Source organism: Grampus griseus (assembly GCF_964374135.1).
Source record: "Grampus griseus genome assembly, chromosome: 1".
NCBI lineage: Eukaryota > Metazoa > Chordata > Mammalia > Artiodactyla > Delphinidae > Grampus > Grampus griseus.
The window spans coordinates 9,025,549-9,169,727 of NC_139017.1; the positions used below are offsets into that span (position 1 = coordinate 9,025,549).

Below are 144,179 nucleotides of genomic sequence, written 5' to 3' on the forward strand. Positions count from 1 at the left end.
AACTTCTCCTTCTCCCTCCCTCTCCCTTTGTTTTTTATTCTAGCAAACCTAGGGAATATTTTTCACGGGAAATATCCATCTATCTTTAAGCTTCTCATGATAAAACCAATATATTGACTGTGAACCCATCCAGCCAAATCTTTATTCATCCTTAACTTCAACTACCAGAAATCTTGTAGATAAACAAGCCTAAATGATCCGTTTACCAACTTCTCTATTTCATGTTTTGGAGATCTGACGTTTCTTGTAAAAGCTATTTTTTAGATTTCCAAGATACATGATGACAAGTGTTATCTTTACTTGGAAGATGAGTAAATTTGGACAAAGATGTTTTATGTGTTTTCTAGACTGTTTGTTCCTTTGTCACAGGATTGTTCTGGTATATGGGAAACGCAAATGCTTGACAAGACCTGCTGTTAGTATGACTGGTTAAAAGAGCTGGTTTAAAACCTCTTTGTCAGACACCGTGACGGAATTTAGAGAAAAATAATCACTTTCCTTTTTCATAGAGGGACATTTAGAAGTCACATTCTAGACAATAGCTTCTTAGAGTGCTGTGATCTGTAAGACTTGAGGCTGTTTCAAGTTTAGAAAAGAATTTTATGATGCAGTGTTCTTTCCTGTAATACATGAAATGCTGGATGCAGCTGTCAAAGAATGAAAACAAGGCAACTGCACAGAGAGGTTTAGCGGCTTGCCCAAGGTCACACAGTAAGTGGTAGAGCAGGAGTTCAAGCTCAAGTCCTCCTGACCCCGTTATCTAGGCCCTTAGGCACAAGAGTAAGGATTGCAGAGACTCACTGAGCACTTCTTGTGAGCCAGGCACAGCTTCACATGTGGCAACTCGGCAGTAACTTCTCGCTTTACAGTGAGATGCTTGAGAGTGGGAATTGTATCTTTATTTCTGCTTGTCGTGTGCCTATACAGTGTGGGATCTCAATAACTTGTAGTTTAAATAGACCCCCAGTGGGCCTAAGAGATTGGGTGGGATTTGGATGGAAGTGAAGCTGGGAGTGGGGGCTTGGGAGAGGACCTGCTCTTGTGATAAAGAGGAGAATTTTTTAAAATTGGGGTAAGAACACTTAATATGAGATCTACTCTCTTAAATTTTTAAGTGTGTGTTATATAGCAGATTTCTAGAGCTTATGTAACTGAAACTTTAGACCCATTGGAGAGCAACTCCCCATGTCCCTTCCCCAGCCGCTGGCAGGCACCCTTCTACCTCTACTTCTATGAGTCTGACTTCTTTCTTTCTTTCTTTTTTTTTTTTTTGCGGTACGCGGGCCTCTCACTGCTGTGGCCTCTCCCGTTGCGGAGCACAGGCTCCGGAGTCTGACTGTTTTTGATTTCTCATGTAAGTGGAATCATGCGGTATTTGTCCTTCTGTGTCTGGCTCACTTCGCCTAGCAGGATGTGCTCCAGGTTCATCCATGTTGTTTCATAGGGCAGGACTTCAAGCAGCAGAGATTTCTAATAAGAATAACTGCCATGCACTGATGCTGCTGTTCATACCTCACAGGTTGTGGCAGAGGATGTTGGATGCTTTCTCCCCCTTTCCCATAGCAAACCCCTTGATTTTTAGCTCAGCCCACATGCAGAAGTGGTGTGTGCTGCTTCCAGGAAATGTCCTACAGAGTAGGAGCCTCACACCTGTCAGAATGGCCATCATCAAACAGACTGCAGATAACAAATGCTGGACAGGGTGTGGAGAAAAGGGAACCCTCCTGCACTGTTGGTGGGAATGTAAATTGGTGCAGCCACTGTGGAGAACAGTATGGAGGTTCCTCAAAAAACTAAAAATAGAACTACCAATGACCCAGCGATTCCACTTCTGAGAATATATATCCGAAGAAAACAAAAACCCTAGTTTGAAAAGATACATGCCCCCCAATGTTCACAGCAGCATAATTTACAATTGCCAGGGTATGGAAGCAACCTAGGTGTCTATCAACAGATGAATGGATAAGCAAGAGGTGGTACGTGTATATAATGGAATATTACTCAGCCATAAAAAATGAAATTTTGCCATTTGCAACAACATGAATGGACTTGGAGAGTATCATGGTTAGTGAAATGTCAGATGAAGACAAATACTGTATGATATCACTTATCTGTGGAATCTAAAAAATACAACAAACTAGTGAATGAAACAAAAAAGAAGCAGACTAGTTTGATATAGAGAACAAACTAGTGGTTACCAGTGGAAAGAGGGAAGGAGGGAGGGGCACCATAGGGGAAGGGGATTAAGAGGTACAAACTACTATGTATAAAGTAAATAAGCTACAAGGATATATTGTACAACACAGGGAATATAGCCAATATTTTATAATAACTATAAATGGAGTAAAACCTTTAAAAAAGAGTAAGTACATCCCCTTCTTTTCTGCCTGTGTCCTGCGTGGAAGGAGGACTGAACTGTGTACCATGAGGGAAGCTTGAGGCAGAGGCAACCAAGTAGATTTAGTCTGAGTCTCTGATACTACAGAAGGCCATGCCTGTCCTGAGATGCATATCTTTGTACACTTGAACGTGAGAGCGCAGGAAACTTCTTTCTTAAGCCAGTTATTTTTTAAATGCTATTCATACCTGAAACAATCCTAACTAATACGCATGTATCATTTCATTTGGTCCTGACAATAACCCTCTGAGAGAGGTACGGTGATTATCTCCATTTGTGGGGGAAGAAATTGAGTCCCAGAGCATCTAAGTAACTTGCTCAGCATCACACAGCTACTGGGTGCTCAAGCTGGGATTCTAACGTCCCCTGTGAGGCACCGAAGTATATTCATCATAAGAGATCGCTACTGGTCTTCTAGCTCTAGTTTTTTAATAAGACTAAATGATAGGTCTGCCCCTTTAGGGGCCCATTTAGTAAATGTATAGGGTTCAGTGCAAAGCCCTTGCCCCAATCAATCAAATACCCAGTATTGATACGTAATGTTTTGGTGAGGATGTTTTTGACTTTGTTACTGAAAATCCAATTAAAACTGGATTGGACAGTTAAGACTTTTGCTATCTGACATAAAAGGAGTTCAGACGTAGAGTGGTCTTCTGGGTTGGTTGATTCAGCAGCTAAGTGATGTTACCAAGATCAGTGGTCTTTTCACCTCTACATTGTGGTCCATAGCATCAACTTCACCCAGATTTTTTTTTTTTTTTTGCCGGCACTGCGCGGCTTACGGTATCTTAGTTCCATGACCGGGGATTTGAACCTGTGCCCCCTACAGTGGAAGCGTGGAGTCCTAACCACTGTACTGCCAGGGAAGTCCCACATCAGCTTCATCTAGATGTTGGTCCTTCTTGTGGTAACGAGAAGGCTGCTTGTTGCAATCAGGATTACCCACTTTTTTATTCACATCTAGCAGAAAGGGAGAAGGCGTTTTCTCATATTTCTTTCAAAATTGAGTACAACTTTCTCAGAAGCTTCCCACCAACATTCTCCTGTCCAATAGCAGCTGGGTGTAGATCTGTCTGAGCTGAAGGCAGATATCAATATAGAAATGATAATCGGAGCCGTGAGAGTGCATGAAATGCAGGGCTGCCTGCTGGCAAACACATCTTTCGTGGTGTTTAGAAAAGAACACTCCCTCTGGGCCAAATCATTAGAAAGCTGTGCTGCATCCCTCCCTCCCACAAGGTCAACTCTGCTTCTGCACTAACCAGGACTCCAGCTATGACTAAATTCCCTCCTCCTTGATCAGGTGCCTTTGTATCAGACACTCCCTTCATAACCAACCAGATGCCAACAGAGAGGAGATGGTCCAGGAAAGTGGGAGACTGAGGAAAGAGAGACCCTTGGTTGGAAGCACAAGGAGGACACATTCTTTGCGTAGCACATGGTCCAGGACTGTAGTGATGCTTGTGCTATGACAGGTCCACAGCAGAGTTGGTCTGTCACCTCCCTCATCCTATATCCTCCACCTCTATTAACATAGCCCAACCCTGCATTCAATTTTGGGGAACCACCATCAACTGTTGATTTATGTCAGCTTGAACTCTTGGTCTTTTTCAGAAGGGTTTCTTCTCAGATGCATTCCTATCAGGCAAAGAGGTTTAGAAGAAGAGCCTGAAAGTTAGCAAAAGAGACCACAAAGGTGAGGTCAGACAGTCAGGAGAGTAGCCAAGAACACCCAGTGCTTCAATCTTGGAGTTCGTTAACGGTGTGTGGACATTTGGGCATGAGAATCTCATTTCTTGGGTGACATATTGAGGGTATATTGATGCATTTAAACTCATGGCCCCGTTTCTAGCATCTTGAAGGTATTCTGCACATAAGACTTTGATATATGGAGGCGGATGGTCCATCCCTATTACCTGGTCCTCTGTCTCTCGGAAGCAGTGAAATGCACAGATGCTGCAACTCGCCCCTGGGCACTGCTTCCAGGACTGGTCCCTCTCTCCTCCACCACCTCTTTCGTCCACCACCTCCTCTATGTGCTGCGCTTGTTGGCACTCTCCTCCCAGGACTCCATGCTCCTCTACCAGCCCCTCAATCTTTTCCTTGCTTTCTTTTTTTTGCAAAGCCAAAAAGGAGCGGGTGGAGGGAGTTGCAGTCTCTACCTGTGTATGTGAGGGCAGGTAACCCTAACCCTAACGCAGTTCCCTTGGGTCCCCTGGTTTTTGTGCCTAAAGGCGGGCACTGGGGGAAAATCTCTCTCCTTAGCCTCAGGCAGACAGTTCTATTCTTTTTCAGGTTGTAAACCATGTGTCCTCAAAAGATTGTGATTCCTAAATCAGCTCCATCGGATGTTGGGGTAACAGAATTTCCTCTTAGAATCTGAATACAGTGCCTGTCAATCATAGACTTTGGTGTTTCGCATTTTTCTCTTGATGTCTTCACAGGCACTTCAGGAGACATGGCAAAATAGTATTTAGAGAACGTTGGCAAACGGTCGTTTAAAACTGGACTCTTAGCCACAGTATTTAGAGAACTACATCTATAAAGCCGCCCAAAATAATTTTTCTCTTTAGAAATGGAAAGAAGTCATCATTACTGGTTTGATCAGGTGCCTGTTTAAATGACTAAATCCACCTCGACTTAATGACTGATCTCCTTATTAGAAGTTAATACACAGTTTTAAGCCATCATTTTCTCTTCAGCTCTAAAAAACTGTTGCCTGGCTTCTATATGAATTAAATGTATCTTGAGCGACCTGCTTGTACCCATACTTCTTTATCAATCCTTCCCTGATATCAGCACTTACTGTATCAGAGAATTGCCTCTTAGTAAGTAAATATGGACTTGTAACATCGACCAATATTTTCATTGCGTAAGAATTTATTTTCTCCTCAACTAAATTCCTCAAAGGCTAGAATTGTAATGTATATATATTTGCTTTAACTTTTTCCAAATATTGATTGCATCTCCTTTCGAATTTCTGTCCCTACTGATATCATCCTGGTTTCAATTTTCACTTTTTCATACCTGCATAATTGTAAGCTGTCTTTCTTGCAATTTCTCCTCATCTCAATCTACCCTACATGAACTGGCCAAGTCAGACTTGTTGAGGACAATTCTCGTCTTATTACTCTCTTGCACAAAAATGGTCTAAAAAGATTCTCTGTATTTTTTTTTAACAATAAAGTACAAAATCTTTAACCAGGTGGGTTTTATCAGGGGGTCGATAATGGCTTTTTAAAAAACTGAGGTATAGTTGATTTGCAATATTGTGTTAGTTTTAGGTGTACAGCTAAGTGATTCAGTTGTGCATATGTATGTATAATTTTTCAGATTCTTTTCCATTATAGGTTATTACAAGATATTGAATATAATTCCCTGTGCTATACAGTAAATCCTTGTTGCTTATCTATTTTATATATAGTAGTGTGTATCTGTTAATCCTACACTCCTAATTTATCCCTCTCCCTCTTTCCCCTTGGGTAAACATAAATTTGTTTTCTATGTCTGTGAGTCTGTTTCTACTTCATAAAGAAAATTATTTGTATTATTTTTTAGATTCCACATATAGGTGATATCATACAATATTTGTCTTTCTCTGTTTGGCTTCATTCAGTATGATATTCTCTAGTTCCATCCATGTTGCTGCAAATGGCATTATTTCATTCTTTTTATGACTAATATTCCATTGTATATATGAACCACATCTTCTTTATCCATTCCTCTGTTGATGGACACAGGTTGCTTCCATGTGTTGGCTATTGGAAATGGTGCTGCAGTGAACACCGGGCTGCATGTATCTTTTCTAATTACATATTTCTAATTGTGTATCTTTTCTGTTTGTCTTTTCTGGATATATGCCGAGGAGTGGGATTGCTGGATCATATGGTAGCTCTAGTTTTAGTTTTTTAAGGAACTTCTATACTGTTTTCTGTAGTGGCTGCACCAATTTGCATTCCCACTAACAGTGTAGGAGTGTCCAGCTGGTTTTAAATAACACTGGTCCAGTGGCCTCTTTTTTGACATTCCCCTAGCATTTTTTTTTGCATTTAATTTTTTTTAATGTGATTTTACTTATTTATTTATTTTTTCCTTTTTTTTTTTTACATCTTTATTGGAGTATAATTGCTTTACAATGGTGTGTTAGTTTCTGCTTTATAACGAAGTGAATCAGTTATACATATACATATGTTCCCATATCTCTTCCCTCTTGTGTCTCCCTCCCTCCCACCCTCCCTATCCCACCCCTCTAGGTGGTCACAAAGCACCGAGCTGATCTCCCTGTGCTATGCGGCTGCTTCCCACTAGCTATCTATTTCACGTTTGGTAGTGTATATATGTCCATGCCACTCTCTCACTTTGTCACAGCTTTCCCTTCCCCCTCCCCATATCCTCAAGTCCCCTAGCATTTTGAATTGTTTGACTCGAACTTATTTTTTTCAAAACTCTTTTCTCGAATAGCATTCTCTCTTGACTCTGCTACTATTTCTGTTAACTGCTTCTCAGTCTCTTTCACTGGATCTCCACATGTCTCTGAAATGCTGATAGCCTCTAACAGATGCTCAGCTTCTTCTGTTGTCTCTCCACACTACAGGCTCTTCTTGGGGGACCTAATTTGTTCTCACGCATTGACTTATACAGACACAGTGAGAACTCCAGAGTCTTAGTCTTCAGGCCTGACTTATCCACCTGGTTCCAAATGTGCATTCTGAAATGCCTGGAGAAAAAAAACATATGTCGGGCTTCCCTGGTGGCGCAGTGGTTGAGGGTCTGCCTGCCGATGCAGGGCACACGGGTTCGTGCCCCGGTCTGGGAAGATCCCACATGCCACGGAGCGGCTGGGCCCGTGAGCCATGGCCACTGAGCCTGCGCGTCCGGAGCCTGTACTACGCAATGGGAGAGGCCACAACAGTGAGAAGCCCAGCAAAAACGTATGTCTACATCTCCAATGGTGGAAAGTAATTTCATTTTTAAATTTAGAGAAAATCTATTCTTCTTGTATGTAAATGATATGGAAACAGTCGTCAATAGTAAATCCAAGTTCCATAATCGATGAAGAAGAGAGAAGGACAGCTGGCAAGTGGCTTTACTTTTGACTTGGGCACTTATTTGCCGTATAACCTTAAAAAAGGCACCTAAACTCCTGGGACCTCAGTTTGAATCTTTAAAATATGAGCTAATCTAGTTGAGGCAGCTGGTGTGGAGGGAAGTAGCTTGAGTCTGAAGTCTCATCTGAGTTCTGCTCCAAATGAGCAAAGCGACACTGGCAAGTCATTTCAGCTCCTCAGTTCTTCCTCTCTTGTGAAACAAGGAGATTGGATTTCTTCCTCTTTCTATTAAAAACCTATTCTATATCCCATTATCTTATTGTAAGGTTCACGTGGGTGTGAAAGTGCTTTGTAAACTGTGAGTTATTATACAATTCTAAGGTCTTCTTAGCAGTATAAATAATAAAGTTGGCACTGAAGAGGAGGGACTAAATAATCAAGAACTGCTAGGTTTGGGGGTTCTATTAGGATCTCTGAAGTCATTTGAGTTCATGAGCAATTTTTCCCCCAAAATATAAATGTTGAATTAAAACATTTAAATGTCAAAATGGATGCAAGCTCTTATACCACTTTTGAAGTTGGAGCTTATTTATTTGTTTATTTTTCGTCATGAAGCTGTCTGTTTCCTGGGTTGATGGTTTTCAAAGGACTAAGTTTTTCATACTTTAAGAGCTTAGGAGAAGGATGTCTATTACTTTTTTCCACTGGCAGGAATAGCAGGAGCCCCAGCTATCCTGAGAAAAGACAAGGAGCCAGGAGCAATTTTTAAGTTCACATATTAATTATTATTATTATTATTATTTTGCCTCACCGTCGCGACATGTGGGATCTTAGTTCTGAGACCAGGGGTCAAACCTGCACCCCTGCAGTGGGAGCATGGATTCTTTTTTTTTGCAATACGTGGGCCTCTCACTGTTGTGGCCTCTCCCGTTGCGGAGCACAGGCCCCAGACGCACAGGCTCGGCAGCCATGGCTCACGGGCCCAGCTGCTCCGTGGCATGTGGGATCTTCCCGGACCGGGGCACGAACCCGTGTTCCCTGCATCGACAGGCGGACTCTCAACCACTGCGCCACCAGGGAAGCCCGGAAGCATGGATTCTTAACCACGGGACCACCAGGGAAGTCTCAAGAGCAATTTTTAAGTTAAAAATAGAGTCACTGAATTGCTATTCAGCATCAGTATAATTACTAATATTTATTGTTTATAATAATTGAGCACTGGTAGCCTAATTACTTGTAATACACCCCTAAACGGTACACTGTAGTGTACCCCACACTTACTAAGAGGATAGGTGCCATTATTTACTGTTTTTCTTACTTCCAGCAGTTCTACTCTTCACAGGTATCATTAAGCTTTTTTTACTTTAAATGAATGATTAACGAGATTATCCACTGTGAACTGAGTACAACCAGGAGGAGTACTTGCAACAGGAAAGTATAAAAATCTAGTAAAAGATAAAGAGAACTGTATCCTGCAGAAATCTTGAGATGCAGTAAGGAGATCAGTTACTATATGACTCAGAATTCTCCAGAGTTTTACAGAAAACCCTTCTAGATTTATGTAACTTCTCTGTTCCTATTTTCTGTTGCATTTCAAGGACCAGTTGAATGGGCAACCAAAGTTTTCATCTTTTCCTCTAGGCAGTGATTGTAGAAGAGATTTGAATAGCTGCCTCTCCTTACCCCAATTTCCAGTCTGACCCAGGGTGAACACACACACACACACACACACACACACACACACACACAATAAGCCTGCGTGAAAAGGAAGTCAATCCATTTGGAAGTTTAACCAATCTAGGCAATTTATTTGACACGACATCTGTCATGATTTTATCCAGCTTGAGACTTCTAACCCTGTAATGCTAATTTTACAACAATAAGGCAAGACAGTTTTAAAACATCATCGATTCCAAAATAAATATCCATGTTTTGTCTGCCCTATGCTCATAGTGTATCTAAAATCTGTCTTTTATTTCATCAAAACTTTTTATTTACTTCAGATATTTGTTTTGTTTTTACTTCCAACAACAAATCTTTTCTACTTAAGCAAAGGGATCAATTAACCTGCCTTTAAAAAGATACTCTTGTCTTTTAATTTCTTTATCTATCTGGGTGATGCAGAAGGTGTTCTTTCTGAGACCCGAGCATATTAATTTTTCAGTGGTTCCCACTGCGCTGATGAAGAGTTCCAGACAGGGTATTCCCTGTTTTCGGCAGTAGCCTCACTCACAGTATTAGCTGTCAGATTCGCTGCCAAGATTCCTTTGCTATTGACCTTAGTAAGACCAACCTGGGTTTGTGTTTCATGGCCGTTCGTAGGCTGTCGTGTATGCCCTGCCCACAGAGGAAGTGAAGAATATCACCGTCCTTTACAAGTTGTCATTCCTGATGCTGTGAACCATTTCCCAGCTCTTCCTTAGTCATTTCCTTTCAACTCTTGGGCAATGTTTGTTTCATTTCTTAGACTTGGTTGGGTAGCTAGTTAACACTGAGACATGCAAATGGTTTCTTTTTTTTTTTCATTTTTAATATGTTTTATTTGTAAATGTATTTGTGTATAACACGTCATTTCCAAGATACATGGGCAGTTTGTTTTCATTTTTCTTTTTTTAAAATTAATATTTTATTGGAATATAGTTGATTTACAATGTTGTGTTAGTTTCTGCTGTGCAGTAAAATGAGTCAGTTATATATACACATATATCCACTGTGTTTTAGATTCTTTTCCCATATAGGTCATTACAGAGCATGGAGTACAATTCCCTGTGCTATACAGTAGGTTCTTATTAGTTATCTATTTTATGTATACTAGTGTGTATATGTCAATCCCAGTCTCCCGCAAATGGTTTCTTTGTATTGTCATTTGCTTTCAAGAAGAGTTTGCTGTCGAGGAGAGCTACATGGGTTAAAGATTTATGAGACTGCACCTAAGATTTTTATCTTTTTGTGTTTCCAGACTCTAGTTAACTAAAGGTATTACCATCAGTCAATGGCAGATCCCTCGAATTTTCTATGAATCAATTTTATTTCTGCTATCCAGACTGGTGCCACAGGATATGTTCACCTTGACCCTTGGGGTCGGGGTGGGGAGGTGGAAGAGGGGAATGGCATTGGTGTGACTGGACCTGGAAACCTTGAGCCATTCATTAGCATATTTATGAGCATGCATGACATCTGTGCCAGATGGTCTGTGAAATGGAGAAAGCATGCATACACTTTACTGTCTACATTTGGGTGAGTAGTAATGGATGGATAAGAAGAACTTAGGAATGAAAGCTCAAGAAATGACTAAAATTTGTCTTAGATAATTGAATAATGTTTTCTCAACTAAGATAAAAATATACAAGCATGAGGTCTTTTGGTAAATTCTATATATGACATTTCTCTATGGGATAGATTTGCTTATGTGTTCATTTAACCACACTTATTAGGCATCTGCCATGCATCTCAATCTGTGCTAAATACTGGTAATTAAATATGTAAAATATATATTACATGTTATATATGTGTGTGTGTGTATACGTATATAAAATATATATGTATAATCTCTTTTGAGGAATTCACAGTCTAATGAAAGGATAGACATTCTATGTAATGTGATAGTGGCTGAGCAATCCCTCTCAGGTCCTGGTGTGTGGTCTTTCCTTCTCCTTCTCTACCTGCCATCAGGGTGACCAAGACTGCCATCTCCTTCAGGTGGGAGGCATGCCTGTGAGTATTCTAGGTCACTGAAAAGGGAATTTCCAATATAGCACAGTTAAGAAGGGGCTGTCCTGTGGAAAACCTACACCCAAAGTGATGGGGAGAATGGCTAACTTCACTTCTCCCAGGATGGCAGCCAGTGTTCTCTGGAGTTCTGAGGAAGATCTGCCGGCTTGGGTCACTTGCTAAGCGACAGCTTGCATGGTGATGGGCAGTTCCCTACTCCTCTCCATGTAATTATCCTAGTTCTTGTTGTAGTTTCTCTTCTCCACATAACACTCGTGGGGTCGGAGAGGATGTACGGAAGTTAGAAGAGCCAATGTGTGCTCTAAAGAAGGGAGCTGGGCCAACTGCATATCTTGGAAATAATTCTGTGCTGCCTCCTTAGGTTCTCCTTTTAAAATTTTTCTCTAAAGTGGTGTTTCTGTGCTGTGGACCTCTATGGCTGGCTGGTGATTCTCAGAATATTGCTTATAAATCCAAAAATAAAACATACAGGATTGCAAAGGAAACCAATTATATTGAAATATAGTCATCAAAATACCTTAAAAAACAGTAATAGAGGAGACTTCCACTTCCTGGAAGTTGGAATAGATATTCTTTCCCCTATTCCTCCCACTAAATACAACTAAAATCCCTGCATATTATATATGAAACAATCATAAAAAGACTCTGAAAAGTGAAGAGAATAAGAAGACCAGCTGGAGACTTTAGGGCCCAAAGAATAATAATATGATGAGTTTCCTAGATTGTCTTTTTGCTTCACATATCCCGGATCTGGAGCTGAAAAAGCTGGTAACCCAGAAATGTCAAGGCAGGCAGACAGGAAAGTCTCAACAAAAGCCTTCTTTCTTTAGCCAAAGGACCAGGGAAGGATTCAGCCTAACAAGACAGAAAACTTTTAAACAATAAGTACTCTATTCCAGCCAAACACCAAACACGCGCACGCACACACACACACACACACACACACACACACACACGCACGCACAAATCTGTGGCCATACCCATGCCCATGCCAGCAAAGTCTGAATGGGGAGCTAGGTTTTGACCTTTGTCAGACTCTGAGCCAGCGAGGTTTCAGTGGAGATCTAGTTAGGAGCTGAAACTCTCAGCCCTCCCCAGCAGTAAAAATGAGCATCTGTCCCCCCTCAGGTGTCAACAGAGGCCAAGTGGGAAACTTGGACTTCTAATCCTGGAAATAATAAGGCAGCATCTATCTTCTCCTACTGGAGTAGGGAGATATGAAGGCAACTAATACAGAAGGTTTAAATAAGATCCAGGGTCTCATAACAAAATAATTAAAATGTCCAGATTTTAATATGAAATCACTTGTCATGCAAAGAACCAGGAAAAATCTCAACTCAGTGAAAGAAGATAACCAGCTGATACCAACAGTGAGATGACAGAGATGTTAAAATGACCTGAGAAAGAGTTTAAAGCCATCATAAAAACCCTTCAATAAGCAATTATGAGCACATGTAAAACACATGAAAAATAAAAAGTTTCAGCAAAGAAATAGAGGACATAAAGAAGAACCAAATGGAAAAATTAGAACTGAAACATTCAATAAACTAAATGAAAACAGTCAACGAATGGGCCCAATAGCAGAGTGGATAAGACAGAGGCAACAATACAGTGAACTTGAAGATAAAATAGGAATTACTTAATCTGAGAAAAAGAGAGAAAATAGACTGAGGAAAAACAAACAAACAAAAAAACAAACAGAGCCTCAGGTACCTGTGGGACTGTAATAAAAAAGCTAACATCTGTGTCATCAGAGCCCTGAAAAGAGAGGAGAAAGGGTGGGGCTGAAAGGAAATGGCTGAAAACTTCCCAGTTTGACAAGAGAGCTAAACCTACATATTCAAGAAACTGAGTGGGTCACAAAAAGGATAAATCTGTAGAAATACACATCAAAGCATATCAAAGTCAAACTTCTAAAACTGAAATGGAGATTTCTCAAAAAAACTAAAAATGGAACTACCATATGATCCAGTTATTCCACTTTGGGATATTTATGCAAAGAAAAAGAAAACAGTAATTCAAAAACCATATGCACCCCAATGTTCACTGCAGCATTATTAACAATAGCTAAGATATGGAAGCAACCTAAGTGTCCATTGATAGATGAATGGATAAAGAAGATGTGGTATATATATACATATTTCATTATATATGGAATATCCATTAAAAAATGAAATCTTGTCATTTGAGATAACATGGATGGACCTTATCCTAAGTGAAATGTCAGACAGAGAAAAACAAATATTGTATTTCGCTTATATGTGGAAACTGAAAAACAAAACAAAGGAACAAACAAAACAGAAACAGACTCATAGATACAGAGAACAAACTGGTGGTTGCCAGGTGGGGGTAGGGGAGGGACAGATGAAACAGGTGAAGGGGATTAAGAGTTACAAACTTTCAGTTATAAAATAAATAAATCACAGGATGTCACGTACACATAGAGAATGTAGTCAATAATACTGTAACAACTTTGTATGGCAACAGATGGTAAGTGGTCTTACTATGGTGATTATTTCATAGTGTACAAAATTATCCTATGTTGTACACCTGAAACTAATATAATACTGTAACTAATTTAACTCAATAAAAAAGGGGGGATAAAACAAAAGGAAAAAATCTTGTAAGTAGTGAGAGAAATGACCTTACCTATAGGGGGAAAACAATCTGAATGACAGCAGACTTATCAGAAACCATGGAGGCTAGAAGGCATATCATTTTTTAAGTGCTGAAAGAAAAGAACCATGAACACAAAATTCTGTATCCAGTGCAAATGCCCTTCAGGAATGAAAGGGAAATCAAGACATCCTCTGATGAAGGAAAACTAAGACCACTTTCCACCATTAGACCTACTTCTAGTTCTTATCTTTATAAAAGCAAGAGGAAGTAAGGTAGGCATCCCATAACCAATTCAAAACATAAGTGGTAAAAGAGGGTTTGATATTAAAAGTCAGATGTTAGACATTCTGTTTCAGCTTTCACAGTAAAATAAATAACCTAAACAGAAAAGGCAAAAGATGATATGGAAAAAGACATGAACAGACATTTCACCGAAGAGGATATTCCGACAAGTAAGCTCTTGAAAAGATGTTCAACATCATTAGCCTTTAGGGAAATGCAAATTAAAACCCTAATCAATATCACTACACACCTACTAGGCTGGCTAAAATAAAAAACTATTTTAACTCAAAATGTTTGTGAGGATGGGAGAAAACTACATTATTCATACATACATTGCTGGTGAAAATGTGAAATGATACAGCCACTGAAAAACAGTTTGGCAGTTTTCTTACAAAACTAAACATGTATAACCCAGCAATTGCACTCTTGTTATCCCAGAGAAATGAAAACGTGAGTTGACACAACAACCTGTACATGAATGTTTGCAGCAGTTTTGTTTATAAGAGCCCAAACTGGAGGCAATCCAGGTGGATTTCGGCGGGTAAATGGTTAAACAGATGATGCTACACTCACACTATGGAATAGGACTCAGCATAAAAAGAATAACTCACTGATACACACACCAACTTGGATGAATATCCATAGTGTGACGCTGGTGGGAAAGCCAGTCCCTAAAGTTTGCATACCGTAAGATTCCATTTGTATGACATTCTAGAAACGACAAAATTTCAGAAATGGATAGGAGGTTGTGGTTTTCAGGGGTTTAGGATAGGGTGGGGTGGGAGAAATGTATGTATGATTATAAAGAAGACAAGGCAAGGAATCCTTGTGGTGACGGAAATATATTCTATATCTTGAACTATCCATGTCAATATACCAGTCGTGATATTTTACTGTAGTTTTGCAAGATGTTACTATTGGGGGAAAATGAGTAGAGAGTACACAGGATCTCTCTGTATTGTTTCTTACAACTGTACGTGAATCTACAATATCTCAAAAGAAAATATTTACTTAAAATAAACTATGATAGAGTAATACGTGTACTTCTTCATGAACACTTTAAACAAGATCTACTGGCGGGTCTAATGACTCTTGAGATTTGGAAGTAATAATGATTGTAAATAAGATTTCAAAATATCTTCAACAACTGTAATGTGACGTAAAAATATCTGTGCTTTCTATTTGTGACAGAGTCTCATGTCTCGCTACTACTGTTGTGGTTTATTGCTAGATTCACAATGGAAGGAAATGCTAAATGTAGCCTGGGGTTAGTGAAAATGAAGATGTAATTCCCTCCTATCCAAGGGCACAAACCCCCAAAAGGTCTGTGGACAGGTTCAGAACCTCTGCTCTAGATCATATGTGAAGTGTTAAAAAAAAATAATAAACAAAGAAACAAACTGGACACCGAACAAGGTTGAGTTCTCTTTCTTCCTGAGAAACAGTTCCACGTCTTGCCCAAGCAATAAGAATGCTTTTGATTGACAGGGAAATGCTTCTACAAGCAAGTGCACAAGGGAAGAGATTAATGTTGTGGGATAGATATTATCTCAATAAAAATGCTATAATGGGGCTTCCCTGGTGGCGCAGTGGTTGAGAGTCCGCCTGCAGATGCAGGGGACGCGGGTTCGTGCCCCGGTCTGGGAAGATCCCACATGCCGCGGAGTGGCTGGGCCTGTAAGCCATGGCCGCTGAGCCTGCGCGTCTGGAGCCTGTGCTCCGCAATGGGGGAGGCCACAGAGGTGAGAGGCCCGCGTACCGAAAAAAAAAAAAAAAATGCTATAATGAAGGCGTGAACAAAATAATGTGTGTGATCAGAAAAAAGAAGTATTTTTTTCTGCCTAGGGGTTTGTCCATGAAGTTTTAAAGGAAGCAAATTTTTGTCGAGGATTTCAAGAAGGAGTAAGGAAATCTCAGTGTCCATAAGGAGGAAAGAAGGGCATTTCAGGCAAGAAAACAATACATGCTGAGGCCTAGGGTGTGGAGCTCCGGAGAAGCTTTTCCTCTCAAGGGATGTAGAGATGTCTGCTTTGGTGGCAGGCCAGGGTGCCCTAGTGGAGAGTGAAGAGAATAATTTTAAAAAACTATGAAAGTAAGCTGGAAAAGTAATTGAGTCAGAATGAGAGGAGCCTGCCGGTAGATTTGGAGCTGAATGTAAGTCCTATGGGGTTGTGAACAGATCTTCCTAGGTAAAGAAATGAAGTGATCTCATTTGATTTTTAGGAAGGGAAAGGGAATTAATAAACGTGGGTGGCTACTAAGTGCCTGCACAGTGGTAAGTACAGTGCATGCAGTGTTTCTTAGATTTCTTAAAACCATGTATGAGGTTGGTACAATTTACAAGTAAGAAAACAGTCTGAGAGAGGTTGAGTACTAAGCCAAAGACTGAACAACAATTACAGTGGTGGAATCAAGATGACAACTGGAATCTGATTGTTCTTTCTGCTCCACAACCTTTCCACTCCTTTCTTAGGATGAACTGAGCATGTCCAGGCTGGAGATGGCAGAACTTTCAGTAGAAAGTTGTAGTGAAGAATCCAGGTGAGAGGTGGTGAGGACCTGCCCAAAGGTATACTGTCTTCATGTAAATTACTTAGAATACTATTGTTGTTGGTTGTCTTCATGCAAATTCTTTCTCCACTATTTTATTTTTATTTTATTTTATTTTCCAGTTTTATTGATGTCTTCACATTGTAAATTTAAGGAGTAGAGCTGTGAGGAGAATCTCTGAGGTTTAGTAACTCAGTAATGTGAATGGTTGAGGTTTCTAACTTTCATAAAAAGTATATATAGTGACAGGTTTTTATCCCAGGGAATAAAGTATGTGATAAAGTCAGTAACATGATAGTATACTAGGAAGAGAAGCAGGTTGCTACCTGAGGAAATAAACCATAACAAATAATCAGAAGGTCAGGAGCTCTCTAGAAACATTAGCCTGGAGTATCAAACTAATAACAGTAGCAAAAACTTTAGATTAAACCAGGTATCTTTACTGATTTGAGAAATACCTCAAGGGGTTGTTATATTTTAGAATATAAAAACACTGAATGTAATATGTTGGTGAAAACATTCTTTTTCTTACGGATAAAAATTATTTTGGAATTAATAGAAAGCTATGGCTTAGCTAAAACAAGTTTTATGTCTAGTTTATTCAAAGAGGATTTGTTATTGCAAAGCAGAACCAGGCTTTTGTTTAGTTCCTCAGTTGGTGAATACAAATTCACGGAACATCTGACAATACTGCACAGCTAAAGTGTGCCTTCCCAGACCACCCAGTTTTCTCCCTATCTCACCACTTAGCTTAATTTTTTTTTTTTGGTAAGCATTTGCCATAATCTAGAATTAACTTGTTTGTTTACTTGTTCATTATCTATTGACCCCAGTGGAATGTAAGTTCCAGGGGCAGGAAACCTGTCTCTCTTCTTCAACGAGGTGTCCTCAGTGCTTTGCACAGAGTATGCACTCAACAAGTATTTGCTGAATGAGAGACTAGATGCAGAGATTAATAAATTGGTGTGCCATGGGAATGTGAGTTAAGTCTTGAAGCATCTATGGGATATGGGTAGGATAAAGGGAGTAGGGAACCTATTCAGGCAGGTCAACACAAGTGAAATGATGGTGGCTTTGTTAATGGGGTTAAGGAGGCAAGCAGAGAGATTAAAGCAGTGATTTTGTGGTAGATTGTTTGGGGGAAAATTAAGGTTGTTAGTGGAGAGGCAGATTGCAGAGAAGATGCAAAGCCAAGCAGGATTTTAGAGTTAGAAGAGATTTCACGATCCAATCAACTCCCTTAAACATGAAGTGGCTGGAGGGACTTCCCTGGCGGTCCAGTGGTTAAGACTTCGCCTTCCAACGCAGGGGTTGCGGGTTCGAGCCCTAGTCGGGGAACTAAGAGCCCACATGCCTTGGGGCCAAAAAACCAAAACAGAAGCAGTATTGTAACAAATTCAATAAAGACTTAAAAACATATGGTCCACATCAAAACAAAAATCTTAAAAAAAAAAAAGAAGATGAAGTGACTGGGGTGCTGAGAGGTGACGGGTGACCTAGACAGGTAACTAAATGGTTAATGCTGTTACGATCAGAAATCTCATTCTGTTGACTTCCAATCCAGTGCTCTTCCTATGGTACTTTGGAAATAGGAGAGCAATGAAACTGAATGAAACACAGTATATGGTAAAGTTGGTGTTTATGAAAAGTAATCTGACTCAGTATGTAGGGTGAGTTGGAAAGGGAAAACTCTAATTCCAAGAGAACAGGCAATACACTGGAAAGTAGTGTTGTAAGCAGTGGAGCTGCAAATCAAATTTCTAAATATATTCCTTGTTTTATGTTTATTTGCTCATTTAATACTTTCCAGTCATGTTTGAACTGATAAAGACAATAGTCCATGCAGTCGGGATAAAAATCATGTGTGTTCTAAATTTCACTTTATGATGGCCCAATTTCTGGTGTTCTCCCCAAGTCCCTATTGAGTCATGGACTGCCTCTGCAGTGGCTTTAGAACAATCACACAAATATCAGTTCCTTTTTAGCAGAGTGTGTGATAGACATTGTTGATCGCCCACACAGTTTCATTTCCTCCTTACTAACAAAACCCTACTTTCCTTCAGCAACCCACCTCAACCCTAGGCATGATCCCTCTCCTGGACTGAGTGGCATTGGATCCTGGTGATGATTCCACAGCTTTGCCAAGGATCCTTTAAAAGCCCAACCTTGGGCTTCCCTGGTGGCGCAGTGGTTGAGAGTCCGCCTGCCGATGCAGGGGACACGGGTTCGTGCCCCGGTCCGGGAAGATCCCACATGCCGTGGAGCAGCTGGGCCTGTGAGCCATGGCCGCTGAGCCTGCGCATCCGGAGCCTGTGCTCCGCAACGGGAGGGGCCACAACAGTGAGAGGCCCGCGTACCGCAAAAAAAAAAAAAAAAAAAAGCCCAACTTTAAGCCGATCTGTGCATGATTTCTTCTCTGGACTGCTACAGGTTGACCCAAGGAGACTTAAGAAACCTTTTTCACTGTACTTGGAGGAGCGATCTCTTGTCTCCATCGCTCCTCTCACCAGTGGCAACCCTTTTTTTTTCTTTTTTAACATCTTTATTGAGGTATAATTGCTTTACACTGTTGTGTTAGTTGCTGCTGTATAACAGAGTGAATCAGCTATACATATACATATATCCCTATATCCCCTCCCTCTTGCGTCTCCCTCTCACCTTCCTTTATCCCACCCCTCTAGGTGGTCACAAAGCACCGAGCTGATCTCCCTGTGCTATGGGGCTGCTTCCCACTAGCTATCTATTTTACATTGGGTAGTGTATATATGTCCATGACACTCTTTCAGTTGGTCTCAGCTTACCCTTCCCCCTCCCCGTGTCAAGTCCATTCTCTAGTCTTCGTCTTTATTCCTGTCCTGCCCCTAGGTTCTTCCCTTTTGTGACCATGGTGGAAGCCAATCTGTTGACAAAACAGAAGTATAGAGGAGGGCTAGAGAAACAATGGCCAGTCACAGCAGGAGCCCGGATTGCACAATGACTGGGGTCGATCCTATCTTTGAATTTCCATATTTTGCAAGCCAGCTTGATTGGGGTTTTTGACTCTTTGCAGACAAAATCATCCTATGATAGATGTAAGCTAGAAGACTGTAGAGGGGATATCTACTGCAACAGCATTCCCATGATGGCAGAGACCATGTATCTTGTTTGCTGCTTAGTGGGTACCGGGCTGAATATTGTTGAATGTGTGAAAGCAACATCCTAATCCTAATTCTAATTCTAATTCTAATTCTGTGCAAAGGAGTCAGTTCCCTTAAGAAACTAGTTCTTTCAAGTCAGGATTTTCTAGTGGTCCTCCAGTCTACAATATTTACTGATCTCCATCATGTCTAGAAAATTATACCAAGTAGTGTTAGTAGCTAATGCTTAAATAAATAATGTTACTATTAAACATCATTTGCTAGCACTGTTATAAGCATTTTACATGTATTTGGAAAAAAATCAAAAGAGCAGAAAGACCTGTTAAAGGGGTCTGTTCCTTGCTGTTATATAGCTGAGAGGCAGTGAGGTTAAGAGGTTCCATAATATGTCCCTGATTGGTGACACAACCAGTAAGAGTTGGAGGTGGGATCTGATCTCAGACAATCTAGTTGACTGCCTTTATTCAGCAAATAGAAGGCAGGTTTCCTAATCCAAAGCAGCAAGGTGGTACAGGATTTTGAGAACTGCTGGCTACAAAGTATATTTTGGGGACTGGAAAAAGATAAGGCAAAGTGTACATTTATTCTGGTTTATAATCTGTCATCTCAGACTCAGCTTTTCCTGTTATGCTTTGCAATAAGGGAGCCAGTAGCCACATGTGGCTGCTGAGCACTTGGAAGGTGGCTGGTGTGGACCTGGATGTGCTATAAGTGAAAAACATACACCAGATTTTGAACACTTAATAAGAAAAAAGTACATAGAAAATTTCTTTCATAATTTATTATATGGATCACATGTTGATAACATTCTGAATATTCAGGGTTATATAAAATATATTGTTAAATTAATTTTACTGGGCTTCCCTGGTGGCGCAGTGGTTGAAAGTCCGCCTGCCGATGCAGGGGACACGGGTTTGTGCCCCGGTCTGGGAGGGTCCCGCGTACCGCAGAGCGGCTGGGCCCGTGAGCCATGGCCGCTGAGCCTGCGCATCCGGAGCCTGTGCTCCACAGCGGGAGAGGCCACAACAGTGAGAGGCCCGCCTACCGCAACAAACAAACAAAAAAATTAATTTTACTTGTTTCTTTTTACATATTTTAATGTGGCTATAAGATTTAAAATTACCTGTGTGGCATGTTATATTACATTATCTTTTTTATTGGACAGCACTGCTTTACTGATTTTATGTTTAATGCTGTTTCTGGGTTCTTTCTACATTCTCTGGATGAAAAAATGTCTCAAAGTTCAGAGATACTTTATTAACATCTTCGGTAGGGGGTGAATTATTGACTTTTTTTTCCTAAAAATAGTTGTCTGATGATCAAAATTATTTCAGAAATTATTGTTATCAGCTGCTCTTAAAATGTTAATCATCGTACTATCACTTTTGTAGAAAGTTATAGGACTTGTGAAGTTCTGGAATCTGAAAACAGAGGTAGAAGAAATTAGAAAGAGTTACCACTTAAAGCCCTGACATTTAGATTAACAGGCTCAGTGGCCACTTCTGAGAAGGCACAGGTTTGTGCCAAACAGAGATTTAATACTGTAAACTTTCCTGTTTTTGTATTGTTAACAGGGCAAAGGTCTGCTAAGTACCACCTGCTTCTCAAACCAAAGCTTTATATCTGGTCTTTCTCAGACTACACCATGGCTCACATAACTGCATATGTGCATTTTCTTAGTTCTTTCAATATCGTAGTTTAAAAATGCACTTGTCATAGACAAGCTGTAGTTGCATTCCGAAGCGAAAGACTGAAGAGTAATTTGGGGTGAAAGTGTCAAGAGGCCTATGAGATTGGAAGTTGCAAATGCATTAAAAAAAAAAAAAGAAAAATCAGGTCCCGTCTTACCCCAAAGCAGACAGCAGCAGATATCAATTGTTTCTTCTCGTTCTCTTTTTTGGCCCATTTCTCCTTTTCATTATTTTGATTTGGTGTGACGTCCGTACATGTCTAAGATATACAGCAGCTAAGTAAACACACAGCCTCACTTAAGGGAAGTTTCCATATAGGGCAGTGTGCTTTTTAAACTATATAAATATCAGATTAATTTGGGATTTGAGAAAAGCTAATGTTAGGATCTTATCCAAGATCCACACAGTTAATAGTTTTTTTTTTTTCTAAATTTGCAAGGCAAAAACGTAAAGAGAAAATGAAAAACTATGTTGACTCCTGAAAAAACATTGTTTTGCAAATGAGTTTAGCAAATTTAAATCATTTATATCTCTGCTTTTTTTTTTTTTTTTTTGCGGTATACTGGCCTCTCACTGTTGTGGCCTCTCGCGTTGCAGAGCACAGGCTCTGGACGCGCAGGCCCAGCGGCCATGGCTCACGGGCCCAGCCGCTCCGCGGCATGTGGGATCCTCCCGGACCGAGGCACGAACCCGCGTCCCCTGCATCGACAGGCGGACTCTCAACCACTGCACCACCAGGGAAGCCCTCTGCATGCATTTTTACTGAGGAGTTTGTGAATCGATCAGTCAATGAGCTAATTACTGAATCAATGATCAATGGGCACTGAGTATCTTCCATGTCTAGAACTTTACTAGTTACTCCAAAAATTAAGTAGAATAAACCAAAATGGTCCAGTTATTGACCTTTTATTTGGAAGATAAGACAGACTCCCTTGGCAGGATTTCATAAAGGTGAAACTTGATCTGAGCCTTGAAAAACGAATAAAATCTAGGGAAAGAAAGGGCAGTTCTATGCAAGAGGAACAATTTGATCTCATAACAGGAGAAAAATAATATATCTCAGGAACAGTAAGAAAATCCAGCATTGAATGTTTCTGGTCAGTGGTGAGAAATGAGATTGGATGGGCAGCAAAAGGCCACATGGTGGAGAAGTTTTAGCCTTAGATATAGGAGTTTATCTTGATTTGGGAGATTCCAGAGTTCATATATTTTGTGTGAGAAAGTCCATGTTCAGATGGTAGTCTAGGGAACAAATGAGAAACAGGACACGGGATCTGACCTATCAAGCTCTGGTCGAGAGGACCATGACAGTGGTGTGCTTGATGACGAGGCTGGTTGATGATCTTACAGAAATCAGTTTTTAAGGCAAATAAAGCATAGCTTTTAGTTGTGATTTTGAATTTCCAGCCTTTCTGTTTCTTTCCTTCTCAGTAGATGACCATTTCTCCTGCTCTTTCACATCTCCCTTGCCCGGAGAAACTCTTCATAAATATTTGCCAAAAATAACTCATTGAAATGTCAATAGTTTTCAAATATACATCTCCATCAAAAATATCTGCCTACAATATCTGTTTATTTAGCTGTTGTATAGCATAGCATGATGCAAAATGCAATCCTGCTTTCCCCTTTCCCTTTATTTAAACTGTTTCTCCACCCTGATGCTCTCCACTTCATCCTTGCTAATCGACCCATTTTTTAAATCTGCTAAAAATTGCCACTTCACTTTGTTTCTTGATTCATTCCATCTAAAGGGTCTTGCACTTCTCTTTTGATAATTAATCGCCAATCACGGCCCACCTCATGTTTTACTTTTGGAGCATTATTTCATCAGATACGTAATTGGTGCCTCCTAGAGGACCAATGTCTTACCATCCCCTGTGTGGTTGAGATCAGTGCTCTGCATAGATGTATAATTTGCTGTTAACTTATTGGGTTGGCCAAAAAGTTTGTTCGGTTTTAAGTAAAAATAAAAGACACATTTTTCATTTTCACCAAGAACTTTATTGTACAATGGATTCACTAACCGAACGAACTTTTTGGCCAACACAGTACATTGAATTATTTGGTGACAACGTCCTGGTTTAGGCAACATGGCATGTCTCATCTGGGCTATAACTGCAGTCTCCTAATTCATCTGCTTGACTCCAATTCATCCTTCATTTGCTGCCCAGGTTATTTTGTACATTTGAGATTGGTATCCATCACCTCAGAATAAAATCCTAACCTTTTGTATTCAAGACGGTCCTCTATCACCTGGTTCTGGGCCATGCTTCTACACCCATCCCGGCCTTATCCTGCCAGGTACTCTGGTGATACTGAATCATGGGCCCCCAATGGGTAGTATCAGGCTTTTGTTCAATGCTGTTGCCGTAGGCTAGTATGTACTCCTTACTCCTCTAGTGATTCCTTTCTTTTTTTTTTAAGATGAAAAATTTTAATATACATATATCATTTACACAGACACATATAGGTAATATGTATACAAGTACATAATGTGTATACACTCACATAATTAAGGAAATTAACCGTAGTGTTTATAAAACATATAGAATAGAAAAACTACGATGTTCAACAGAGGAGAATTAATTATAATAAGCATATGTTACAGAACACTATGCAGTTCTTAAAAATAATGGTCTTCAATAATAGAGAGTCTGGAAAACATTAAAGATATAGTTTTAGATTTTAAAAGCGGGTCACAGGAGAAGCTTTTTGGGGCTGTTATTGTTGCCTCAAGCAATTCCAAGCTACTCCTTGGATCCGATGCCGAAATGTAGACCAAACCTCAACCTTGCCATTGACAAAAACAGAGCCTCATCACTCTGCAACCCCACAAGGTAAGAATCACTGCCAGAAATGATCAAATAATGTGGGCAAACAAACCCTCTACCAAAGACCTGTTTCCTATAAAATTTTGGGCGATCATTTTAAATCACCACGTTGAAACTCATGTATTGCCTCTCTGGGCTCACATGACAGATAATACACAATTCTAATTTTTTCAGTGGGACTGTATGAAATTACATTTTGAAATGCTTCTGAACTTAAAAGATATGGAAAATGAAATATTAGCAAAGTGAGTGGACTGTGGAGTCTAAGTGTACGAACTCCAACAAATGGGAACATTAAGTGATATTTATTTGTGGAGGTACGTGGTTTCTAAACTTAAATCTATTTCAGCTTGTTCTACACGAAAGAACATTGGAAAATACCACCTGAATAAAGTCTGTACTTTTAGCAGCCCTGAAACGGTCAGAACTCTTGCTTCTTGTTACTCTAATCTGGCTTCTCCTTCTATTAAAGGTCAAAAGTTACAGAGAACATGCTTAGTAAGAGGTATTTTTCTTTGCCAAGAAAAAAGCTCTGCAGATATTTTCAGATGTTTGAGGCAATGGGGCTTTTAAAACCTTGTCCTTAGTTCCTTGTGCATTGGTAGATACTTTCGCCAAAATTTAAGAGTTTTTAATATTCATGCATTCATTAGTGCAGCTGGCATTGTGCGCCCATCAAGGCGCTAGGTGTTGGGATCAGGCAGTGAGCAGAAAAAGACACGGAGTCCTTGAACTGTGACATCTGCAATCCAGGGGGAAAAGACAGAATTATTAGTTATCATACAAATTAATGAGAATTCTATTAAGTGTGCTGAATTAGAGAAGCTGGTGCTATGAGAACATCTAAAAGGGGATCTGCCCCAGGTAAGGAGGTCAGGGAAAGCTTCCCTGAGGAAGTGACGATTGCACCGATCTGTGAATGATGAGTAAGAGCTAAAATTGCATTCTATGCAGAGGGCCTATGATGCCCAAAGGTCCTATGGAACCAGCGGGCATGGCACCCACGGGGGAAGAGAAGTAGGTCGGTGAGGCTGGCAGAGAGAGCTGGGGGACACGTGGTGGAGAATGGATGGAGTGGAAGAAGGGGGTCAAGCCCATGCAGGTGTTAGACTATATTAAGGATGATGCCTTTATCCTGATTGTTTGGGAAACCTGTCAGGGGTTTATAAGCAACAGGAGACAAGATCAGGTTTCTGGGTGGAGAGGCTTCCTAGAGTTAAAAAGCAGGGAACACACTGGAGGGGGGAAAAGTGAGTTGAGGGTAGGTGAATTGAGAGTGTTGCGGTTGCCCGGGGAAGATGGTGGTACCTTTGATCAGGGTGGTGACAGAAAGCAGGCTGGAGAGAGACCTGAAGTAAAAATAGGACTTGGTGACAAATTGGATATGTGGCGTGACTCCTGGGTTTCTCTGTTGGCCAAAACCTGTCCAAGTTGAGGCTTGTGCAGACCTGACATATTTATTCTCCAAAGAAATCTCTTTCAGTGACCCTTCAGAATTTTTACTCTATCACTCTTGATGGAGCACCTGTTATGTCTTGTTTTGGCTGCTGGTGACCCAGGAGTAGACTAGTTCAAGTCTCTCATGGAGCTTGTGCCCGTTGGTCCCAGAAAGTGGGGTGAAGGTGAAGTTCAGTGCAAGCACCAGGGAAACAGTTTAAACCAGGGGAGGTCAAGTTTTCTTCTGGCAAATCAGGATAGCGTTCTAAAAAGCGCTTTACACTTCCTAAAGCCCCTTACTACCTCACAGGAACCAGTGGGATAGGCAGGAAGGTGTGAATTAAGGAGCCAGGGCAGATTAGGACTCCCAAGGTCACAAAGGTGTGAGAAGTCAGTACACGGGCTCAGGTTTTCCAAGACGAGTGTTCGCCCTCCTCTTTCATTTCAAAATGAAAACCATCATCAAGAAGGTTGAAAAAGCAGCCTGCTGGAGAAGAGGATGCCTTGTCTAAGTAGCTGGTTTGGAAAATAACAGATTCAAGGCCTCTCTCTCAACTAGGGAAAGAGCACACTTCGAGGTGAAGTCTAAGCCACAAAAGCGTGCTTCTTACCTTCATCGTTAGCTGCAGTAACATAACCAGATTCTTTTTTTTTTAAAAAAATATTCATTTGGCTACACCAGGTCTTAGTTGCGGTGCTCGGGATCGATCTTCATTGCCGCGTGCAGGATCTTTTAGTTGCGGCATGCGGCATCTAGTTCCCTGACCAGGGATCAAACCCTGGCCCCCTACATTGGGAGCGTGAAGTCTTAACCGCTGGACCACCAGGGAAGTCTCCAGATTCTTTATTGGCCAAATGAAGGCTGGCAAATCAGGGAAGTTCTGATTTTGTACTGATCCATCACGGAAGTGAACAGTTTCAGGCATGGATCTTGGAAGCTCATGCCGTTACCCTGTGGGGGCACTTGGAACCAAGGGAAGTAAAAAGGCCTGCTTTCCTCTTTATTTGGTTTCTTTCTTCATTTGAGCAGCTTAGTTATGTGAATAATTCTGGTGCTTTGTCTCTTACATCATTTTACTTCTCATATTTAGCTGATCTTTAATACTCACGAAAGGCTTTAAAGCCAATGTTGCCGTATTTTCACTAATAAGTTTGATTTTTACAAGGTTATATTAGAAAGGTTGATCTCAGGGTGGCTCTAAAGATGTGACCTGACCTCCTTTGACCTACGAAAGCATTAGAGATGGGAGTAGATCTTCCCTGCAGCTGTAATTTCTCAGTTCCGAGGATTGTCAATCCTCACTAAACAGGCCCATCAACTGACACCTCTTCTTCACCAGAGAGGAGATATTTCACCTTGTATCTGCCATATTCAGTTACCAGAAAAACCCACCCCAACCCACATCTGGACCAAATATTCAATAACATTATTTATCAAAATAAATTTATTAAAAGTATTCAAAGACCACTTCAAAGTTTAGCTGCCATCAGGACAGTTTTGGCACTCGTAATGGACATTGTCGTTTTCTACACAACAGCACTCATTCTATTACACACACCAACTGACAATTCAAACAGACTGTTTCAGTTTTAAGAGTTACATGAGACAACAGTACTGATGATCTGTAGTCATAGGAACTTCAATACCCTTGCACATAGTAAACATGTGTTACCTAGTACTAAAGAAACTACAGCTAAACCACTGTGTGGCAACAAGGACTGATTTAGGGAAAAATGTACAGCCAGCTCACTAAGGCCACATAACCCCAGACCTATTGATTGTAAATGCTTCTGGACCAATAGTGTTACATAGTTATCTTTCAGTCTCAAGCTCCTGCTTTTCCAGCATGAGACACGCCACGTATAGACCACGCTTTCCCTGTGCTCCATCAGTTACGGAAGCTGACCCAGTACCAGCTTCTCCTAGACGGCTACTGGCTTCCTGATTCACTACCCAACTCTGAATCAATAGTTCTGAGTGATGTTTCCTGAACACCCAGGCTGAATTCAAGGTCAGTCTTTTTTGGCAGGTGACAGCCTTTCCCCTTAGGAAAAAAATGAAATGTCCTCGTTTCTGGGTTCCCTTTTTCATCTCAGGTAGCATGGGGCTCAGTGGTGATCTGTGGCTTTTTACACAAGTCCTGGTAGAATTCTGACTCCAAGAAACGGGGATAAGAGTTGTTCTCCATCAAGCTGTACACCCTTTTCTGGGCAGTTGTAAAGCAGCCACTTGTAGCCTCTTGTATGTTTTGGGCAATCAGAGTTTTGGTTTGAAAGTCTATGTTGATCTGAAATAAAAGATAAAAAGTGGTTTATTCCATATTCAGAGTTAAGAGATTAATCTATTTAATATTTGAAAACAACAACAAAAAAACTATAATGTGTGATTAGCTTCACCGGCCAAGTCACTGGAGAAATGTAATTAACCTCCCTGAAAGTAGAAGTAGGGGAAGAACATTTACCCCACTCCCCTTTTAATTTGAGGTCTCTTCAATTCTTTCCGTTTCACTTTGGTGCTGAGAATGTTTAAAACATGCTAAAACGAGGAACTTTTTTATCTCCCCTTACCTCTTTTGGAGCTTCTTTTTCTATGAAATCAGTATATATTTTCTTTGCTTTTGAGGACAGCTTTTGGGGTGACTTGGTTTTTTTGAAGTCTTCACAGGCCAGCCAGAATTCAATATTTTCTTCACAGAATTCAGATTTTAAAAAAGCCCTGAATGCAGCAAGACCATCTGGGGAGGTGGGGTGGGGTGGGGGGAGAAAGAAAGCATGCATACAGTGAACTGAGTGACCAAATAATCCCTTCTGTTTTTTCCTAGAACTCCCACTCCCCTGGCCCCATATTTTATTATTTCTAAATGATAGCAATTTTCTAGATTTCAGTCAACCTGTAACCCTCAGAATTTAGCTCTTTAAAGACTAAGATACCAGTCAGCAAAACGCTTAAGTTGGCACACTACTACAAAAATATATAAATACTTAGCTTCGCTGTTAATTCAAATATTTATAGGGGAGCCATAAGTTCTCTGGGAATGACGTCTCTTGAAAACACTGTTTGCAATGGATAACCTGACTCAACCTTAACAAAAAGCAACTGCCATTACAGTTTTGGGCTAATTTTTTTCCCACCTTGAGTGAAAAAGCCATGCATTTTCCTGGTTAATCACTGGGAAATAAAGGAGAAGAATACGCCTCATGTCATGGGGATTGTAAAGTAAAATTCCCCTTGAGCAAGCTGCTCTTGCTGTGTGGACACAACGTTTCTAGAGTCTCCTGATACTTGAAATGGATCAAATTCAAGAGGTTAACTTACATTTACTGGCTAGCAGCTCATCAAATGCTTCTGACCACAGCTGGGCTTCCTCGGGAGAAGGCCTGCAAGAGAAGTTCTGCGTATTAGCTCAGGCACGTCAGTCAGAGGTTCCCTTTTCAGCTCAGCAGTGAGTTCATTCGCAAGTACAAGATTTTCAACTTACTTGGTGAAGGTTTGCTGTTTGCTTTTCTTGCTGGTTTTGGGCTTCCCAGGAGAGGAGGAATTTTGCAAGAAGTAGCTCAAACGGCTCTTCCAATCTTTCAATCTTAAAAAAAAGAAAAGAAAGAAAAGGATATTCACTTAGTGGCAACACTTGAAATCGCCAATGCAGCTGAAGGCATTTTTACCAAATAAAGTTGCCCCCTGTGGCTACAGACAAACCAAATAAGACAAAACAACTCTTCCTGTCAGTCTTACACCTTTAACATTTAAACCCAGCACCTATATACTAAACACACTCGTTTCATCCACTCATCTGAACATAATTACTAGTTTTAAAACTAAGGGTAGAACTACCTACAATTATAGGGTATTTTTATGACTCTAGTCTGCATAGTTCAAAAAGCAGATGTTATTTCTGGCCCACAGAAGGCAGCAGTTTGTCTGCAACGTTAATTACAATTCTGAGACATTTCACACTTGATGAAACCCACAGTGGAACTGCCCTGAACCAGCCTGTGCTCACTTCCCTTCTACCCTTCGAGCTGGAGGCTCTGGACCACCCTAGAAGCTGTGCATAATGAATGTATGTGTGTGAGATGGCCCGACCTCCTCCCCCAACTACAACACTCATTTTAAGAAGATGATGCAGAACAATTATTTGTTCCACAGTCCTGAGTGGGTGAGATCTGCTGTTCAATTAAAAAAAAGAAAATATTTTAAAAGAATATATTCGGAATCAGCAAAAAATATCTACATCGCAGCAGCCGTGTAAAGCTGATCAAAATTTACAATGCAACGTACGAATGCCGGGGACGCGCTTCGGCCGCAGGATTCCCTGAAGTCATTTTCGATGCAGGGGGGACAAAAAGCCAACCAGCATCTACCACCGCCTCTGCATCAAGAATTTTCTGCAGTTTCTAAACTCTACCCGAGAGTCCTTCGCTCACGTCACAAAATAAATACCCACACAGGTTTAAACCTTACTTAACAAATTAACCTTTTCCACATTTTTTTTTTTCCTGCAGAGGTGCACGGTACCCAGTTCCAGGCACAAATGTACCGCGTTTGCAGCCGCCCAGGACAGCTGGGTCTGCAGGAGTGGCGCGGGGGAGAGAAGAAAGCCTTACTCACAGGGTTCGCTTCATCTTCTCCCGCTTCTCCTCGCTCTTGGGGCCGGTGCCTGCGCTCTTGTCCATGGGTCCGCAGTCGTGCTGGACAGCCAGGAACATAGCACTAGGCATTATCGTTTTCTGACTGAGGCTACTGCTCCGGGTGGCGGGGCGGGCGGCGCCGTATTTATAAAAGAAGGAGACGCGGGGGCGGGGCCTGACGATGCCCCTCCCGCCTCCAGCGGACGCCGATTGGCCAGCTGCAGCCGGGCACGGGGGCGAGGTCAGCGCCCGTCTGCGCAGTCACGGCTGCCAGCGAAAGGTCTGGAAGCGAGGGAGCTGGTGACGTTTGCGGCCCCGGCGTCGTGCGCAGTCGGGCCAAACGCGGCGACAGGCTCGGGCCGGTGTGGGAGCTGAGAAGTTTCCCGCCGAGTGGTCGCCAGACACCTTTGCCGAGTTGTGGCGGCCGGGCGGGGTCGCAGGGCCGTGGAGGCAGGGAGCCAGGTCGGCCGCAGGCCCGGCCGGGGCGCTCGCCCTCCCCGTCCTTTTCTCCATCCCCTCCCCTTCCCCACGCTCTGACCCCAAAGCGAGCGACGATTGCCCAGCAGGTAAAGGTTGCTTGCTGGGATCCCGAACGCAATTACCTTATTTTGAATTAGGATGTGTTTCCCCCTTTTTGGAGCGCACGCCCTCTCCCCACGCCTCCTTTCTTGGTATGCAAACTGAGGCCGTGGGGAGACCCTCATCCGTTCCTCTTTGCGACTCCGTTTAATTTGCGGAAGGAAACCGTGAATGGGAGGAAAGGTGACGGTCCAGAGGGAGGTGGTGTGAGTGACTTTGCGTTCTGCCTGGGCGTCTCGTAGCACGTTTGGGGATGAACGTTAGTCAGGGAAGGGACAGGAGAAAGTGCTTTCACTGGGTGTGCAGTTTTGATCACCAGCAGGCACGTGGCTGGGTCTGTCCGTGGGGTTGTAGACTGTCCCTCAGGAGTCCTTGGCTGCCTGTCCTTCCAGAACAGAAAGAGAAATCACAGACCTCCTTACGATGAGATAGAGGGAAACACCAAGACCTCGCAGCTGTCATACACCCGAATCAGTGTAAGAGTGCAAGGATGCAAGATTTTCTCCTGAGTCATTCTTAGTTGCCTTAGAATTTACCAGAACATTTAATTGGCAAAAAGGAGAGGTGGCGGTGGAGGGAGGGAGAAGTTAACAGCTTGCTTGAATAAGCTTAGTCTATGAAGTCTTCAAAAATCATCTTGCTGTAGCACGAGTTAAACGGTTTGATTGGTAAGGACGAGTAGATAATCTCAACTCCAAAATGATTTGATATCAGATAACATGATTAGAACCGTACGGTGGAATATTCTAGTGGTTTTCCCTCAAGCGTCTTAGTAGACAGCGAGATTAACAGCAAGGTGTTAGACTGCAAATATTCTCTCTGCTTTGCATTAGAACTGTTAAAAGAAAATGGGGACTAGTTTACCATATTCTTATGATGAGCTGCCAGTAGTTGGAGCTCCCAGTTTGACTTGGAGAGTAAAACCTGCAATTATTACTAAAGAGGACAGCCATGTACTCACTTATGGAAAGGAAAATCATTTAGATTTCAGTAATAAATACTTGAAAGCATGTTTGTGAAATGTAAGAATATAATTTTTCTCAAGCCTATGCACTTCATCTCTGAAAGAACTTTGCATATTTCCTACAGCTATTTTCACTTTCTGATGATTCAGTACTTATTTATTAACTATGTGTAATATGCAGACACTAGCTTTTTCTTGCTAATTTAAACCTCAATATGTTTTTCACTTAGAACCTTGGATGGTAGAATTCACTCATAGTGGAAAAGACAGGAGTTCTGACTCAGAGGCAGCAAGGAGAGAGAGCTGGGCTTGTGTCAGGATACGTAGTTAGAGTCTCAGCTTCACCAGTAAATGCTAAGTAACTGCTGGGGCAGTCGCATCCCACCTCCCTGAGCACCAGTTTCTCATCTCTATTAAGAGTAATGAATGTGTTTTTCTTGCCAGCCTCACTGTATATTATGGGAATCTTTCGTGAAAGGCCTTTGCAAATTTTAAAGTACTATACAAAAGTTTGTTTTTTCTTTAAAATTTGCATGTGCGTGGAAGAAGGAAATATCTGGAAGCATAGCTATTCAAGGTAGAAAAATCATTAAAGGATTAATTCAGGGTTTATTAGGTTATAAATGTGTAAGTACGAGTAAAATTCAAGATAACGTCACAGCTTTGTGGAGTATCAGGCTCGTAACAGATACTTTATAAATGTTCCCTGGGTAAAAAACAAATAAGAAAATAAGTAAACTGTTTAGGATTTGAACTTTTTCAGAGATCTTCAAGCCAGAAAAGTTTAATCATCTCAATACATTCACGACAGTGAATGTATGTCGTGAATGTATATGTATATCCATGTAAGTAGCTGGTTTAAATATAGACTATTCCAGATGTTTCTTGTAAGTTTTTAATATAACTATTGGCTTTTTTTGCAAACCATTTCCGAATGACAGCTGAAGTTAAGGCAGGCAGACGTACATTTAAAGCGAAAACTGCAGTGTTGACTTCCCTTTTTTGCTGTTGTTGGGAGTAGCTTTTAGGTAAATGGGATTGCTTAATATGAAGATGACACATGCTTTCCATTCTGCGTTGGAGGCAGAAACAATGCAGTAGGATGTAAATACTGCACAGCAAAACCTCAGTTGAGAGTGGCTTGATGAACTACACATACATTTCCCATGTTAAGTCTACCGTGCCCTCTACTGGAGAGGCTGTCTGCTGAGCGCATTAGTGGTGGAAGCTTGCAGGGTGGTCCTTGAACTTTTTGTATCTAAAAAAATTTGAGTTACAGAAGAAGGCAAACAAAAAATACAAGTTTTTAGTAACACCAAAAGGAGATTACCGAAAGCAAAAGTGTCCCCTGCCATACTTCTCTCTTCCGCACCCGCTGTATGCTATTTATTAATAAGAACTATTATTATCTGAAAATATTTATACATAATAACTTTCATACTTGTGCTTTAGAAATTTAGGAAACAGGATATATGCTTTAAAAGAAAAGGGTCATTCTGCGTATTACTCTGTGTTTTACTTTTTTGGTCAGTACGATATCTTAGTTCCTAAATTTGTAAAAGCTGTAAACCTGTTGCTTACCTCATGAAATCTTAAATTGGTGAGAAGTTTAAAAAAAGGAAAAAAAATTAGGAAATTAAGTGCCCTGTGTCAAACGGTGTGATGAGTAATTGGAAATAATGAAAACTTTTAGTATTCATGTTGTTGAGTGTATTTGAGGAAGTGTGACACCTGTCTTCTCATTTTGTTTGTCTTTTTTGTCCTTTTTTTCTTTTTGGTCTTATTCTCATTTAACTTTAATTGGTGGAATATTCTTTTAACAGATGGAACATATGACCCCACAATGAATGAATTTATGATCCCACAGGATTATGTACTCTACTCTTCACTCCTAATATGGTCTGAGATTTAAAATTCATAATTGCTCTTTTTCGTAGAAGGTAATTTTCGTAACTCGGAGTTGTTAAGAGAGAAAGTGTTTTTGTCAGGAATGAATCAGAGTTTCAACCAAATACTTGACATGTATTATAGAGGAGTTAACGATTTTACTAGTCCTTGTATTGGTAATTTCAGTAAGAGCACTTCCATGGCTCTGCCTTAAATTCACCCATCGTATGAAGTATGTCATACTTCAGATGCAGGCAGGGCCTACTTAAATTTAATAATTCCCTCTTAAATTTAATAATTCCCTCTTACTAAGTAAAGCACCTGGATTCTCTTTGGAAACTGACAACAGGAGGATTACAGATTTTTTTTTTCTTCCCGAATAAAAATCCTAATGTATATTGAAATACCTCTAGTAGGTTCCTGTAGTTAAAGAACACTTAGTATGAAGTCTAGGTTTGGGGGACCGTTTCCAGTATCTGCCTCTTGCCGCTCTCTTCTGTGACAGTGGGCCACATGGAATCTCAGGGGAGAGTAGGCGATTAGAAACACTTTCTGATGAAATAAGTTACATAGATGGCATATTGCATTATTAACTGCAGTAAAACTAGGGGTTTCTTTCCTGGCATTTGTTCTCCTGGGATTTTAATTTCTGTGCACAGAATTTTGTCAAATCATGAAAATGTCAAGTGTCTATTGATTACTGTTTTGAAATCTTGGGATATTGGCATCATAATATACAAGATTTCAAAGGTCTATATGATACCAATTGCAGAGAATCTTTTTTTTAAGTGTGAAGAAAGGCTTCTTTTCATCTAGTAAATAAGGAATCCATTTGTACTGGTATTTCCAGCTTGCTGACTCTTCTTATGTAGGGAGTATTAATTCATTTTAGACACTGGCTTTCAAAGGTCTTTGATCCATGGACTACTTTGTAAGAACCTAAAACCTCGTGGATTTTCTCTCACAAACACATTTTTTTAAACCAACAAAAATTCCCAGATCTTAACCGAATTAACTGATAAAAGAGCAATGCTTTCAAGGAGATACCAGTAGGCCCTGACCCAACTGCCTCGTTATAAATGTTCAAGTCCTCAATGCTGAGCTCACGTCCACAGCTTCAAAAGACACAGTACTTTTGCCTTTATTTTCATAAATTATCCTTAGCAGAGCAGGATGTTTGGAGGTTTTGTCCATAATTGGGATATTTGCCTTTAGTTCCCAGTTCCTGGCATTATTTTAGTTATGAGCCCAGGCAAATTGCTTAGCCTTCTTGTGCCTAGGCTTCATAGCTTGAGGGTGGAAGTAATTATAGCAGCCTTCCTTTGCGAGGAAGTGAAAAGAAGACATTGCGGGGACTGCATGAGTGTCTGGGTTGATGATAGCTCATAGTGCCCAGACCCGGTGTTCAGCAGAACTTTGTAGTGGGACTAGTTTCTTCCAGATGTCTCTTTTTCCCATTTTGTTGTTGCTTTCCTAGCACCCACTATTTGCTGCTACTCTTAGGGTGGCAGGTCTTCCATTCAGGTGGAAGGGTTGAATCAGAAGGCCCTGAGTATCTACCAGTCCGAGGAGTACCAGGGCAAGTTCTGGCTTGCTTCAGTGTAGGACACACTGTGTTAAGGATGGGGGTGGCCAGTGGAGGGCTCTTCTGTCTGTGGTCCTGTCCCTGGGAGGATGCATCTGCTCTCCACCAGGCTGTAGGCCCTGGACTCTGTGCCATCACTGCCTGCTGCCACTGCTTTCTGGGTGTCTGTTCATCCATGGGGTTCCCTGGTGCTCCCTTTTTGCTCTTCCAGATGCTCCATTGGGAACATCAGGGATGTAAGGTTACTTTTGGAAATGTTGTAAGTTCTTCCTGAAAAATGTTTTGGAAATGTCTAGCTCTTCACATGCTGACATTTCCATCTACTGATATTTTGGAAGAATTCTCCGCTATCTTCACTAGGTGAATTCTCTCTACATTAGATATTTGGTGAAAATTCATTTATTTTTCTCAGCGCAGTATAGGAAGGATGTTAAGTTGCCTCTGGTGGTTCTCCCTGTTCCTCTCTAAGTACATTCCCCTCTCCCCCCTACCGTCCCCCTTTCTGATCATAGCGAAGCTTATTTGGAGACTTACAGACTTTCAGTGCTTCAATTATTTTATCTCTTTCAGCTAATACAGTGTACATTTGGTTTCACATTCTTCAGGAGTTTTTAAATAAATTTTAAAATAAACCTAGTGAAGGTGAGCATAGTCACCTGGCCTAGCCAAGCCTAGATCAGCCGTGTTTAACCCAGCAACATGAGTCAGTTTCATCAAAACTGCTTTGAATTCATCTTATTAGAAGTCTTCATTTTCTGATATGTTTGTTTATATCTAGTTTCAAGGTTCTGCATCCATGTTGCCTTCTTCATGAACTGCAGACTGATCTCTCATCTTGAGTAATAATCTTTCTTAATCATTTAGAACTTGTTCCAGATGCAGTAGAATTTTAGGTTTATTTATTTATTTATTGGCTGTGTTGGGTCTTCGTTGCTGTGTGCGGGCTTTCTCTAGTTGCGGGGAGCGGGGGCTACTCTGCGTTGCAGCGCGAGGGCTTCTTATTGCGGTGGCTTCTCGTTGCAGAGCACGGGCTCTAGGCACTTGGGCTTCAGTAGTTGTGGCTTGCGGGCTCAGTAGTTGTGGCTCGCGGGCTCTAGAGCGCAGGCTCAGTAGTTGTGGTGCACGGGCTTAGTTGATCCGCGGCATGTGGGGTCTTCCAGGACCAGGGCTCGAACCTGTGTCCCATGCATTGGCAGGTGGATTCTTAACCACTGAGCCACAAGGGAAGCCCCCTAGGTTTTTTTTTTTTTTTTCTGATTAATAAGTTTGCTCACTCTTCCTGTCCGTTCTTTAGCTTCTTGTGAAAGCAGTTATATACTTCCCCGAAGATGGGAATTGTCATCTGAAGCATCTTTTTAGTGCTGTCTGAAGTTGTTCTTTGATTTTCTGGTGCACTTTAAAGGCTGTTTTGCTTGTAGTTAACTTATATTGCATGGGTTTCGATGAATTTTTCAAAGACTGCATATTTCTTGAATGTCAACTTGTTCTAAATGCTTAGATATCTTTTTGCTAAGTTCTTTTGTAAAGGTCTGTATTTTAAGCCTAAGCAAGGAGTTGGAGATTCCACCTCCTTATTATTGGCCTCCAGTTTTTCTGTTGTTGATAGTTTGTTCTTGAGTCTGGCCTCCATGAAAGTTGGTTCACGTCCTTCAAATTCCTTTTTTCTTTTTTTTTTTTGCGGTACGCGGGCCTCTCACTGTCGTGGCCTCTCCCGTTGCGGAGCACAGGCTCCGGACGCGCAGGCTCAGCGGCCATGGCTGACGGGCCCAGCCGCTTTGTGGCATGTGGGATCCTCCCGGACCGGGGCACGAACCCGCATCCCCTGCATCTCCAGGCGGACTCTCAACCACTACTCCACCAGGGAAGCCCCAAATTCTTTTTGAATTAGGTTAAACTTGACAAAATTTTGATGTCTTTTCTCCAGAAGGGCAGGAACTTCAGTAGCTAGTTCTCTGTCTTTATTTGCGTAAGGTAGGCTTTAATTATTAAAAATCTGACTGACTATAAATAACACCATCTCCCACAGTAGTCCATGGGCTCTAGGTCTAGTTTAATGTTCCCTAGCAGGGCGGACACTGGCTGGTACAGCATGTCCAGAACCAGGGCAGCACAGAGCATCGTGGCCATGAGCAGACCCCCTAGGCTATTCTGAGCCAATGCAGGTTACCAGGACTCTGATGGCCGCACAGAGTGTAGACAACACCTGCAAGCGTGTGCCCGGAACCAGTCCTGTGTCTGGTAACTAGGGTAGACCTCAATGCAGGGGAAGTAGAGGGGACAAGTACAATAAATTATTGGCTAATACTTCTTTTTCTCTTGACTACCTTTTTATTCTGTGGCCCTGGAGGTCTTCCGTTGCCCAAACAGGCCACAGAAGACTTCCTGCTCTCAGAGCCCCTCCACGTCAGGATGGCCTTGAGCATATGTGGGAAAGGATGGGGGACAGATTATGGAGGACACTAGAGAGGCTTCAACTTCACCAATTTCACCTTTGGAAAATAAGAAATAAATAATTGGAATTTTAAAAAGTTTTCACTCCTCAAGAATGTGCAGTCCAACTGTGACCAGAGAAAACATGATGTTTTCAAACTCTTGCAGGTGGTAAAACGTTTGATGATACAGAAGCCCTTCAGGGTGCTTCTGTTCAGAATGATCATCTCTGGAGGTATTAGATGTTGGATGCATCTTTTCCTCCCAGAAGTTGACCCTTAGGCTGTGAGACATCCAAGCTTTGTCTGGCTCACTTAACAGCTCAGTCTTTTTGGCGATGAGCCTGCAGATTGGCTGGGAGTTCACTGGCTTTGGCTGGGCTGGGCATTTCACCTGCCCCAGCTGGGCTCACTTATACGGCTTGGAGTAGGCTAGAGATTGGTCAGTCAGGCTCGGCGAGGCTGGGTGGCTCTGCAGGTCTTGGCTGGATTTCTCCTGTGTCTTGAGCTCAGCGGATACAGGCTGGTATTGCTCAGTGCCTGGCTCTGCCCCTTGAATCTCTCATCCTTGTCTTGTAATCTGTGGTAAAACCTGGTCTGTCATTCCCATGGTAATGGCAGAGCACAAAACAGCCAGTGTTTTGGCTGTGAGAGCAGTTGTCCAATTTGCATTTTTAAAAATTCACCCTGACTGTGAGATGTCGGCATTTCATTTGGTGGCCTTTTCTCTTCTCGGAGACATGATCCTGAGGGAGACTGTAGGTTTTCCGGAATTGGGATATGGAGTAGAAGTTGATCTAGTCACCCATTTCTTCTCTTTCTGTGGCTTGGCTCACAGGTCACTGTGAAGTTGGGACGCGTGAGTTGGCAGAGATGAACTCTTACTGCAGTGGACACCAACCCAGAGACGGCTAAACGAGCATTCCCGAAGTCCTGCACTCCGCTGACCAGGTGAGGAGAAACTCCTCGCAGCATACACTGTCCAATGGGAATAACGACGGCTTGGGTGTCAAAGACACTGATTCAGCAGGACCAAATGCTGAGTAACTGCAGGATTCCAGGGAAGCCTCTTCATATTTGCAGGTCTTCATTTTTCTGTCTCTGAAGAGCAGGAAATATGTGAGTAAACTCCATATTTTGAATCTGGTGGGGTTCAAGCTGGTGTGAAAAGTTCATCTTTGGCAGGACTGAGACAGTTTTTTTCTAAGAGTGCTAATTTTTTTTTTAACATATTGTAGAGTTTTCTTGAAAGAATAAATCAACATTTATGTCAAGGTACAAGGAATTATGCTCTGAGTCATTCTTCGTGCTGTCTTTCCAAAAGGTGATAAGCCTTTAATTCTTGTCCTGAAACACCCTGCTGCAGCTGAGAGCTACAGAATTTCAGTCAGCTTGTCAATTTGTTCTTTGTCTTCTCTTTTCCACCTCTGGGAGACCCTGGCTGTCCTGCCCCTTGGGGAACATCATGATCCCTTGGGCTGGTGGATGACTGTAGCAAACCTGAGGGACTTCTGGAGGGAGGTGTCTCTGCTTTGTGAGACTACCACCCGGGTGGAGCGTCTCCCTTTTTTTTTCAAACATTAAATACTTAATGTTTGTTTGTCGTATAATATATAAACAGACCTTCTTATCAGACTGTTTTTTATTTTCAGGAGAGAAGAGCTTATGAACTTGATGAAAAGGCAAGAGTGTGTGTGTCAGTTGTTTTGGAGGAGGGTAGAGAAGTGGGCGGGTGATGGTGGCTATCAAATGTTAGAAAGCTTAGCAAAGACGTGAGTTTAAGCTGGTCAGGAGAACGTTCTCTGTGGGTCTCCCAGATCTAAGCCAGGGAATTTTTATAGGGATATCAAATTGACTTTCTGTTTGGGAAGAGGGTTTTCTTTCCACCTTCTTTGCAGCATCTGCTTGTTTGTCCCTTAAATGCTGAAGTTCCTTAGATGTCTTCTGTTTTTGCTCTGCACATTCACGCTATGCAGTCACTCCCATAAACTCAGCTGTGGTCTGTGTGCTGATGAATGTCTCTGCTCGTCTCTCTCCTCATCTCAGACCTTTTTAGCTAATTGTCCATTAGCTTGATTCACCTAGATGACTCATAGGCGGTTCAAGTGAACTTGTTGAAAACAGCATTTCCCATTTCCTAAACCTGTTTCTTTGCCTTTGTTCTCTATCTCAGTTACCAAAGACAAATTGAGTTTATCTTTGAGTTCACCCTCTCCCAGTCTCATATCAAGTTTATCCTGCCTATTAATTTTACTTCTTAAATGTATCTTGAAACTATAAACTTCTCTTTACTCCATTTCCACTTTCCTGATTCTCTCTTCATCTCTCTTATGGATCCAGGCAAAACTTCTAAGTGATCTCTCACCTGCTAATTGATCCTCTCTAATGAATGATCCGTTTTCAGGCAGCGTGATTCTACTAAAACACTTGTCTGGTCATTATTGCTTTTCTGATTAAAATCGCTAATGGCTTGTCATTACCCTTAAGTTCCAGATTCCTTAAATTGCCCTACAAGATCCTTTCTATCTGGCCCCTGAAAGCCTTTCATTTATTACGTGATCTTCTGTCACTGCTGCCTTGCTCTCTATGCCCCTGCCTACTGAATATTTTGTAGTTCCTTCCACGTGCTATGCTTCCTCTTTCCTTTAGCCATTTGCTCATGCTGTTACCTCTACTTGGACCTTTTTCCATTCTTTCCACTCTTTATCTGACTTTCTTCTGTATGATTCATACTCTTCCAGGTATCGCTTAAGTGAACTTTCTTTGTGTACACCACCTACACACTTTTCTTCCCTCCACTGACATACCTGGATAAGGTGCTCCTCTTAAGTGCTGTCATAGCACCTGTTAATTTACTTACCACAATGAATTGTAATTGCCTGGTTTCTTGTCACTGTTCATCACTAGACAATTTCTCTTTCTCCTCCCCCTTCTCTCTCCCTCCCCCTCCTTCTTCTTCTCCTTCTTCTTTTTAAAAATTATTATATCCTGGAACATAGAGAATCCTCAGTAAATATTTGCTGAGGGAGTGGATGGGTGGACATATGAATGAGTGAATGAGTGAATGAATGCATGCATGGTAACTTTTCCAGGGCGTTTGACATCTGTTACCAGTGTGACTTGTGCCAGAGGTTCATATGTTCTCCATATCTGTAATTAAATTCCTATTGTAACCTTATAAACTTTCCATACTAACATTGAACTTTGCAGTGTTTGTAAGTTTTCTATTCTTTCTGTTGGTATTTTTTCTCTGTGCAATTTATGAAATAATCTATTTGTTGTTTTTCTTAAAAATCTGACTTTTACCTATTGTAAATAGGTTTACAGGTTTAGAGGCTATTCATTTAAAACATTATGAACGTGTGAAAAATCTCACATTTCCTCTAATAAAAATGTTTTAAAAAAAAAGCCCCACAGGATTAAAAAGGTCACACGGTATTATCATTTGTTTTCCTTTCACTGTCTCTTACCATATATATTTGAATGAAGCCATATAGATGTGTATATGTGTGTGTGTGTGTGTGTGTGTGTGTGTGTATGTGTGTGTGTGTGTATTTGTCTTAATTAGACAATTTAATAGTAAATTAGATCTAATATAAAAGTAGCTTGTTTCTTGTTTTTAGGAATTTCCAGTTTGGACCATTATGTAATAGGTTGCCTCTTTTTTGCTTCCGTCAGACAAATGGACTGAGGCCTAACGCATTGTAGATTTTAGAAAACAGAACATTTCCTAATGGTTTTAAAACTTTCATAATGATAGAAAATAATTTCCTTTATACTTTCACTGCTTTTAAACTCTGACTTTCTGTTCGCATATAAGCAGTATTGCATTATTTGGATTGTAATGTTCAATTTATTATAACATTATAATATATAATATGTACAATTATCAGTTTAGATAATTTTCTTAGGTTCAGGAAGAGGAAAACAAATAAGAAAGCCTTATTAAGAGTATGATCAATTGGGTAGCACTTAAAAGAGGTCAAAAATTCTTCTGGATTTCTGCTTTGAGGTCTTGTCTTGAGCCTGTGCAATTACCTCCTGTTCTTTCCCACAGTCCACTGAAATTAAAAAGAGAGAGCAGAAAAGTCAACAGGAAACTTTGTAGGACTGCTGTAAAAGAGGAAAATGTACCATTGACGTATAAGAAATATGGAACTTGGGGAATATGTGAAACAGAAAGGACCAAATGGAAGCAAAAACCTATCAGACTTGAATAGCAGGTAAGTTGGCTCCTCTTGAGAAGTAAGTGGACAGTGTCCTCAATGTAACCTGAAAAAGTTTCCTTTTTGGAGCAACAGGTTTGAACAAGGGTGTGCTATAGGGGTCATGGGTGAGGGGGCTATTACATTATTTTAGAAGGTGTACCAGTGATCCACATGCTGTGTTTCCCTGGGTTTTGTTTTATATGGAGAGTGTATGAGATGAAGAGCTTGGAAGCCAAGGAGGAAATAAAAATAAAAGTCAAAGCCTATTTAGAAATTATTAAAATGGGACAGTCATCTACGAAAAGCTGTGGAATGTGGTCAAAGCCATACACAGAAAATAACTTGTCTTAATTTCTTTTAAATTTGAAGTATAGTTGATTTACAATCAACTATTACATGAGTTTCAGGTATACAACATAGTGATTCAATATTTTTATAGATAATACTCATATGAAGTTGTTATGAAATATTGGCTATATTCCCTGTGGTGCACATTACATCCTTGTATCTTACTCATTTTATACCTAGTAGTTTGTACGTCTTAATCCCCTTCACCTGTCTTGCCCCATTCCTCTTCCCTCTCCCCATTGGTAACCAGTTTGTTCTCTGTATCTGAGTCTGTTTCTGTTTTGTTATATTCATTCGTTTGTTTTACTTTTTAGATTCCACATACAGTAGAAGAAAGACTGAAGATAAATGAACCCATGCACGTTTGTCACTCAGTGGCTATTTGAGTGCAGTGTTGAGAAGGCGTGTGAAGGTGAGTCTGTACTGAATGGGGAGCACTGCTGTTAGTGAGTAGTGACTTCAGGGTTCAATGGGTTTTTCAGATGAGCTGAATAAAACTGCTAAGGGTCTGATAATTCCTGTATCGCTCCAAAGCACAGAATGACAGGAAGTTTCCCCAATAATTCTTTTTTTTTTTGCAGTACGTGGGCCTCTCACTGTTGCGGCCTCTCCCGTTGCGGAGCACAGGCTCCGGACGTGCAGGCTCAGCAGCCATGGCTCACAGGCCCAGCCGCTCCGCGGCATGTGGGATCCTCCCTGTCCGGGGCACGAACCCGTGTCCCCTGCATCGGCAGGCAGACTCTCAACCACTGCACCACCAGGGAAGCCCTCTCCAATAATTTTTTGGAGGCAGGCATAATTCTGGTCCCCAAATCTGCTGAAGAAAGCACTCAAAAGAAAACTAAAGAAAAAATTCAGTTATAAAGATGTAGATACCTTAAATAAAATATTTTAAATATTTCCACTGTGAACAGTTTCAAGGAAGCAGAAACACTGTGCACAGTGAAATATAGAATTCGTGGTACCTACAAGTGATAAAAGAAGCTCCTTTGCAGAAGTTGGAGAATTTATATCGTAATTCACAGATGAGGTGGTGAATAATATCCGCCCGGCTTTGCTGCGTGGGGCAATTCACAGGGTGGGCAGTGTTGTTGAGCTGCTTCCCCAGGGCACGGGAGGAATTACTAGCATCCACACCAAGGGTCTGAGAACTAGGTGAAAGCTCAAGCAGAAAGTCCAGCACCTGATTTTGAAGGTCAAACTTAGATTTGGTATTGGTTGAGTTTGTTATCTGTATGTCTGTCTTATCGTGAGATAAGAACTATGATGATTCACCTTTGTTGCCATCCAGTACAGACATTTCCATAAAGCAAGCGCTAAGAAAATCCTTGTTAATTGAATCTAATCACAGGAGCTGTGGAATAGTGGGACACTCACGGGTCTAGGAGACAAGGATTTGGTTTCATTCAAACCAGGCTGCTAGTGAGTATCTGCTTTTGTCACGTTACTTCCCTCATGACTCAGCTGGGACACCCCCTCTGGAGAGCCTCCTCGAGGCCCCCCCGCGTCCTGAGCGAGCTCACTTGTGTGCTGCCCCGGCCCCATGCTTCCCTCTTCTGGGGCGGTTCGCTTCTCCTGCGTTTCCTCTGTGAGACAGTGGTGCTTGAGGCCAGAGACTCTGTCCTTTGCATCCCTGTATCTGCAGAGAACAGCCCTTGTCTGGACACAGTAAGGACTGACCACACTTGATACATGAATGAAGGATTTAACTTCCCTGAGCTTAATTTTTCTCCATTTGAAAAATGAGAACGTTAATAATACGTGAGATGAAGTAAGTCAGAAAGAGAAAAACAAATATCGTATATTAACACATATATGTGGAACTTAGAAGAATGGTACAGATGAACCGGTTTGCAGGGCAGAAATAGAGACACAGATGTAGAGAACAAACGTATGGACACCAAGGGGGGAAAGCGGCGGGGGGATGGGGATGGTGGTGTGATGAATTGGGCGATTGGGATTGACATGTATACGCTGATGTGTATAAAATTGATGACTAATAAGAACCTGCTGTAAAAAAAATACATGAGAATGGGGTTTTCAAGAATCTTCCTTAGAAAAAAGTCTGGCCCTTTCATAATAAAGGCAGTAGGCTTTGTTTATTGAACACCTATTATATGTGCCAAACACTGACCAGGCACTCTATATTATTATCATTCTCTCTTATCCTTCCACGTTTGTGAGGTAGGTGCTATTATCTCCATCTTACAGATGCTTGGAGACCTGAAGAAGCTGCCCCAACTAAATAGCAAGGAAGTCCGGCAGAGCCAGAGTTTGAATCCCAAGCCTGTAATTGTTCCACTGTAGAATTGATGTTTCTATGGGAAGCTCAGTTTGGGTTGTCATCAGTAGGTCTCCTCATGGGTACCCTGGCTGTGTAATTATGGCTTGTAAAAGGTCGGTCGTGAAAGTTGAGCTGGTGAAATCCAGCCTTGAATACATTGCTTGGCACATGGTAATTGCATGGTCAATATAATTGTTGAATGAAATAATGAATTAGTTAATTAATAGAAAACCCATGAATGTTATTCTCAGTAATTTATATAATAAACCAAGAGACTGTTTATATGTGTGTGATTCAAGAGTGTTTACACACCCATAACTTCAGATGACGGGCAGATATTCTTAGGAAGGTAAAACTGGAATTTGATTTTTGTTTAGTGAGTGAAAAAACGTGAAATAAAAGGATTGGCTAGTCATCTAGGGATCTCATTAAAAATGAAAATCCCTATATTCCATTCCCAGAGTTTGTTATTTTTATACTCTCCTCTCCTGGATGTGAAATAAAATGCTTTGTAAATTGTGGAGTGCTGTACACACTTAATATATTACCAAGAAACTGTGTGTGTGTGTGTGTGTGTGTGTGTGTTTCCCATGAAGGTGGAGAAAGTATCCTTTGGGATCTGTTGAAAGTGAAGGAAGAGAACAGTTAAGAGACTCAGTTAAATCAGAAAAGAAAGGGACTCTTTCATTCAGTGAAAGAAACGTTTCTTTTGTCAGTATCTTCCCCAGAGGCAAGTCTGGTTGACTAAAATTTAACAAAGAGATCCCATTGGTGTGTTTGGTTATTTCGTGGTTGAGGCATCGTCGGTTACCCCAGGTGATAGCAGTGTATTGTCACTGTGTACACGCAGTCGGAAGGGAGAGCCAGGAAACTCTGAGCAAGGCTGCAGTGCTCAAAATCTGGCCCAGCTCTGGGAGCCAAGGGTGATTGTACTTGTCTGTCATGCTTGTGACTCAGCACTCCTCTCCTTGCTTCCCTTTGTAGATGTCTTCCTATTCCATAATTGGTTACTACTTTTGTCCCTCCTTGTTTCTGCCTCATGGCTTCTGCTTACTGCCTTCTGTCTACCAGTAAGCAACATTTATTGAGGCTTACTGTGTGCCAAGCAGAATTTCACCTTTATTCTCAGAACAACCTTTTGAGGTAGGAATAGGATGCCCTTGTTATCTGAGTATTCATTACTATAGTCTCCACACTGAGTGAATAGGGATGCTAAGGCCATCAAAATAGGAAAACATCCACTAATGAGTTGAAAACCAATGCATTTTACACTCAGAACCCTCTTCCTACTTCATAGTAGTCTTGGTAATTAACAATCACTAACATACAATGCACATGTAATGCAAAGCCTAATAGCAAAATTTGCAAAAGATGCAGAATGCCATAAAGTCGATGTCAATAGGAAGGTCATTGGTAAAAGACTGTCCGAGAGTGTGGCCAGTTAACAATTAGAGAAGAGGAAATAGACAAGGCCTGTGTTAATTTTGCTACTTGAGAACCAGTGTTGCTGTTCTGAAATACGTTTTGGATATCTTTGGTATGTGCACTATTATATAATTGAGTGTAGGCATTAACGTAGGCCAGATTTTTATCCTTTTTAGGTCTGTCAGGCTTTCATGGAATAAGAATTAGGCTTCTGGAACATAATGTCAGTGATTTTTGACTGATATATGCTAATGGGGTTAGGGAAACATGAATACTTGGAGTCCTTAAAAACTGAAGGTCATATCTAAGATCTATAAATGATGGAGCTGTGACTATTCGTAGGCCCAAATAGTGTCTTTGGCTTTCACTGTAAAGTCCTGCTAATAGCATCTTAGTTTTATATAGGGTATTACAATTCGAGATTATTTTCATGTGCATTATCTCATTTCATGGTTATTTGTAACTATAAATATATAAACATTGGGGTGCATGTATCTTTTTGAGTTATAGTTTTCTCCAGATATATGCTCAGGAGTGGGATTGCTGGATCATATATTATTTTTAACTATATGAAGTAGAAAAGCGAAATAACATTATGTTTTAAAGATGAGGATACTGAGGTTAGTATGATGTCACGTATTAGTAAGTGACGCTCCAGTACTAGAATGACTTTCCTAAATCCTGGTTCAGCGCTTTTCCTACTCCCCCAAATAAAAACAGAGAATAAGGAAGGAACAATATCATCTCTGTTTTATAAAGGAAGAAATTATAGAAAACTCAAACGTTGTAGATGCACACTGGGAAGATCACTTGGCAAATTAAGTGGAATAATCATGTGTCCATAATCTGACAATTACTAAAAGAATTAACATAATTGGAGTTACCCAGACTAATTACCCTTTTTACCCAGGGCAGCTTTTAAAACCTTACCTGATTTTTTTCATCAAGATTTGTTTTGTTTCTTTTTGTTTTTGTATAGAGGTATAGTTGATTTACAATGTTGTGTTAGTTTCAGGTGTACAGCACAGTGATTCAGTTATACCTGTGTGTGTGTATATATATTCTTTTTCAGATTAGTTTCCTTTATAGGTTATTACAAGATATTGAATATAGTTCCCTGTGCTATACAGTAGGTCCTTGTTAGTTATCTATTTTGCATATAGTAGTGTTTATATGTTAACCCCCAACTCCTAATTTATCCCTCCCCCCACCCCTTTCCCTTTTGGTAACCACAAGTTTGTTTTCTGTGTCTGTGAGTCTGTTTCTCTTTTATAAATAAGTTCATTTGTATGATTTTTTTAGATTCCATACATAAGTGATATTATATGATACTTGTCTTTCATTGTCTGGCTTACTTAGTATGATAATCTCTAGGTCCATCCATGTTGCTACAGATGGTATTATTTCATTCTTTTTTTATGGCTGAGTAATATTCCATTGTGTATATGTATGTGTGTGTGTGTGTGTGTGTGTGTGTGTGTGTGTGTGTGTGTATATATATGTAAATACCACATCTTTATCCATTTATCTGTTGATGGACATTTAGGTTGCTTCCATGTTTTGGCTATTGTAAATAGTGCTGCTAAGAACATTGGGGTGCATGTATCTTTTTGAGTTATACTTTTCTCCACATATATGCCCAGGAGTGGGATTGCTGGATCCTATGGTAGCTCTATTTTTAGTTTTTTAAGGAACTGCCGTACTGTTCTGTGTAGTGGCTGTACGAATTTACATTCCCACCAACAGTGTAGGAAGGTTCCTTTTTCTCCACATCGTCTCTAGCTTTTTTTTTTTTCCTTTTTTTTCTTTTTTTTGGCTGCACTGTGTGGCATGAAGGATCTTAGTTCCCTGACCAGGCATAAAACCCATGCCCCCTGCAGTGGAAGCATGGGGTCTTAACCACTGGACTGCTAGGGAAGTCCCTCTCTAGCATTTATTATTTGTAGACATTTTGATGCTGGCTGTTCTGACCTGTGTGAGGTCATACTTCACTGTAGTTTTGATTTGCATTTCTCTAGTAATTAGCAATGTTGAACATTTTTTTTCATGTGCCTGTTGGCCATCAGTCTGTCTTCTTTGGAGAAATGTCTATTTAGATCTTCTGCCCATTTTTTGATTGGGTTGTTTGTTTTTTGGATATTGACCTGTATGAGCAGTTTGTATATTTGGGAAATTAATCCCTTGTCCGTTGAATTGTTTGCAAATATTTTCTCCCATTCTGTAGGTTGTCTTTTCATTTTGTTTGTGGTTTCCTTTGCTGTGCAAAAGCTTTTAAGTTTAATTAGGCCCCATTTGTTTATTTTTGTTTTTATTTCCATTACTCAAGGAGACAGATCCAAAAAACATTGCTGCAATATATGTCAAAGTGTTCTGCCTGTGTTTTCCTTGAGGAGTTTTATGGTAATCTCATCTTACATTTAGGTCTTTAATCTATTTTGAGTTTATTTTTGTATATGTGTTAGAGAATGTTCTAATTTCATTCTTTTACATGTAGCTGTCTAGTTTTCCCAGCACCACTTATTGAAGAGACTGTCTTTTCTCCATTGTATGTTCCTGCCTCCTTTGTCATAGATTAATTGACCGTAAGTGCGTGGGTTTATTTCTGGGCTTTCTATCCTGTTCCATTGACCTATATGTCTGTTTTTGTGCCAGTACCATACTGCCTTGATTACTGTAGCTTTGTAGTATAGTCTGAAGTCAGGGAGCCTGATTCCTCCAGCTCTGTTTTTCTTTCTCAAGTTTGCTTTGGCTATTTGGGGTCTTTTGTGTTTCTGTAGAAATTTAAAAAAATTTTGTTCTAGTTCTGTGAAAAATGCCATTGGTAATTTGATAGGGATTGCATTGAATCTGTAGGTTGCCTTGTGTAGAATGGTCATTTTAACAATATTGATTCTTCCAATCCAAGAACACAGTATATCTTTCCATCTGTTTGTGTGGTCTTCAATTTCTTTCATCAGCATCTTATAGTTTGTTGGAATACAGGTCTTTTGTCTCCTTAGGTAGATTTATTCCTAGGTATTTTATTCTTTTTGATGCATTGGTAAATGGGATTGTTTCCATAATTTCTCTTTCTGCTGTTTCGTTGTTAGTGTATGGAAATGTGACAGATTTCTGTGTATTAATTTTGTATCCTGCAACTTTACTGAATTCATTGATGAACTCTAGTAGTTTTCTGGTAGCTTCCTTAGGATTTTCTGTGTATAGTATCATGTTGTCTGCAAACAGTGGTATCTAAAACAACAGTTGAAAAGATCCATGAAACTAAAAGCTGGTTCTTTGAAAAGATAAACAAAATTGATAAATCTTTAGCCAGACTCATCAAGAAAAAAAAAGAGAGGGCCCAAATCAATAAAATCAGAAATGAAAAAGGAGAAGTTACAGGATATAAAGCATAATAAGAGGCTATTATGAGCAACTATGCACCAATAAAATGGACAACCTACAAGAAATGGACAAAGTCTTGGAAAGGTACTGTCTCTCAGGACTGAACCAGGAAAAAATGGAAAATGCACACAGACCAATTAACCAGCGAAATTGAATCAGTAATTTAAAAACTCCCAACAAACAAAAGTACAGGACCAGATGGCTTTACAGGTGAATTCTACCAAACATTTAGAGAAGAGTTAACACCTATCCTTCTGAAACTATTCCAGAAAATTGCAGAGGAAGGAACACTTCTGAACTCATTCTATGAGGCCACCATTATCCTAATACCAAAATCAGCAATATGTTTTGTTGAAATTTTTTTTCTTTTTTAAAATTGGTTTGTTAACCATGATAAATCACAGAGGTCAGTACAGTTTTTGTACTTTTCTCTTTGTGAAAAATAATATGTGGTCCTAAGCATTTACTTAAAAAAATAAGTCAAAAACAAAACAAGACAACTCCAGCCAGGAGAGACTTAGTCTTGGGGTGATTGATAGCTGATGATATGTTAATAGTTTCTTCTGCTCAAAATTAATGGTATACTTAACTTGTAACCACAGTTTAGGCTTAAGGGTTTTTCTGTGGGTGGTAGGCAAAGAACAATGATCAAAATTTTTGTGAGTCTTTACATTTCTGACGGTTGCCCTTCATTATTCTTTATTTAAGTATTTAGGAAAGAGTTGTTTCTGCAGAAAGGTTGTTACTGGTGATAAGTGTAAGTACCCTGCGGTTTTGTTGTAGGTAATTATTGGAAGTGGAAAAGTCCTGAAGGTTGGACTGATGTTATCCTGTTATCCACTTCATATTTAAACCAAATTTATTGGCTGAAAAATTTACCTTAGGGGCTTCCCTGGTGGCGCAGTGGTTGGGAGTCTGCCTGCCGATGCAGGGGACATGGGTTCGTGACCCGGTCCGGGAAGATCCCCCCTGCTGCAGAGCGGTTGGGCCCGTGAGCCATGGCCGCTGAGCCTGCGCGTCCGGAGCCTGTGTTCCGCAGCAGGAGAGGCCACAGGGGTGAGAGGCCCGCTTACCGCAAAAACAAAAACGAACAACAAAAGAAACAACTTTAGCTTAGGACCCTCTTGTAGAGAGCTCCTGAAATAGATCAGAGCTGTTGGTAGACATGCCCTTGCTCCCAGTGCTTATCAGAACGGTGTTTTTGTGACTCTTGGCACATTAAACTTTTCTCATTTTCCTGGCTGGTCGTTTGAGGACAAATTAAGAGAAGACTCAGGATGAAGGAAAAAATGTCTCTGAAGGCAGTTGTATCTGGTTCTAAGGTATAGTAAAAAGCTGTTGAAATACCATGTCTGACTTTAAAACAGAAAAATATCCATGACTTTCTGAGACCTGCTCTATAGCCAGGGAGAGGAGACCATCAGTCTCCCAGAGTTTCTGTGGGATTAAAGTTCCTATTTTGTCCAGAAAAACATTCCATTCCCCTGAATAGGACCAAACATGGCTCAAATATACTAACATCTTATATATAGTTATTTTATAAAAATATTCATTAGGTTTTGGTCATATGTTTGATTTAACTAACTTTATGTAGCTGAATCATCCCAGCATATGACTAAATAGAATTTCTGGCTGAGTGTTCAATTTTTTTTTTCGCTCTTGTACATTATTATCTTATATTTTTAAGACCATCAAAATCTTAAAGTTTAATATTTTTATTAAAAAAATTTTTTTTTGCCACACCACACAGCTTGTGGGATCTTAGTTCCCCGACCAGGGATCGAACCATTGCCCCCTACAGTGGAAGCGCAGAGTCCTAATCACTGGACTGCCAGGGAATTCCCAAATAAAGTTTAATTTAACCAATTGAAATCATTGAGAATGTTTATGTTTAAATTTGTATAGTGTTTTAAAATATTTTAGATAAAGTGATATTTGCTGTATCAACAATTTAGGCATACATAGAAGTTACAATAGTTATTAAGGTTTTTATGAAATCAGAGAAAGAATAATGAGATATATTCATGTCGGGCAGGAAGAAATTTTTCTCTACTCTTCTAGGTTCTTCTGGCTGGTCTAAGAAGTAAAGTGACATAAGACACATTAACAGGAGAAAAATCAAACAAAATTTTAATAACATATGTACAATGGGAGAGACCCCAAAAAACTGAATAACTCCTCAAATGGCTGAAACCCTCACCCTTAAATACCATCTTCAGCTAAAGACAAAAGAGGATGTTGGGGGTCGTGGTTTGGGACTTAAAGGGGAGGAAGGCAATGCACATGGAGATGGAAAAACAAATGTTTGGTGTATAAATGTTTGCTGGGCCAGGAAGAGACATGGGACACAGAGAGGAATTTGCTAGGTTCCTCCCTGTCTACACACCTAATTCCTACTATAGTTCCTACTGTACTAGTTCCTACTATATACAGGGATACGGGGGATAGCTCCCTTCCTGGAATAGGCCCTCTATCTAAATGTTTTTTAGGCAGTTATGGGGAAGGTCAAAGTTTCTTCCTGAGTCTTTTGGGCCTTGATTGTTTTCAGTTCAAAATAATCCTCATGCCAAAGAGACATTTTGAGGTGGCAGGTTTTGCTCCCCTACACTCACAAGGGAGGTGCTGTAGGGTTGGGGATAAAACACAAGGTTTGCATCATCCTGATTCTGTTATTTATAACTTTGGTTTAGTCTGGGTCCCTGTTCTGTCAATTATAAACTAATCTTGACCTCAGATGGTATTTGGCATATGTATTAATTTCTGCCTTCTTATGTATTTGATATGCTATATTAGTTTATATTTGTAAAATATGATTATATAAGTTAATAGGCTTTTTAAATTTTAAAAAGTCATAATGTTGCTTATATTTGTTTCATAAATTTGTTTTTAGGATCAATGAGTCAAGAATTCTGACTTTTCAAAATTCTTTAGTGTTTTTCCTTCTTTCCAGTAACTTTGTATTAGAATAGGTAAGCCAGAAGCGTTTGGATTTTAAAGAAAACCTGTGATTTTAAAATCACAGCAGTCTTTGTTGGGAGGATGGTCACTGTAGTCAAACTTCTTCATCTTTTTGGGGGGTCTTGCTTCCTGTTTTCCTTTTCTTTTGTGCTGCATGAAACCTGACAAAGTGTGTTGATAAGACTCAACTGATAAAATAGGACCCACATTCACTGTATCTCTGAGGACCCTTGGTATTACAGTGGTCCCTCATATCTGCACGGTAGGGGGGCGACTGGTTCCACGTATCTCCCCCCACCCCCATACCAAAATTCGAAGATGCTCAAGGTCTCTATATAAAATGGTGCAGTATTTGCATATAACCTGTGCACACCCTCCTATATACTTTAAATCATCTCTAGATTACTTATAATGCCTAATACAATGTAAACGTTATGTAAATAGTTGGTGACCCTGGCAAATTCAAGGTTTGCTTTTTGGAACTTTCTGGGATTTTTTTTTTTTCCCCTGAATATTTTCAGTCCATGATTGGTTGAATCTGTGCATATGGAACCCTCGGATATGGAGGGCTACTGTATTTGGATGCGGTAGGTGGAAGTGAGGGACCTAATTTCCTTCCGGATTATTTTCTTTCCCCTCTCCCTTGAAATCACTGCTGCAGGTGGTGTATCTGTGTAATGGTCTGGTGGCCTGGACAGTACCTGGCGGGGGGAGGGTAACGTTTAGGAGAGATAGCAGTGAAGGCTAAGGACTCAGTGACATAGTCTCTAACTGTTAAATTCTGAAATTAGTACTTAATAGATAAGAACAGAGATGTCACTTTAAAGAACTGGTTGATTTTGTCCCCAGGGGATATTTGACAATGCCTGGGGACATTTCTGATTGACTTAGCTGTTCTTAGCAACTGTTCTTTCCTCTCAAACTCCTTCCACCCTGCCTCACTCCACCCCAAGCCAATCCTCTTTTCCTTAGTCCTGTTGCAATGAACTACCTCAAAACCATGAAACAAAGCATCATCATGCATTGCAGACGTAAATATTAATGGGAAACACAGGAGAGACAGTGTGCATGTGTGTGTGTGCGCACGTGTGTGTGTGCGCACGTGTGCGTGTGCGTGCCTGCACTACTGGCATAGTGGGTAGAGGCCAGCGATGCTGCTGAACTATCTGCAGTGCACAGGACAGCCCTTTACAACAAAGAATTATCTGGGTAAAGATGTCAATAGTGCTGACGTTGAAAAACCCTGTTTTAATAGAACAACTGACTTTCCAGCTAGTGAATCTTGACTATAAAGGATTGAAGGTATTAATATGTCATTCAAAAAATGTGTTGATTGGAATAATGCAGTTTAGAACATTTCAGGAAAAATTGTAGAAAACTAGAAAGACAAAGTTTGGCAATAATTATCCAAGCACAGGGGAACTTTCATTCATTCATTCATTTAGCAAATATTTACTAAATGCCTGCTGGGAGCCAGACCACGTTCTAGGTGTTCAACATGAAGTATGGGGCTATTTGGTGACTCTTTCCTTATTAAGAGGATGGACCCCTAAGTCCATTGGATCTAATGTCATAGAATAATGCAGTCATAAAATTAACTGCCCTATCGCCATTCTGAGTCCATCCTCACCAAGCTCATCTGAAAATTTTGTTTCCATGAAGCATGTGTCCAAAAGTGCACTATTTAGACCAAATGACAGTTGCATTCCTCTGTGTAAAGGGTCCATTGGCAATTAATCTCTGTAGGCCTGGTTTGTATAAATTAGCATCCCTGAGTTTTATTACTCTGAGACATTGATAATATAGTTTCTGGTCCTGTGTGGTTGAGTGCCAAAGATGTTTACTGAGGTACATATAGCATTGTGGGCGCTGCATGGGTGGCCATGTTATTCTTTTTCTGAGTTCCTGCCGTTTTTCAGTATGTACCTTAATTGACCTTCCAACAGGAAATTATTTATTTTTAGAGGAAAAGAAAATAAATGAAAATATTCAACTTGTTCTCAGTACTTACAACCTTCTTTTTGGGATGTGTTGTTAGTATTACTTTTTGTTGACCGAGATTTGTATAGCCTATTGCCATCATGGACTCAGTCATTTTTATTTTATTTTATTTTTTTTCGGTACATGGGCCTCTCACTGTTGTGACCTCTCCCGTTGCGGAGCACAGCCTCCGGACACACAGGCCCAGCGGCCATGGCTCACGGGCCCAGCCGCTCCGCGGCATGTGGGATCTTCCCGGACTGGGGTACGAACCCGTGTCCCCTGCATCAGCAGGCAGACTCTCAACCACTGCGCCACCAGGGAAGCCCCTCAGTCATTTTTATATAAAAAGATATTACCCAGCTCAAAATAATGCCCTTTTTTTGAACGCCTGCAGCATTTATTGTTGGAATACTTACTTTGAGCTTACTTTCATTTTGACTTTTGTTGTCGTTGAAATTCGTATGTATTCCGTTATAACCGAAGTAGAGTATAAACTCTAAGAGTGTGTAAATCAGGGTCTATAACTTCTTGGCAACTTCTAGGAGCGTTACATTATCTGGGTACTGCTTAGGTAATCAGTGATACTACCTACTGTTTACCCAGCATGGACAAGGCATCAAGGGCTTTGTAGGAGTTATCTTGCAAGCAGTGAGTTTGTTCAGATTTATTATGCATTTTGGAGACCCAGAAGAGAGTTAAATGACCCAGAATAGAGTTCAAAAAAATGTTCCTACTATTTACCAGAAGATGTAGATGACTCTGAATCTCTATTTCACAATCTGTGGCAGCCCATCTCTTTTTTCCTCATCTCCAGATATCCCCAGGGTTGCTTAGTCCAATGAAGTTGTCCCAAGTTTCTGTCTCCTAGAGTTGGGAGAGTATGCTTAATGGCATCGTTCTGAGCTGCTGTTGCAGACGTTGCTGCTCTGGGTGTCCCTTCCAAAATCCATGCAGTCTGGGCAGACCAGAGCAAGTGCCCTTTCACTGCAGCTGCTGCCTGTCTGCACAGTGGTTTTTCAGGTCATCAGCCATAATCTGTGCTCAGAATCAGACCTCTCTTACTAGCTTCCCACAAAATGGGAACCCCCAGACACTGCTAATTGAGACTCCAACACCCAGACAAGCAAGTCCAGTAGTCCACAGGATATTACCCAAGGTCATGCCCCATTGGCTAGTACCAGAATTAGCCTTTTGGGTTGGAGATTTGTCTCTTTCTGGTGTTCAGACACCAGAGGCAGAGACATTTACTACGTCTCCCACACCACTAAAAACTGGAAGAGCTGGCTCTCCCTAGCCTCTTGTCCCAGTGCACTTGGTTTTAGGAAGCTTGTTTGGACCTTTTCCATTGGAAAGGGTCTGGGAAACAGGATCCTCACTGAGGTCACCTTTCAGATTTAACCAGTTAAAGTGAGAACTGAGTTCACTGCACGTGTCTCACATACTATTAGGCAAGACCAGGGTAGTAACTAGAAGTACAAAATGAGGATCTACCAAATTCATCCTGGCTTATTTTAATGTAACAGTTAATAAGCCTTGGTATTAAAGTAAAAGATAAGTCTGGGACAAATACAAAAGTGGGTAGGACATCAGAATAACAGATGCAAACCTGGACCACCCAGGCAAATGGGGATGTGAACTTATTCTAAGGAGAAGGGTCTTGATCGCTTCCAGAAAAAGAAGGTGCGGAAGTGTATTGAGCGACGGGGAGGGCCTCACAAGATAAGATCGCATAGATAGAGACTAAGGAGATGGTGTGGGCACTTCTAGGCCACAGTGAGGGTTTTGGATTTCATTTTAGGTGTAATGGAAAGTCCTTGGAGAGTTTTCACCAGGGGAGCAACGTGATCTGATATGCACTTTAAAAGTCTATGCTTTTTTTTATGGAATATAGAATTTTTGGTGCAAGAATGATGTGTGGGCAAGCAGAAGGAGAAGGTGACTTAGATGATAAAGAATGGAATTGTCATTGAAAAATTAATCAGTCGATCTAAGAAAGAAATGGAAAATTTTATTCAAGCCAAATTTGAGGATTATAGCCCAGGAAGAGCATCTCAGAAAGCTCTGAGAACGGTGAGTTAGAAGTCAAGTCCCAGTTATATGAGGTTGTTGGTTTGTTTTTGAGACTGAGAGCTGTACATCAGATAACATATTATTGACATTTACGTAATCCAGATCTAAGCGTCGTCCTGGTGGGTCATGTGTCCCCTTCCAAGATCAAGAAGGAACGTTACCTCTTAAGGAGTTGGCTTGTTGATGCTAGGAGAATGTTGCTCTTTACGATTGACCGGGTATTCCTGCCGATGGTGGAGGTATTGGTTGATGCATAATGCAGATACATAACACACAGTGGGGGGAGAGAGGAGGCCAAGGGGCAGAGAAGATTTTTTATGTTTAAATTTTTCTAGTCTTGCCATAAAATATGAATTTTATTTCACAGAATGAAATGGTTAGAGTTAGGATATATTTCAGAGTTACGACTGTTGATATGATGTGAGGTAATTTGGGATGTGAGAAAAAAAGAATAAAAAGTAACTGTTAGGTTTCTGGCTTGAGTAACTAGGTGGGCTGTAGTGTCATTTGCTAATAAGATGAACATGGTAGATGAACATATGTGGGGGAAAATTAAGAGTTCCGTTCTGGACATGTTAAAATGGAAATAAATGCCTTTTAGACAGAGTTCAGGGGAGAGGCTGGAGCTGGAGATAGAGATTTGTGAGAAGGAAGTGTACAGGTGGTATCTGAAGATGCGAGCAGTTGGTTAGGCGGCAGGAAGGACACCAGTGTGCTGCCGCAAGAGGAGGAGACGTCTCGAGGGGAGGGGAGCAGTAAGTAGCTGAGCGCTGCGGGGAGTTTGAGATAAGGGCAGGGAAACGACGTTGGTTTGGACGTAATGGAGATTTTTGGTGATCTTGCTTACTGTAGTTTCTGCAGAATGGTGGTGACCAAGTCCAGTGATATCAAATTGATGAGAGGCTAAGAAGTGAGGAAGTGGAGAGAATGATTTTAGACTTCAATTTAGAAAACTATTACTGGGAAAGGAACTAAAACAAGGTGGGGTTGTAGCTCTAAGGAGGTGTGATCATGGGAACATAATTCTCGCTTTTTCTCTCTCCCCATTCATGGATTCACCCATCCTTCCATCCATGACCATCCTTTCATTACTTAAAATTATCACTTGAGAGAGAGGAGGTTTTCCTGTGCCCGAAGCCTTGGAATGGTGACAGGGGACGTGATCCAAAGCACCAGTGGAGAAGCATATAGAAGCAGGAACACCTAACCTATTGGAAGAGGAGGCAGGAAGGTAGATTTCACAGGTAGAAGTAGCATGTTTGATGGTGGGAAGCTTAGGGAATTCTCATCCCAGTCCTTCTACTTGCTCATTGAAGTAAGAGTCAGTCATCAGCTGATAATGAGCGGAATGGCAGGGGTGGAGTGTTGTAGATTTGAGAAGGAAGAAAAAGGTGTGATGTGGTGATGTTGGATAGTGAGAAAAGAAATATTCCAAGAAAGTGTAGTAAAATACGCACCAGTGTTTAGTGCCCATTTGGGATTTGAGGTCGCGAATGCAAAACTGGAATTGTTAGCTTGGTTGTGTGTTTTTCTTCAGCCACATTCAGCTGCTTCAGAGTTAGAGACGGAGCAGGCAGACCGCTGTCAGAATCTAAACTGCTGTGTACTACAAAGAGAGGAAGGCATAAAAGAGCAGCGGCCTACCAAGGGGGAGGACAGTGGGAGTGGTCTACCATAATAGAAGAGGAGTATTTTAGTATTGACATTACTTAAATCACCAGCACAGGGTAGCAGTCAACAGCAGGGAGGCTTTTAGTGGGCTTCCTTATCATTTTATTTTATTTTATTTTTTGCGGTATGCGGGCCTCTCACTGTTGTGGCCTCTCTCGTTGCGGAGCACAGGCTCTGGACGTGCAGGCTCAGCGGCCATGGCTCACGGGCCCAGCCGCTCCGCGGCATATGGGATCTTCCCGGACCAGGGCACGAACCCGTGACCCCTGCATTGGCAGGCGGACTCTCAACCACTGCGCCACCAGGGAAGACCTTCATTATCATTTAAAAATTCTGTTTAGGTAGAGCACCCCTTCCTGCTTGTACCTGGGAAGGATGACTCCTGCTGTGAACCTTCCCTGGGCCACTATTTACAAAGCAATGAAAGAAGGATTATATTGATTAACCAAGGAATCCAAAGAGAAAAACAAATGTCCTACCCCAAGAGGCCATGTCTGGCTTAAAAAAAATTTTGAATCCTCTTTTTGCCAGGCACCTCCTATATGTACAGCTCCATCTAAGAAGAATTAGTGTTCCCGTTTGACAAATCAGGAATGGAGGAGGGAGGTTCGCAGATGTTGTGTAAATTGCAGGCCCCGTCAGTGAGTAATAGGCATGGCTGAACGTCATATCTAGGCCTTTTGCATCCAAGACTTCTGTGCTTTTTCCTCTGCTGAGTTACCTGTTATCTTTAAATCCTTTCATTTTTTTTTTTTTGACTCAAAAGAGCTATAGGCAGTAGCAGAAGAATTTATGACTACTGTAAGAATTATTGTTTAAGCATAATAATGTGAAATTGGTAAATATAGTTTTCTAATATAAATACAGAATAGGAGACTTTAACTTTTAACTCTTTAATATGTGATCCAGGAAGAAGAATTGCAAAAACCTAATAATGAGTATTTTACCTCTGTTCATGGTTACAGGGAAGGTAATGAATCAGTTCTATGAGGTCCTTTTCTTTTCCCCTATGCTTGATCAGTTTATTACTGTTTTTAACTGTGTTGGGTTTTTATTTATTATGGAGTAATTCAGGTATAGAAACATGTAACAACATGAAAACCCATGTAAATAGACATAGAAAGGTCAAGAAGGAAAACAGTGCACACATGATTATTGTCCTGTGGGTCCCTCTGATCCCCATTCCACCTCCTCCCCTAGGAGGGACCATTCTCCCGACTAAGGCCTCAAGGGTGTTTGTGTATCATGCAGCATCTGCAGACCTCCGTTGTATGCCTGTGGAACGTTGAATGTGGAAAAGCAAATCGTAAAATTGTTTGTCTTTTTCTTACTGGTTTTGTAGATGTTCTTTATATATTCTGGACACTCAGTCTTTGTCAGTTATATAAATTCCAAGTGAAGTGAACTCTGAGCCTTTTCATTTCACTATTATAATATTGTCTTTAAATATTTTAAGTAATTGAATTTATGAAATACTTTTCTTTACAGTTCTGGATTTTGGGGTCTTAGTTAAGAAAATTTTAACTCTGAGGTCATAAAGGTATTTCTCAATATTTTTTAAAATTTGTGAAGTTGGATTTTTTTATATTTAGTTTTTAAATCTGCCTGGAATTTCCTTTTATATATAATATAAATTTCCTTTTATATATAATATAAATTATATATAATATATACTATAACATAATATATAATATAAATATAATATAAATTATATATAATATAATATTTATTTATATATAATATATATGTATTTATAATAGTATAATAATGCACACTTGCATTATTTAAATAAATTTTCTTTGTTCTTTTGATCTAAAATGCCACCTTTGTTGACTTTTCAAATATATGTATATATATGTGTGTGTATATAATATATATGTATACATATATTTTGTTATTGTTTATATGTATTCATAAATAGAGGTCTATTTTTAGGTTTTGAAATTAAGCTCTTTTTTTTTTTTTTTTGCGGTACGCCGGCCTCTCACTGCTGTGGCCTCTCCCGTTGCGGAGCACAGCCTCCGGACGTGCAGGCTCAGCGGCCATGGCTCACAGGCCCAGCCGCTCCGCGGCACGTGGGATCCTCCCTGTCTGGGGCACGAACCCGTTTCCTCTGCATTGGCAGGCGGACTCTCAACCACTGTGCCACCAGGGAAGCCTGAAATTAAGCTCTTTTGATCTGTTTATCCTTATAGCAATATCACATTCTCTTAATTACTCTAACTTTATAAGACAATATATGTTAAGTAAATATTATACCTGTTGTTCTTTTATTTTTCAGAATTGTTTTGGCTGTGATCTTCCATATACATTTTAAAATCAGTTTGTAAATTTACATGAGAAATCTTTTGAGATACTGACTGGAATAGCATTGGATTTATAGATTACCTTGGAGAAAAATGGCATCTTTATGAACGTGGTGTATTTCCCCAAAATCTTCCTTCATGACCTTTGATATGTGGTACATTCTCTATAGATGATCTTGGAAGTTTTCCCTTGCTGTTCATTCTGATTAGAATATACTTCTGTCAGATTCTCCATATTGCTTTCTGTATGAAATTCCCAGGGTTGCTATAACAAATGACTGTGAACTGTGAATTAAAACAACAGAAAATGTGGCCGTCTGCAATCCAAGAAGCAGGCCCTCATTGGGGAACTGAATCAACCAACACCTTGATCTTGGATTTCCCAGGCTTCAGAACTCTGAGAAATAAATGTCAGTTGTTTAAGCCATCATATCTGTGATATTTTGTTATGGCAGCCTGGGCTGACTAGGACAGGGAGAATCCATTCTCTGCCTCTTCCAACTTCTGGTGACTATTAGCAGTCCTTGACTTGTGGCTGCATCACTCCAATCTCTGCCTCTGTCTTCACATCGCTTACTCCTCTGTGTCTTTGTCTTCTTTCTGTCTCAAATCTCCATCTGCCTTTCTCTTATAAAGACATGTCATTGGATTTAGTACCCATCTGGATAGTCCAGGATAACCCCCTTATCTCAAGCTGCTCACTTAATCACATCTATAATACTCCCCTTTCTAAACACAGTCAACATGTACAAGTTCTGGGGATTAGGATATAGACATATTTGTGGGGGCACATTTCAACTTATTACATCTTATTAATTCACATCTCAACTCAAATGTCACCTCCTCAGATGACATTTTATCTTCTTTATACTCTTGTAGTTGAAATTTTCTTAATAATTAGTTTAATGCTTTATCTGTTGTCTCTCTTCCTATTTAAAAAAATGTAACTCTTTGCAGGGAGGGGCTCTGTTGTATTTATTGCTATTTTCAGGTTGGTATTCAGATAATACACACTGGGAAAGCTTTATCAGTTGTTTGTAGCTGGTGTCTGCTGGTTGAGTATCCATTATAATTGGTCTATGTAATGTTATACTAGTTGCTAGATATTTTATTTTATTATTTAATTTAATTTTTTTATATAGCAGGTTCTTATTAGTTATCCATTTTATACACATCAGTGTATACATGTCAGTCCCAATCTCCCAATTCATCATAGCGCCACCACCACCACCCCTGCCACTTTCCGCGCTTGGTGTCCATACTTTTGGTCTCTACATCTGCATCTCTGTTTCTGCCCTGCAAACCGGTTCATCTGTACCATTTTTCTAGATTCCACATATAGGCGTTAATATACGATATTTGTTTTTCTCTTTCTGACTTAATTCACTCTGTATGACAGTCTCTAGGTCCATCCACGTCTCTACAAATGACCCAATTTTGTTCCTTTTTACGGCTAATATTCCATTGTATATATGTACCACAACTTCTTTATCCATTCGTCTGTCGATGGGCATTTAGGTTGCTTCCATGACCTGGCTATTGTAAATAGTGCTGCAGTGAACATTGGGGTGCATGTGTCTTTTTGAATTATGGTTTTCTCTGGGTGTATGCCCAGTAGTAGAATTGCTGGGTCTTATGGTAATTCTATTTTTAGTTTTTTAAGGAACCTCCATACTGTTCTCCATAGTGGCTGTATCAATTTACATTCCCACCAGCAGGGCAAGAGGGTTCCCTTTTCTCCACACCCTCTCCAGCATTTGTTGTTTGTAGATTTTCTTATGATGCCCATTCTAATTGGTGTAAAGTGATACCTCATTGTAGTTTTGATTTGCATTTCTCTAATAATTAGTGATGTGGAGCAGCTTTTCATGTGCTTCGTGGCCATCTGTATGTCTTCTTTGGAGAAATGTCTATTTAGGTCTTCTGCTGATTTTTTGATTGGTTTGTTTGTTTTTTTAATATTGAGCTGCATGGACTGTTTATATATTTTGGAGATTAATCTGTTGTCCGTTGATTCGTTTGCGAATATTTTCTCCCATTCTGAGGGTTGTTGTTTGGTCTTGTTTGTAGTTTCCCTTGCTTTGCAAAAAGATTTTAAGTTTCATTAGGTCCCATTTGTTTATTTTGTTTTTATTCCCATTACTCTAGGAGGTGGATCAAAAAGATCTTGCTGTGATTTATGTCAAAGAGTGTTCTGCCTATGTTTTCCTCTAAGACTTTTATAGTGTCCAGTCTTACATTTAGGTCTCTAATCCATTTTGAGTTTATTTTTGTGTGTGTTGTTAGGGAGTGTTCTAATTTCATTCTTTTACATGTAGCTGTCCAGTTTTCCCAGCACCACTTATTGAAGAGGCTGTCTTTTCTCCACTGTATATCCTTGCCTCCTTTGTCATAGATTAGTTGACCATTGGTGCATGGGTTTATCTCTGGGCTTTCTATCCTGTTCCATTGATCTGTATTTCTGTTTTTGTGCCAGTAACACTGTCTTGATTACTGTACCTTTGTAGTATAGTCTGAAGTCAGGGAGTCTGATTCCTCCAGCTCTGTTTTTTTCCTTCAAGACGGCTTTGGCTATTCGGGGTCTTGTGTGTCTCCATAGAGATTTTAAGATTTTTTTTTTCTAGTTCTGTAAAAAGTGCCATTGGTAATTTGATAGGGATTGCATTGAATCTGTACCTTGCTTTGGGTAGTATAGTCATTTTCACAATATTGATTCTTCAATCCAAGAACATGGTATATCTCTCCATCTGTTGGTATCATCTTTAATTTCTTTCATCAATGTCTTGTAGTTTTCTGCATACAGATATTTTCTCTCCCTAGGTAGGTTTATTCCTAGGTATTTTATTCATTTTATTGCAATGGTAAATGTTGCAAAAGTGTTTCCTTAATTTCTCTTTCAGATTTTTCATCTTTAGTGTATAGGAATGCAAGAGATTTCTGTGCATTGATTTTGTATCCTGCAACTTTACCAAATTCATTGATTAACTCTAGTAGTTTTCCGGTGGCATCTTTAGGATTGTCTATGTATAGTGTCATGTCATCTGCAAACAGTGACAGTTTTACTTCTTTTTTTCCAATTTGTATACTTTTTATTTCTTTTTCTTCTCTGATTGCCATGGCTAGGACTTTCAAAACTATGTTGAATAATAGTGGTGAGAGTGGACAACCTTGTCTTGTTCCTGATCTTAGAGGAAATGCTTTCAGTTTTTCACCATTGAGAATGATGTTTGCTGTGGGTTTGTCATATATGGCTTTTATTATGTTGAGGTAGGTTCCCTCTATGCCCACTTTCTGGAGAGTTTTTATCATAAATTGGTGTTGAATTTTGTTGAAAGCTTTTTCTGCATCTACTGAGATGATCATATGGATTTTATTCTTCAGTTTATTAATATGGTATGTCACATTGATTGATTTGTGTATATTGAAGAATCCTTGCATCCTTGGGATAAATCCCACTTGATCATGGTGTATGATCTTTTTAATGTATTGTTGGATTCTGTTTGCTAGTATTTTGTTGAGGATTTTTGCATCTATATTCATCAGTGATATTGGTCTGTAATTTTCTTTTTTTGTAGTATCTTTGTCTGATTTTGGTATCAGAGTGATGGTGGCCTCATAGAATGAGTTTGGGCATGTTCCTTCCTCTGCAGTTTTTTGGAAGAGTTTGAGAAGGCTGGGTGTTAGCTCTTCTCTCAATGTTTGATAGAATTCACCTGTGAAGCCATCGGGTCCTGGACTTTTGTTTGTTGGAAGATTTTCAATCACAGTTTCAATTTCAGTGCTTGTGATTGGTCTGTTCATATTTTCTGTTTCTTCCTGGCTCAGTCTTGGAAGGTTATACCTTTCTAAGAATTTGTCCATTTCTTCCAGGTTGTCCATTTTATTGGCATAGAATTGCTTGTAGCAGTCTCTTAGGATGCTTTGTATTTCTGCAGTGTCTGTTGTAACTTCTCTTTTTTCATTTCTAATTTCATTGATTTGAGTCCTCTCCCTCTTTTACTTGGTGAGTCTGGCTAGTGGTTTATCAATTTTGTTTATCTTCTCAAAGAACCAGCTTTTAGTTTTATTGATCTTTGCCATTGTTTTCTTTGTTTCTATTTCATTTATTTCTGCTCTGATCTTTATGAGTTCTTTCCTTCTGCTAACTTTGGGATTTGTTTGTTTTTCTTTCTCTAGTTCCTTTAGGTGTAAGTTTAGATTGTTTATTTGAGATTTTTCTTGTTTCTTGAGGTAGGCTTGTATAGCTATAAACTTCCCTTTTAGAACTGCTTGTGCTGCATCCCATAGGTTTTGGATCATCGTGTTTTCATTGTCATTTGTCTTTAGGTATTTTTTGATTTCCTCTTTGACTTCTTTGATCTCTTGGTTATTTAGTAACATATTGTTTAGCCTCCATGTGTTTGTGTTTTTTACATTTTCTCCCCCTGTATTTTATTTCTAATCTCATAGTGTTGTTGTCGGAAAAGATGCTTGATATGATTTCAATTTTCTTAAATTTACCGAGGCTTGGTTTGTGACCCAAGATGTGATCTATCCCGGAGAATGTTCCGTGCGCACTTGAGAAGAAAGTGTAATCTGCTGTTTTTGGATGGAATGTCCTATAAATATCAATTAAATCCATCTGGTCTGTTGTGTCATTTAACGCTTGTGTTTCCTTATTAATTTTCTGTTTGGTTGATCTGTACACTGGTGTAAGTGAGGTGTTAAAGTCCTCCACTATTATTGTGTTACTGTCGATTTCCTCTTTTATTGCTGTTAGCAGTTGCCCTATGTTTTGAGGTGCTTCTATGTTGGGTGCATATATATTTATAATTGTTATATCTTCTTCTTGGATTGATCCCTTGATCATTATGTAGTGTCCTTCTTTATCTTTTGTAATAGTCTTTATTTTAAAGTCTATTTTGTCTGATATGAGAATTGCTACTCCAGCTTTCTTTTGATTTCCATTTGCATGGAATATCTTTTTCCATCCCCTCACTTTCAGGCTGTATGTGTCCCTAGGTCTGAAGAGGGTCTCTTGTAGATGGCATATACATGGGTCTTGTTTTTGTATCCATTCAGTGAGCCTGCATCTTTTGGTTGGAGCATTTAATCCATTCACGCTTAAGGTAATTATCGATATTTATGTTCCTATTACCATTTTCTTAGTTGTTATGGGTTTGTTTTTGTAGGTCCTTTTCTTTTTTTGTGTTTCCCACTTAGAGAAGTTCCTTTAGCATTTTTTGTGAAGCTGGTTTGGTGGTGGTGAGATCCTTGCCAGGTAGAGTAATCTTGGTTGTAGTTTCTTCCCTTTCATCACTTTCAATATGTCATGCCACTCCCTTCTGGCTTGTAGAGTTTCTGCTGAGAAATCAGCTGTTAACCTTATGGGAGTTTCCTTGTATGTTATTTGTCGTTTTTCCCTTGTTGCTTTCAATAATTTTTCTTTGTCTTTAATTTTTGTCAATTTGATTACTATGTGTCTCGACGTGTTTCTCCTTGGGTTTATCCTGTATGGGACTCCCTGCACTTCCTGGACTTGAGTGGCTATTTCCTTTCCCATGTTAGGGAAGTTTTCGACTGATCTCTTCATATATTTTCTTGGGTCCTTTCTGTCTGTCTTGTCCTTCTGGGACCCCTGTAATGCGAATGTTGGTGCATTTACTGTTGTCCTAGAGGTCTCTTAAGCTGTCTTCATTTCTTTTCTTTCTAATCTGTCCCATGGCAGTGAATTTCACCATTCTGTCTTCCAGGTCACTTATCCGTTCTTCTGCCTCAGTTATTCTGTTATTGATTCCTTCTAGTGTATTTTTCATTTCAGTTGTTGTATTGTTCATCTCTGTTTGTTTGTTTTTTAATTCTTCTAGGTGTTTGTTCTTTAATTCTCCTAGATCTTTGTTAAACATTTCTTGCATCTTCTCGATCTTAGCCTCCATTCTTTTTCTGAGGTCCTGGATCATCTTCACTCTCATTATTCTGAATTCTTTTTCTGGAAGGTTGCCTATCTCCACTTCATTTAGTTGTTTTTCTGGGATTTTATCTTGTTCCTTCATCTGGTACATAGCCCTCTGCCTTTTCATCTTGTCTATCTTTCTGTGAATGTGGTTTTTGTTCCACAGGCTGCAGGATTGTAGTTCTTCTTGCTTCTGCTGTCTGCCGTCTGGTGGATGAGTCTATCTAAGAGGCTTATTCAAGCTTCCTGATGGGAGGGACTGGTGGTGGGTAGAGCTGGGTGTTGCTCTGGTGGGCAGAGCTCAGTAAAACTTTAATCCTCTTGTCTGCTGATGGGTGGGGCTGAGTTCCCTCCCTGTTAGTTGTTTGGCCTGAGGCCACCCAACACTGGAGCCTACCCAGCTCTTTTATGGGGCTAATGGCGGACTCTGGGAGGGCTCACGCCAAGGAGTACATCCCAGAACTTCTGCTGCCAGTGTCCTCGTCCCCACAGTGAGCCACAGCCACCCCTTGCCTCTGCAGGAGACCCTCCAACACTAACAGGTAGGTCTGGTTCAGTCTCCTGTGTGGTCACTGCTCCCTCCCCTGGGTCCTGATGCACACAGTACTTTGTGGGTGCCCTCCAAGAGTGGAGTCTCTGTTTCCCTCAGTCCTGTTGAAGTCCTGCAGTCAGATCCCACTAGCCTTCAAAGTCTGATTCTCTAGGAATTCGTCCTCCTATTGCCGGACCCCCAGGTTGGGAAGCCTGACATGGGGCTCAGAACCTTCACTCCAGTGGGTGGACTTCTGTGGTATAAGTGTTCTCCTGTTTGCAAGTCACCCACCCAGAAGTTACGGAATTTGATTTTATTGTGATTGCGCCCCTCCTGCCGTCTCATTGTGGCTTCTCCTTTGTCTTTGGATGTGGGGTATCTTTTTTGGTGAGTTTCAGTGTCTTCCTGTCGATGATTTTTCAGCAGTTAGTTATGATTCCGGTGCTCTTGCGAGAGGGAGTGAGAGCACGTCCTTCTACTCCGCCATCTTGAACCAATCTCCCTAGATATTTTAAATATCATTCCTGACTGTATATCTAGCATCTAGAACAGTGGCCAGCACACAGTAGGTTGTCAATAAATAATTGCGTTAACTAAGAGATTGCACAGAAGAACACAGAAGAGGATGGAGAATAGTGTGTGGCCAGGTTATAGAGAGATTTCTATGTCATCATAAGGAGTTGGGACTTTTTCCTGAAAAATGATAGAGATTAATCCCAGAGTTTTAAGTAGGGAAATAATATAATTGGATCTGCATTTAAAACATGAAATTCAAAATGAATTAGCCTTAAATATTTTGGAATCTCTATTGAACCCCTGAGGTGATATTCAGAAAGATGGAATGAGATGGAGAGAAATCTGCCCTTTATTGTTGAGATAGATAGTTGCTAATAAGCTACACAATCCAGCCTTTATTTCGCAAGAGACACGTCCGTTTTGTGTGTGTGTGTGTGTGTGTGTGTATGTGTGTGTGTGTGTACATGCACGTGCATTTGACTGAAGATTTTGCAATAAATATCTTGAAATATATTGCTTGAGATTATTTTTGTTGTGAACAGCAGGAACTGATTCTGGCTAATTTAAGGGAGAGAAAAGTATCATCATCCATTGGTTTGATATTGGGGTACATCTTACAATCTAAAGAGTAAGTGATTAAATTGTGGAAAGGTAAAGAACTGGGGCAGCTCCAAGGCTTAGTACCAGGAGCTCGTGGACGTTTTCTTTTTTTTTTTTTTTAACATCTTTATTGGAGTATAATTGCTTTACAATGGTGTGTTAATTTCTGCTTTATAACAAAGTGAATCAGCTATATGCATACGTATATCCCCGTATCCCCTCCCTCTTGCATCTGCCTCCCACCCTCCCTATCCCACCCCTCTAGGTGGTCACAAAGCTCTGAGCTGATCTCCCTGTACTGTGTGGCTGCTTCCCACTAGCTATCTATTTTACATCTGGTAGTATATATAAGTCATGGACATTTTCTATAGAATGGTTCTAATGATCTCAGTCTTCATGTCTTTCAATTCTAACTTTCAGAAATGTTTTATACTGAGGTTTTTCTTAAATCTGTTTCTGTCATATCTTTGACTTTTAGTGAATTCAGAGGCCGCTCATATTTCCAAATATGTATTCTTCCTCTTCTCTTGGAAAGATAGAATCCCTGATTTTTAGCTGGGTATGTGAACATAAACAATGAAGACTATATCCCCAAACCTCTTTGGCTTAGATGTGGTCTTATGACAAAGTTCTAGTCAAAGAGATGTAAGCACAACTGCATATGGTGGTTTTTAGAAACTTTCTTCAGTCAGTGGCTTCTTTTTGGATACTTCCTTGAATGGAGATGTAGAGGCTGGAGATCTGACATCTGAGACACAAGAGTTACAGCCACACAGTGGGAGCTGCAGGGAACCTGATTTAATGAAGACTTTGGTAGAACTGCCCTACTGTCCCTGTACTCTGCCCGTGCGCTTTTATGTGAGAGAGAAATGTGTGTGTGTATCACTTGTATATGTGTGATCTCTGGTATAATTTCACTTAAAAATTATTTTATAAATTTTAGGATTTGTTATAGGATGTGGAGATTGTAGCCTGTGCTCTGCTTTCTTGAAATGGAAGTCCCTTTGCTCATCTGTCCACTTTTCCTTATTATAAGAACTCTGTGTATATTAAGAAAATTCGTTTTTTGTTTATCATATGTATGTTACTAATATTTCCCTGTTTGTCTTTTGCATATTTTCTTTTTGTTTAGATCTTTTGTTCTTCTATACAGCTGTTTTACTATTTAACTAGTCATCTTTATCAGTTTCTTATGAGTTTGGGCTCTTATGTTATTCTCAAGAAGGCCTTTTCTACTCCAAGATGATAAAAATATTTGTTCATATTTTTCCCTGGTACATGTGTAGTTTTATTTAAAAATTGAAATTCTTTAACTCTTTAACTTGGAATTTATTTTTATATAAAGATTAATATAGAGTTACAGCTTTCTCCTCCCAAATGACTAGCCAGTTATCCCTATATTATTTTTTTAGTAATCTAATTTTAGGAGTCTCGGGATTTAAACATATGGAAATATCAAAGTAGAAGTTTACTGTTTATGTATTAAAGCCCCACAATGTCTTTTCAGGTGAATTCCGTATACCATATGGTCAGTTTTGCAGTACAGGTAGAAAAAATACTAGGGGAATACGGAGGAAGGAATAGCTGGCTTTCTGGAGAAATTTTGGAAACCTTTTGTGATTGTTTTAAAGTATGTCAAAATTCTTTGACAATCCGCCCTGCAAAGGTGGAGACATTTCTTGAGCATTATCAGGACTTAGTGATTCACTTCCAATGAATAGAACATGGCCAAATAGATAAAAGACACTAGTTTTCTCCTTGCGCGCACGCTCTCTCCCTGTCCTCGCCCCCCCCCCACCCCCCGCCCCGGCAAGTTTCTCATCTAGGCCAGCTGCCATGTAATCACAACACTGAAGCCGCCCTATAAAGAGGTGCACATTGTGAGGAGCTGAGGCATCCTGCCAGCAGCCAACAAGGGGTTTTGCCAGTAGCCATATGTAGGAGCCATCATGGAAGGGGATCCTCCAGCCCAGTCAGGCTTCAGATCCCTGCAGCCCCAGTCAGTGTCCTGACTGCGTGAGATGCCCTGTGTTGGAACCACCAGCTAAGCTCCGTCCAAATTCCTGACCACAGAAACTATGATATAATAAATGTTTCTTGTTTTGACAGTGGCCCTGTTTTAGAGTAACTTACTACACTCATCTGACAACCAAAACACTTTGAGGAGAGAGTATAATTTGAGTCGGTTCTTGAAGGACCAGTAGGAAAAGTTATTTTTATTTTTTTAGTAAAGAAGTTGGGAGAGGGCATTCTGAGCGTAGTAGATGTCATACGTGAAGTCAAAGAAAAGTTATGATGTATTCAGGAATAATTTAAAATATCTAATGAGTATAATAAGACCCAAAATACTACACAGTGGGGAGCTGCATGAATTGAGTTTAAAGCTTGTGAAAGGTTTTTTGCAAAGTTAAGAAGCTTAGACTTTGTCTTTAAGGTCATGCAGAAGCAACAATAGGTTTTAACCTACCCCAGCACGATGAGATTTGGGTTAGAGGGCAATAAATCTTACGATATAGTCTGATGGGTAAGTAGTCTGAAAATGATGCTCTCCTGAGAGAGCTGATGAGTTGGATTTATTTCTGCAGTAGTAGAGATGGGGAGAAGTATAATTTAAGGTATTTTTGAAGTTGAATCAGTAGGATTTGAAGCCCAAGAGTCAAATTACACAATTCAATCAAATAGAATTAGTTAAATATTTCTGACAAATTTTGATATTACACAGCACACCATAGGTATGTATTAATTTGTTTCAGTGAAAGAATAAAATTTTGTGAAGAAAAGAAATTTTGGGAGGATACAGAGCATTATATTTGTTTTTGTTTTTTTTGTTTTTTTTTTTTTGTACATGGGCTTAGTTGCTCCGCAGCATGTGGGATCTTCCTGGACCAGGGCTTGAACCTATGTCCCCTGCCTTGGTAGGCAGATTCTTAACCACTGCGCTACCAGGGAAGCCCTAACATTTGTATACTTTCTCATTTAATCTTCACCAAGCACCCTATAAAGTAGATTTTAACACCCATTTTCTAAATTGGGAAAATGAGGGGCTAAATGCATTCACTGAAGTTACATAGCTAGGAAATGGAATGGCCAGAAGTGGTACCTAGACCTGTCTAGATTGAGTTGTTTATATAATATGGTTATATTATCTTTCTGACACACCTGAGAATTTGTTTTCGTATTTCCTCCCTAACCCCCATTACCTGTGGTCCTTCTCCATCTATTGAAATAGCAAAGACTGATTTTTAGATGCCCAGTGAGGCAGTGTGATACTTGGAGAAAAGTACTAGATTCGGGGATAACAAGAGTAACTCTCTTACAGGTAGTTGTGAGGATTAAATGAGAATAAGTGTAAAGAACTCACAAATAGGATGCATTATGGCCAGGTCTGCTGTTAATATTATTAATAGTGATGGAGACCCCATTCTTGTGCAGGCACTGACTTTAACTTTTTTTTTTTTTTTAAACATCTTTATTGGAGCATAATTGCTTTACAATGGTATGTTAGTTTCAGCTTCACAACAAAATGAATCAGTTATATATATACATATGTTCCCATATCTCTTCCCGCTTGCGTCACCCTCCCTCCCACCCTCCCTATCCCACCCCTCCAGGCGGTCACAAAGCACCGAGCTGATCTCCCTGTGCTATGCGGCTGCTTCCCACTAGCTATCTACCTTACGTTTGGTAGTGTATACATGTCCATGCCTCTTTATTGCTTTGTCACCGTTTACCCTTCCCCCTCCCCATAGCCTCAAGTCCATTCTCTAGTAAGTCTGTGTCTTTATTCCTGTTTCACCCCTAGGTTTTTCATGACATTTTTTTTTTCTTAAATTCCATATATATGTGTTAGCATACGGGTCTCTTGTAGACAGCAAATATATGGGTTTTGTTTTTGTATCCATTCAGCCAATCTGTGTCTTTTGGTGGGAGCATTTAGTCCATTTACATTTAAGGTAATTATCGATATGTGTGTTCCCATTCCCATTTTCTTAATTGTTTTGGGTTTGTTATTGTAGGTCTTTTCCTTTTGTGTTTCTTGCCTAGAGAAGTTCCTTTAGCAGTTGTTGTAGAGCTGGTTTGGTGGTGCTGAACTCTCTCAGCTTTTGCTTGTCTCTAAAGGTTTTAATTTCTCCATCAAATCTGAATGAGATCCTTGCTGGGTAGAGTAATCTTGGTTGCAGGTTTTTCTCCTTCAACACTTTCAATATGTCCTGCCACTCCCTTCTGGCTTGCAGAGTTTCTGCTGAAAGATCAGCTGTTAACCTTATGGGGATTCCCTTGTGTGTTATTTGTTGTTTTTCCCTTGCTGCTTTTAATATGTTTTCTTTGTATTTAATTTTTGACAGTTTGATTAATATGTGTCTTGGCGTATTTCTCCTTGGATTTATCCTGTATGGGACTCTCTGTGCTTCCTGGACTTGATTAACTATTTCCTTTCCCATATTAGGGAAGTTTTCAACTATAATCTCTTCAAATATTTTCTCAGTCCCTTTCTTTTTCTCTTCTTCTTCTGGAACCCCTATAATTCGAATGTTGGTACGTTTAATGTTGTCCCAGAGGTCTCTGAGACTGTCCTCAGTTCTTTTCATTCTTTTTTCTTTATTCTGCTCTGCAGTAGTTATTTCCACTGTTTTATCTTCCAGATCACTTATCCGTTCTTCTGCCTCAGTTATTCTGCTATTGATCCCATCTAGAGTACTTTTAATTTCATTTATTGTGTTGTTCATCGTTGCTTGTTTCATCTTTAGTTCTTCTAGGTCCTTGTTAACTGATTCTTGCATTTTGTCCATTCTATTGTCCATTCTATCTCCAAGATTTCGGATCAACCTTACTATCATTATTTTGAATTCTTTTTCAGGTAGACTGCCTATTTCCTCTTCATTTGTTAGGTCTGATGGGTTTTTATCTTGCTCCTTCATCTGCGGTGTGTTTTTCTGTCTTTTCATTTTGCTTATCTTACTGTGTTTGGGGTCTCCTTTTTTGCAGGCTGAAGGTTCGTAGTTCCTGTTGTTTTTTGTGTCTGTCCCCAGTGGCTAAGGTTGGTTCAGTGGGTTGTGTAGGCTTCCTGGTGGAGGGTACTAGTTCCTGTGTTCTGGTGGATGAGGCTAGATCTTGTCTTTCTGGTGGGCAGGTCCACGTCTGGTGGTGTGTTTTGGGGTGTCTGTAGACTTATTATGATTTTGGGCTGCCTCTCTGCTAATGGGTGGGGTTGTGTTCCTGTCTTGCTAGTTGTTTGGCATAGGATGTCCAGCACTGTAGCTTGCTGGTCGTTGAGTGAAGCTGGGTGCTGGCGTTGAGATGGAGATCTCTCGGAAATTTTTGCTGTTTGATATTATGTGCAGCTGGGAGGTCTCTTGTGGATCAGTGTCCTGAAGTTGGCTCTCCCACCTCAGAGGCACAGCACTGACTCCTGGCTGAAGCACCAAGAGCCTTTCATCCACACGGCTCCTTAATTTGGGATGATTGGTTGTCTATTCAGGTATTCCACAGATGCAGGGTACATCAAGTTGATTGTGGAGCTTTAATCCGCTGCTTCTGATGCTGCTGGGAGAGATTTCCCTTTCTCTTCTTTGTTCTCACAGCTCCCAGGGGCTCAGCTTTGGATTTAGCCCCGCCTGTGCGTGTAGGTCGCCGGAGGGCGTCTGTTCTTTGCTCAGACAGGACGGGGTTAAAGGAGCCGCTGATTCGGAGGCTCTGGCTCACTCAGGCCCGGGGGTAGGGAGGGGCACGGAGTGTGGGGCGGGCCTGCGGCGGCAGAGGCCGGCGAGACGTTGCAGCCTGAGGCGCGCCTGTGCGTTCTCCCGGGGGAGTTGTCCCTGGATCCCGGGACCCTGGCAGTGGCGGGCTGCACAGGCTCCCCGGAAGGGCGTGTGGCTAGTGACCTGTGTTCGCACACAGGCCTCCCGGTGGCGGCAGCAGCGGCCCTAGCGTCTCATGTCTGTCTCTGGGCTCCGCACTTTTAGCCGCGGCTCGCGCCCGTCCCTGGAGCTCTGTCAAGCAGCGTTCTTAATCCCCTCTCCTCGTGCACCAGGAAACAAAGAGGGACGTAAAAGTCTCTTGCCTCTTCGGCAGTTCCAGACTTCTCCCCGGACTCTCTCCCGGCCAGCCGCGGTGCACTAACGCCCTGCAGGCTGTGTTCACGCCGCCAACCTCAGTCCTCTCCCGGCGCTCCGACAAAAGCCGGAGCCTCAGCTCCCAGTCCCGCCCGCCCCGGCGGGCGAGCAGACAAGCCTCTCGGCTGGCGAGTTCCGGTCGGCCCGATCCTCTGCGCTGGAATCTGTCCGCTTTGTCCTCCGCACCCCTGTTGCTGTGCTCTCCTCCGCGGCTCCCAAGCTCCCCCACTCCGCCTCCCGAAGCCTCCACCCGCGAAGGGGCTTCCTAGTGTGTGGACACTTTTCCTCCTTCACAGCTCTCTCCCGCTGGTGGAGGACCCGTCCCTATCCTTTTGTCTCTGTTTAGTTTTTTCTTTTGTCCTACCCAGGTACGTGGGGGGTTTCTTGCCTTTTGGGAGGTCTGAGGTCTTCTGCCAGCGTTCAGTAGATGCTCTGTAGGAGTTGTTCCATGCGTAGATGTATTTCTGGTGTATCTGTGGGGAGGAACGTGATCTCCGCGTCTTACTCTTCCGCCATCTTCCCGGAAGTCCTCGAGCATTATATTTGGACCATGCTATTAAATTTTACGTTTGCATTAAAACTCTATGAAGCCATCATTGAGAGATTTTAGTATAATCCCTCCAGTTCTGTTCAGTATTGTGAGACATTCTGTTTCCTAAAACGTGAGCATAAGTGAGAAAGTTGGAACATGCTGTTTTTCTCCGAGATGACGAAAAGTGTGAAGGAGGTGCTCAGGAAAGATTTGGTTCAGTCTCCACCGGAACATTGAGACTGTTCTGCTGGGTATTTTGTTTGAATTTATTCTCTCAGGAGTCCACCTTTAAAAAGTCTTACAGAAAAAGAAACGTATCTGTCTTCATTTCAGGAGTTCCAGATGGGGGAAGGTGTGAGGATAGAGCAGGACCCTTGAGGCCCCTACAGCCTGTACGCCTGTTCCCCAAACCCCACAGGGCCTGAGACTCTAAGGGCTTGTCAGGTGCCCAGGGTGACTGGGGCGGGCATGTGACCTGGTTTGAAAAATCCTCCCTTGGTGATTCTAATACGCCTTCTCTCACCTTCTACTGTCTCACTCCCTGCTCCATCCTGAAAATCACTGTTCTTATTTATTTATTTATTTGGTCGTGTTGGGTCTTTAGTTGTGGCATACGAACTCTTAGTTGTGGCATGCATGTGGGATCTAGTTCCCTGACTGAGGATCGAACCTGGGTCCCCTACATTGGAAGCATGGAGTCTTAACCACTGCACCGCCCGGGAAGTCCCTGAAAAATCACTGCTCTAATGCACGTAGTTAAGCGCAACCCTTCTGTGTGCTAAAGGAGGCATGTAGTTAGATCTTTAGGAATATATGTTGTGAAAAGGTGCTGACCTGGAAAGTGTAGTCCTATGTACATCTGAATATATGTGTCATAGATTTTTGCTGGGCCCTGATTTTTTTTTTTTTTGCGGTATGCGGGCCTCTCACTGCTGTGGCCTCTCCCGTTGCAGAGCACAGGCTCCGGACGCGCAGGCTCAGCGGCCATGGCTCACGGGCCCAGCCGCTCCGCGGCACGTGGGATCCTCCCAGACCGGGGCACAAACCCACGTCCCCTGCATCGGCAGGCGGACTCCCAACCAGTGCGCCACCAGGGAAGCCCTGGACCCTGATTTTAAATCGGGTTTATATTTTGTTAGGAATCCATCAAATGATGGGCAAGCACTGGTTTTGGTTGTCCTGGGAAACCTGAGCGTGCTTCCATTACAGCCACTTCAGCTTCACTGAGGCAGTGCAGAGCTGGGTAACTTAGATTCCGAACATACTGACTTGTTTAGCTAAGTGAGTCATTTAGTAATTAACTTACATGTTTGTATTTATAGACTTACCCCAGTGGATTTAGATGCCGGGTGAAATTACACTAACATCTTCCCCTGTTCTACTGATTATAATTGAGAAGATTCTGCCTTATCCGCAGTCCTTCTTGGCAGTGAGTGCTGTTGTTTTTAATATGTAAATCTAAGATATTTTTATCTTATCACTTTTTTTTTAATGCGAAGAAGCTGATTTCTGGTACTTCTGATATGTATTGCAGTAAATGAGCAAATGACATTTAGGCCTCTTCACTATGGCTGACAGAGAAAAAAAAGATACAATTAGTTAGTTCTCTCATTTCTGTTTTGTTTCCTATAGATGAACATTGTCAGTGTCTCTTTTATGTTCATGAATTTAAATACTAGTCTGTGATGTGCAGTTATTTTTTTAAGATTCATTCTTTTATACCATGCTTTCTGTAAGGCAATGAATGAGAGGTCTCAAGAATATACTTGTCTCACTGAAAGTCTTTGAGTTAGACTAAGCAAAGACTTTGCTTAAATAACAGTGCCCAAAGCTTACTTAGAGGTAAGTACCTTTGTAGTAAATGGATTGAAATGCTATGGAATTCAAAGGAGGGAGAAAGTTGGGAGGTGCTGTGTTAGGCAGGCTGGGCTATGCCTCAGTAACAAACCAACTCAGAAATCTCAGTGTGTTATTATATAAAAGCCTTCAGTGTGCCTGCCAGGTCTCCAAGGCAGCTCACTTTAAGCAGTGATTCGAGGTTCCATCTTGACTCTGTCATCTCAACACTAGTTTTCCATTCACTGAGGCAGGGGATAAAAATCTGTGTAGTATCCCTCTGGGATTTTTCACTGCCTGGGCCTGGCAGTGACACACATTACTTCTCACAATTTTTGGTCAAAGCTAGTAATATAGCATACCTATCTCTAGCAGGACCAGAATTGTGAAGAAGCATGTAGGTAATAGGGGAGAATTGCACGTCTGTGCCACGGCTGTTATGTCGTTATGACTGAGATAAAAGGCATAAAATAATGAAATATTTGTGGGGTCAAAGGCATAGTTTTATTTGTCGGTTTTGCTTTCGTTTTAATATATGATTGTTTTTAGAGTATGCTGTGGACATATAAACAAAATAATGAATATCCCCAGGTTAAAGGTTCTCATTGTTTCTATGACTTTTAATTTTTCTAAGTTCTCACATCTGCTGGAATCTTTACATCCTTTTGACTTTTGGTTGTCATGAATCTAGGTAATATTTTTAAAATGACGTGTACATCTGCCCTGGGATACTGTATTTGTGATACTGGATCTAAAACATAGCAGAATACTTATTAGCGTTTCCAGATAACTTTATCCTAAAGAGGAAAACATTTTTTATCTGGTAGGAAGAGGTAACTTTTTCAAAGTCACAAGACGTAAGAGGAAGATTATTGGGATTGAAAGATTAAGTAATTTGTTCTTTTTTTCTCCATGCAGGACCTACAGTTGTCCCTTGAACAACATGGGTTTGAATTGTGTGGGTCCATTTATACACGGATTGTTTTCAATAAATATACAAAAATATATGTGTAGAACATCGTGTGCAAGACTTATATTGAAGTGGATAGCCTATCCTTACACAGAAATAGGGTGAGTGATATTTAATATAAAATTAATAATGTGTCAGTTTTCTTACTGTTTTGTAACTTTGCTTTCAAATAATTACTTTGCTGTAGAGTATGCCTTCAAGATTATCATGCAAAGCAAAGAGAGCATGGAGGAAGCACATGATTAAACTCTTTGGCCTAGAAATGATACACATTCACATTATATGACCCCAAACTAGTAACATAGCTTCACTTAGAAGAAAGGGGGCTTGGAAATTAGATCATCACTTTCCGGCAGCAACTTAACCCTAGAGAAGGAGAGTGTGGATCTTTGGAGGTCAGCTTGCTGTCTGTCATACCGCTGTTGACGTGTGTCTCTCCAGACTACTATCTCTAGACTCAAACACACACCCTTTTGACAAAAGTGGCGTCATACTGTGAGACAAAACATATTAAACATTCAATTTGTAAGCTAGATAAATAGTTCTTAGAAGTGAAATGTGCCTTGTCAAATTTGATGCTCCATTAAAATTTATATAAGAAAACTAAAAGGAAAAGGAAAGATTGGTTTTATTAGGTGAGCAAAAAGAGAAAATTTAAAGAAAAATTAAAAGTAGCCCTTTCATTTTATAAAATACGTTGAAAGATTAAGAAACCAGGCAGTCAGTTGGGGTTTTAAGAAATTTGGGAATTTTTCATTTTTTATTTTATTCTGTTTGGAATATGCTTAATTTTAGCTAAGTTATTAGAATTTAAAGATAGGTTGCTGGAGTACAGGTGGTTATCGTTAATTACATCCAGCTGTCTATAAGGAAGGCGAGAAGAATCTTAAGTCTTAGGTGCCAGATTTGCAACATTTTCTTGTGTGAATTTGAGGAGATTAACATACATATTATTTCTTGGTCTCTGTGGCTGGCATTTAGTAACATTTAGTAATATGTTAATGATATTTTTTTAAGTAACTTTTTTTGGGGGGGGAAAATTTTAGATTTTCAGAAAGGTTACAAAGATAGAAGAAAGTTTCAGTGTGTTCCTCATCCAGCATTACTTAGTGTTAACATCTTACCCAATCACAGTGCATTTTGTCAAAACAAAGGAATAATTAACACTAATACAGTGTTATTAACTAAACTACAGACTTCATCTGGATTTTACCAGTTTTCCCACATATGTCCTTTTGCTGTCAGTATCCAACCCAGCCTAACATACTGCATTAACCGTGGTCTCCTAAGCCTTCTCCAGTCTGTGACAGTTACTTAGTCTTTCCTTGCCATTCATGACCTTGAGACAAATTTTAAAGAGTTCTGGTTTGGCATTTTGTAAAGGGTCCCTCATTTTAGGTTTGTCTGATGTTTTCTTATGATTACACTGGGATTATGGATTTTTGCAAAAAACACCTAAGGTGAGGTGTTCTTCTCGTTGCACTATATCAGGGGCCACATGACATTAGTGTGGCTTAAATCCTGTGATCATAACCTTGATCCTTTGGTTAAGGTTGTGTCCATCAGACTTCATGGGTATTTTTTACCATATTAAATAATATATATAAAATATACAGTATAAATATAAATAATAATCATAATGTATATCTATGCAGGGCTGGAGTCTCTTCAGTATGTTTTGTTGACGATTTACATTCAGCTCTTATGGGCAGCGTCTGTGGCCATAAATACTCTTCATGACCTTGAGCATGTATCCACTTCCTCATATATATGTGTTATGATATATATAAGTTGATATATATGTGTCACTTCAACATTCTTTTAAGAGGGAATAAAAAGTAACCATTTTTGCACAGTCTGTGTGAATTGATGTCAATATCAGGGACCTCAAGCTAGAAAGTGGGTGTGGAGGAGGGAGCATGTGACAGTTGGAAGTACTTTGTATTTGCAAGTTACATTGATGGTACTGAATCTAAACACTGAGACCTGGGGCAACAGGCCAAGTACTGTCCCATGTAGCAAACAGCTACTGCATATTAATAATTGAGCATTTAGGTCACCCCAAATTAGAAAATTCTGTGACATTTCCTATAGCTACTACTGAGCCTAGTAGTGATGCATGGTGTTTCAAGGGATCCTGTAACCAATGGGCAAAGTAGGAAATGCTTCTGTCTCAAAGTAGGAAATGCTTCTGTCTCAAAGTTAAGGGAAGGCCTTCGGTTGGGGAAAGACTTCTAAGAAACGAATGCATGGCATACATAAATTAATAAGTTTGTGCCTAATGCATAGATTTGAAAATTAGCAATGCCTTAGAATTTGTCCTGTCCTTCTACCTAGTTAGAAAATCCTGGAAAAATCACTCCTCTTAGTATAGTTTCTCTTAGTATTTTTTTTTTCCACATAAGGAAGTTGATTTATGATTTGATATTTATACATTGTCTACAGATTAACATATGATCATGGCAACAGGTACAAGAAAGTATTATTTGTAGATAAGATGACAATTATCCTTCCATTTGACTTTTTTTTATATTGCTGGGTTCCTCAGCTTTTTATGATTTGGGCCCTTTGGTGTGAGGTCATCCTGCTGGGTTCCTCACCTTTTTTTTTTTTTTTTTACATCTTTATTAGAGCATAATTGCTTTACAATGTGTGTTAGTTTCTGCTTTATAACAAAGTGAATCAGTTATACATATACATATGTTCCCATATCTCTTCCCTCTTGCGACTCCCTCCCTCCCACCCTCCCTATCCCACCCCTCCAGGCGGTCACAAAGCACTGAGCTGATCTCCCTGTGCTATGCGGCTGCTTCCCACTAGCTATATACCTTACGTTTGGTAGTGTATATATGTCCATGCCACTCTCTCGCTTTGTCACAGCCTACCCCTCCCCCTTCCCATATCCTCAAGTCCATTCTCTAGTAGGTCTGTGCCTTTATTCCTGTCTTACCCCTAGGTTCTTCATGACATTTTTTTTCTTCTTAGATTTCATATATATGTGTTAGCATATGGTGTTTGTTTTTCTCTTTCTGACTTACTTCACTCTGTATGACAGACTCTAGGTCTATCCACCTCATTACAAATAGCTCAATTTCGTTTCTTTTTATGGCTGGGTACATTCCATTGTATATATGTGCCACATCTTCTTTATCCATTCATCCGATGATGGACACTTAGATTGTTTCCATCTCCGGGCTATTGTAAATAGAGCTGCAATGAACATTTTGGTACATGACTCTTTTTGAATTATGGTTTTCTCAGGGTATATGCCCAGTAGTGGGATTGCTGGGTCATATGGTAGTTCTATTTGTAGTTTTTTAAGGAACCTCCATACTGTTCTCCACAGTGGCTGTATCAATATACATTCCCACCAGCAGTGCAAGAGGGTTCCCTTTTCTCCACACCGTCTCCAGCATTTACTGTTTCTAGATTTTTTGATGATGGCCATTCTGACTGGTGTGAGATGATATCTCATTGTAGTTTTGATTTGCATTTCTCTAATGATTAATGATGTTGAGCATTCTTTCATGTGTTTGTTGGCAGTCTGTATATCTTCTTTGAGGAAATATCTATTTAGGTCTTCTGCCCATTTTTGGATTGGGTTGTTTGTTTTTTTGTTATTGAGCTGCATGAGCTGCTTGTAAATTTTGGAGATTAATCCTTTGTCAGTTGCTTCATCTGCAAACATTTCCTCCCATTCTGAGGGTTGTCTTTTGGTCTTGTTTATGGTTTCCTTTGTTGTGCAAAAGCTTTGAAATTTCATTAGGTCCCATTTGTTTATTTTTGTTTTTATTTCTATTTCTCTAGGAGGTGGGTCAAAAAGGATCTTGCTGTGATTTATGTCATAGAGTGTTTTGCCTATGTTTTCCTCTAAGAGTTTGATAGTTTCTGGCCTTACATTTAGGTCTTTAATCCATTTTGAGTTTATTTTTGTGTATGGTGTTAGGGAGTGATCTAATCTCAAACTTTTACATGTACCTGTCCAGTTTTCCCAGCACCACTTATTGAAGAGGCTGTCCTTTCTCCACTGTACATTCCTGCCTCCTTTATCAAAGATAAGGTGACCATATGTGCGTGAGTTTATCTCTGGGCTTTCTATCCTGTTCCATTGATCTATCTTTCTGTTTTTGTGCCAGTACCATACTGTCTTGATTACTGTAGCTTTGTAGTATAGTCTGAAGTCAGGGAGCCTGATTCCTTCAGCTTCATTTTTCGTTCTCAAGATTGCTTTGGCTATTCGGGGTCTTTTATGTTTCCATACAAATTGCAAAATTTTTTGTTCTAGTTCTGTGAAAAATGCCAGTGGTAGTTTGATAGGGATTGCATTGAGTCTGTAGATTGCTTTGGGTAGTAGAGTCATTTTCACAATGTTGATTCTTGCAATCCAAGAACATGGTATATCTCTCCATCTATTTGTATCATCTTTAATTTCTTTCATCAGTGTCTTATAATTTTCTGCATACAGGTCTTTTGTCTCCTTAGGTAGGTTTATTCCTAGATATTTTATTCTTTTTGTTGCGATGGTAAATGGGAGTGTTTTCTTGATTTCACTTTCAGATTTTTCATCATTAGTGTATAGGAATGCCAGAGATTTCTGTGCGTTAATTTTGTATCCTGCTACTTTACCAGATTCATTGATTAGCTCTAGTAGTTTTCTGGTAGCATCTTTAGGATTCTCTATGTATAGGATCATGTCATCTGCAAACAGTGACAGCTTTACTACTTCTTTTCTGATTTGGATTCCTTTTATTTCCTCTTTTTCTCTGATTGCTGTGGCTAAAACTTCCCAAGCTATGTTGAATAAGAGTGGTGAGAGTGGGCAACCTTGTCTTGTTCCTGATCTTAGTGGAAATGCTTTCCGTTTTTCACCATTGAGAATGATGTTGGCTGTGGGTTTGTCATATATGGCCTTTATTATTTGAGGAAAGTTCCCTCTGTGCCTACTTTCTGCAGGGTTTTTATCATAAATGGGTGTTGAATTTTGTTGAAAGCTTTCTCTGTATCTATTGAGATGATCATATGGTTTTTCTCCTTCAATTTGTTAATATGGTGTATCACGTTGATTGATATGTGTATATTGAAGAATCCTTGCATTCCTGGAATAAACCCCACTTGATCGTGGTGTATGATCCTTTTAATGTGCTGTTGGATTCTGTTTGCTAGTATTTTGTTGAGGATTTTTGCATCTATGTTCATCAGTGATATTGGCCTGTAGTTTTCTTTCTTTGTGACATCCTTGTCTGGTTTTGGTAGCAAGGTGATGGTGGCCTCGTAGAATGAGTTTGGGAGTATTCCTCCCTCTACTATATTTTGGAAGTGTTTGAGAAGGATGGGTGTTATTAGCTCTTCTCTAAATGTTTGATAGAATTCGCCTGTGAAGCCATCTGGTCCTGGGCTTTTGTTTGTTGGAAGATTTTCAATCACAGTTTCAATTTCAGTGCTTGTGATTGGTCTGTTCATATTTTCTATTTCTTCCCAGTTCAGGCTTGGAAGGTTGTGCATTTCTAAGAATTTGTCCATTTCTTCCAGGTTGTCCATTTTATTGGCATAGAGTTGCTTGTAGTAATCTCTCATGATCTTTTGTATTTCTGCAGTGTCAGTTGTTACTTCTCCTTTTTCATTTCTAATTCTATTGATTGGAGTCTTCTCCCTTTTTTCTTGATGAGTATGGCTAATGGTTTATCAATTTTGTTTATCTTCTCAAAGAACCAGCTTTTAGTTTTATTGATCTTTGCTTTTGTTTCTGTCATTTCTTTTTCATTTATTTCTGATCTGATTTTTATGATTTCTTTCCTTCTGCTAACTTTGGGGTTTTTTTGTTCTTCTTTCTCTAATTGCTTGAGGTGCAAGTTTAGGGTGTTTATTCGAGATATTTCCTGTTTCTTAAGGTAGGATTTTATTGCTCTAAACTTCCCTCTTAGAACTGCTTTTGCTGCATCCCATAGGTTTTGGGTCATCGTGTCTCCATTGTCATTTGTTTCTAGGTATTTTTTTATTTCCTCTTTGATTTTTCAGTGATCACTTCGTTATTAAGTAGTGTATTGTTTAGCCTCCATGTGTTTGTATTTTTTACAGATCTTTTCCTGTAAGTGATATCTAGTCTCATAGTGTTGTGGTCGGAAAAGATACTTGATACAATTTCAATTTTCTTAAATTTACCAAGGCTTGATTTGTGACCCAAGATATAATCTATCCTGGAGAATGTTCCATGAGCACTTGAGAAAAATGTGTATTCTGTTGTTTTTGGTTGAATGTCCTATAAATATCAATTAAGTCCATCTTCTTTAATGTATCATTTAAAGCTTGTATTTCCTTATTTATTTTCATTTTGGATGATCTGTCCATTTTTGAAAGTGGGGTGTTAAAGTCCCCTACTATGAATGTGTTACTGTCGATTTCCCCTTTTATGGCTGTTAGTATTTGCCTTATGTATTGAGGTGCTCCTATGTTGTGTGCATAAATATTTACAGTTGTTATATCTTCTTCTTGGATCGATCCCTTGATCATTATGTAGTGTCCTTCTTTGTCTCCTCTAATAGTCTTTATTTTAAAGTCTATTTTGTCTGATATGAGAATTGCTACTCCAGCTTTCTTTTGATTTCCATTTGCATGGAATATCTTTTTCCATCCCCTCACTTTCAGGCTGTATGTGTCCCTAGGTCTGAAGTGGGTCTCTTGTAGACAGCATATATATGTGTCTTGTTTTTGTATCCATTCAGCCAATCTGTGTCTTTTGGTGGGAGCATTTAGTCCATTTACTTTTAAGGTAATTATCGATATGTGTGTTCCCATTCCCATTTTCTTAATTGTTTTGGGTTCGTTATTGTAGGTCTTTGCCTTCTCTTGTGTTTCTTGCGTAGAGAAGTTCCTTTAGCATTTGTTTTAAAGCTGGTTTGGTGGTGCTGAACTCTCTCAGCTTTTGCTTGTCTGTAAAGGTTTTAATTTCTCCATTAAATCTGAATGAGATCCTTGCTGGGTAGAGTAATCTTGGTTGCAGGTTTTTCTCCTTCATCACTTTATATATGTCCTGCCAGTCCCTTTTGGCTTGCAGAGTTTCTGCTGAAAGATCAGCTGTTAACCTTATGGGGATTACCTTGTGTGTTATTTGTTGTTTTTCCCTTGCTGCTTTTAATATGTTTTCTTTGTATTTAATTTTTGACAGTTTGATTAATATGTGTCTTGGCGTATTTCTTCTTGGTATTATCCTGTATGGGACTCTCTGTGCTTCCTGGACTTGATTAACTATTTCCTTTCCCATATTTGGGAAGTTTTCCACTATAATCCCTTCATATATTTTCTCAGTCCCTTTCTTTTTCTCTTCTTCGTCTGGAACCCCTATAATTTGGATGTTGGTACGTTTAATGTTGTCCCAGAGGTCTCTGAGACTGTCCTCAGTTCTTTTCATTCTTTTTTCTTTATTCTGCTCTGCAGTAGTTATTTCAACTATTTTATCTTCCAGGTCACGTATCTGTTCTTCTGCCTCAGTTATTCTGCTATTGTGATCCCATCTAGAGTATTTTTAATTTCATTTATTGTGTTGTTCGTCATTGTTTGTTTCATCTTTAGTTCTTCTAGATCCTTGTTAAATGTTTCTTGCATATTCTCTATTTTATTTCCAAGATTTTGGATCATCTTTACTATCATTATTCTGAATTCTTTTTCAAGTAGACTGCCTATTTCCTCTTCATTTATTAGGTCTGGTGGGTTTTTACCTTGCTCCTTGATCTGCTGTGTGTTTTTCTGTCTTCTCATTTTGCTTATCTTACTGTGTTTGGGGTCTCCTTTTTGCAGGCTGCAGGCTCGTAGTTCCCGTTGTTTTTGGTGTCTGTCCCCAGTGGCTAAGGTTGGTTCAGTGGGTTGTGTAGGCTTCCTGGTGGAGGGGACTAGTGCCTGTGTTCTGGTGGATGAGGCTGGATCTTGTCTTTCTGGTCGCAGGTCCACATCTGGTGGTGTGTTTTGGGGTGCCTGTGGATTTATTATGATATTAGGCAGCCTCTGCTAATTGGTGGGGTTGTGTTCTTGTCTTGCTAGTTGTTTGGCATAGGATGTCCAGCACTGTAGCTTGCTCGTTGTTGAGTGAAGCTGGATTTTGGTGTTGAGATGGAGATCTCTGGGAGATTTTCGCTTTTTGATATTATGTGGAGCTGGGAGGTCTCTTGTGGACCAGTGTCCTGAAGTTGGCTCTCCCACCTCAGAGGCACAGCACTGACTCCTGGCTGCAGCACCAAGAGCCTTTCATCCACACGGCTCCTCAATTTGGGACGATTCATTGTCTATTTATGTATTCCACAGATGCAAGGTACATCAAGTTGATTGTGGAGCTTTAATCTGCTGTTTCTGAGCCCATTTGAATTTTAAGTTAGGAAATTTTATCCTTTTACTACGAGTTTAAATAATAGTTCCTCCTATAGAAAGAAATTTTAAGCAGTAGCTTTTATCTTTTTATTTAGAGGTTTTTTTTTTATGCTTATACAATTCTTTCTGTAATTGGAGATTTAAACTGCTGTTATGGAAGCATGGTTTGACTAGGTTTTCAATGATTTATGCTTTGGTACAGAAATGAGATTCTTGTTGCAACTAACAGAGTTTCTCTTCTTGGAGAATGTGCAGTCCCTGCCGTTTGGCGTTGCCATGAAAACAGGAGATTCGATGCCATCCTTATTTACAGCAGCAGTGATATCTCTTCTGATCAGACTGTAGCTTCTCAGAATGTAGGGAAAAGCAAACTCGGTGCCTAGGGTTAGGCCCAGCTTTGTTTGCCCCAAGTCCCTGTGCTCTGGCTCCCCAACGTTACAGCATTTGTTTTATTGTTACAGTCTCAGTCATTAATCCCAAGGCATGTCCACATGCTGTATTAGCTGTGTCAGATCCATATGCTACCTACAGCCAGGCTCTCCTTATGAGAATCTAGGTCTTCCATTGAGACTAAGTCACCAGTTGAAACACCTGAACTCTTTATCAAGAGCACTTCAGTGATGAGAGATGTTCTAATAATGTCAAACATCAAAATATAATAAAAAGCAGTTGGGGTCTTAAACTCTGTGCACATCTGAACTGACTTTTCTCCAGTAGACTTTGAGTCCCACATTCTGAGGTCTGTGGTGTTGGGTGACTTTAGTCCAGTTCTAAACTTTATCTGTTGCCCCACAATAGTAATTTAGGTTCTCTGTTTTGTTCATTCTATTTCCTTATTAAGTACTTTTCTTTAGGAATTCTCTGTTTTGCTGTATTTTATAAAATTGGAATCTCCATGGTCATTAGACTATAGACCAACCAAAACTTTCTTCCATTTTTGTCACTGCTGTTAGACATTATACTTACCATGTCCCATTTAGAATTTGATGAGCAAAAGCATCTTGGTATATAACAGACTGAAATATAAAGATATACTAAAGAGGAGTTCTCGAGGACCGTCTCAGAAATGTGCCATAAGGAAAAATAGAAAAGGAGATTGTGGCAGGGGGAAGCAGCCTCCTCTCGAATAGGATTGCCAATTGTTTAAAGACAGAACAAGGAAGATGAGAAGTGGCTAATGGCTTCTGTGTGGCCTGTAGCTTCTCACAGGGTTGCACGTCAATAGCACTTATGCTGGAGTGATTCAGAGGAAGTTCTTTGCCTGGCTCCGAGCTTCAGTGTGAGCCACATGTGAAAACAAGCCTGTGGGAGGAATGAATGACAGAGATGCTTCCAGTAAGGACCTTGATGAGGATGGAAGATTTGAGACTTGAAACATGAAGCAGCCAGCACTCTGCAGTTTTCAGTGTGGTCCTGTGGATGGATAAAGACAGTGTTTTAGGTGTATTGGCTGGATAGCCACAGATTATTTAACAGTTCTGATTGCCTACACATTTAATGTTTAATAAATGTACCCTGAAATATTTGGGCCAGTTCCTGTTCTTAATCCAAGTTTTTGGTAAGAGTTTATCCTGTGTTTTATGTATTGTTAATAACTGATGGTGACCATGGCAGTAGGTACTACTGAGTGCAACCAGTGATGGGAGAACTTAAGAGGAGAGTGTGCATAGATTGAGGTTCTTACGACTGATTTTCTTTTAGCAGCAGCTTTAAGGATTTATTGGCTCTGACTCCTTCCACACACAGGAGAGTAAAAACTAGCAGCCACACCCATGTGGCTTTAACAGTGAAATATTGTTCTCAGGGGTGCATGAGCAAGTTGAAAGCACAAGGAAAAAGTAGAGATGACAGTTTCTCTTAGTGAGGGAATGGAGAAATTGTTAGATTATTTAAAAACCATAACATAAATATTGCCACTATTTGCAAGTTATCATATGAGAAAGAATTCTGAGTCATGAAAATAACTGGTCTTTAAACTTATTCTCCCAATATCCCACGCCATCCCTAAAAGATATAGTCCACTGTCTCCTGAAAGCCTAAAGGATCAAAAAGCTGCATACTGGGATTTAAAATGAAAACGCTGCAGAAACTTTCGGGAGGACACCAAGGACTCTGGAAGCATCTCTTTTAAAGGAACTGACCCATTATAGTGCTTGTAAACAATGTTTATGCCCAGTGAACTAAGTGGCTTCTCCAAGCACTTTTCTGAAAATGATAGGTCCTGACATGATGTAGAGTATGTGGAACAAAAACACTGGGGGCAAAGAATCAAAACGGTTTAGACAGATAACATCTTTGAGACAGTCTGATAATGCTTGTGTTCCAGAATTACAGAGGGAAGGAAGAATGAAATGGGGTCATCGGCATCTTCCTGCAGCTCTGTAAATCTGTCGACGATTGCCAAACTCAGAAAGCCATGTGAAAGGAGAGCGAGTCAGAGTAAGGAGGATCAGAGGATATCTCTGACAGTCGTTTCTGGTAAGGGCATTGGAACATCTGCTCGTCTGAATTCTGGGCAAATGTGTTAAGGAAGGTTTTGTGTGTGGTGATTTGATCTAAACACAGAGAGCAGAAGAAGTCCCTATTAAATATTTGATAAATTGTCCTTCCATCAGTGTGCTGACAAAACTGCAGAACGGATTTCCTCTACCAGCTGGGAAAGTGTAATGTATTAAACACAATGTATTAGTGTAGGGTTACCGCACAGAGAATCTTTGGAATATCTGCATACACCATATGTATTCTTTTTTTTTTTTTTTACATCTTTATTGGGGTATAATTGCTCTACAACAGTGCGTCAGCCCCTGCCCCACAACAAAGTGAATCAGTCATACATAAACATATGTTCCCATATGTCTTCCCTCTTGCGTCTCCCTCCCTCCAACCCTCCCTGTCCCACCCCTCCAGGCTGTCACAAAGCACCGAGCCAATATCCCTGTGCCATGCGGCTGCTTCCCACTAGCTATCTACCTTACTACGTTTGTTAGTGTGTATATGTCCATGACTCTCTCTCGCCCCGTCACAGCTCACCCTTCCCCCTCCCCATAACCTCAAGTCCGTTCTCTAGGAGGTCTGTGTCTTTATTCCTGCCTTACCCCAAGGTTCTTCATGACATTTTTTTTTCTTAAATTCCATATATATGTGTTAGCATACGGTATTTGTCTTTTTCTTTCTGACTTACTTCACTCTGTATGACAGACTCTAGGTCTATCCACCTCATTACAAATAGCTCAATTTCGTTTCTTTTTATGGCTGAGTAATATTCCATTGTATATATGTGCCACATCTTCTTTATCCATTCATCCGATGATGGGCACTTAGGTTGTTTCCATCTCCAGGCTATTGTAAATAGAGCTGCAATGAACATTTTGGTGTGTGCCTCTTTTTGAATTATGGTTTTCTCAGGGTATATGCCCAGTAGTGGGATTGCTGGGTCATATGGTAGTTCTATTTGTAGTTTTTTAAGGAACCTCCATACTGTTCTCCATAGTGGCTGAACCAATTCACATTCCCACCAGCAGTGCAAGAGCGTTCCCTTTTATGCACACCCTCTCCAGCATTTATTGTTTCTAGATTTTTTGATGATGGCCATTCTGACTGGTGTGAGATGATATCTCATTGTAGTTTTGATTTACATTTCTCTAATGATTAATGATGTTGAGCATTCTTTCATGTGTTTGTTGGCAGTCTGTATATCTTCTTTGGAGAAATGTCTATTTAGGTCTTCTGCCCATTTTTGGATTGGGTTGTTTGTTTTTTTGTTATTGAGCTGCATGAGCTGCTTGTAAATTTTGGAGATTAATCCTTTGTCGGTTGCTTCATTTGCAAATATTTTCTCCCATTCTGAGGGTTGTCTTTTGATCTTGTTTATGGTTTCCTTTGCTGTGCAAAAGCTTTGACGTTTCATTAGGTCCCATTTGTTTATTTTTGTTTTTATTTCCATTACTCTAGGAGGTGGGTCAGAAAGGATCTTGCTGTGATTTATGTCATAGAGTGTTCTGCCTATGTTTTCCTCTAAGAGTTTGATAGTTTCTGGCCTTACATTTAGGTCTTTAATCCATTTTGAGTTTATTTTTGTGTATGGTGTTAGGGAGTGATCTAATCTCATACTTTTACATGTACCTGTCCAGTTTTCCCAGCACCACTTATTGAAGAGGCTGTCCTTTCTCCACTGTATATTCCTGCCACCTTTATCAAAGATAAGGTGTCCATATGTGTGTGGGTTTATCTCTCGGCTTTCTATCCTGTTCCATTGATCTATCTTTCTGTTTTTGTGCCAGTACCATACCGTCTTGATAACTGTAGCTTTGTAGTATAGTCTGAAGTCAGGAAGCCTGATTCCTCCATTTCTTTTTTTCGTTCTCAAGATTGCTTTGGCTATTCGGGATCTTTTGTGTTTCCATACAAATTGCAAAATTTTTTGTTCTAGTTCTGTGAAAAATGCCAGTGGTAGTTTGATAGGGATTGCATTGAATCTGTAGATTGCTTTGGGTAGTAGAGTCATTTTCACAATGTTGATTCTTGCAATCCAAGAACATGGTATATCTCTCCATCTATTTGTATCATCTTTAATTTCTTTCATCAGTGTCTTATAATTTTCTGCATACAGGTCTTTTGTCTCCTTAGGTAGGTTTATTCCTAGATATTTTATTCTTTTTGTTGCGATGGTAAATGGGAGTGTTTTCTTGATTTCACTTTCAGATTTTTCATCATTAGTATATAGGAATGCCAGAGATTTCTGTGCATTAATTTTGTATCCTGCTACTTTACCAAAATCACTGATTAGCTCTAGTAGTTTTCTGGTAGCATCTTTAGGATTCTCTATGTATAGTATCATATCATCTGCAAACAGTGACAGCTTTACTTCTTCTTTTCCGATTTGGATTCCTTTTATTTCCTTTTCTTCTCTGATTGTTGTGGCTAAAACTTCCAAAACTATGTTGAATAAGAGTGGTGAGAGTGGGCAACCTTGTCTTGTTCCTGATCTTAGTGGAAATGCTTTCCGTTTTTCACCATTGAGAATGATGTTTGCTGTGGGCTTGTCATATATGGCCTTTATTATGTTTAGGAAAGTTCCCTCTATGCCTACTTTCTGCAGCGTTTTTATCATAAATGGGTGTTGAATTTTGTCAAAAGCTTTCTCTGCATCTATTGAGATGATCATATGGTTTTTCTCCTTCAATTTGTTAATATGGTTTATCACATTGATAGATTTGCGTATATAGAAGAATCCTTGCATTCCTGGAATAAACCCCACTTGATCATGGTTTATGGTCCTTTTAATGTGCTGTTGGATTCTGTTTGCTAGTATTTTGTTGAGGATTTTTGCATCTATGTTCATCAGTGATATTGGCCTGTAGTTTTCTTTCTTTGTGACATCCTTGTCTGGTTTTGGTATCAAGGTGATGGTGGCCTCGTAGAATGAGTTTGGGAGTGTTCCTCCCTCTGCTATATTTTGGAAGAGTTTGAGAAGGATAGGTGTTAGCTCTTCTCTAAATGTTTGATAGAATTCGCCTGTGAAGCTATCTGGTCCTGGGCTTTTCTTTGTTGGAAGATTTTTAATCAGTTTCAATTTCAGTGCTTGTGATTGGTCTGTTCATATTTTCTATTTCTTCCCAGTTCAGGCTTGGAAGGTTGTGCATTTCTAAGAATTTGTCCATTTCTTCCAGGTTGTCCATTTTATTGGCATAGAGTTGCTTGTAGTAATCTCTCATGATCTCTTTTATTTCTGCAGTGTCAGTTGTTACTTCTCCTTTTTCATTTCTAATTCTATTGATTTGAGTCTTCTCCCTTTTTTTCTTGATGAGTCTGGCTAGTGGTTTATCTATTTTGTTTATCTTCTCAAAGAACCAGCTTTTAGTTTTATTGATCTTTGCTGTTGTTTCCTTCATTTCTTTTTCATTTATTTCTGATCTGATTTTTATGATTTCTTTCCTTCTGCTAGCTTTGGGGTTTTTTTGTTCTTCTTTCTCTAATTGCTTGAGGTGCAAGGTTAGGTTGTTTATTCGAGATGTTTCCTGCTTCTTAAGGTGGGCTTGTATTGCTATAAACTTTCCCCTTAGAACTGCTTTTGCTGCATCCCATAGGTTTTGGGTCGTTGTGTCTCCATTGTCATTTGTTTCTAGGTATTTTTTGATTTCCTCTTTGATTTCTTCAGTGATCACTTCATTATTAAGTAGTGTATTGTTCATATGTATTCTTTGTCTATTCTAGTGGTTAGCTGGATGACTCATTTTCAGGCTAATATTCAAGCTAGGCTCTATCTAGTGCTGGAGAGAAGTGGATTTGAATCTCAGCAGTCACTTGCTAGCTGAGGAATCTTGGGCAAGTCACTTAGCTTCTCTAAGCTGTCAGAAAAAGACAACAATGGGTTGGGCATGGAGTACGAGAGGAAAACAGGCATCAAGGATGGTGCCATATTTTGGGATGGAGCAGTTGGAAGCATAGAGTTGCCATCAGTAGGGATGAGGATTTGCGGGGAGGGAAAAAGGGTTTGGAAGTGATGCTCGTTGTTAGTCGTACTAGATTTGAGACACCTTGTAGATATACAGGTGAAGATGTTGAGTAGGAAGTTGGATATAAAAGTCTGGAAAGAGGCTTGGGAGGGAGATAAATATCTGGGAGTTGACAGCATGTGGCTAGTGTTCAAAAACGTCACTAAGGGAGTGAGTAAAGATAAGGAGATGTTCTCGAGGCTAAGAGGTCGGAGAGAAGAGGAGGAATGCATGAAGGAACTTGAGAAAGTCTGGCTGTGAAGGAGGAGGAAGCCAAGAGAGTTTGTGTCCTGGAAGCCAAGGGAAATTAAATATTCCAAGGAGGAGAGAGTCATCACTTGTGTTAAGTAACGTGAGGACTGAGAGATGCCAGGTGGATTAAACTACTGGGTTATTGGCGATGTTGAGTAGAATTGTTTTTAGAGGAGTGGTGGGGATGAAGTTAGTAACGGATTTAAGACAGAAAGAGAGATAAGAGGTGGGAAAATGAGATGACGGATATAGACAGAGTTTTCAGGAGTTTGCTGCAAAGAGGAGCAAAGAATTAGGACCGTACGTGGCAGAAAGAGTGGGGATCAAAATCCTTGTTTGTAGGCAGTGAAAAATAACAGTGTTGGTGTGTGATGTGAAAGACCCAGAGATCCAGTATGAAAGGAAGGGTTGCTGATCACGGAGAGAAGAGAAATGCTGGGCCCAGTCCCCAGGCAGCTGCAGGAGAGGGGATCTCGGTTACCTCTGCCGGGAGTGCAGACATTTCTAGATGGTAACTGGTGAGAAGGAAGGACGTGTGGGCACAGACACAGGTGGGTTGTTCTGAAGCAGCAAGCAAGGTTGCTGGCCGAGAGCGAGTCTAGGAAGGAGTGTTAGAAGTGTGGGGAGAGGGGGCAGTTCTGAAATAGTATCCAGGAGAGAAGGAGGTGCAGTGTCGTGGGTGATCAGCTCCAGAGGCCCATCCAGGAGTGGTTAGAACACACAGGAGGTTAGTTCTTTTCTTTTGTATAAACATTTCAGCCTTCTGGATCATCTAAAGGGTTTCAAAACAGTTACATTCTCACAAGACTGAACTTCTATCAACCTTAACTGTCACTGCAGGGTTTGTCTGTGCTATAACTGGAAGTATTTGTTGAACTCACGCATTGCATCAGCACCATGCTGAAGGGCTGAAGAAGGAATTTAAAATTTATGTAAACCATATCTATTTGGTTATGAATAGAACTTCAAAAAGCAACTTCTTGAATCTCTTCTCCCCGACCTCCCCACCTCCGCACCGCCACGCCCGTCTGGTTCCTTTCTGCATCTCCTCCATTGCAGTAAATGTCACCACCATCCATTCACTTGCTTTTAGCCCAAAGTCTTGTCAACACACATCCAAAATAGTTCTCAAGAACTGTTGACTCCCTTTCTTCTCCGCTTGTGTCACTGTAACTCACGCCATCCTCCCTCCTTACTTAGATGATTAGAACAAGCTGCTCACTCATCTCCCTGCTTCTGCCTGTGGCTGCTGCTTGTGCCTCTGCTGAGTCCGCAAGTAAGCCAGCCTGGTCAGCGTCACCCTGTTGAAACCCTCCAGGGGTCTCCCATTGTGCTTAGAAGAAAACCTGTACTCGCCCGCATGGCTGTGTCTGAGCTTGCCTTTCTGCCTAACTTCAGCCTCTTCCACTCATACCCTTGCCCACTGGATTTCAGTCATCTGGGCCACCTTTTCTTTCTTTACAGTGCTCTGCGAAAGTTAAGGGCTTTCCTGTCTCAAGGCCTTTGTCATTTGTTATTTCCTCTGCCTGAATCCTAATCTCTCAACTCTATGTAGCTGGTTTCTGCTAATTGCCTTCTAAAGACTTTTTTACGCTCTGATGCCATCTCCTCAGAGAGGCCTTTCCTGGCCATTCTACTCAAAGTACCCTCTTCTTGTGTCAGAGATACTCGCTATCATATTATCCAGTTTTCCTTCACAGCGTGTAACGGACTCTGAGTCTATCTTGTTTAAAGTTTTATTCTCTGTCCCTTCCTGCTCCTACTAGAAATAAGCTCCTTGAGCACAGGAATTTTGTCTGTCTCATTCCCTGTTTGTGCAGCTTCTGACAGAGTGCCAGGTGCATGGGGGTCGCCCAGGAAACGATAGGAAGTACTGATAAAAAAATGGAAGACAGGGGCTCCCCTGGTGGCGCAGTGGTTGAGAGTCCGCCTGCCGATGCAGGGGACGCGGGTTCGTGCCCCGGTCTGGGAAGATCTCACATGCCGCGGAGCGGCTGGGCCCGTGAGCCATGGCCGCTGAGCCTGCGCGTCCGGAGCCTGTGCTCCGCAACAGGAGAGGCCACAACAGTGAGAGGCCCGCGTACCGTTAAAAAAAAAAAAAAAAAAAAAAAAGGAAGCCAGAACGTGAATATTTTCCTCCCTTTTAAATTTAATACTTACCTGTCAAGAAGCTATCTTGCTGAGTTGTGTGTAAGTAAGTGGTGGATGAGTTAGTTGTACTGCATATCATGGAGTTAAGAGCGTGTGCTCTGGAGCCATACTTCCTGCATGAAAATGAATATGCAACTTTGGGCAAGTTACTTAACCTCTCTGAGTCTAATTTTCCTCTCTGTAGAGCAGGGCTAATAATAATAATATATATCTATAACACTTTCCTGAGGATTGAATGAGTTAACTTGAGCATACTGTATGACATAGTAGGGACTCAGTAAATATTATCTAATATTTATGTTTAATTCATACATGACTCATACCATTTCCTATCCGTAGAATCAATAGCTGAGGAAATAAAAATAATTTAAATAGCTTTTAATGATACTTTGAATATGCCATATGTTAGGAAATAAGCTGTTTTAAATGATCTTAAAAGTTCCTGTTGGATAAGACTGATTGATATATATATATATATATATATATATATATATATATTTTTTTTTTTTTTTTTTTTTTGCGGTACGCAGGCCTCTCACTGTTGTGGCCTCTCCCGTTGTGGAGCACAGGCTCAGCGGCCGTGGCTCACGGGCACAGCCGCTCCGCAGCATGTGGGATCCTCCCGGACTGGGGCATGAACCCGTGTCCTCTGCATCGGCAGGTGGACTCCCAACCACTGCGCCACCAGAGAAGGCCAAGACTGATATATTTATGCAAAAAGATCATTTGCTCTCTGGCTGCAACTTCAAGAGTGGTTCAGTGTATTTGCTGAAAATTGTGATGGTGTCTGGCAGTGTGCCACAAAACCAGTTCGTGAAATTAAACTGACGATTAGGAAAACCATGTTGAAAATATTGTTAAAGCATCCAGTGTGGAAGTTGTTCTATAAAGACACTTCTTGCTCCAAGGAGAGTGCTTAAGAGTAGCAGCTATCCTATAAACTGATATGGCTTAAAATGTTTGCACTCCATGAAGAAATAGCTGCATATTTCTCCTTAAATCTTGTTCTGTTATGTGTAAGTTTTTGTTTAAGCTTTGCTGCGGGAATGAGGACTTGTTTTCTTACGAAAAAAAGTCATTAATAGTGCTCATCAGAATGTGATGGGAAACCTCTATATTAAAGCCTAAAACAAAACAATCTTTAGCATTCAACACAAAATTGCTTTCACGGTGCTAGTTCCCAATCTCAAAATAAAGGGAAGAAGCTTTGTCACCAGGGTAGCCTTCTACTTAGATTTCATTCTCTTTCTCTTTTGGACAAAGGAATGAGAATACAAGGAGAAAGACCCAGAGAATCATTTAGACACAAACCTTTGGGGAAAGGGGTTTTCCATTAAGAGTAAGCTTAGAAAGTCAATGCCTGCTTTCTGAAAAGGCAAAAATGGTTCCTGGTGCCCTGCCCAGTATTCAGAGTCTGGCATCAGCACTGCAACAGAGCAGCCTCAAATCCCAAGGGTACTACAGGGGTCAGGCCAGGCTCTGCTTGGCTGAATAGGTACTGGAGCGGGTTGGAGCAATATGCGTTACCAGGGCCAGGAGAAAAGAGGCAGGAAGGAAATGACAGCTCTGCAGAGATTTCCAAACAATTGGAAATAACCAAAATGCTCTTAACCTTTGTTTCTTAAATTCAGTGGTGGCTGGCGTTATTATTTTTTTGCAAAGAAAATTTTTATTGTACAGAAAATAGCTCTTCACGTGGTTACATAAATTCTGCAGCCATGAGATGAAGGCAGCATTATTATCACTAGTTTACATATGTGACAGCTGAGACCCAGGTTAATTTTGGGAAGATCTAGCTGCTCTATTTGAACATATTCTTACAGTGGGGTAATGAACATATGGTAAAAAATTCAAATCTTAAGTGTATGCCTTGTAACCTGTTATAGATGTAACTTAAATATTGTAACTACAACCAAAATCAAGAGACAGAAAATGCCCATCACCTTAGAATCAATAAAAACTGAGTTCATTTGTCACAGGGCATCTGCAAGGAAAAATTAATCATTTATTTAATAATTGTCTTTAACAATTATTTTTGTGCACATCTTTCATTGTGTTATACACTAACAGAGTTTATGCAATAAACTTTGCAAGCCAGGTTAATAGCACAGATGGAGAAAGTGATCAAGCTTGAAACTCTCTTTTGTTCTCTTCCCCTTAGCCCTTAAGTGGTTTATGGCAGGGGTCCCCAAAGGTCTGCTGCCTGTTAGGAACCTGGCTGCTTCACAGCAGGAGGTGCGCGCCAGGCAAGCCAGTGAAGCTTCATCTGCCACTCCCCATCGCTGGCATTACCGCCTGAGCAACCTGTGAACAATTTCTCCACCTCCAGGGAAAAAATGGTCTTACACGAAACCGGTCCCTGGTGCCGCAGAGGTTGGGGACTCCTGGTTATGGCATATTTGGAAGAAGTTGAAGTAGAATGTGGTGCTGGATGGGCAGGGGATGGAAAGTTATTGAAGATATTCATTGAGCTGCTTTTTTTAGATAAAGTTTTTTTTTTTAATCAGTTAAAGATTTTGAGAGAACCAATTTGATGCATATGAGTGCATTTCAAGTTGTACCTTTGTATGTTATGACCAGAAATCTGAGCATATTGAAATTTTGAGAACAGAGAAAAATGAGTGGTCCTAATTTGTTCAAGGAAGTACAGGTATTTAAGCTAAAATTGAGTGTGTGGATAGACCAGATGCTAAAAGCTGATTTTTCCTCCATTGCTTGAATGTTCTGACTCAAATAAATGATAGGTTTTGGAGAATTTCAGAGCTTTCCAGTGGAAACAAAATCGCAGTTTTAGAGATGAGTCACGGGGTTTGAGTATCAATTATGCTCAAGTTTTTGCAGGTATATTTCTTGAGCTAACCTTAGAAGTTGGGGCTTCCCTGTTGGCGCAGTTGTTGAGTCTGCCTGCCAATGCAGGGGACGCGGGTTCGTGCCCCGGTCTGGGAGGATCCCACATGCCGCGGAGCGGCTGGTCCCGTGAGCCATGGCCGCTGAGCCAGCGCGTCCGGAGCCTGTGCTCCGCAACGGGAGAGGCCACAACAGTGAGAGGCCCGCGTACCGGAAAAAAAAAAAAAAAAACCTTAGAAGTTGTTTGAGTTACCAAGTACCCATCCTTCAAGAGATGGGACAAAGTGAATCTTTGAATTCCTGGAATTTTAAACTTCTGAACCGAGTGTAGACCTAAGTCCAATGGCTTACATAATCTCTTTCATGGAATTTCTAAAATCAAGTGAAAGCTAATAATGACTGATAACCTTGAGTTATAGACAAGATATTCTCTAATAGAATTCAGTTTTTTCTACCTTCCCAATCTGCTCCCAGGTCTCAAAATATTTTAGTCTGTTCGTATTTTCATTGAACTTGATCAGTATAAACAGTATTGGTCTTATAACTGAGTACTTTTGTATGCATACATTTAATTAAACTTTTGGAACCACTTTTGCATTATTTCCAGAAATTGGAAATGTACAAAAGGCTCCCCTGTCAAAAGATTTTTGAATGTATAGCTTGCTGTAGCAAACATTCATTTGACTGCAGGGAAGAACAGAGTTGTTTTTTGTTTTTGTTTTTGGATAAATTTGCTTTATAAATTCAGTGCAGTTTGTCAGCAAGCATTATACACTTCTTTGTCTTTTAGCAACCAGTGTATGTTGTTCTAATTAAGAAATGCCCCTGATAAGCTTCTAGGAGGGATCTGCATTTGAGGAACCTTCAGGCAAGTATACCTGTGTTTGTGATTGAAACATGAGTATAATGCTCTGGGTTGGGGGAAAACATCCTGTAAGCTGTAACTTGAAGATGAATTTTGCGTAGCATAAAGGCAGTGTGAAATTGGAGCAAAGCTAGATCAGGAACCTGAGGAAAGAATCACTCACTTCAGCAGCTGTGGCCAGTGACCAGGGAAAGATAATTCTCTGAAAGAACAGTAAATAATGCATAGCTCAATTTCAAGGTAACAGTGAGCATGAGTGAGTTTAGAGGTGAATTGTTCATTCTACTCAAGCACAATGGAATAACGCCTTCTGAAATGGAGTTTGTTTCTTAATTAATTAATTAATTAGTTTTCTGTACTTGAAGACCCTCACCAATGAATATTATATTTACTACAGTAAAATAAAACTTCTCTGAATATATTTTGAGGATTTTTTTTCTGTTTAGACTTAAAAAATTTTTAAAGGTAATTATATACGAATCCTAGGATGAGTAAGTTGGTCACTATTGAGTCTTTTTAAACTTTACTCCATTTCCTTGAGCAGTTTATTTAAATGTTATAATCCTGCATTTCATTAAATGTTATAATCCTATGCTCATCCACTCGTTCATTCATTCATGTTTACCGCATACTTACTCTTTGCCACAACCTGTGACACGTGCTAGAATTGCAATGATAAACCAGGTTAAATGTTATCCTTGCAGTTAGCGAATTGGAGGTTTGGTGTGCTTGTGTTTAACCTGTGCTCTGAGAAATCCTGAAGGTTTCAGGGGATGCCTCAGGGCCACCAGTAGAGGCGAGGGGGATGGGAGGAGAGGGGCCAGAAGTTCCTGACATCTTTTTTCCACACTTGCTCTTTCTCTGTTTTACCCTTTGATCTTAAAAGATTTCAGTTGCATAAAAGATCTGGATGCTAAACCAGTTTAAAATTCCCAATCCAGTTAGCCTAACTGCTCTCAACAAGTCCTCCTTTTCCAGTCTCTTCAAGTTTTCACTTATTTGCTCAATGAACGTTAGACATCAGGGATTATGCTGAATGTCACAATGGATTATAAAATATAGTTGTTGCACTCAAGAAGTTTTCGATCTAGTAATATTTTATTTTACTCAGCTCTTTTAAGATTAGAGCTGTTGAGGTGACCTCCACCAGGTTACAGCTATTCTGCAAAGCCTCTTCCAAAATTCCTCTTGCAGTTCAAGGACACACTTGTGGGCTGGTGGAGGGGCAGTCAGGAGCAGTAGTTGCTGTGGCCTCAGGAGAGGACGGACCGCTTACCCTGCCCATGGGTGGGGCTTAACCTTTGTTCATAGTACTGCATGTTCACACACAAGCCATGCCGGGAATTTCCTGAGATTTTGGCCATCCAGATGAAGAAGAACTTAAATAACTTTCCAGGGATGAGCAGTGCCTTTTCTATTAATCACAACTGCTCTCCTTTCCCACGATTGACAGCAGCAGGTCATCATGTCACTAGGTAGCCAGGCAGAGAACTGCAGCCCCGAATTAGCTCACGTAGTGCTTTATTTGCTGCTCTTGGCTGCTTAGTAAATGGCTGTGGAACTGAACTGAATAGGAACAGAGGTCCTTCCCATACAGACCATTAAGCTATGTATACAGAGGTGCCTGGATTCGAGGAATTGGTGATGACCCTTTACCTAGTGCTCAGTTGGCGGGTAGGGTTATGGTTCCTTTATCCTCAGGCAGTGCTGACCTGACCGGTAGGATGACTGGGTTGTCTGAATGATTTGATTCAAGGGGATTCTGTTAGAAAGCATCTCTCCCCTAGTACCCTCCTGGCTTTTAGAGTCAGCACTTAAATTCTTTCACTAATGGTTAAAGCAGTTCATCTGAAAACATATCTATTAAAATACGGATCCCTCAGTCCCCATGCCCTCCCAAGGTGTATTGATAACTTATGTTATCATCACTCATTTGAATCTTGTGAGTATTATTTAATTCATCAGATTGACTTCAGTTAATTTACAGAGAATTTGATAACTAGGACTGATTGAAAGAAAGGCAGAAATGTGCTTCCTGAACACAAGGCTCTCTGCATTAAAGATCTAAGATACCGTAAGATGTAACCTTGTTCTTTCAGGAGGCTGATGCGTGGAATTGGAGGTATTAAAAAACACCCCAACCCCAAACTGTTTCCTCCACGGTTTTGTCTCTTGCCATTTCTAACTTTCAGTGTTATAATTCCCAGCTGCAAGACTGGGCACTGGAGCTGAAAGCTGTTTTCATTGGTAAAAGAGGATAAGTGCTTTCCTATATCTATATTTAGATATACCTTATATAAATTTTTAGATTTGGTCCTGAGCCATATCTATACTGACGGAAAAGAAAATAATGAATCCAGGTCAGAGAGGATCCATGATTCTGTACATCTACTACTGAACTTTTATTTTAGAATAATAGAGGAATTTCTACCAAGACCCAAAATTACTCATTTATCTCATTATGATGTCTGAAGAAGGACATATATGCCATACTTTAATATTTATTGTTAATCACAATTAAAAAGAATATATTTTAAAATCTGAAATGCTATACATGGAAGCTTGTATTAGGTTTTTTGGATTTGAAATTTTTAAGAGTTCTGGAATTTTAAAACTAAAAACTTCCATTAGTTTATTTTTTAAAATATTTCAAAAGATATAAACTATACATTGGAATCTTTGGTATACCCTAAAATCACTTTGAGTTAAGTATTATGAAATTTAATTTGGTCTGCTTATCTAATTAATGAGATCTGATGATAGCTGGCTTGTGTTCAGAGTGATGTAAGGCTGAAGACATTTTTTTCAAGACTAGGCACACAGTTGACTCACTAAGTAATTTCTTTTTACCATTGTGTTATTCTCCTCTACTTAGAGACCTCAGTAGGCCAGGCATGTTTAGTTTCTTAGTTTCTTAGGTAAAAGTAGGGTAACTATCATATTTTCCATTGAAAGTCAAAGAGCCCTGTACATTTATCTGAAATGGAATGAGACACAGCAGAGACATGACTGTGATTTATGGTTTAGAAAATCTAAAAACGCTTCTAAACAGGTCAGTTATTCTAATTACCATTGTGGACTTTATTTTTGGAAGTTTGTTGTCAAAGGGTAAATTTCATAAATTTACGTGAATACTTTTGATAAATATGCAAAGTCAGCAACCTCTAATTACTCCCTGTTATCGATAAAGTACAGATTATTTTGCCTTTTATTCAAAGTTCCTCATAATGTGGCCTCTGCTTTCTTTTCCGGTATTACATCCTAGTAAACTTCAGTGCACACCTTCACTCTAGTTGCACTGGTCCAGCACACATAACACGTTTGTCCTTCCTCTGTTGCTCCGTGCCCCCAGACTGTGACAGTATCCCGTCATCTCTGCCCACTCATATCCTAAGCATCTTTCAAGTTCCTGCTGAAGTCTTCCCTCATGTCTGAAGTTCTCTTTGAACTGCTCTGTTCCAGTGTACCTCTACTCCATTTCCAAGTTCTTACGACCTTGTCTACATTAGTGCCCACTAAGTGCCAAGCATTGTGCTAAGAGCTTTTTCTTATTTAATCCTCGAACTCCATGGGAAAGGTGCTCTTCTTATCCTCATTTTGCAGGTGAGGAAGCATCTCAGAGAATTTAAATGAAAGGCACCAGCTAAAATTGGTGAAGCCCGGATTCAAATACATATTCTTACCTACTAAATAATGTTATGTTACACTAATAATTAACCTTTCATCCATTTTAATCTCTCCCCCACCCCAGACTGTAAATTATTTTGGAATTTTTCAGTGTTGCAGTAATATTTTCGACCTCTCTGACGCTGCCCTTCTCCTGCTCGTGGTTCCTAGCATAATGATCTACATTTGGTTGAATCTCAATAAATACTTTTTCATTAATGAAAGAAAAACATATATTAATGTGCTTTTACCATAGATTTATATCTTGTTTCCTTACCTCTGTAATAAAAAATGATTTATTAAGATACCTCAGTGATATGAGATATTCAGTGTATAAGTGCCTTAGAAATGTTACTGAATTTTTAACCCCAGGAACATTGAGGTATTCTCAACTCCGGGGCACTTTATTGATATAGTCATATGATAGACTTTGAATGTATACAACAAACCTTGGGCAAAATTTTGTTTACATTGTCATATGCCAACCAGTGTTTGTTGGAAAAAAAAAAAAAAAGAAACTATTTCCATGGAGAAGAACTAGAAATCAGCACAAGGGGAAGAAATGTCCATGGAGTCCTCACTACCTTGAATATTTTTCTCAGTCTCTGTGGTTATGATTTCATGACTTTAGTGTTGAGACAGGGGAGGGGTGAGTGAGTGGGCAAAGCTGAAGGTGAAGAGAAAGAAGAAATGGACATTAAAGATGTCTATATACTATAAGTTTACTGTGTTTTTTCATTAAAAGGTCTCAGTTTTTCTCTAGTAGAAAAAGAAAATTGAATAAAGGAATGAATGAGAACTAAATCTACAGCAGGGCCTTGCTGCCAAAGATATTAAAAATGGGATAATGTCTGTGCATGTAACTGTTTTTAGTGTCCATTGCTAAATAAAACCTTGATACCATGCTTATATCATCCCTTTAAAACCTACTAGGAACAAAATGTAGGAACAAAATGTATTCATCTGAAAGTCAAGATGGTTATAGCTATGATATCACTGAAATACTCTGTAACAGCATGTCAGCATATCATCACATGTGATTAATCTTATTTCCCCAGAGGACAGTGTGGCTTCTTGAGTTCCAGGGTAACTATCAACAAAAAGGTGTGTGTAAACAATAGCACGTAGCATTACCTTGGCAGATAGAATAATCTTCCCTCATGGGTCTGATTTCTAAACAATTTTACTTTGAGGCTCTGTTATAAATTGGGTGGGTGGGGAGAACTTTCTGCCAAGATACATTTCCAAATTGAATGAATGTGTTAGGCTATTTAGAAGGTCTAGGGGAGGGGTGGGGAGAATCAGTTTCTAAAAGCTATCATGAAAATAAATAGATATGAAAGCTACCATTGCAAGGCTTATCATGCACACACAAACATGCTTAGTGTCTTAATTTCAGCTCCAGAGTTAAAACATTAAAGTCTCTTAAAAGATTCTCATATAACAATTTGTGTTGAAAATGCTTTCTGGCTAGTAATACATTATTTGTGGATGCAACATTAATTCATACATGGACTACTAACTCTACTCAAATGCCAGAGATTTCTGTTGGATTACTTCTAGATCGTACACATTGTTGTCAGTAATTTTAGAGGTAAAAGCTAGCTTGTCATCTGGCTAGATACGAGTTAAATTGATAAACCCATGGTAGTGAAGGAAATCATATACTCGAAGAAACAAGGTGTAGGTCTCATTTATATTCACTAGGAATGGTTAAGCTCAGAACCTCATCTCTGGTTCCTATTCTTAATCCTCTCTGTTTGCACCACCAGATAGAAAATCTTCATTGTTAGTCCTTCTGCTGGGATCACTAGAAACTTCTTCATTGAGGACACTAGAGTGAAACCTTACTTGATTATGGGAATGCCACCTGCCTTCCCTTGGAAAGACATTAGAATAAAGCAAAAATTCATAATTCATAAATAAAATGAAATTGGATATGTATTCTTATTCAAATGCTTTCCTCTCTTAAATAATATTTAAAACTAATGTTTTCTTAGATATCTATTCAAACTGCTTTTTAAAAAGGAGGGTCCAAATAAGTTCAATGAATTCTATTTTTATTTTCACTGAAAAGGCCCACTGTAAATAGAAATTGTATGTGATTGTGATTAGCTATTTCTTAATTCATGTAGAAGAAAAATATTTCAATTACCAATACATATATACTCGATTTTTTGAACTTGAGTCATATACATAAGAATTAAACTCATAAATTATATCTGTCATTATTCTTGTTTTTTTTTTTTTGTTTTTTTTTTTTGTGGTACGCGGGCCTCTCACTGCTGTGGCCTCTCCTGTTGTGGAGCACAGGCTCCGGACGCACAGGCTCAGCGGCCACAGCTCACGGGCCCAGCCGCTCCACGGCATGTGGGATCCTCCCGGACCGGGTCACGAACCCATGTCCCCTGCATCGGCAGGCGGACTCTCAACCACTGCGCCACCAGGGAAGCCCAATTATATATTTTTAAGTATATTTTTATCATGAAAAAGGGAGAAAAGTCACTATATCCCATCTGAATGGCTAAAAGGAAAGAGCTAAACAGTATCAAATGTTGGCAAGGATGTGGAACAACCAGGACTGTAATATGTTCCTGGTGGGAATTATTATTTCCACAGTCATTTTGGAAGGAAAATAGCTTGGCAGTATAATCAGAAGCTGAACGTATGCATATATTCAATTCCATTCCTAGGTATATGCTGAACAGAAGTTTATGTATATTTTTACCAACAGATCTGTATATAAATGTTCATAATAGCACTATTTTTAATAGCCCCAAACTGATAATAACTTAAATCAATAACAAAATAAGTTGTAGTATCATCACACAGTGGAATACTGTATAGCAGTGAAAATAAATGGACGATCGCCAGGAAAGTCATGCAGAAACCTCATAAATATAATGTTAAGGGAAAGAAACCAGAGTCAAAGAGTATATACTATGTGATTCCAGTATGTAAAGTTGAAAAAGCAAACAACATTCATCTATGGTGTTGGAAGCTAGGGTGGTGGTTACCCTTGAGTGACTGCAAGGGGGCACTTCCAGAGTTGCAGTGATGTTCTGATTCTTCGCCAGGTGCTAGTTTCATGGGGTTGCTTATCTTGTGAAATGTCATCGAGTGGTATGCTTACGATGGCACACTAGCTAATACTTGCTGTTCTGATTGCGAGCTAATACCTGGGCAGGGAACGGCTAAGTCTAGGTGAGAGTGCTTGCGGTTCTGATTGCTAGCTAATACTTATTTCTGTCCACTGAATAGCCCGAGGGGACATGAGTCCTGTTCTTGCTTTGTTTACAGACCTTCAGGGGCAATAAGCATTTATAAAAAGAATAGGGGGATAGTGAAGGAGAGCTTCCCAGACCACAGTCTGACTTTGAGCCATGGCCCTGGGGGGCAAAGCTAGAAAGGAGTGGAGGCCAGATGCAGCACTGCTGTTGGCGCTGAGCATGTGTGTGAGGTGGGGCTGCCCTTGACTGGACACTGGGTCTCAGACTGTGGCACAGCTGACATCACAGAATCCACTGTGAGGCTACGGCTGGGCTTCGGGACCTAGAAATTCAGACAAAACACTGCATGCATTCTCAGATTGTTTGGTTTTTTATTTAAATTGCGGTAAGGAAGCTGAAATGGGCTCTCCAGGGGTATTTCCCTGAGCCCTGGTCCCCTTTGCAGCTCCCAGCTCTAGGTCCTATTGATGGGCTTCAGCGGTCACTGGCTCCATGGTCTCAGATGTCACACCTCCAGTGATCTCCAGCCCCTGGCCACTCTCTGCTGTCTCTACGATGGCCTCCATTCGGGTCCCTTCCACTGGCTTCGCCAGGATGCTCACATATTTATCACCTGAGGAGGCCACTGTCTTTGTAGTAAGACTGGCTCTGACGTTCCTGAAGAAGGAGCTGATCCTGCTGAGTCTCTCGGTGGTGGGACCTGAACTCGCTGTAGATAAGCTCCTGCCCGATTTGTGCGAGGTCCTGGACTCGTTGGTGATGGGAGCACGGCTGATGCCTTTGTGAGCAGTGCCCTGCTCGCTGCCCCCCGGGCTGCTGTGGCCTTTGTTCTTTTGGTCATCTCTAGTGGCTCTGCGGCCGCCTGAGCACGGGCCAGCTGCTTTCTGGATGGTCTTGTTCCCCGCTGCCTTGTGGTGGCTTTCCACTGAACTGCAGAGCGAGGGGCTCGTAAGAGCTCTGTCCTCTCCCCAGTGCTCCCTTTTCTCCCTTCTTCCCTTGCGGGCCTGGGACACCCTCTGTGAGCTGCCATCCTGTTCACTCACTTTGCCTTCCTGTGGCAAGGTGGAGATGAGGGTCCCCTCGCCCTCCTCGTCGGCTCTTCCTTCAGCAGTCTTGCTGGTGGGTTCTGCTCCGACGACAGTCATGCCGGCCTCTGGGGAGAGGCTGGTGGACGTGCTGGAAGCATACCCTGAATAGTTCGCGGCACCTGCCAAGCATACCCTGAATTGTTCGCAGCACCGTTTTCCTGCTCCTCCGGGATGTTCTGGCAGTGCCCCCAGTGGCTATGTTGGTTTTGCTTCCTCCTGGACCGTTGCCGGCTGTGGCTGCTGTGGCCGTGCTCTGCTCTTCAGGGGCAGGAGACTTGATCACTGCCACGCTCGAAGCACCCGCTGCGGTGCCTCCTGCCACCCCTGCTGTCTCCACCTTTGTCGTTGCCCTCGATGCTGACGCTTTGTCGAGCACTGTAGGTTTTGCTTTTGCAGTGGCCACATCGGGCATGGTATCGGGCTTGTGGGAGTCCAGTTGGATCCCCTCCCCACCAGCAAAAGCTGCAGACGTGGCCCCGGCCAGCTCAGAGCACGTGTGGAGGCTGCAGATGCTCACCTGGTCCTGATCCCACTTGCCTTGGAAATCCTCCACTGCCGGGCTCCTGCCGTCCTCCTCCTCCTCGAACACAGGCAGGCAGGTCATGTCCCAGGCTGGAACGGCGTAGGTGCGGCTGAGACCCTCCACTGGTGGTCGCAGGAGGTAAATCAGCTCTTCCCAAGAGGTGAAGAGGTCTTCCTGCGCGTCCAGAGGGGCACACAGCTGCAGGTACCAGGAGCGACCAGTGGCAAACTTCACGCGCAGCTGTTGTTTCTCACGATTGTGAGTGGAGATGCTCACTAACTTCAGGGGAAGGAGCCTGGTGAGCTCTAAGGTCTTCGCAGCCCCGTGGCTCTTGCCCTTGGCGGCCTGGCTGTGCTCAGCATGCTCTTCACAGCCGGTGGCCCATCGGGCCAGCAGCATGGTGTCTGGGAGTGGGAGGACGGGGCTGCTGCATGCGATGCCCACGGTCACCATGCAGACACAGTTGTGCACGTCAGTCAGGTCTCCCCTCTTCGTGATCTGGATAAAGTCGCTCTCGAATATCTGTGCGTCCTTGAATAGGTCGTATTCGCCGTTGCGCAGTTGCTGCTGCAGCTTCCCCGTGGTGGTGTTGAACAGGCCCACCCCGGTGCTGCTCTGGGCCGTGTGATACGGGAGCAGAGAGTCCCCACTCATGGCTGTCTTTGATCACGACAGGCAGCGCGGTTAAGGTGGGCCCCTGGCTCTTCGCTCCCTCGGCCTCACTGGCAGAAGAGCGAGCTGCGGTGCTCGTAGGTCACACACCGGCGGCCCTACGGCAGGTCTTCCGAGCCCGCCCCACAGGCCCCCACCTTTGCCTCAGGGTCTCTCAGAGGCAGGGGTGTGGGTAGGGGCACAGATGATCACAGCGGGGACGCTGTAGGGCGCCTGGACCCCAGGCTGAATCTCTTCAAGTGTGTAGAGAGGTATGGTAGGCTCCCCCTCTGCCTCCCCTCACTTCTGCTTCTGGGTTTTTATCTCCCCAAGAGGCTGTGGTGAACTTCAGTCCTAGTGAGAGAAGTAACCACTTTCTCAGCCTAACCCCCTGGCACAGCCTGTTTATCCTCTGATGCCCTTTGTGACCTATGACTGTCACACAGCCCTTTGCCTCATTGTGACCCATCACTGTCACAGAGCCCTTTGCCTCATCCCCCAGCTGCCCCCTCAGGGCAGGGCCCCCATCCTCTCCCAAAGGAGGGGGAGGACATGTCCTCCTGCGGAGGACAGGCCCATCCTGCCAGGGACTCAGGTGCGTACCGAAATAAAAATGTCTTCAACTGGGAAAGTTTTGGGTGGGTCCTTTTTCTTTTCCTCCCCCAAATTCAGCTACTGGATGAAATCTAGAGGAATGTAAGATGATGGGATAAATTTGAACCATTTAAGCTCATGGTTTAATTGTATTGAATAACGTAGAGTTGGCAGTTGCGATCCTTAGTCTGTCCTTTCATAAAATCTCAGTAAACGTTGACGACGGTGATTTTTAAAAATCACATTAAAAATTGCTTCTCCTAGGCACCCTGCTGCATGCTTCACATATGGTGGTAAGAATACACTGAGTTTGGTACTGTTAACTACTGTTCCCAGTTTATAGGTGAAGAAATTGAGGTTGTATCTCCTGTTTAAATTCCCAGAGCTAATGGTAGCAGAGGCACTATTTGAATGTAGGTCTACCTGATTCTAAAGCCTTTGTTCTGAACCACTACAGTACTTAGCCTCACAAAGAAAGCTTGGCCCAGCCAAATGCTTTCAAACTGGACTGATTTAACTACGTTTAAGAAGACCTATTCGGTGCATTATTAGAAGCTGCGTAATTAATTTTATGTGTGTATATATGTTATGGAGAGAACCCAAGACAGCAGTTGGGCTGACCTGGGGGTTAAATTATCCAGGGGATCACTCAGATCTCCCTTCCTTTATGCTTGTGCAAACAGTCTGTGTGTGGAAACCTAGTTATTCTTATGACATGTCCTTCCCCAGTGAAATGGGGGGTGAGTAGCCTGAGATGTAAGCTTTGATTCCAAGAGCCTGCCAGATGCCGTCCTGTAGTAACCTCCCTACCAGGCAGAAGTTGTTTGGAAGCCTTGACACCTGTGGGGAGCATGTACCATTAGACATCCCGCCTCATTGCCACTCCCACAGAGCTAGTCACAGAACAAGTGATTTCTAAATTGTGACTTGAAAGTTTTGAGGAAGGCCCTTGCTGCCAACTCTCTTATCTCCAGTTCGATGTTATGCTTGAAATCCCACCATAGAGATTCATTCCTTGAGGATAAAGGCTATCTTTCTGTTAAAATACACACACCTGTCCCTCAACAGATGACTGGATAAGCAAAATGTGGTCTCTCCATACAGTGGAATATTGTTCGGCCATAAAAAGGAATGAAGTACTGATATATGTCACAACATGGGTGAACCTTGAAAACATTATACTCAGTGAAAGAGGCCACATATTGTATGATTCTATTTATAGGAAATAGCCAGAAGAGGCAAATCCATAGAGACAGATATTAGATTAGTGGTTGCCTAGGGCTGGAGGGAGCAGAGAATGGGGAGTACAGGATTTCCTTTTGTGGTGATGAGAAATTCTGGAACTACATAGTGGTGACGGTTACATAGTATTGTGAATGCACTGAATGCCACTGAATTGTACACTCTAAGATTACAGTGGTGAATTTTATCACAATCACACACACACACACACACACACACACACACACACACACATATACACACATACACTCCTGCTCATTTAATAGATGGGTTAAGAGCAGTTATCTTTTCATTGTTCCCTGTCTCAGGGGAACTTATTCAATCTTTCACCATAAAGTATGTTGTTAGCTGTAGTTTTATTTCAGAATTGCCCTTTGTCAAGTTTAAGAAGTTCACTTCTGTTCTTAGTTTTCTGGGCATTTTTATCGTGAAGGATTATTGATTTTTTTCAAATGCTTTTTCTGCATCTATTGAGCTGATTACTTGATTTTTTTTTTTTTTTTTTTTTTTTTGTGGTACGCGGGCCTCTCACTGTGTGGCCTCTCTGGTTTCGGAGCACAGGCTCCGGACGCGCAGCCTCAGCGGCCACGACTCACGGGCCCAGCCGCTCCGCGGCATGTGGGATCCTCCCAGACCGGGTCACGAACTCGCGTACCCTGCGTTGGCAGGCGGACTCTCAACCACTGCGCCACTAGGGAAGCCCGTTACTCTAGTTTTAGATTAATATTCCAAGGGTTTTTAGTAAACATATTTACCACAGTTGAAATTTACAGGACCCTTGTTTTTGTCTTTTTTTTAATTGATTTTAATTTTTTACTGAAGTATAATGACTTACAATATTAGTTTCAGGTGTGCATCATAGTGATGCAATATTTTTATAGATTACAAAATGATCATGATAAGTCTAGTTAACATCTGTCACCAAAGTTATTACAATATTATTGACTATATTTCTTATGCTGTACATTACATTCAGTGACTTATTTGATAGCTAGAAGTCTGTAACCTCTTAATCTTCCTCAAATACTTCATTTATCCCTCACACCCTCCCCTCCGGCAACTACCAGTTTGTTCTCTGTATCTATGAGTCTGTTTCTGTTTTATAATGTTTGTTCATTTATTTTGTTGTTTAGATTCCACGTATGAGTGAAATCATATGATATTTGTCTTTCTTTGTCTGACTTATTTCATTTAGCATAATACCCTCTAGGTCCATCCATGTTATTGCAAATGGCAAGATTTCCTTCTTCTTTATGGCTGAGTAATATTCCATTATGTGTGTCTATCTCATATCTTCTTTATCCATTCATCCGTTGATGGACACTTAAGTTGCTTCCATATCTTGGCTAGTGTAAATAATGCTGCCGTGAACATAGGAGTGCATGTATCTTTTTGAATTAGTGTTTTTGTTTTCTTCAGGTAAATACCCAGAAGTGAAATTGGTGAATAATAAAGTAGTTGTATTTTCAATTGATTTAGGACTCTCCATATTGTTTTTTGTAGTGGCTGTACTAATTTACAGTCCCACCAACAGTGTATGATGGTTCCCTTTTCTCCACATCCTCTCAGCACTTGTCACTTGTTTTTTTAATAATAGACAGCCAGCTGTTCAGACACGTGTGAAGTAATATCTCATGTGGTTTTGATTTGCATTTCCCTTGTGATTAGTGATGTTGAGCATCTTATCATGTGTCTGTTGGACATCTGTATGTCTTTTTTGGAAAAGTGTCTATTCAGGTCCTCTGCTCATTTTTCAATTGGGTTGTTTTTTGCTGTTGAGTTGTATGAGTTTTTTGTTTATTTTGGGTATTAACCCCTTATCGAATATATCATATGCAAGTATTTTCTCCTATTCAGTAGGCTGCATTTTCATTTTATTATGTTGAGGTGTGGTATCTTCTATACCCATTTTGTTGAGAGTTTTTACTGTACATGGGTTGAATTTTGTCAAAAGCTTTTTTTGCATCTTTTGAGATGATAGTATGATTTTTCCTTCAGTTATTTAATGTGGTGTATCACATTGATTGATTTGCAGATAGAGCGATCTTAATCATGGTGTATCATTCTTTTAATGTATTATTGAATTCAGTTTGCTAATATTTTGTTAAGAATTTTTGCATCTATGTTCATCAGTGATATTGGCCTATAATTTTCTTTTTTTGTGATACCTTTGTCTGGTTTTGGTATCAAGGTGATCCTGGCCTCATAGAATGAGTATGGAAGTATTCCTTCCTCTTCAATTTTTTTGGAATAGTTGAAGAAGAATAGATGTTAACTCCTTTTTAAATGTTTGTTGGAATTCACCTGTGAAACTCTCTAGTCCTGGATGGTTTTTGGTGGGAGGTTTTTTTTTTTTAACTGATTAAATTTCCTTAGGGTAATTGGTCTGTTCTTGATTCAGTCTTGGAAGATTGTCCATTTTTAAGAATTTGTCCATTTCCTTTAGTTGTGCATTTTATTGGAGTATAATTGTTCATAGTAATCTCTTATGCTCCTTTGTATTTCTGTTTTTTTTTTTTTTTTTTCCTTTTGCGGTACGCGGGCCTCTCACTGTTGTGGCCGCTCCCGTTGCGGAGCACAGGCTCAGCGGCCATGGCTCATGGGCCCAGCCGCTCTGCAGCATGTGGGATCCTCCTGGACCGGGGCACGAACCCTTGCCCCCGCATCGGCAGGCAGACCCTCAACCACTGTGCCACCAGGGAAGCCCGGTTTATCAATTTTTTAGATTTTTTCCTAAGAAGCAGTTTTTAGTGTCATTGATCTTTTGTTTTTGTAGTCTCTGTTTCATTTAGTTCTGCTCTGATCTTTATTAGTTCTTTCCTTCTACTAACTTTGGGTTTTGTTTTTTTTTAGTTCCTTTAGATACAAGGTTATTTATTTGAGACTTTTCTTGTTTCCCGAGGTAGGCTTGTATTGCTATAAACCTCCCTCTTAGAGCTACTTGCCCTACATCCCATAGATTTTGGAACACTATGTTTCATGTTCATTTTTCTAAAGATATTTTTAAATTTCCCCTTTGATTTTTTCATTGACCCATTGGTTTGTTTGTAGCATATTGTTTAGACTCCATGTGTTTGTGTTTTTTGCAGTTTGTTTCTTGTAGTTGATTTCTAATCTCATAGTGTTCTGGTTGGAAAAGATGCCTTATGAGATTTCAATATTCTTAAATTTGTTAAGACTTGTTTTGTGGCCTCACAAGTGGTCTGTCCTGGAGAGTATTCCATTTGCACTTGAAAAGAATGTATTTTACTGCTTTTGAATGGAATGTTTTATATATATATAATTACTTGGTGTAATGTGTCATTTAAGACCAGTGTTTCCTTCCTGATTTTCTGTCTGGATGATGTGTTCATTGATGTAAGTGGAGTGTTAAAGTTCCCTGCTCTTGTAGATTTTGCTTGTTTGTAAAACTCTTTATCTCTTCTTCAGATCTGAATCATAGCCTTGCTGGGTAGAGTACTGTTGCTTGTAGTTTTTTCCCTTTCATCACTTTGAATATATTGTGCTACTCCCTTCTGGCCTGCAAAATTTCTGCTGAAGAGTCAGCTAGCAGTCTTGTGGAAGTTCCCTTGTATGTAACTAGTGCTTTCCCTCCTGCTGCTTTTAAGATTTTATCTTTCTCTTTAATTTTTGCCATTTTAGTTATAATGTGTCTTGCTATGGACCACTTTGGATTCATCTTGTTTGGGACTCTTTCTTCCTCTTGGACTTGGATGTCTGTTTCCTTCCCCAGATTGGGGATGTTTTCAGCTGTTATTTCTTTAAATAATAATAAATTTCTTCTGCCCTTTTTTCTGTCTCTTCCTGCTGGGATCCCCATAACGTGAATTTTAGTAGGCTTGACGTTGTCTCACAGGTGCCTGAAACTATCCTTATTTTAAAAAATTCTTTTTTCTGTTCAGCTTGGGTGATTTCCACTACTCTGTCTTCTGGTTCACTTACCTGTTCCTCTGTATCAGTCTACTGTTGATTCCTTCTAGTGTATTTTTTTATATCAGTTATTGTTTTCTTCAGCTCTGTTTGGTTCTTCTTTACATTTTCTAACTCTTTGTTAAACTTTTCACTTCGTTCATCCATTCTTCTCTGAGTTTGTTGAGCATCTTGATGATCATTACCCCAGACTCTTTATCAGGTAGATTGCTTACCTCCACTTCACATAGTTCTTCTTCTGGGGTTATGTCTTCTTCCTGTCTTTGGAACCTATTTCTCTGTCCCCTCATTTTGCCTAATTCTGTGTGTTTGTTTCTGTGTGTTAGGTCAGTCAGTTACATGTCCCAATCTTGGGGAAATGACCTTATGTAGGAGATGTCCTGTGGGACTCAGCAGCACACTCCCCTCTTGTCACCAGAGCTATACACTCTAGGGGTGCCCCCTGTGTGGACTGCATGGGTCCTTCTGTTGTGGTGGGACTGACTACTATGGGTGTGCTGGTAGGTGAGGCTGGCCCCTGGCCCAGTTGACTGCCAGGCCCTCCCTTGTGCAGTGGCTGCATGCCCACTAGTGGGCAGGGTTGGATCCCATCCAGCTTGGTGTGCAGCCCCGGGGGGGGGGGTGTCTCATGACTGGTGCTGGCCCATTGGTGAGCGGGGCCAGGTCCTACCACAACCCTTGTCTTTGAAATTTCATCCCAGGATCATTCAACAAATAACTGTGACCATTAAAGGCCGTGGTGGATAGGCAGATTTTCACATTTTAGCTTTGTTATGAATGACTTTGCCATATTTGGTAAGAAAGAAGTAAAAAGAACCCTTGAGTTTGCCCTTCATTTAATTCATAAAACAAAGAAAAAATTAAAAAAAAAAACCCATCCAAACTGCCTTTTACTGAGTACAAGGCTATCCTTCAGGATTTAAAGCAGTTTCAGGTTTGATCATTCATCCTCAGTTATCCTGTGTGTAAGGTTAGGTGGTATCCAGCTCACTTAAAAGCTGATGAAAGTCATATGACCCAGCAAATAAGCTGGCAGGAAAGAGCCGTTTTTAGACTTCATCTGGTGCTTTCATATACTTCATATACTTTAAATGCTGACATTTTTTTACCTGTGAGTTACATAAACAAAACCTTAGATCAACGTGTTTCATTTGATGCAATTCTTAAGAAAAATGTCAGTGGGATAGACTTTGTGAAAGAAGAGTAATGCCAGTATGTATGGTGATGGTAGAAAGATATTATTTTGTAGAACAGATTTATTACAGCAGAGTTGGCTGACAAAAGTATTTCAATGAAGCAAACTTGTAGGATTTCCCTACTGACTTCTATATTTCCTTGAAATGTGATGAGATAAAAACTGAGCATCTGGTAACATGCTGGTGACACAGTGCCTAGTGTGGCTTTTGTTTACTGGAGCACCAGTGGGAGTTTTATCTGTGGGATATTGTCATTCCAATTTAGCAGTTTGTTTTGTTTTTACAGTATGTTCCACCATCTCATTTCGACCACCAGCTGTTTCTGGGTTCCTCCTTCCTGTCACCTTTTGTTTATATTCTATCTCAGAAAAAGTCAAAACTCTGAAGCTTTTCTTCCTTGAGTGAGAATGAAGTGACAAATAGGTCCAAAGCAAAAACAGACCTCACCAGAGTAGGTCCTGTGTCAGCCAGGTTAGGGAGCTGAGAAATTAGAGTCACCCACATTGTGTGATTGGAGAAGGTACTGAGCAATACCCTCTGCTCAGAAAAGACACCTAACTCATTGTTCTGTCATAGTGCCTACATCCCAGACATGAGACCTATTTCTTTAAATCGACCTTCACATTCAAGAGTCTGTTATTGAAATGTAATTACTCCTGGAAGGAGTCGTTTGTTTGTTTGTTGTTTAACCAACTAGCTTTGGCCTAGTGGAGAGGAGTTGAGAGCTCTTTGAGAGTAAAACATTCTAGGAGAAGGGAGGTGATTGCTTTGAGGGACTGTTTTCATGATTCTTCTATGAATGCTGTAATTGAATGTTTTTAATTAGAATTTTTTCAGTGGCTCTGATAAACACCTTGAAGTCCTTCTACTCTGTTTTTTTTTTTTAAGTGTTGCTTGATTTTTTTTTAAAGCAATTACTTTTCCAAGAATGAAAGATATGATATGTGACAGAAAATGAAATAGGAGTAGGCAAAATAATTTCACCTAATTCACAATTTAAGGAAGTCTTACCCATTGTATTGTCTTTTAAATGTCATGTCACAAAATGAAAAATTAGAGTTACTTTGCTTGGAGTAAATGCCCTTATTAATTTGATTTGGATTTACTTACAGATAGGAATGACTAGAGTTGATTTCTTCAGAGGATCGCCTGCTTTGATTTTGTATTGGCGTCTGCCAGGCCAAGAAGCTTAACTAATACTTTCCTCGTGTGTTATAATGCTTTGTATTTCTGTTACTAGTTCCCTCAATCATTTCCTTATTGGAAATCAAAAGTGTTTGGCAATTACAGAAATAACTTATCTGATCACAGTCTGCCTCAGGGGCTTGGGTAGGACAAAGGAAACAGTGACTGTTTTCCATTTCATTTTGGGAAATCCACATATGATAGCTGTTGCTATGTGTACATTAGGAAAATAGTTACCTGAAGCAGACAACTCACCTTGGAGAGTTTCTAAACTTACCCAAAGAGTCTATTCTAAGAGATCAAAAATTTAGCAGTTGCCTTAAGTTGTCACTTCCCTAGTTTTTCGTAAATTACTACCTCTTCCAAAAGTTGATTTCATGTAGCTTTACTGCCTGAAATTTGCTTTCTCAAAAGTGACTACAGTTTATTTTTTAAATGAAATTGTTACATGACATTCATCATTTTTCAATTTTATCATAGCTTCTAAAGTGACTCATGATTAATAGTGGAATTTAAATATCGAACTGAAAAATCAAAATGTGAAATTCTGGATGAAAAGCAAATTTTAAAAAGAATGCTGTGGGACTTCCCTGGTGGTGCAGTGGTTAAGAATCTGCCTGCCAATGCAGGGGACACGGGTTCAAGCCCTGGTCTGGGACGATCCCACATGCTGCAGAGCAGCTAAGCCCATGCGCCACAACTTCTGAGCCTGCACTCTAGAGCCCACGAGCCACAACTACTGAGCCCACGTGCCACAACTACTGAAGCCTGCATGCCTAGAGCCCATGCTTCGCAACAAGAGAAGCCACCGCAGTGAGAAGCCTGCGCACTGCAATGAAGAGTAGCCCCTGCTCGCTGCAACTAGAGAAAGCCCGAGTGCAGCAATGAAGACCCAGTGCAGCCAAAAATAAATAAATAAATGATTAAATAAAAAAAAAAAAGAATGCTGTAGTTGTAATGGTAATGGTCATGGTGGTGCTCATCTTTGGAAAAACTATATACAGAAGCAACAGTTAAATCATTGATATTTTTGGTATATACTTAATTAAGTGTTTAGTTTTTGTAAAAGTAAGTCATTTGGATTTAAAACTATTTTTAAGAAAGTTCTAGTTGTTACAGATTTAAAAACCCAACTCTTTAGCCAATGTTCTAAGGTATATTTATTTGAATAAATGAATTATAAAGTTTTTGAAAAGTCTATCAATTGATATTAATATCAGTATATTAATAGGGGTAGACATTCCATTATTTTATAATGCTCCTGATTTTAATACCGATTTCTGAATGATACAGGACAGATGTCATTTTTATGACAATTCACAGTTTAGGAAGTTATAGCCAATTATCTTTATAGGTATATATACTATATTTTGTTTCATTTGTAGAAAGTGTAATTGGTTCCTGAGTCTAGAGTAAATTTACTTACATTTGAATCTGGGCTGTTGCACTTAACCTAAGTGTCACTTCAGACTTCAGGCTAAACTGTGGCTAAGTTTTCTCATCTGTAAAATGGGTTGACAATAGTACCCATTTGATAGGCTTATTGTGAGGAATAAATGTATTAGTTAGCAATAATGAATTACCCTAAGCTCCTCCTGTTGTGCCAGATACATAGTAAGAGGGCATTAAACAATTATCATTATTACTTGATTATAAAGACTGTATTATCCAATAATGCTGGAGTCATAGAGATCTGGGTTTAATCCCTAATCCTAGACTTCTCAGTTAAGTGACCTTGGACAAGTTAGTTAACCTTTTTGATCTCAGTGTTAACATAAATATAATAGGATTGTTGTACTGGGTAAGCTTATCTCATGTAACTTAGCACATCTTTTGGTTGGATTAGATATGATAAATGGCAGCTCAAAAAAGAATGTAGTTTTCTCCTTTTTCATTTCTAATTTTACTGATTTGCATCCTCTCTCTTTTCTTCTTGATGAGTCTGACTAAAGTTTTGTTATCTTCTCAAAGAACCAACTTTTAGTTTCATTGATCTTTGCTATTGTTTTCTTCATTTCTATTTCATTTATTTCTTCTCGGATCTTTATGATTTCGTTCGTTCTACTGACTTTGGGTTTTCTTTGTTCTTCTTTCTATAGTTGCTTTAGGTATAAGGTTAGATTGTTTACTTGAGATTTTTCTTGTTTCTTGAGGTGAGATTGAATTGCTATAAACTTCCCTCTTAGAACTGCTTTTGTGGCATCCCATAGGTTTTGGGTTGTGTTTTTGTTGTCATTTGTTTCTATGTATTTTTTTATTTCTTCTTTGATTTCTTCAGTGATCTCTTGGTTATTTAGTAGTGCACTGTTTAGCCTCCATGTATTTGTGTTTTTTACAGTTTTTTTTCCTGTAATTGATTTCCAGTCTCATAGTGTTGTGGTCAGAAAAGATGTTTGATACGATACCAGTTTTCTTAAATTTTCCAAGGCTTGATTTGTAGCCCAAGATGTGATCTATCCTGGAGAATGTTCTGTGTGCACTTGAGAAGAAAGTGTATTCTGCCCCTTTTGGGTGGAATGTCCTATAAATATCAATTAAATCTAACTGGTCTATTGTGTCATTTTAAAGCTTGTGTTTCCTTATTTATTTTCTGTTTGGATGATCTGTTTGTTGGCGTAAGTGGGGTGTTAAAGTCCCCTACTATTGTGTTACTGTCGATTTCCCCTTTTATAGTTGTTAACATTTGTCTTACTTATTGAAGTGCTCCTATGTTGGGTGCATAAATACTTAAAATTGCTATATATTCTTCCTGGGTTGATCCCTTGATCATTATGTAGTGTCCTTCCTTATCTCTTGTAACAGTCTTTATTTTAAAGTCTGTTTTATCTGATATGAGTATTGCTACTCCAGCTTTCTTTTGATTTCTGTTTGCATGGAATATCTTTTTCCATCCCTTCACTTTCAGTCTGTATGTGTCCCTAGGTCTGAAGTGGGTCTCTTGTAGACAGTTGTGCATGTGTATGCACAACTGACACCACAGAAATACAAAGGATTATAAGAGACTACTGCAAACAACTATATGTCAATAAAATGGACAACCACAAAGAAATGGACAAATTTTTGGAAAGGTACGAATTTCCAAGACTGAACCAGGAAGAATTAGAAAACATAAACAGACCTATCACAAGTAATGAAATTGAAATTGTAATTAAAAATCTTCTAACAAACAAAAGTCCAGGACCGGATGGGTTCACAGGCGAATTCTGTCAAACATTTAGAGAAGAGCTAACACCTGTCCTTCTCAAACTCTTCCAAAAATTGCAGAAGGAGGAACACTCCCAAATTTATTCTACAAAACCACCATCACCCTGATACCAAAACCAGACAAAGATATCACAGTAAAAGAAAATTACAGACCAATATCACCGATGAACGTAATGCAAAAATGCTCAACAAAATACTAGCAAACAGAATCCAGCAACACATTAAAAGGATCATACACCATGATCAAGTGGGGTTTATCCCAGGAATGCAAGGATTCTTCAGTATACATAAATCAATCAATGTGATACACCATATTAACAAATTAAGGAATAAAAACCATCTGATCATCTCAGTAGATGCAGAAAAAGACATTTCAACTACATGAATCAAATGACAGGATTTTCTAAGTTGAAACTTAAAAACAGAAACCCGTGGTTAGGACCAAGAATGAGATTCCTCTAACTAATTTAGGCATCAACAGTTGGAATTTAGACCAAACAAATAATATAACAAGCAAGACCCATTCAGAAATGAGTATCATACAAACATAGTTCTGTTCCAAGTGTGGGAAAGTATCAGGAAGTTGGGAGATTTCCTTTTGTTCCTGGAGTCTTACTGAGCTTGAGAAGAAAAGCCAGTTGAGGAAACCTGGTAGAGAAGAAGGCAGGCGCTGATTCAGAGGAAGAACTCTATTTTTGCCCTCATATCATCTTCTTTTCGTGTAAAGACCTCTTAGAAGAAGTTCCAGCGTGCTTAGGAGTGCGCCGCCGCCTCGCTGCACTGGGAGCTGTTCCTCCCGTCATCCATCTGGACCTTTCTGGGGCTGCCTGGGGAATGGGCAGTAGGAAGCCTTCCCTGGGCAGGTTTTTAAAACTGGAACTGAGAAAAGTAAACCCGTCTCTGAGTTCCTAAAATGTAGCATGTACGGCCTATGGTGTGTCAGCAACGTGTTTCCCAGCACGGTTTCAGAGAGGAGGAAGCCGCTTTGCAAAGAGAAAGAGAAGAGGGAAGCTGTCGTGGAGAAGAGCGAGGGGGCAGGCTGGGAGTGTTCGACTTGTCTGTGGTTCTGCTGTGTACGAGGCTCACCATGCACCGTCCTGTCCACGTGTTCCTGAGAGGCACACCTTCCTTAAGTTCTCTTAGCATAAGTCCTGTTAAGAAATCCAATCTGAGCTGGGTTTGTATCCCCTGCAACCTAGGATCCAAATTATTTTATTTTCACCTATTTCTCTCCAGTTATTTGGATGTTAAATTCAAATTAACGTGAAAGAAATATTGGAACAATAATAGCGATGAATCGTGCTTATAGTTTGCCTGGCACTATTTTTTGCACTTTACTTATATTAACTTATTTAAGCCTCAGAATGATCCAGTGAAGATCCTGTGGTAACATCTCCATTTTATATATGAAGCACAGTGAGATTAAAGAATTTGTCCAACTTTATATGTATATATTAGCACCAACATTCAAACTCAAATGGCCTGGCCCTGCCATGCTGTAACCACTACTGTCTCTGCCTCTGACTGGTGTGCTTCTTTCCTTCCCTCCCAGCCTTCTGTCTGTCCCACTCTGGCTGCAGTGTCATCTCAAAATTATTAAATGAGCAGACGAAACAGAAGTGCCTGTTTTGAAAGCAATAGCCCCATTTCGTCAGTTCATGTGTTTGTGATCACAGCTGGGCTTATTCCCCTCTGCATTTATGAATTCTGTCACTCCTCACCCAACAGCGTCTGGATACAGACTGTTCAGTCTGGGAGGTACAAGATAAGTTGGGCACAGAACTTACTCTGAAAGCAGTGCCAAGTAGCTGTGTGACTATTCTCAGATTTTAAGGTCAGCTCATTATCTAGGAATTAAATTTCACTGGGAAGTTAATGTTCTCAGAACGTCTGGGACTGGTGTGTTCTAGATTAAGACATTTCCCCCATTGTTTACAGATATTTTAGCCTCTCAAAAAGCTCATCAGTCACACACACACAGACACATACACACATTTATCCACGTGCCTCCCTCCATCAACAACTGGAAATTGTCACAATTCACGCATCACCAGAGATTTGCAGTGATGTCCCTGCCATCTTCCAGTAAAATCTGCGGGATCTCGTCTGCATCTTGTGGCCTGGCCTTTTGTTGCCTGATGAATTTCATCATTATCATGTGATGCTCTCTGTGCTCACCATTCTTCACTTTTTATAAGGTCATCATTTTAAAAATATATGATCATAAAAGGTTTGTTTCAAACAGTTCTGTTCCTTGAATATTAAATTGTTCAGTCTCCAGGTAGGTATTCTGATAGTTACAGTGTTGCTGAAGATGTCATGGCTGAGAAGGTTTCTTTGGAAGTGATCTTCAAGGATGGGTATGTGTGTGTGGCTAATAGGGTGGGGTTAATGCTTGTTGAGTGAGTTATTTTGTGAACCATCAATGGGCCTGATTTTCCTGGGAACTTCTGTTTCTTTAAATACTTGTCAGATTATTAGTGCCTCTTGCTCTAAAATGTCATGATCATAGTATAGTGATTGCTTATGCGTCAGTGTTTTATAAAGAGTTGCTTTTTATTTTTAAAGACTGTGTGGAAAAATCTGCTGAAACCCTTCTCTCAGTTAAGCCATATACAAGACTAAGGATTCTGACCATAAGGCTGTGTTAGAATCACTCCCCACAATGAGAAGAGTCACTGATAGGATTGGTTGTGTTGGAAGAAAGGTTGAAAAATAGTGCTTCAGGAAATAAGATGATTCCTAGTCAAAGCTGGAAGATGAGGGCCTAGCTGAAATTTAAAATCAGGCAACCAAGGTTAAGTCTGAGGTAAATATCGTTTACATACAAAAGAATCTGTAATTTTATAGCCACCTAATTAAAGGAAGGATTTTTGAATAAAAGATATGCAAGAGGGGACAAGGAAGCTTTTGGGGGTGGTGGTTATATATGTTCATTGTCTCGATTGGGCTAACGGTCTCTCTGTTGTATAAATGTGTCAGAACACACGTATGAACACATTTAAGTGTATGTTTTACAGTGTAAATGCATGCAGGTTATTGTGTGTCTGTCACACCTCGATAAAGCTGTTAAAAAGAAAAAAATCATAAGGATCCAAATCACAGGAAGCCTTTCAAGTAAAGTGCTCACCAGCGAGTCCTTCCCTCCGCCTGCGCCCTCTAGCCTGGGAGGTGAGCCAGGCTCCATCCCACAGGGGAGACTTGTATTAGCCCCACAAAGAGGAACATGTGATAAATGCAGTGGAGGGTCCACCAAGAGGGAGCATTTTTAGAACCACTGCACATTGGGGACTGGGGGGAAATTGAGAGATTCTCTAATACTCTAGGAAAATAGATTTACAGTTTCTAGTGACTTGTCCAAGAGAGTGCAGCTATTGATTAGAAAACTAAAGAAAGCAAGTGATTTTGGAGAGGGGGGTCAGTGACCTGACCTTGAAGGCAAGCTGAGTGTTGCCGTGGAGACGCGCCTCACAGCCAGAAGAGGAAGGTCGCGAGGCATAGAACCAAAAAGAACAAGGAGCATATGGACAAGACTTTTAGTGACGATACAGAACATGGAGAACAGCAGTGAGAGATACAGTTGGAACTGTTTCCTTTTTAAGGAAAGTAATGAATTGAGTGAACTTTCCATGACCAGCTTCTACAGGGAGGATGATTGTTTTCTTATGTGACACAGATCACTTTCTACTCAAAAGTTCTTATTATTAAATAACATGTGGTACCCCTCAATTCTTATTAATACTTTTGGAAATTCAGGGTTATAAATACAACCTAAGACAAAAAAAATCTTACAAAAATTTGACTGTAATGAAGGTACATTTCTAGTTATTTTAAAATTCATTTCAGAATTTTATTAGTAAAAGTACAGACTCTGTCCTAATTATAAATTATAACATAATACTTTCAGCTGAATAACAAAGGAGTAAAATGTTTTTTGAAAAACATTTCAAAATAAAAAAAAATAACATGTATAGGGGTATCTGTACATATGAGGAATTTGTCTTTTTACTTGAATAAACCAAGTTGCAACACATTATGTAATACTTGCATAAATATGTCATGTAAAAACCTAAATATATCTCCATTTGCATTTATATGACCATAAATGTATCTTTAAAAGGACTGAAAAGATTCACATCAAAGCGGTTACTTCTGAGGAAGACAATGGGATTGGATGGGCCGCCTACAAAATCTGATTCAAAACGTCTCAACATGGAGAACATCTTCAGGTGTTAACTGTGTATTTAAAAATATGTTTCAAAAAGATGCAAAAACAAATATAGTCAGTAACAGACTAAATATTTTAGTGCCTTGAAGCCTAGAAATGGAAAATTAGAAGTGACTATTCTAGAAATCTGTTATAAATGGATTAGTAAGTGGAATTGTAAATATATTTATGTATATCTCTTCACATAGTGGAGAGTAAACTTATAGGTCTCATTTTTCCCGGTGGCAGCACAGGCTAAAAATACAAATGAGTGAACAAAGAATTTAGATAAATGCATAGATGGAAGACCCTTACTGCCTTATAAAGGAAAGTCATTGAGATCTGGGCTATATTCCTAAATCATAGAAGATTATATTTTCAGGGCTGAAACACTGAGTCACATGATAACTGAGTATTTCCAGGACAGGTTTATACATGTTCTTCAGGTGTGACCTTCTCAGGCTTTTCCTTGAGCACCTGGTGTTCTGTCTCTTGTGCCCTGAAAGAGTAGGAGGTGAGTTTCACCCTCTGGGAGTTCTGAGCTTGGCACTCTTGCCATCCCTTCTGTCTCTGATGCTCAGATCACCTGGGAGGGAACCTGCCCTTCCTGGGATTGTAGTATGTTTGGTCCTCAGTGTCCCCATAGGTCTTCAGTGTCTTTAAAGGTATGATTTTTGGTAATTTATTCGGCTTTTTCTAGTTGTTGCAAGAGATGCCTTGCCATGACCTACCACATCTTCCATGGAAGGGAAATCCTGCAGGCTGTGCTTAAAACCTCATCTTGATGTCGCATGTAATTACCGACAGCGTATCTGCCAGGAAGTATTTCACACATAATTTTTCTTTGCCGGCAACTGGGAGCACATGGCCTGTGGGTTGCATTTCCTCAGAAAGAGGGTGTTGTTTGTGCCCTTCCTTCCGGGCTGGGAGTGTACTCTCTGCGGGGCTGCCTTCTCGCTGTCTGCCACAGGCCCCAGCGCACCCGGGCTGTGTTGTGCCTGGCTGCAGCACAGCCTCTGTCCACTGCCTGGATCCTGGAGCCGCCCCAATCTGTTCTAGCCCTGAGAAAGGAGTGTCCATCCTGCCTCTGTTTCAGCATCTCTGTGGGGGTGATCCCATCATCTTGGAATTCCTGGAATGTTGTCACCATGGTCCGTCTCCATAGAGACTTCTAGTTTATGTTTTGAAGATTATTCAGAGGGGCTCTAATAATGTATTTCTTTTTTATTCACCACTTCCCTTCCCTTAACCTATAAACTTGTGGTTTGAATTTAGTGCCAGGAAAAGTTGTTTCTTTAGAGTTGACGTGTTTTTTACTGTGCAATTATGGCATAATGGCAGCCACACAATTTATTATTCTCTATCTGTCTGTCTGTCTATCTATCTCTATCTATCTATCATCTATCATGTATTAGACCTTAGTATGAGGGTATGCAGAACCTCAGTGGCAGCACTGATGTTATCTTGTAGTCAGAATGTTTACATCTTCTTTTTAGTCCTCGACTTAAAAATTTTTTACTTTCCTTAGTTATATCTTTTGTTGTAATCTATTTTAAATCCTTCTGGGAATAGGAGGGATATAAGTCATTTGACACATAAAAGTAATTTGTGTAAGAATTAAACATTACACTTCTTAATATAAATTTGGGTTTGCTCAATTAGCATGCAGAGCAACAACAATTGTGAATATTTTAGAATGCTAATAGAACATTTTCTTAAGGCTTATTTGATTATACTATTGAATTCTGCTCACACATATAAATACTTTATAATTCATGAGGCAGACTTTATTCTTATACCAAAACAAATAGAGCCAACATTTATCATCTGTTTATCTCTGAATGCATCATTCCCCTTATCGTTTAGAATAATCTTGGGAGATAGAAAATATCCTTAGGAAAATTGAGAGAAAATTGAACAGCGTGTCTTTGAGCTCAGGGTTCCACAGTTTGTTGCATTACATTTTAAATGGAGCCAAGATTATTCACTATTTATACCTTTGTTGTTAGACAAAGATTGCTTTCTATCATCATTTGTTCAGAAACAGAAGACATCTGGTAGTACATTGTGCTGAAATCATTTGGCTGGGAAAAAAAGGAAAAAAGTATCCGTTTAACAGCCTGCCAGATGGTTGACAAAGAATGCCTTCACTAATTTGTGGGACAATTATTCTTAAGTACTGGGCTGTTCCTGAGAACAAAATGCTCAAATGAGCAGAAAGCTTCAGACAAAAAATGTAGCCATATTGTAATGATTCCATAGGCGTTACCCAACTTTTCATTCCTCGATTAATTCGCTTTAGAGCACAGGTTTTCTGAGTGAAGAGAGAGTGGAGTACGTTGGATTTCAAATCCAATATCTTGATAATACTATATTGTTAACTAAATTTTAAGCATCAAATCCTTCCCAGTTTTCACACTTACCTGAAAGGGAATGTGATCTAAGATTGACACAAGCGCATGGTTATCCAGAGCAGACAAAGTCCCTTTTAGGATACTTTGAGCTTGATCATAGTCTCCATGTGCATCTTCGGCTGATGCTATCTTTTTAGTCTCCCTGGATTAATTTAAAAGTGAGAATCATATTACGGATAAGAAGCCGCTCTTTTCCTTTGTCTTGGCAGGAGCTGGAAAGAAGTACTTTGTTGTTTTTTTTTGAAAGCCTTAATTCTAGATATTGTTTGCTGGGTTTCTACCCTCCTGGATGTTAGCTGCTCTGGAAGCTTTGCCGGAAAAACCCAGAGCTGCCCTGCCACCTTCTGCATGATGCAAGGCAGAGTCAGGGGCTTTGATGTCAGAGCCAGGGTCCCGTCTTCGTCCTGACAATATTGCTATATGCTCTGGGGAAATGACCTAGTCCCTCTAAATTTCAGTTTCACGTAGGGTTGTTTTTGAGGATTAAATGAGAAAGTATGTTAAATGTTCGGTAAGTGGTAGCAAGAGTAATGATGATAATAATTATCTGCCACCATGATAAACACCCATCCTTCCCTGTTTACCTTCTCTATTAAAATGCATAAATATTTATACTAGTAAACCTCTAAATATGGTTTCTCGCTCCTGTCTCTCTTCCATGAACACAGATTTAAGTGTCTATCCTGTCTTTGTCATTAAACACTGTCTGTGTCTATCTCAGCTTAGGCTGCCATAACCAAATACCATGGACTGGGTGGCTTTACAAACAGAAATCTGTGCTTGCTTCGGCAGCATGTATACTGAAATTGGAACGACACAGAGAAGATTAGCACGGCCCCTGCACAAGGTTGACGTGCAAATTCGTGAAGCGTTCCATATTTTTGAACTGCTTTGTAATTAATCAAGATTAATTAATAATTAATATCAGCACTTCCGCTTTTACCCATGAAATAACATTGTGCCCCACAAACTGACATTTGGGGTTTCAACTGAGAATGTGAGCCTTTTTAAAGCAGGAAAGAAGATGTTGATGTAAAAGAAAGTACAAAATAAATTGAGCTTTTTTTCTTTATAAATTTAAAAAAACAAAAAAACAAACCCCCCAAAACTCAGAAATTTATTTTCTCATAGTTCTAGAGACTAGATGTCCAAGATCAAGGTGCCAGCATGATTGGTTTCTAGTGAAGGCTCCCTCCTTGGGTTGAGAAACTGCCACCTTCTTGCTGTGTCCTCACCAGAGCAAGATTTCTAGTGTCTCTCCTTATAAGGGCCATTATTCCCAGCATGAGGTTCCCACACTCAGGACCTCTCCTAAACTAATTACCTCCCAAAGGCCCATTTTCTAATACTGTCATGTTAGGTTGGGCCTCAACAGGGCCATCCTCCCTTTACCTTGTAAGTTCTCAGTGCCCAGTGCAGTGCTGCCCAGGGGACAGGAAGTCACACTGTACTGTTGCCTAATTAAGTGACCGGTTCAATCTCTGAACTTCTCAGAGTGACACAGGAGCTCCACTAGTGTGAACTGCAGACATGCTAAGTCAGAAAAAACCTAAGGTTCCAGGGTCATCTGAAAAACTAGGAGACAGCAGCACCACCACTGTTCTCAGAAAGAATAACACTTTCTCTGGTGGCACTTCAGGGGAAATGATTCCACTCTAGGCAGTAGAGCGTGGTGGTTAAAAACAGACTACAGAGTTCAGATGGCCTGAGTTTAAATGCCAGCTCTACCACTTCTGAGCTGTGTGAACTTGGGCCTCAATTTTCCCATCTTTAGAGTGAGGATAAGTAGCTTTCTCATAGAGTGGTTGTGAAGATTAAATGATGCGCGCACACACACACACACACACACACACACACACACACAGTCTCTCACACTCGGTGAGTGCTTAGAGCAGTCTCTGGCACACAGTAAGTGCTATGTAAATGTAAGCTGTTGTTATTATTCATTTGGGGAGACAGGCCTGTGAATGTGTGTCCCTGTCATCTACTTTCCTGCATATCTACAGGTGGACCAGAGCCCAGGATGCTGATGCCAGCATGACTCCCAGTGATTAAGCACATTCCTTTTTTTTTTTTAAATTGAAGTATAATTGATTTACAATATTGTGTTAATTTCTGCTGTACTGCAAAGTGATTCAGTTATACATATATACATTCTTTTTTATATTCTTGTCCATTATGGTTTATTACAGGATATTGAATATAGTTCCCTGTGCTATACAGTAGGACTTTGTTGTTCATCCATCCTATATATGCTAGTTTGCATCTGCTAATCCCAAACTCCCACTCCTTCCTTCCCCCACACTCCTTCCTTGCCCCCCTGGCAACCACAGGTCTGTTCTCTATGTCTGTGAGTCTGTTTCTGTTTCATAGATAGCTTTCTTTGTGTCATATTTTAGATTCCACATATAAGTGATGTCATATGGTATTTGTCTTTCTCTTTCTGACTTACTTCACTTAGTACGAGAATCTCTAGGTCTGTCCATGTTGCTGCAAATGGCATTATTTCATTCTTTTTTCATGGATGAGTAGTATTCTATTGTATATATGTGCCACATCTTCTTTATCCATTCATCTGTCAGTGGACATTTAGGTTGTTTCCATGTCTTGGCTATTGGGAATAGAAGCATATTCCATTCGTGAGCATCTCTCATCTTCAGTCTCTTCGGACAAATGAAAAGGAGTTAGTATTCATCTCTAGGCTCTCGGATTAAAACGAATGTGTGTTTTTCTGTTTTACTTGTCTGTGAAGTGCTGAGAGGCATACACACAATTAAGGAATTTATCCAGGGGATGATATTTGATTCCAATTTATCCTACTTTTATGAGTTTTGCCTTTTTTCTTTCTTTTTCAAGAATCTATACAGCCAAGCCAATTTTAGTTATTGATGAAAATATATACTGTTATCATTTTAGGTTGTTAGTCAGCACACTATGGTCATTTACTTGCAAATGTAAAATTTAGGGATGGGGAAAAAAAGAGTTTGATCTGGACTATTACAAAAGTCTGTGTTTTATTGACCTCAGCTCTAATTTTGCAGTGAATATGTAGATGACTAAGAAAGTGGAACTAAATGCTGTTTGCCATTCCATGTGGTTTTTCCAGTTGAGAAGTGGCCCAGCAGAATCTGTGCATTGTGTGATTATGTTTTTAATAACAATAGCTATCTTTCATTGAACACGAAATGTACCTTTTGTTGATAAATAGTTATCATGTGCAAGGCATTTTATATATACATGTATGTTGTTTTTGAAAAAGACATTTTAGCCATGCCAGGGTATCTGCTTAGGATATAGGAAGTAGACTTTACCCCTTTTCTCTTATATCTATTGGAGTTTCATTGCTACCCTAGGAGCAGAGGGAGAAACCCTCCATTATGAATCCATCTGTAACCATAAATTTGCATAGAAGTAGAGGAGTTTCCTCTGAGGAAAGGGGCCCATAATGATGCCTTTCTTTTGGAATCCAAAGTTGTTAAACATTTTTAATTAACTTACATAGCCTTCATTTTTTCTTGCCTGCAGGGAAGAGCAGTGACACTCTTGAGAGTGAATCCATCGCTACCAGAGTATATGTGTCTAGTGGGTGAGGTTCTGTCTCAGGGCTGGAGGCTAAAGGGAAGCTCTGGTTGTGAGACCGTGAATTAGCTGACCTTGGAAGCACATAATTCCAGTCCAAACACTCTCACCAAGAGCAGTGTGTGTGTTATTGAATAAGAGATCTTATCCCATTTGGCGCCCAGGCCAGTGTTGTCATGGAGTGCTCCTGTCTGAGCTTGTCTTTTAAACAAGGTGCTGCATTTATCAAACCTTAAGGAATGATGACAGTCTAAGGATGTTGCTAGGAGTTGTACCCCAGCTGTGGTGGAGGCACCCAGGACCCCAGTTTCAGTGACTGTGGCACCAAAGGCAACAGGAGCTGTTGGTCTTTAATCTTTAAGAGGAAGAGTGCTCTCATTCTTACTTGGGTTAATGTTTTGGGCATGTTAACATTTCGGAAGAGGGTCAGGCATGTGATTGTGTGGTCCCTTCTGCGGAGTTTGGCCAGCCTCAATTCTCAGTCATGAAGCTACAATGACCCAGGGATCTGCTGGAGCAGTGACATGGCATTTACCGATCAATAGGCCATGAAGAATTGGACAAATTATTGATATTTTGACATATTTGTTGTAGGTTGTCAGTATACAGTATTTTCCTCAATTTTATGATTGTTTCAATTCAGTAACATTTAAGTATCATAACTGAGGTAAAGGAGAAAACGCTTTGATTGATTTAGTGCCAGAATAATTATGATGTTGAAATTAAACTGATGATCCCTAAGAGAATGATTGTCTGGGTAAGCACACCTCTTATATTGTCTATTTATTAAGACACAGAGTGCTCTTTGAAACATTTAAAAATGCATTACACCCAGCAAACAGAAGTTCAGGACCAGATGGCTTCACTGATGAATTCTAACAAACATTTAAAGAAGAATTAATACTAATCCTTCTCAAACTCTTCTAAAAAATAGAAGAGAAGGGAACATTTTCAAACTCATTTTTCAAGGCCAGCATTACCCTGACAGCAAAACTAGACACTACAAGAAAATAAAATTATAGGCCGATATCCCTGATGAACATTGATGCAAGAAAATCCTCAACAAAATATCAGCAAACTGAATTTGACAGTACATTAAAAGGACCATACACTATGATCAAATTGGATTTATTCCAGGGACACAAGGATGGTTCAACATCTTCAAATCAGTGTGATATACCACATTAACAAAATGAAGGATAAAAATCATATTGGGCTGGCCAAAAAGTTTGTAACATCTTACAGAAAAACCCAAATGAACTTTTTGGCCAACCCAATACAGTCATCACCATAGATGCAGAAAAAGCATTTGACAAAATTCAACATCCATTCATGACAAAAATTCTCAACAAAGAGGTATAGAGGTAATGTACCTCAGCATAATAAAGACCACATATAACAAGCCCACAGGTAACATCATACTCAATAGTGAAAAGCTGAGAGTATTTCCTCTAAGATCAGGAACAAGACAAGAATGGTCACTCTTACTACTTTTATTCAACATAATATTGGAAGCCGTACCACAGCAATTAGACAAGAAAAAGAGATAGAAGTCATCCAGATTTGAAAGGAAGAAGTAAAACTGTCTCTCTTTGTAGCTGACATGGTACTATACATAGAAAACCGTAAAGTCTCCACCAAAAAACCTGTTGGAACTAATAAACAAATTTGGTAAAGTCGGAAGATACAAAATCAATATACAAAAATTAGTTGCATTTCTATATACTAATAATGAACTATCAAACAGAAATTAAGAAATCAGTCCCGTTTACAATTACATCAAAAAGAATAAAATACTGGGTATAAAGTTAACCAAGGAAACATAAGACACCAATGAAAGAAATTGGAGGAGACACACATAAATGAAAATATACTCTGTGTCCATGGATTGGAAGAATTAATATTGTTAAAATGCCCATACTGCCCAAAGTAATCTAGAGATTCAGTGCAATCCCCCTCAAAATTCCAATGACATTTTTCACAGAAATAGGACTAAGAACCCCCAAATTTGTGTGGAACCACAAAAGACCCCGAATAGCTAAAGTAATCTTGAAAAAGAACAAACTTGGACATATCACGCTCCCTAATTTCAAACTATAACACAAAGCTACAGTAATCTAAACAGTATGGTACTGGCACAAAAATAGACACATAGATCAATGGAACAGAACAGAGAGCCCAGAAATAGACCCATGCCTGTATGGTCATCTAATTTATAACAAAGGACACAAGGATATACAGTGGGAAAAGGACAGTCTCTTCAATAAATGGTGTTGGGAAAACTGAACAGCCACATGCAAAAGCATGAAACTGGACCACTATGTTACCCCTGTTGAACTGAAACAAATAACTGCCAGATATTGCTCTAGCAAAGATGGGTTTATTTGGGCTCACAAGAGAATTGTAATTTGGCTTCTGCAACCATGGCGAAGCGAGCCATATGCAAGTCCCCACACAGCAAGGGAGGAAGAACACTTTTATAGAAGGGAAAAGGAAGTAGGGAGGGTGATGGTAAACAAAGAGTTCATGGCTTTTCACTGGCTGAGTCCTGCCAGGAAAGAATAGGGGTCTTACTTCCTGTTGGGCTCTGCTATCATTGCAGGCCATGAGAGCTCCCCATGCTAGTCTCCCAACTCTATTTAATTGAGGTTTCTGTTTATTCTTTTTGTATACTCCATACACAAAACTGAACTCGAAATAAAGACTTGAATGTAAGACCTGAAAGCATAAAACTTCTAGAAGAAAACATAGGGGATAGGCTCCTTGGCATCTGTCTTGACAATGAGTTTTTTGGATTTGACACCAAAAGCAAAGGTAACAGAAGCAAAGGTAAACAAGTGGTACTACATCAAACTAAAAAGCTTCTATACAGCAAAGGAAACCATCAACAAAATGAAAAGACAACCTATTGAATGAGAGAAAAGAATTACAAATCATACATCTGATAAGCTAATATCCAAAATATACAAAGAACTTATACAACTCAATAGCAAAAAAAAAAAACAACAACAAACCCCCCCAAACCCAGACAATCTGATTTTAAGAAGGGCAGAGGACTCGAATAGACATTTTTCCAAAGAAGACATGCAGATGGACAACAGTTACATGAAAAAGAGCTCAATATCACTAATCATCAGGGAAACGCAAATCAAAACAACAATGAAATACCACTTCTCACACGTTAGAACAGCTATTTTCAAAAAGAGAAGAAGTAGCAAATGTTGACAAGGGCTTGGAAAAAAGGGAAACTTTGCACTGTTGGTGGGAATGTAAATTGGTGCAGCCACTGTGGAAAACAGTATGGAGCTTCCTCAAAAAACTAAAAATGGAACTACCATATGACCCAGCAATCCCACTTCTGGGTATTTATCCAAAGGAAACAAAACATTAACGCAAAAACATCTGTACCTCCCTATTCATTGCAGCATTACTTATAATAGCCAACACATGGAAACAACATAATTGTCCATTGGTGGGTGAATAAATAAAGAAAATAATGGAAAATTATTATTTAGCCATAAAAAAGAAGGAAATCCTGCCACTTTGACAATATGAATAGGGGCCTTGAGGACTCCTAAATGAAATGAATCACACAGAACAAGATACCATAAGATCTCATGTATATGTGGAATCTAAAAACAAACAAAAACTCTGAACTCACAGGTACAGAGATTGGTAGTTGCTGGAGGTGGGGTGGAGGGATGGGTGAAATAGGTGTAGGTGGTCAAACTTCCAGTTATCAGATAAATAAATCCTATAATTTACAGCACGGTGACTATAGTTAACAATACTATATTATATATCAATATTTGGAGGTTGCTAACTATGCATTGTTATGGATGTTAACTAAATTTATTTAGGTAATCATTTCCCAAAATGTACATGTATCAAATCATTATCAAATCATTAGGTTGTATACCTAAAACCAATACAATGCTATGAGACAATTATATCTCAATTTAAAAAAATCCACGTGCCATCTCTCCAACCTCTTGCTCCCTTTCCAAGGCTGGTGACAAATAGCAACTGGTGCTGGCTCAAAGCTAAAGAGAAATTGTAAAAACTATTTCATGACCTTGGGATCAATTGATAAGTTTGAAAATCATGCTAGGAAAGAAGTCATTCCCTTTTTGGAGCTTAACAGTAGACTCTGATACAGAGTCTTCTGTCCTGACTTTTCAATTAGAACCTGAACCTAGGGTAAGTAACCACCACTTCCTCATTTGTAAAATGGGTTTTCTTGTTACCACCCTTTACTTACTTTATAAGGATTTCCTAAGGAGTCACTAGACTGCTATTCAAACGAAAGAAAGCTGGAAAAGTTTCAGGAGAGGAGTTCCATGTAATTATTACAAACATCTTTCTGAATCATACTGTGCTTGTTGCATTAAAAAAATGCATCACAAATATTGATTTAGGATACCACTTATAATAAAGCTGTTTAGTCTTTGAGAAGAGCATAGAGTGCGCCCATTCTACTAATATGATTGAGCCTCACGAAGCATCCTGTTGGCCCGCAGTAGACAGACGATGATGGGATCACTCTTGTCCCTGAGTTCCCCACGGCGGAACGCTTAAGTTGTTTGCTTGTTGAAATAACAAAATCTAAATCAGTTAAAATGTAGTGCAGATTTGACCTCCTCTGGTTTGCAAACTTAACCACATAGAACATAACCTGAGCTGGATCTTAGACACCATGGTTTTTATGGCAAGACTTGTAGGATAGAAATGAAAAAGATACATGTACCTAACTAAGTAAAGCAAACAACCTAATTGTCAGCTGGGAGTAACTGGTGTTTCAAACCTAGTTGTGTTCTTTTGTGTCTACTGAGCCCATGATAATTTGACAAATGATTGTAGTAGAATATATATTAATTCCAGTCTCTCTTTATGGCCACATGTATTGAAACAATTGAAAATCTTAAACATTTGTCTTTTTGGAAATAAACTGAAACAACCTAGTGCCAGATAGTGGAGAGAAATGTCCATTTTACCTTTCGGCATCTTAGCATGCATGCAGCTGAGAGGGTCCTGGCCGGGGACTGAGCTCCACGAGAGGAGCTGCAGCCCTGACCTCTGTCTGACATACACCACGCATCCCTGTTCCTCTGTATAACCTGCTTGGTGAAGAATCATTCGGTAACAACACTTATTTACTTAACACATAATTTTGAGCACCTGTAACGTGCCAGTCACTGTCACAGACGTCAGGGAGCACAGTGAAGGGAAGTCCGCGTCTTCACATGCGGTGAGACAGACACTAAGGCGATCAACTCATAATGAACCGTCAGGTGGCCCTAATGCTATGAAAGAAAGTAAAGCTGCTTAAAAGAATAGAGAACCATACAGGGTGCTGTTATGGATCAGGGGTCAGGAACGTTCTCTCTGTGATGGGGACGTTTGAGCAGAACACTGGAGGACGGGAAGGGGCAGCATGGCCACCTGGGGACACGGCATTCCAGGCAGAAGGGGCAGCAAGCGCAAGGCTGGTGTTTGGTGAGTTTGAAGAAATGCCAGGAGGTGCCTGTGGTGAAGGCAGAGTGATGTTGGTCTTAATCATCCTCATGAAAGTAACGACGAGAAAGAACTATATTCTCCCAAACCCAAGTTACGTCCACAGGTCCATTTCCTTTTATCTATTTATGTATTTGTTTTAAAGCTGTGAGTAGGCAGTTTGATGAGGGATCAGCATTGCACTGTTTCGGGCATTTTGCTAGTGACGTCATGTGGGCAAGCTCCTTGAATGTTCAGACCAACCCCCTTATTACCCTCATCTCTCCACGCATTCGGAAGGACCGAGGTGTGGAAGCTTTACATGACTTCCCCACGGTCCCAGAGCTGGCGGCTGTCGGAGCCAGGATCTGCCCAGGCAGCCTGATTGCAAGGGCGGTGCCCGGGCCCCTCAGAGCTGGCTTCACACCAGGCCCCTGTGAGCCTGAGACCTTCAACTCTGCACTGTCTAGATTCCTTCTTGGAATATAGGAAAAGGGACGCTTTGGACCACAGCCTGAAAATGGATGCGGGGCACAGTTTCCAGCCTTGGTAATTTTGCTGGGGGCTTATTCTACATATCTTTCCCTGTGGGGAATTAAATGATCCCTCTTAGGGGAAGAAGCGTATAGCTTTCTGCAGCAAGAACTCTGGCTGCAACTCTCTTGTTATATGTATGGGAAAGGACCGTGATATAAATTAATACCAGCTTGAATACACTTTGGACCGTTCGTTGTCAGAGTTGGAGGAATAAACTTCATTGGTCAGAGTGTGCCCCAAGGTGTGCGCACAGCAGACTGGGGTCCAGAAGCCATCCTTCTGCAGGGAGGATAAACAAACAGTACCGGCAGGGATCAAGGGTTGTCGTGAATAGGTTCCTGAATCTCAGAGCAGAAGTGAAGCTCAAAGAATGGTCCAGCTCTCTTAACATTAGATCAAGGCTGGTTCAGAAAAGTTAGCTGCCAGGAATTAAAAATACACTGTGCTTATGATAAAATGCCTGTTGTTGAAAGCTGACATTATGGGCACCTGCTGGTGAGATCGAGATTTCTGGTGCCTGTCAGCCCTGTGGAGAGAATGACAGGAATGGTCTAGGAGAGCTAGATGTCCCATGCCGACAGGTCCTCTCTCTGGTCCTTACAATGTCTGAGGCAGAAGCTCTGATTTTGAGTGTTCACATCACTGCCTGACTGGACATTGGTGGGTATTTTCAGATAGCACTCTGTTATTTCTTATTTCTGAGGAAAGATGCCTTATTTGAGACATCTTTTTAAGTGCCGTGGTTGTTTTATTTTCCCTCAAAGGAAATAATTAAAATCCACTCTATTTTTGAATCTGGAGTGCCATTGGAAGTCACATTCACTGATTTCGGCAAGCATTCTCCTACTGTTAGGACTTTCCATTTGCTTACTTGGTACTTTCTGACATGAGAAACAGGAAAAGATTTGTTATTAAGTAAAAGTGTTCTTGAGTCACGTGTAGAGCAGTAAGTAGCATACATTTCAGAAAGCGAAGACTTTGTAACTGGGCCTGACTTGCTTATAATAGATAATAAACGACACAATTCAGGGCAAACAAATACCAAAGATGAGGCATGTTCAGTTTTAGTGCATAACAAAGAGCTTTCTTCATATCAGTGATTTGAGGAAGGCTGTGTCTGGCTTCTTGTCTATTACTTTATAGGCACGACCAAAGCTGAGAAGATAAACCAGATACTGATTACAAGCGATACTTCCAGATATTAATCACAAGGGACTTTACTTATAGATCATTTGAATTATTTTTCCAATATTGATTTGGAAATAGTGATGGTATTAATTCAGCATTTTTATTGTTATGTTACTTTGCCTATTAAATGCCTCTAACATTTTGGCTTAATGTATTCAAAGATTAATTATGATAAATTCCAGGAAGCTGAAAAGATGACTAGTTTCCATCTTGATTATGGTCTCTAGTGTTGAAACAGAAACTTGAGAAGTTAGTTTTACAAAAGAGAATAAATAAAAATATTAATCATCTTCTAAGTATTCGATTGGAAATTATATCAAATATTAATGAGACCCTTCCATTAATTAAAACATTCTTATTATTTTTGAATTATCAGATTTCATAAGATTAATAAAGAGTTTTCTATACATTTTCTGTGTTAAAAATGGGTAAATAATAACTTCTTAGAAAGTCTCATTGTTGTTGTTCCCTCTCACATATTTGGCAAACTCAATCACCGGTAAAAATAGACATGTAAAAATAAATAAGAAAGACTTCTGGATAGCCAAGTACAGTAACACAAAATCCACATGCCCAGACTAAAGTCCTCTCACTCATGGGTAAGTGCTCTGGCTGTCATTTACAGGCATTTTCTTTCCATTTTACACTCAGAACTATGCTTCTCTTTTTTATCCATCCCTCAGAAGATTAGAAATGGGAAATCAAAGCAGAGAGGAAAGAGAGGTGACAGAGGCAGGTACAGTGCCTTCAGTAAAAAAGCAATACCTGAGAGCTAAGTGGGAAGGAAAGGCAAAATGATAGTAATATTATTAATATCTATTTGTGATGATATGTATAGATCTGCCTACACATCTGTGATGATTTTAGGTGTCAGCTTGACTGTGTTTTTTTTAATCCTGTTTTGTGTATTACTCTGTAATTACCTTTTTAAGCTAGTGAATTAACATTTCTGAGCCCTACAATTCATGTAAAAAAGCAATATTGGGGGGATTTGGGGAATGGTTAAAAAGGATACAATGATTACAAAAGTGCACTATAAAATAACACACAGGAAGTATAGAATTTTGAAAATATAACAATTGACTGGTCTGTGGTAGAAAGTTGCCATGACTTCAGGTGTTTATACAGGTATGATTTAATCTCCCCAAGATGGAGTTTCACCATCTATATTTAGCATTTTTCTTCCTGGCAAGGATTTTAGAAGGTTGTCACTCACTTTATTTTCAAAATAAGATATTAGTACTTCATGTTCTAAAATCCTTGCAGGATAGGAATCTCTCCAGGTAGAGGAAGTATTTAGCTGTAAATAATAGATGTATTCGTCCCCAGCCAAGTATGTGGATTTTGGCTAAAATGCACCCATGTGTCTATTAAAAGTTATATTATGGTAGATCCCTGATATGTGACTTCTAGCATACTGCTTTATAAGTAGTTAGGAAAAAAAAAAAAAAAAAACTTTACTTAAATATCCAGGGGGTAAATTTCCACTGGAAAATAAATTTCTCAGGATAAACTTTAAAACTACGTTTAATTAGGGTTAAAAAAAAACTAAAAAAATACTACATAGCGATTCCTCTAGGTATTTAGACTGGCAGAGTAAACCTTTCTTGCTTTGAAGACCAAATAGTTCAGTTGGTTTTAGCATGGTGCCAAGAAAATCGAGTGTGAATTTAGCCCAGGCCAGCCAGTTAGCTCTGTAATCCTACAGAATGACATTTTTCAAGTGCCTGTTATTGCTTTAGCAGGAACCAGGTAAGAAATGGAGACAGATTTGCAAAATTCTTCCTCCTCCTCTTTTTTGGGAAACTAAATATAGCATGTTGAAAAGAGGTCACAGATTTCATCTTTGTACATGACAGGGTATTTTTCAGTATGTGAATTATAACATTTCCCATTAGAAGTTTGAATGTCCACTTGAAACATTTTTTAAGCCTCTTTAATATCCTTGAATCTACAAAAAGTTGGACTTCAGGTGGAATTAAGTTCTGCGTAATTTAATTAAGTTATTTTATATAGCTAAAATTATTTTACGTTATTCAAATGATAGTAGCTAAATAAGTTGTAGAACTTAAATATAGAAATTGTATAAAATATGTAAGTTGATAAAATTGATAATTTGATTAAAATGTAACCTCATTTAGATAGAATTAACTGAATACATCCCCTGAGCACTGATACTGGAGAAGATTTAATGCTGCACTAGAGGAGATGTTTGCCCAATGGATGACCCATCTTCAACTCAATCATTAATCTGAAAGTAATAGTTTTCTTCCTGGAAAACAACATTAGCTCTCTTTCCTTCGTAGGGAACTGAATAAAGTACTCTTTCTTTCCTTTGGCACAGAGAGTAGTTGCCTCACCCAGAGCTCAGAATGCCATGTAAACAGAGGAAGAGGTTTAGCCCATGTAAACCTCTGGGATAGCTTGGAAAGCATGCAGCTGACATTTTGCAAAGCTCGTTGGAGAAACATTCCCTCCTCAGCTGTACCGCAAGGTGGCTGAGTACACAGCTTGGAATTAGACATTTCTGCATCTGAATTTCCAGTCCACCGTCTCCCATCTGTGTGACTTTAGAATTCACACAGTACCCGCCCGTAAGCCTCAGTTTCTTCAACTACACAGTGGAGGTAAAAATGTCTACCTTGCAATGTTCTGTAAATATGATATGAGGTAATAAATGTAATAGATTTAACAAAATGATTAGCAGGTTTTGAGTAGTCGTTATGAGTAAATATTATTAGAATGTAATAATCTCACACTTGAACTTTCAGCACATGAAAAATTAGACTGAAAATAAAGATCCTTGCGCTCAGTAAACCAACATTCCATGATAGAATAGGATGGCACAAAAGTAGTGAAGTATTCATTAAGGAAAAAGAAGATGCTAATAAAAGAGAACTCCAGACCAGAATGGAGACTATTCTCTCAGCCATACTAAAGTGTTTTACCAGTTGCACTGTGAGAAAGTCATGCAAGTTTATTCAGAACCTCATTTTTATCCATTGAATACTTATCATAAATACTATGCATGGATACCATTTATTTGCTTAATGCATTCTAAGATATAGTAATATCTCTATACATATCCATATGCATCTTACTCAGACTAGGGGTTATTCATTCTTTGCATTCTCAAATAAGGTTTTGGTTATCTCATAAAGTGCCAAAAAAATTTTTTAATGAACCTTTTGGAATGATTGTACATAGATAACTGAACTAGATGGACCCTACTGACCAGTACAGTCAGGCTCCCTTTGCTAAGAGGGAGAAAACTGACGAGCAGCTTGAGTAGCTTAAACACCACAGACTTGGAGTCAGATATGCCTGAGTTTGGGTTCTTCATTTTCCACTTAGGAAGTTAGACAATATTCTCAAATTCCCTGAGATTTGATTTTCCTCTCTATAAACTGAATATAACTACCCACAACAGCAGTTGTGAAGATTAGAAAAGGCCATATTATTTAAAAAGAGACTTTCTTTGGGGAGAGGTGTCTGGTTGTGATGTAACATTGCAAAGTGTTTGATGTAAGAATAGAAAAAAAGGGAAAGAAAAGAAGTGAGATATCAGTGACATAGTTTATGTTTATTTACAAAAAGTAGATAGTTCACAGACACATATGTATGTTTTCCTGATATATTTATTTCAGTTTGGGAAATTTTTTTTGCACTGTTGAAGACTTTTGAGATAAAACAGATGTGGAGATATAAGGTGTTTTAATAAAATGTTGCCAAATGTTTATCTCATTTCTATTTTAGGGAAAACTGTAAAATCTTCCTTACATATTATAAATTATCCAATTTAAAAACTATCCAGGTAGAACTACTTTTAAGTGATTTAACCTACATGGATAATGTGTACACAGATATATCACTGCATTTTCACAGTGCTTTTATTAATGATTAATTTGTTATAACTCCTATTACGTTTATTAAGCCTTGCTGAGAACAGCCACTGTTCACCTAACTTTGTATTTTGCCAACATTTGCTTTTATAATGTTCTTGATGTAATATGATAGGGTTTGTTTCTAGAAAATTAGGAGAGTTAAAAATAATTTTTTTAGCTAGTAGTTCACAAAAAATTATTACCTGTACCTTTTCCTAGTACAAACAGTTTCATAGATTGCCACATAAATGGACACTCCCACATGAATTTTTTAAAGAACTCTATCTTCTATGGGCCTTGATCTTTTGAGAATTGCGGAACAGCTCATACTCTATATTAATCCACATGAACAATATTTTAGCCAGTCTAACTACTGTGATTTCTGTGACTATTTAAAGAATAAATGACTTTTGTATATTGTGGTTTAATAGTTTAATTCTGTTAACAGGAACCAATTAAGTTGCAAATTTTGGTACCAGAATCTCTCTCTCTCTCTCTCTCTTTCTCTCTGCTTTAGAGTGTAAAACTTCTCCAGAAAAGGAAGAAGTCAGGTCACTATGGACATAAAGAGTGGAAGCTTTTATGTAAGGATAACTTCTGTTTAATATTAAGGTAGAGGTTTCAAAGTCTATTCTTAGAGGACCCGGCGGGTACTATAAATGAAAAAAGTAGGAGGAGTGGGAAGCTCTAAGATAACCAGAGCTGTGGGGGGGGACCATGTGGATCCAGAAACTGCATTCCCATGGGTCAGACAAATTACTTCTGAGATCTTCACATGGTTTTTGAGGTGCTTGTAGATATCTTGTCTTAAAGCGTAGGTCACATTTGATTAGGAGGGCAGAGAAGGTCAAATCTAAGACTGGGACCAACTGTAAGCAAAGTGGGTCCCAGTCTTAGAATTGACCTAGACATCCTATAACACACAGTCCATCCCCCTCTAGGAGAATTATCTAGTCAGAAATGTCAGTAGTGCCAAGGTTGAGAAACCCTGCTCTAGATGAATGTGTGTGGTGGGAAACAGGGTAAGAGAAGACGTTATATCCTGCAATTTACTGTCAAATGCTTCAGCATAGAAAGTGCTAATTAATTTAATCTATACTCTAAGGTCGGCATTTCAGATACCGTAGTCAGGAATACGCACGTTAGGAGTGGTTAGTCGGTGTATGAAAGTCTCTAAACAGAGGCCCCAGGGCCAGAGGCCCAGGCAGGCAGAGAGCTTCACTGTCTTTATTTCAATTAATATCAGTTGCCTTATTAATTTTTATAGTTGATGTTAGCTATTATTTTATAATCCATGAAATGAGGGCTGATCAGTCTAGAAACGTTGTACAGGCATGGCAGCTGGGGCATAAACAAGGCGCAGAGATCCCACTGACCACGTGCTGTGGACGACACGCTGGGCTCAGGTTTCTAAACCTGACCTGGGCTCAGTTGTTAAGCAGAGGATACCGCTGCTCAGCCCTGACCAGGTGAGTTGCATCCTGCCATTAGAAGAGTGTAGAGGGTGAGGAAAGTGGGAAGATGCTGGTCAAAGGGTACGGACTTCCAGTTATAAGACGAATAAGTTCTGAGGACCTAGTGTACAGCGTGGTGATTTTAGTTAACAGTACCCTATTATATACTTGAAAGTTGCTAAGAGAGTAGATCTTAAATGTTCTCACCCCAAAAAAGAAATGGTAATTATATGATGTGAGGGAGGTATTTGCTAACACGATGGTGGTAATCATTTTGTAATATATAAGTGTATCAAATCAACCTGTTGTACACCTTAAACTTACAGTGTTGCATGTCAGTTATATCTCAGTAAAGCCGGGGAAAGAAAGAATGGTGTAGAATCTGCTTTAGGTAAATTTTCTATACAGAATGCTGTTGGAACATGAGAAAGGATAGAGAGATGGGCCTCTACCAGGCTTACAGAACAGGTGGCATGGTTGTTTCAGGGTCACATCACCGTTTGCATCGGTGGCAGAAGCAGCTTTCAGTCTTGCTTTCATTTTGGTGTAACTCTGAGTGACAGAGGGAGAGAAGACCTATAGCTTTAACTCCCTCTAGCCATTGGTTTCTACTGAAAACTACCGAAAAGAATCCATGGTGCGTTAACAATGTGTTTAAGTTGTTTTAGCAGAGTCAGGTTACAGGAAACCTTGAGAGTGAGGCACAAGAAGGTGTTCAAGCCAGGAACTTGATGTGATGGGGAGTTGCACGTAGGGGATAATTAATTACTAATGTCTAAAATGAAGAAGGGGAAAAATTGATGGTAAGAAAACCAGTGGGAAAGCTCTTAAAATAATGACATGAGGTGTCAGGTGATGAGAGTTAAGATTCTGTTGGAATCAGCAGCAATTGAGAAGAGACAAAATCAGTGAGACACATGAAGGCATGAATAATAATAGCTAAAATGTATAGTTCTCTGTTTTTTAGTTACCGTGCTTACCCCTTTTCATGCATTATGTTACTCAAACCTTGGAACAGCTCTAAGATTCTAGACATTATTGTTACCCCCATTTTTAGGTGAGAAAAGTCAAGCACAAGAGTTTAAGTGACTTCCTTAGGGTTACAGCATTAGGAAGTGATGGGCCAGATCATTTGGGATTAGCACAGGTTTGCCAGGTGAGCCTCGTGTGGTGGTGCCAGTTTCCAAAATGGGTCTGTAGGAATGGAGCCAGTTTCCATAGGGAAGGGAAGAGGGTACATGTGGGCTCACCAGACCTGAGAGGGCAGAAGGTAGTAGGAGTTGTTGGCTCATGGAAGATCTGCCAGAGGACCCATCAAAACTGAGCCAGAATAGACACAGCCCAAGTGATAATTTCACGAAGTTAAAGTGTCCGGTGTTCCTGGATCTGCGTGGGTTTCTTGAGTAGATTTATTTAACGTTCAGTGCTTCAGTAATTCTAGATTGCAACTGCTGATGAATTTTGGTTTACGAGTTAGACCCTTTTTACTCCAGAGACTTGTGTCAAGAAAACATTTAGTCATGATTCTTAAACATGAGTATATGATATTCATACCTACTAAGAGGAAACATTTACTAAAACCAGGGCATGGCTTTCTACTGATTGTAATCCCAGACCACTTGGGTTAACTAGAACTCATAGTTTCTAGATTATTGTCTTGATAGCTTCTATTCCTTGATTTAGTGCTTGACCTCACAAACTCAGAGGGAGAGTCTGTCTTCCTTAGAATTTTAGGAAAGACAACAGAAGGTTAATCTATAATCTATGTATACTTATAGATTAAATTACTTAATCTGTAGATCCTTGCAAATTCAGAATGGGAAAAAGGGGTAAACCACTCCATCCCACCTTTCATCCTCAGGTCCAAGCACTGAAAAGCCAGTGGATATTCTCAGGGATACTTCCTGTATTGTCTTGGAGACTTTGCTAGACATTTTGCAAAGAACACTTTATTATATTTTTCTCATGGATGACCCCCTCTTCTTTTCACTTCCCTAGCAACCTACACTTCTTTGAAAGATTTGATCCATGCAGTATCTTTTTGAAGCTTATTTTTCTTGCAGGAGTAGACGGTTCTTGAAGCTAGGGAACCTGTTCACAATTTATATGTCTGACATATTGCAGGAACTGAGAATTTAAACAAATTCCAGTTCCTGTGTTAAATGATACTGGGACCAAGCAAAATGTATTATTTTTGTTTCACTCCAGGAAGCTAAGACCACAGGCCAACTAAAATGGTTATCGTATGAACACAAATAGCTTGCTCCTCAAACTGCTTCAAAAACAGCTTGCTTATCAGCCCTCATCTCGAGACCTCACTTTACTGTGGCCACCAATCCCAAGTTACTCTGTCCTTAATTCTACCCAATCCCAGCTGCTTCTCTGCTTTTCAAAATGACCTTGAAATCTTTTGGCGCGGGTCCTATAACCCTATAAGTAACCATCCTTAATTTTCTCCCTTTGGTGATTCTAAGATTTTGTCAA

At 40.1% G+C, this 144,179-nt stretch overlaps 2 protein-coding genes and 1 long non-coding RNA gene across 3 annotated transcripts; 1 reads left to right on the forward strand and 2 right to left on the reverse strand.

Annotated features, from left to right (window-relative positions):
- Positions 1–27,152: 27,152 nt before the first annotated feature.
- Positions 27,153–30,467, reverse strand: RGS2 (regulator of G protein signaling 2). Its single transcript, XM_082669996.1, has 5 exons — positions 30,335–30,467; positions 29,205–29,306; positions 29,042–29,103; positions 28,294–28,460; positions 27,153–28,013 (listed from the first exon to the last, which is right to left on the reverse strand). The coding sequence occupies exons 1-5, from the start codon at positions 30,442–30,444 to the stop codon at positions 27,819–27,821; spliced, it is 636 nt and encodes a 211-aa protein (XP_082526122.1). The 5' UTR covers positions 30,445–30,467; the 3' UTR covers positions 27,153–27,818.
- An 11,408-nt stretch (positions 30,468–41,875) lies between these two features.
- Positions 41,876–76,086, forward strand: LOC309834136. The gene is made up of 4 exons (XR_014297838.1): positions 41,876–42,021; positions 42,669–42,766; positions 43,706–43,776; positions 75,983–76,086. It is a non-coding gene; the product is annotated as an uncharacterized lncRNA (long non-coding RNA).
- Positions 76,087–105,787: 29,701 nt separating this feature from the next.
- On the reverse strand, positions 105,788–107,591 carry LOC309834240 (Golgi-associated RAB2 interactor protein 4-like; the record flags this gene model as incomplete). Its single annotated transcript, XM_082672878.1, has 2 exons — positions 105,788–106,515; positions 106,547–107,591. 2 exons carry the CDS (start codon positions 107,589–107,591, stop codon positions 105,788–105,790), a joined length of 1,773 nt encoding a protein of 590 aa, XP_082529004.1.
- Positions 107,592–144,179: the final 36,588 nt, after the last annotated feature.

Bases quoted from the DNA above. Each gene is read 5' to 3' on its own strand.
- RGS2 (XM_082669996.1), bottom strand. From the start codon at position 30,444: ATGCCTAGTGCTATGTTCCTGGCTGTCCAGCACGACTGCGGACCCATG. The intron at 29,104-29,204 runs GTAAGTTGAAAA...CTTCTCTTGCAG, and splicing joins AAACAGCAAACCTTCACCAA to GCCTTCTCCCGAGGAAGCCC. The intron at 28,461-29,041 runs GTAAGTTAACCT...CCACCTCCCCAG, and splicing joins TGAGCTGCTAGCCAGTAAAT to ATGGTCTTGCTGCATTCAGG.